The 121722-nt window shown below is 37.7% G+C and overlaps 1 protein-coding gene and 1 pseudogene across 2 annotated transcripts; both read left to right on the top strand.

Annotated features, from left to right (window-relative positions):
* Positions 1-3293: 3293 nt before the first annotated feature.
* On the top strand, positions 3294-107756 carry SLC25A12 (solute carrier family 25 member 12). 2 transcript variants are annotated; one of them, XM_030323707.2, is made up of 18 exons: positions 3294-3364; positions 4328-4381; positions 24392-24534; positions 34871-34986; positions 43125-43264; positions 57404-57550; positions 59718-59856; positions 60510-60603; positions 64075-64159; positions 71224-71305; positions 72545-72703; positions 76073-76125; positions 76599-76679; positions 99727-99867; positions 101920-102058; positions 104633-104791; positions 104905-104995; positions 106656-107756. In XM_030323707.2, exons 1-18 carry the CDS (start codon positions 3353-3355, stop codon positions 106855-106857), a joined length of 2037 nt encoding a protein of 678 aa, XP_030179567.1. In that variant the 5' UTR covers positions 3294-3352; the 3' UTR covers positions 106858-107756. The 2 variants fall into 2 exon arrangements, with proteins under 2 accessions (XP_030179567.1, XP_030179568.1); XM_030323708.1 differs by lacking the exons at positions 3294-3364; positions 4328-4381; positions 24392-24534; positions 34871-34986 and adding an exon at positions 37879-39672.
* LOC115521494 lies at positions 25750-27837 on the top strand (annotated as a pseudogene).
* Positions 107757-121722: the final 13966 nt, after the last annotated feature.

The raw sequence follows: 121722 nt of genomic DNA, 5'->3' as shown, positions 1-121722 counted from the left end.
ATGGAAACAAGAACAAAAATGTATTCATGTCAGTAAAATAATCAGAGGAGGCTAAAAGATAAACAGAAATAGTATGTTATTAAAGATGGAAGGAGGGCCAAGAGTTGTGGCAGAACAGGCTCACTGGAAATTGTCTCGTTTTAATTATTATATTTTAGCTTATTAGGGCACTAGACATTAGTATTATTCTAACTTTCACCCACAAAGTGATTGGCTGGTTTCAAATTAATATAATGTAAGCTGTTTGGGAGTTAGAAACATGTTTCTGCAGGTTTGTCTAGTAAACCCATATTTTGGTTTTACATCTGGGGTAATATATTATTTTCATGGGCCACAACTTCACAAGCATATTTAAATTCCCAGCTCAATCTCTTATGAAACCAATTCTAAAAAGTGACTATTAATGACAATATATAAACATAAGTATATTTGCAACAGTTTCTTAGCCTTTAACTGCCAACTGTGCTTTCTAAATGTCATTCTCTATAGACTTTTAATGATCAAGTTTTCAACCTGTAGTTGTTTCATAGTTTTAAAATTATTTCATGTTTACAAATGTCATTTGCAATTTAAGGAAAGAGTTATAAATTACTATATTGGCAAGTAATTTTAAAAAACTGTGAAAAGTTTTGAACTATTTCTACTACCTTTTCCCAAATATATTGTGAATCTTATTTGATAGGTTTGTCTTTTGATACCCCATTGACTAAGTTTTCCCTAAATCCTGCTCATTTGCAATTGAAGCACAAGTAAGTTTTAATTAAAAAAAATTTTTTTTAGTGTTTATTTATTTTTGAGACAGAGAGAGACAGAGCGTGAACAGGGTGGGGCAGAGAGAGAGGGAGACACAGAATTTGAAGCAAGCTCAGGCTCTGAGCTGTCAGCACAGAGCCCAACGCGGGGCTCGAACTCACAGACTATGAAATCATGACCTGAGCTGAAGTCAGATGCTTAACTGACTGAGCCAATCATTATAACACAATGATAGGTTGGAAAGTTCTTCAGCGTAGGAACTCTAACTCATGGGCTTTTGTATTCCTTTAAATACTTAATTTCCTTAAAGTAGATAGTTTTAATACCTTTGTCCATTTTATTGTTTATTATATGATGGATAAAAAATTTAGCAAAATCCATATTTATTTAGGGTAGCTGAGCTTTTCTATTTTCTCTGTATAGCACCCTAATTTAGTTTTAAATTATTACATCATTTCCATTGCAACTAGATTGGCACCAGTGAAGCTCTTGGACTTACTCAAAAATCAGCTATTTTTTAAGGCATAAATATATATATATATATCTATGTATATATATATATACATATATATCTCTATATATGTATATATATATGTATAATTTTTTTAAAAAGTTGGCTATTTTTATTTGAGAAAATTTTCGTTGTGGCTTGGTGCTTATACCTATGAATTGTTGTGGTGGGCTCTGTTTAAATGTGATGTCTTCCTCTGTAGGAGTGGCCAGTCTGACCCTAAATTTTCACTCCAACTATATAGATTTGGCCAACAATGTATTCCAATAGGAAATAATTCTTTTGTTTATTTATTTATTTTAAATGTGTATTTATTTATTTTGAGAGAGTGCACATGTCAGTGCAAGCTGGGGAGGGAGGGAGAGAGAGAGAGAGAGAGAGAGAGAGAGAGGGAGAGAATCCCAAGCAGGCTCCACACTCTCAGTGCAGAGTCCTCTAGGGTCTTGAACTCACAAACCATGAGATCATGACCTGAGCCAAAATCAAGAGTTGGTTGCTTAGCTGACTGAGCCACCCAGGTGCCCCAATACTTTTATTTTAAATAAATGTCTTCCTTTCCTTAAGTACTTTTATTCAAACTAAGGAACTTTGGCCTACTAAACATTCTTCCCTTGTAAAGTAATATAAAAAAAAAAATCTTAAGAATCCTACTTAGAGAAATGTCATGAAATAAGAGAGAGCAAAGTATCAGGGGCATAAGGGTGTAGAAGAACAAAATATGAATTTGTAAATCCTTATGTCCGATAACATTGTTAAAAGAACTTTGAACAAGTTGAAGAAAGAATGGTGGTAAACAGTTAAGTCAACTGCAGCAGAAAAGCTCATTATAGGAGTACTAGTAATGTAGCATTCCTTATCAACAATTTACATTCTCCATTCCTCTTTCCTCATTTCTATTAACTTGGATACTTAATACAAACATGATTAGTGAGACTGGAGAAAAGGGAAGCCTCCTGTTAGATTCAACATTGGAAATGTGAAAGAGGGTGGAGAGGGATGGGATCATAGAGCTAAGTGATATTAAAATAAATCTTATGTTGTTAGCTTTAAAAAAAAAACAGCAAGTATGCTTGTAGTCACAAATAAAATATACTTAAGGTTGGGGTTTGGGTAAGCATTAACCATCTGTAAGATCCTAGAAGTTAGGGACACAATGCTATTTGTTTTTGTATTTTTTACAAGCAGGACTATGTCTAGCATGTAATAGATGCCCAGTAAATGTTGAGTGAATCATTATGTGGCTCAATACCTCAATATAGTCATAGTGGCAGAACTCAGTTTTAGAGACATTATTTTGGTTCCAGGTAGAGCTACTACTTAGGCAGGGCCGGCAATCTTTATGTACTGGCGACTTGGGCCAGAATTCAGTACCAGTCCTGTCCATGGACAGATGGATTTTTTTTCTGTATGCATTTGTGCCCCACCTCATTGCACAAAGGATTTGGATGATTAGGAATGTGGAGTGAGTCTACTAATAAAGCTTTATAGTAGTACAAGAATTACAAATATATTAAGCATATTCATCCGATGCCAATTTAGGGGCAGATTTCTCAAGTTATATTTCCTTAGGTTTTGCCCAGAGTGCATGGTCCCCAATCCTTTTCATTGTCAATATTTGCCATTAGTTGTCATTAATTCATTTATTAGTATCATTAATGGGACATGTCATCTGATCTTTCGAAATCTTACTCAGTCTGGGCCCCAAGCGTTCCTTTAAGTCTCAGGATTAAACGACTTTGGCTGAAGTCGGTGCCCAAAGCCACACCCATTAAGAGGCCTTAAGAAACCTGGGCGGCGACTGAGCAGTAGACAACCACGCGGCGCATCGGAATCCCAGGGCTGGCACTCCAGTCTAGCCTATGGGAGGATTATTCCCCTCCCCAGGGAGACAGGTCGCCGGCCGGGACCAGCTCCCTTTCTGGCGGGGATTCGGGGCCCTTTTCCCGCCCCGCCCCGGGCTCATTTGCATAGGGACGCGCGCGGCGCCGGCGAGCGGGTGGGCGGGCGCGGCCGGGGAGGCGGCGCGCGCGCGCCCTGACAGCTCGGCCCTGCTCGCTCACTCGCTCGTCCCCGGCTTCCGAGCACAGCATGGCGGTCAAGGTGACTCCCGACTCTCTGCTGCTGCCTTTATTGCATAAGAGACATCCCGGGGACCTTGCCCCCAGCCCCTCACCTCTTACCATTTCCTTAGTTGCCTGGTTCTTAGATAGCGTATCCTGGGGCTCCAGCTTGCGGGTGGGAGAGCTGTGTGGGGGCTTGGACCGGAGGGAGAGGATGCCCGGCTGGGGGAGGGGAAGTAGGAGGGATTATGAGTTGGAGGGGCTTGTGAGGACCAGGTCGGTGAAGGAAGAGTAGTGCCCTGCCTTAGGTGCGTGAAATTGTGAGCCCGGAGTTGGAGGCCATCAGAAAGGGAGTGGGAGGAAGTGGCATGTAAAGCCGGGGATAACCTAAGGCATCTGTGTATTGCAGTGGGGGAGGGGGTGAGGAATTGGAGTTATTTGGGGCTTCGGTGGGGCTGGGGGCAGTGGTTGGCATTTGTGCTGCTGGTGGCAAGATGTCGAAAGTATTTGGAAATGTAGCAGCTTTCGTATTTTAGGTTGGGTGGCGAAAGACAGGGGCGCAGAGATAATTATATTCTGGATTGCTTTCCATAGGGGAGAAAAGCTGCTAGGCCAGGCGATTGATTTGGGTGTTTTAACTTTTCTGTTGCCCTGTTCTTCCTGGCCTTTTGATTTGGAGGTGGGTGGTTGCTATTGTGTTGCTAGTGGATGTGGAATAAAATAAGAGATTGATCCTCACTGCCTTCCATTTCCAGTCCAGAGGAAATCTGGTAGATTTGCTGTATATTAAGCTCTTCACACCTGTACTTCCACTCTGTAGCCATAGAGCTCCAATTTGACAGGTGTTATCAGTGTTAATACTTTTGGTTTGTTTTAAACGAAATGCCCCTATAAAAGATAAGAGCATTGATTTGTTAGCATTTGTGAACTCTAATCTGAAGAGATGATATGGTCTCTAGTAAAGCATTAACTGGCTTTTTCTTTTTTCTTTTTTTCCTTACAGGTGCAAACAACCAAGCGAGGTGATCCTCATGAGTTAAGAAACATATTCCTCCAGGTAAATTGGCTTGTGTGGCACCTTTTTTTATTGAGGAAAAAAAAAAAGTGTAAGCTTAATGGTTCTCAGGCCTTAACTTTCAGGAATGTTCTGTTTTCATTTATTCTGTTTTTTCCCCCGTTTATTCTTAAAAACATGGGTAGACAATGTAGTTTGTAATTCTCTTACTTTGTTAAGGTGTGAATACACATTTTCCTTTTTATTTAGGTTTGATAAAATATTTTCCTCAAAATTTTGTTTTTTAACAGGACTTAAAGTATGTGAAAGGAGACTAAAAACAATTTCCAGCTTCCCTTAAGCAGTATGATCAAAATATAACTTCAAAACATATCGACACTCTTGTGTAATTACTATGTATGGTGATTAATATTCTTTCTTTCTTGCAAGTTGCAAGTTTATAGTTTTCCTGTTTATAAGCATTTATGTAATTTGTTAGCGAGATAAGAATATTGATAATGTGTGTGTCTTTTCTCCCTCTGCTTATTTATATTCATAGATAGCCTTTTGGGGTTTTATTATAAAATATTACTGTCTGCAATTCTTGCAAAGATCTACCTTTTAAGTTTTTAAGATCAGTGACTTGGCTGTAGACTTAAAACAAGTTGGCTTAGTTTTTTGTTTTGCTTTCTTTTCTTAAATTTCAGAAGTTCCTCATGCAGGAAGTTGTACTTAAATAGATGAAAAGGGAGACAAGCTAAGGTGTTCGATTAAGTATTGTGTTTTTCTGTGAAATCTTCTTTTGAAAACTTTCTGTTCTGGACCTGGGTTCTTATATAGAAACTTTGACCTTGGGCAGGTCCCTGCTGGGTATTTGTTTCCTCTGTAAAATGAGAGGTGATCTCCAAGGTTCCTTCCAACTCCAAAAGTGTATGATTCTATATTAGGAACAGATTCTAACATATGCTCATCAGCCTGGACTAGATGACATTTTTATCTGAGACATGGATTGCTTAAGCTATTGTTGGGGAGGAGGCTGCATAGATGACCATACCATGTGTAACTCATGAAAAAAAATTAGCGAAAATTGGAATCTTAGATTTTATAAAATCTGATAAAGGGAAGGATCATTTCCAGAACATAAGTAATTATAATGGAAATAGTCTGTTTCTGGCTTGAAACCTTTATTCCTCACAAGTGTTCTTAAAAATAGTGTAAAATATGTCAGTATTAACCACACCATGATTATACTTAGTTGTTTTGTGAGATGTTCATGTGATACAGTTAATTTTATTTTCTATATTAAGTAGACATGGAAGAAATCAGTTGAAATGGTTCATGATGTAGTGCAAAGAGCACTGACCTAGGTGTCAGGAACACTGGGTTCAGTTCCTGCTCCTGCCTCATTTTGATTGTTGGATCTGTAGCTATCTGTCTGGCCTTTCTGGGCTTCACCTTCTCATGTGGAACTCAGTGGGATGTTGGGAAATGGGAATTGAGGTCCTTTCAGCTTTAAAAATCCTATGGAAAAAAAATCTGTGCTTCTGCATGGGTTTGGTTTTTTGGGAGAGGGAGGATAAGAATACAAGGAAAGAACTGGGAGTATCTATGCTTAGCTTTTTGACAATTTTAAAATCTTATCATTTTTTAAAAATATTTTATTTTTAAGTAATGTTTACACTCGACCTACAACCCCAAAATCAGGAGTTTCATGCTCTACCGACCGGGCCAGCCAGGTGCCCCCTATCATTATCTTTTTGCACATTATTTTGATGATGCCCTTGTTTTATTTTTATATTGAAAAATTGTGGAATTAATAACTGCATTTAGTACTAGTTATAAAGCACTGACCCAAGAATTAATTGATAGATAAGACATCACAGATACTTACCTTCACCAGCTAGAAAGGTAGAATATAGTTAGTTGAATCTATTTGAGGACAGTTACTAAGTAACATATTAGATTTTTTTATTCCTGTTTTGAGTACTTCAAACTGTAGCTACTTGAAGCTATAGGACACTGTTTAGGAGCAGTTTTATTTTAGAAGCATACAGTTTATTAATATTTTAGAGAAAATAGGCAAAAAATATATACTAACTACAGTATTTCGTTAGCATTTAACATATCAGCCCAAGAAGTATTTACTAAGGACTATTTGCTATGTGCCATGTGTGCACTTGTATTTAGTTTAGCAGTAGGCATCAGTTGAATAATCGAAGGAGAGGACTAGGCCAAGATTTGGATGGTAATTGACATGTGACTAGCTCCTTTCTCAACCCATTCCACCTCTAACAGATTGCAGTTGAGGGAGTCAAGAATAATGAAGTCAAATACATAGCCTCTGGTAGAGCAATTGGCTTGCCTGGATAAAAGTGGCTGTAATAATAATGACAGTGGCTAACATTTATTGATCATTCACCGGTGTCCTGGGCATTGGCCTAGTGCTTTAAGGGTATTACATTAATTTTCATAACAACCTTAGGAGGTAGGGTTAGAGTCCCCGTTAAATAGATGAAGTTAAATGACTTGGTTAATGTCATTTAGTTCTTAAGTGGTGGAGGCTGGAGTCCAATCAAACTGCAGAACCTGTATTCTTAACCCTTACACTAAATCACTTGTGGGGGGGGTCTCTAAGTGGGGGGTGGGTAATTTTTTGAAAGCTAGAAGTACATGAGGTGCTAATGGCAGCTGTGTTTGTTAAGTTAAAGGAAAAAACAATCTGGTTACTTAGGTGATGAAAAAAAAAGAAGTGCCTTTGCACCGTAACTACCTAGAACATTTGGCCAATGAGTTTGGATTTGAAACAGTAGGGATGCACTATGGGTTTCTGAGTGGGCAAATTGAAGTGGTAAATTCTGACATCTCTTTGTGTATGTTGGATAAAGTGTGGAGAGGTTGGAAGTAGGTAGGGGGATCAGCTAAGAGGCTATTGAAATAATACATGTGGGAGATAATGACCTGGAGTGTCTGATGGCTGGGGAAATGGGAAGGAATAAGAATACCAGGGACTTTGTAAGGGATGAATCTATTGAATTTGGTATTAAATATAGAGGTAAAGGAAGAAGTAGTGAATCTGGATGGATGTTAATTGATAAGGCATCTATTTTGGGAATTATTGGTGGGGGAGAGAAGTTTAAGTTTCATTGTTAAATAAGTATGTCCTAATATGTTAAATCTGACAGGAGTGGAGAGATACAAATTTGTACAGGTGGTAGATAAATCCTTGTGGTTAGGAGTTTAAATATAAAAGAAACAGGACCAGGAATAAGGGACTGATTTATAAGTGATATCCATAATTAAAGTGGAAAGAAGGAGGAGGAGAACGAGGGAGAATCGTCCTATGGGAGTTTAAAGTAGTTTCAAAAAAAAGGATATGGTCAAAGATTAAAATTATTCTGTTATTAGTAAAGTTTGATTTTGGTAGGATTTGGGGGTTACTTGAGTTCTGGATCAGTGAGATATTTAAAGACTACAGAGAGACTTAATTTTGAATTTTGGAATACAACTGAAAGCTGTTTTTTGTAAATTTAGATCTGTGGCATTAACTGTCTAAATTCACAAATACTCATTTGTTTTTGTAAACAGGAAAATACTTCTCTTTGAAAATGCTGATATATGTATGTTTAAAAGTATGTGAAAAGGGCTTTAGAAAAGTGAAGCATTATTATTTTGAGTATAGGGACATAGGTTTATTTTTTCTGTGTTCATTGCTTCTCAAATTTTGATGACCTATATTTTCTATTAGTTAAAAAAAGGAGCAATAATATTCACTAGGATTCTGCTTTTTCCAGCTTCCTACAAGTTCATAAAGTTGGAGCACAACAAATGAATTCTTATGTGTTAGACTGTGCTGTAATTTACAACCAGTTGTCAAGCTAAGATTTTACTATTACTACCCTTACAACTGTCATTTCTTGATTTCTCTCTTCTTTTACCTCTCACCCACACACTATCATTGACCCGATTTTGCTACATCAGAAATATACAGTAGCAAAAGGAGACAAGAGAAGCAATGAAGAGGGAGGTAAGGTGAGGATAACAGGACTGTCACAGGCTGATTGTTATAAACGTGAGGAACTTCAAAATGAGAAGTTAGTCTATGCTATGTGGCAAAGTAGGTTTATCAAAAACTGTTATAAGTGAATGATTTGTCAAGATCTCTCTCTTTTTTTTTTTTTTTTTTTTGGTTGGTAGACTTTTTGTTGTTTGCTTATCAAGGTATTGTATGGTAAAAGCAACACATGTTAAGACTGTATCATTATATATGTTAGACCAAAAATATACTGCAGTGTAGAACTCAAGTATTATTTTGAACCTGTTCTTTTTCTCATTATCACCCAATGTAACAATGATTATCATATCCCATGTAAAAATTATGAAAATGCGTTTTCTGTGATTTTATTTTATTTTTTAAAGTTTATTTATTTTGAGAGAGAGAGAAACAGTGGGGGAAGGACAGAGAGGAGGGGAACAGAGGATCTGATGAGGGTTCTGTGCTAACAGCAGAGGTAGGGCTTGAACCCACAAACCATGAGATCATGACCTGAGCCTAAGTTGGATGCTTAACTGACTGAGCCACCCAGGCACCCCTGTGTTGTTTATTTTATAGAATAAATGGAAGAAGGTGCTGCTAACGTAAAGCAAAGAGTGATTCTTCCTTAGTGTTTTTATGATAATGTATTCATTTCTAATTGAAAGAAATATCCTTTTTTATTAAAATAATTTTTAATGTTTATTTATTTTTGAGAGACAGAGGCAGAGCATGAGTAGGGGAGGGAAGAGAGAGAGAGGGAGACACAAAATATGAAGCAGTCTCCAGGCTCTGAGCCGTCAGCACAGAGCCTGACACGGGACTCGAACCCAGGAACCACGAGATCATGACCTGAGCCGAAAGTCAAATGCTTAACCAACTGAGCTACCCAGGCACCCCAAAAGAAATATTCTTTTACTCAGTAAATATTTGTTTACATATTACATATGTATGTATTTTTGGCAATAACCTGGGGCTCAGAAGGGAATTAATTAAGCGGGAGACTCTTCTACCTTGTTGGAATATGCATTAGGGCTATCTTTTCCTTTTTTTTCTTTTTAAGTTTATTTTGCGGAGGGAGAGAGAGTGTGTGTGTTCATAGGGAAGGGGCAGAGAGAGAGAGAGAATCCCAAGTGGGATTTGAACTCATGAGTGGGGTTTGAATTCATGAACTGAGATCATGACCTGAGCTGAAGTTGGACACTTAACTGAGCCACCCAGATGCCTGCCTGCCTGCCTTCCTTCCTTCCTTCCTTCCTTCCTTCTTTCTTTCTTAAGTTTATTTATTTTGAGAGAGAAAGAGGGGAGGGGCAGAGAGAGGAGAGAGAATCCCCACCAAACTTCACACTGTCACTGAGGAGCCCAATGTGGGGCTTGAACTCAGGAACTAGGAGATCACGACCTGAGCCAAAATCAAGGGTCATACACTTAACTGACTGAGTTACCCATGTGCCCCAGGGCTATGTTTTCAAAAGGATGGAATGTGTATCACAAATGATAACATCGACTGAGGCCCGGTGTGGAGAAAAAAGGTGCTTTCATGGGGTATTTGTGGAAACAAAGACTCTTTGGAAAGCAATCTGGCAATAGTTTAAAACAAAGATACCGTTTGAATAAACAATCCTACTTTGGGGATATTTAACCCAGAAAAGTAAAAATACTCATAAAAATATATATGTACAAGGTTGTTAGTTGTAACACTCAATTGTTCCTTGAGGGAAGAAAAAGTAGGAAAAAGAAAAGAGAAACAAATGTTATCAGAGAGGAGTGATAGAAAAACTATGGAAAAACCATTCCATGGAAAATTATGCAAAAGTAAAAAGAATGAGTTAGGCCTATTTCAGCTGATTTAGAGATTTCCAATGTACTATTAAGTGGGATAAGATGTAAAGAAGTGTTTATAGCATGACTCTAGTTTTCTATAAGCCGCTTCATATATGTTGTATGTATATTTACACATATACATTTATAGAAGAATTAGAGGAAAGTAAAAATAAAGCCTTAATGTGTATGTATTAGATTTTGATCAAGTGAATAATTTAAAAAGTAAGAATAGGGGCGCCTGGGTGGCTCAGTCGGTTGAGCATCTGACTTCGGCTCAGGTCATGATCTCACAGCTCGTGGGTTTGAGGCCTGCATAGGACTCTGTGCTGACAGCTCAGAGCCTGGAGCCTGCTTCAGATTCTGTGTCTCCCTCTCTCTCTCTCTTTCTGCCCCTTCCCCACTGGTGCGCTCTCTCTTGCGCGTTCTCTCTCTCTCTCAAAAATAAACATTAAAAAAATTAAAAAAAAGTGAGAATTTAGAAATTTCAGAATCTGAAGTTAAAAGAGGACTTCCCAGAATAAATTGGGTTGAATAAAGCCAATGAGAGTCTATGAGACACACAGAAGGGGATCTAAAGTTTTCTTATCTAAACTGTTAAGTGTTTTCACCAGTTTTTTAGAATTTAGGAATTGAAGATGATAGCCTTTATCTTTAGTATATTAGTATTTGCAATAAACTGTATAAAGTTTTCATTAAAAAAAAAAAGAGTGGTAGGGCACCTGGCTGGCTCAGTTGGTTAAGCATTTACTTTGGCTCAGGTGATGATCTCATGGTTGGTGACTTCAAGCCCCACGTCAGGCTCTGTGCTGACAGCTCAGAGCCTGGAGCCTGCTTCAGATTCTGTGTCTCCCTCTCTCTCTGCCCCTCCCCTGCTCACACTCTGTCTCTCTGTCTCAAAAATAAATAAACATAAAAAAAAAAGTGTTAGGCATTAAGGGCATACTAGCACCATAATGAGACTTTATCCTTGAGTCTGATACAAGGATTGAAAAGTAATTGAAAAGATGAGAAAATTAGTGTTATTAAATGTCATGTTATGTTCTACTACCAATCATATTTTTAATTGCCTACCATGTGCCAGGCATTGTGCTAGGTTCTACCTTTATAGAGTTGAGATAGAGGAGTTCAGTGAAAGTAACTCATTCTGGGTGGGGCTGAGACAGTAGCAAAGCCCACACATTAAAAACAAAACAAAACAAACTTCAGAAGGTGACAAGTCTAATAAGAAAACAAACAGAATGATGGAAAAGGCCATCACTTTTCAAGAAAGTGATCAGTAAAGACCCCTGAGAAGGTGGGACTAGAGATGAGACTATAAAGTGGGTAGAGAATTCCAGAGGGCTCACATGTGTAAAGGCCTAGATGTGGATAAGGGCTTGGTATGTTTGACAAACAGAAAGGAGGCCAGTATGTCCGAAGCATCAGTAAGTGAGGGAGTGAATGGCCAGTGAGAGATGGGACTGAAGGAGAGCCATATCAAGCAGGGCCTTGTTTGTAGGCTGCAGGGAAGAGTTTGGATTTTTTCACAGATTGTTGTGGAGACCACCAAAGGTCTTTCACCTTGGAAGTGGAATAATTGACATTAAAAAAATGTTTAATGTTTGTTTATTTTGGGGAGAGAGAGAGGGAGAGGGAGGAAGAAAGAAAGAAAATGAGCTAGGAAGAGGCAGAGAGAGTGAGAGACAGAGGATCCCAAGCAGGCTCTGTGCCAAAAGCAGAGAGCCTGATGTGGGACCTGAACTCACAAACCCAACCGTGAGATCATGACCTGAGACACCCAGCTGCCCCTCAATTTACATTAACAAAAATTTTTTTTAATGTTTATTCATTTTTGAGAGAGAGTGTGTGAGCGGGGGAGGAGGAGGAGAGAGAGGGAGACACAGAATCCAAAGCAGGCTCCAGGCTTTGAGCTGTCAGCACAGAGCTCGATGTAGGGTTCGAACCCATGAACCGTGAGATTATGACCTGAGCCAAAGTCGGACGCCCAACCGACTGAGCCATCTAGGCACCCCTCAATTTACATTTTAAATAGATCATATTGAAATGTAAACTTTTGGGGCACCTGAGTAGCTCAGCTGGTTAAATGTCTGATTCTTTTTTTTTTTTTTCTTTTTTTTTTCTTTTTTTTCTTTTTTTCAACGTTTATTTTTATTTTTGGGACAGAGAGAGACAGAGCATGAACGGGGGAGGGGCAGAGAGAGAGGGAGACACAGAATCGGAAACAGGCTCCAGGCTCCGAGCCATCAGCCCAGAGCCTGACGCGGGGCTCGAACTCACGGACCGCGAGATCGTGACCTGGCTGAAGTCGGACGCTTAACTGACTTCGCCACCCAGGCGCCCCTTAAATGTCTGATTCTTGATTTCAGCTCAGGTCATGATGTCACAGTTGTGAGTTCAAGCCCCATTCTCAGGCTCTGTGCTGTGCCGAACCTGCTTGAGATGGTCTCCTTTCTCTGTCTCTCTCCTTCTCCCCTGCTCACGCATGCACTCTCTCTCTCAAAATAAATAAATAAACTTAAAAAAAAAAAAAAGGAAATGTAAACTTCCTTACATGTTTCTATGCTTTCTTATGGATGACTGCTTTAATTAGACTGTGATTCTTCCAATTTAATTTCTTTCTGTCCTTAGGGTTCTTAGAACATCTTGAGTGGGGCCTCAGCTGACTCTTTTTCATCCAGGAGGCAGCAGAGTGTAGCTTGAGCCTGCAAGAGCTTTGTAGTCTGATCTGGATTTGAGTCCTTACTGGATGCCTTTTTGCTCTAGGACCTTAGGTATTTATACCAGTAAGTTTCCTTACCTAAGAAGGGATTATTACACCTAGCACATAGGGATGTTATAACAATTAAATGAGGTAATTTGTAAATGATGCCTGACACACGGAGCTTAGTTCCTTGGTCCCTTTTTTTCCTTCTAAGATGGGATGAGGACTTTTCTTTCGTGAATAAGATCTGAGTCCCTTATCTTTCCCAGGTAACTGTGCTGGACCTATAAAGTGACTAAAATATTAATGTGTGTTTATTATTATGTACATATAATCAGCTAATTACTCATATTGTTGAGACATATACCTGAAGATATTTACAAATCTCCACATTCAGAAATAAGAATAAGAAGTAATTTCTCTCAAGTTTGTAGGTTCTGAGAAGGGGTATAGCCATGGTCTAAGATAGACTGTGGATGATAACAGTTTTCTTTGGAACCTTCAACTGCTCAATCTGGATCAGAGAAGGACTAATAGTCTAACTGTAAGCTCTGAAATACCAAGACACAGATCTGAAAGAAAGACTTATAATTCATTCTTTATGTGTATAACTCAAAAAAAAAAATCATTTCCCCTTTCTGTCCAGCTCTCTTTTACTTAATAATACCGAAGTTTCTAAAGCATCATTCACCGAAATCAGTTCTATGGCTACTATTGGGCTTTTAGAACTGTGCTCTTGCTTACTTAGTCACTATTATGTCTCAGGCACTATTTTAAGTATTTTATATAAATCATTATAGTCAGTCCTCAAAACAACTCTAAAAGGTAGGAACCATTAACATTCTCATTTTACACTTGATCTTAGCCAAAAAGGCCGAGAAGCGATTAACATTCTCATTTTATAGGTGAAGAAACTGAGCCCTAGAAAGGTTAGGTAACTTGCTCAAGGTTATACAGTAAATAGAAGAGACTTGCTTTACATGTTTCAATGCAACTTGCCTTTCTAAGTTAATTTTGTTTGGGAGATACAGGTATGTTAGTATATATAGAATCACCTCATTATTTTTCTGTATCCTTTTAAAAAACCTTTTTAATTATGGAAAAATTTAAGCCTATATAAAGTTAGAGAAGATAGTATAATGAATTACCATATATCCGTCACTCAGCTTCATCAGCTCTTTTGGCTAATCTTGCTTCCTCGATATTACAGCTGCACTGGATTCTTTTGAAGCAATTCCCAGACATTGTATCGCTGCATATATGAATACTTTAGTATCTCGAAAAGCTACTGAATGATGACTTGATACTTGACGACTCTGAAAACCATCAAATCATAATTTGATTATTTCATGTAAAAATATTCCTTAATAATGTGGATTTCCATTCAGTGTTGAAGTTTCCCTGATGGTTTCATTTTTTTGAGTTGCTTTATTAAAATCATGATCCAAGACGTGTTCATACATTACATTTGGTTGCCCTTTCTCTTAAATCTTCTAATATTTTCCACTCCTTACCAGGAAAAAGGTGCTTCTTTCTCTGTGCAAAAATCTTGGTATTTAATTAAGGCTTACCAACCTTAAAGCATTCTGTCCCTCTAGGAGCTGCACCTTGATTGTCAAAGACATGATTTGCCCAGGCTTATAAATATATATGCTCCTTGTATGTTCCCATGGTTACTTAGACCAAGAGATTGAAGTATTTATTTTAAGAACAATGTGAATTAATTATTCAACTTAATCTGCCCTGAGAATCATTCTAGTTTCAGTTATTGAGTTCTCTGGGGTCATTATTTTATTTCCAAGGTTTTTGGAAACTTTGAGGGGAAAATTGTTTTGGTATACGTAGTTTATTATGGTAGCTTCAGTTGATTTCAGTGATTAATAAAGAGCTTATACCTCTCTGCTCTGTTAGGAATTACATTGTTTAGTCGCTGACAATAGGATTTGATATAATGGAAGGTAAAAATACATATATTAAAGCAAAAAGAAAAATAAGCACATAATATTTCATGGAGGCAAACTGAGTTAGAAAGGCAGACTTCTGAGAACCTTTTTTGCAAAATCCAATAGAAAGTTTTGTTTCTAGTGTATCTGAAATACGTGACTGAGAGTGCTAGTTAAAATTAGATGTATAAAATTGCCTTTTCCTAATGCATGTGTAGTTGATGTTAGTAAATATCGGAAAAAATTTGCATCACTAATTAAAATCTTTAAAAAAGTGGCTGTATGTATTAGAATTATTTTTTCTTATTAGAATATTAATTTATAATAAATTCCACATTGTACTATTGTAACAGGGTTTGTTGTGGTCTGCTCATTATGCAGAGTGCTTGTGTAGTGAAATGGCATACGTTCCTGGTTCCTGACTAAATTTGGTTTCTGTTAGGAGTAAGAGCCATGTAAGTGAAGGACAGCAAGAGGATTAGCTTCAGAAGCTCAGCTCTTCCATTGTTCCTGTAATTCACTTTTCTGTATGGGAAATGCTTTACATGATCTCTGTAGTTACTGAACTTTGTGGCATTGTCATGTGAGAGTTACTGAAATTGGAAGGATGTTAAGATCTGAAAATGTCAGTTCATCTCAGTTGGAACAAAGTCTTGGAGCAGCAGTCTGTTTTGACTCCTATTACAGCCACATGTTGGATGAGCAGAGATGAAGCTGGCTAGACCGGTTAGGACTGATTTGGTAAACCCAACAACAGTGGGAGCCAACCCCAAGGAAACCTTGGTTTGGAGAAAGATGAGGAGGTAGAACATTAACTCCTTCATGTTTGGGCAAAAGCAGAATAATTAAATAAGCAAGGAGGGAAATTTGGATCCTTTGCTTTTCTGTGTTTCTAAGCATTTTAGAGTAACTACAGTATTTCATTATGTGTTATTGGTTTTACAATTTCCAAGAACTTTGGTGTTCAGGATCTCATTTTTTCCTTATGTCAAGACCGTTAATGTTTCTATACCTTCTTATTAGAGAAGAGACTCAGAGAAGACTCAAGAAATCACAACTAGTTAATGGCACAGGGATTAGAATTTGTTTTTAGACCCTGGTTTCAGTGTCCAGCATGCCACCGTCTCTGAGTTATTTGGGGCAGGAACTATGTTTTTGTGATCTTTGCATCCCTGGTATCAGGCATAATGTCCAGCACACGACTGGTACTTAATAAATGTTTTTAAGTGAAAGCGAAATTACCTGGAAGATTTGATAATAGCAGATTTTTGGCTTAAAAAGTAATGCTTCTAAATATATTACTTGGTTTTGGTGTGCATACTTAAAAAGAAAATCCTTGATCTTGATACACTGTGTACTTTTTAAAAAGTAACCAGCCTTCTAGTTACAGGAGATCAGAATTTTTCTTTATAACCTCTGGAAAATCTTCTGGACATATAAAATATCAAAAGATCTGTTTTTGAACTTAAATCATTTAAACAGGTAATTTGTATCATTTAGACTATTTGGTTTTTTTACTCATTCGTGTCATTAAATTTTAAGTTAACCTTCTTTTTTCCCCTTGTACTCGATAGAAATCTAGGGTTGTGTGAAAACTCTTTGTAAAGTCTGCTTTACAGGTAACCTGCTATATGGGTTAAAGTTTGGCAAATCGTAAAGGAATTACTACTCTCCAACTTACTCCAGTCAAGTGAGACCTTAATATGTTGATCTGTTGGCTGGATAGGCAAAACACTTGGAGATAACATGATCTCATTTGGAGCTAGAGGTAGTTCTGTGTAAGTGCAATAGTGCAATTATATATATCTGTATGTGAAACCCTGCCATCTTTTATCAGCAATCAATGTATAAAGATTCTGATCTTTCGTCGAGATCCATTTCATTTCTCAAGCTTTATAATGTCAAGACTTTTTCAAGCACATGTGAACTATACTCAGTGTAAACTTAAATATTTCTGGAAATGTCAAAGCTATGTGTACTTTTACATTCAAATACTTGAGTTGGATTTGGAAAGTTTCGTCAAGAAAATAAATCACCTATTTTTGTTTGGATACTGTCAGCTACTTCTTGTCAATGTCTTTCATGTGTCCTTGACTTCCTGCCCAAGAGAGATTTACAACTGCTTAAGAGACATCTTTGAAATGGCAAATGATTAACTCTAAAGTTATTTGGAGTATGGATATAATATTTGGTTAATTTCATTTGAAGTCATTTTTGTTCCTCCTTTGAAATGACAGGAACAAAATGGAAATATTATGGAACTATTAAGTTGACATATTAGGTTTTTAGAATAATTTAGCATGGGAGACCCAAAACTTTGTTTTAATTTTCTTTTTATTCTTTTTAGTATAAACATGCAAGTCATTTTGGTTAGCAGAAGGAGAAGGTCTCAATATGGCCACCTAATCTTTTCTGATTTCTAGCCTTCTGTGTTACTGTAGGCCATGTTTACTTCGTTGAAAACATTATTGTCCAGCAATTAAAATAAGCATTGAAAGTAATGAAACTATTTAAATGAGTCATTCTTATTTTAAAATATACTTTTTGTTTAAATAAATCACCTGTTTTTGAGGTATCTGCTTTGCTTTGTTAACATAATACCTACAATGTTTTAGCATCTTGACTGACTGTGGGTAGATTCTAGTTTCTGTTCTACACTCCCTCTTCTGTCTGTTCAGGCAACAGACTCACTGACATTGCCAAGTAATTGTCTGTAATTTAATGAGTTAATTAGTTAACTGTCTCCTGGAGAAGTCAAGTACTGACTCCTTATGGATGAAGACTTTTTTTCCCCTCTGAGCTATATGCTTTATCTTTCAGTTAAAATCAAGTTAGAGTAGGAGAGTTGGGGGAAAACATTAGCAAAATACCTCAGGGTAATTGATTCTTTGGCATCATTTATAACCCCAGATACTGGCAAAGCCTGTTCCAGTACTTGTCAACAAAAGCATTTGTTTTCCTTGTTGGCTGCTGTGCTAGTGGTTTGTGCTAAGGCTATTTCCTGATAGTTTTATTTCCTGATAGTTTTAAAGTCAAGATTGTTGTGAAATCCTGGTGATTCTGTAGGTACAGTTTACTCTGTGTGTATGTGTGTGTGTGTGTGTGTGTGTGTGTGTGTTCTGTGTGTATAGTGGTGGTAGTCCTGGCAGTCAAATTCAGGTATTAGTATTAGATATTAGGCACCTATGTGGCAAAAATAAATGGAGAATTAGTTGCTGCATTTTGTTAATACTAACTGAAATGTTTTCATATTCTCTCTTTTGAGAATTGACATCTGATTACAGAAAGCAAGCAGCAAAAAAAAAAAAAAAAAAAAAAAAAAAAAAGAAAGCAAGCAGCAAACAGTTGTGAAGAGAACAAAGATCTCCATAACCCATCTCTAGTGTTTTTTTTAATTTTGCATTTTGTGTTTTGCTCTTCCTTCTTTTAAATTTCTCATAAGAGTCAGGCCAGGATTTTTTGACAAAAGATGTGAGCATTCTTATAGTTCTTTATATACGATATGCATATGTGTGTGTGTGTGTGTGTGTGTGTGTGTGTGTGTGTATAGCTGAATTGCTTTTCAACAAGACTGAAATTGAAAAAAGTAAGATCTACAGAACAATGTTAATTAATAATTATGTTATCATTTGTGTAAAAAAGAGAAATGGGTAAGAGTATTTATGCACATTTGCATGTGTATACATTAGCATGTATATGCATATATTTCATATATGTATAATCATTTATGCATAAAACATCTCTGGAAGGACAGACAAGAAATTGATTGCTTCTGGGGCGCTTGGGTGGCTCAGTTGGTTGAGAGTCTGACTTTGGCTCACGTCATGATCTCTTGGTTTGTAGGTTCAAGCCCTGCATCAGGCTCCCTGCTATCAGCACAGAGCCCCCTTCAGATCCTCTGTTCCCCTTACTCTGCCCCTCCCCAACTTGGGTGTGCTTACGCTCTCTCTCAAAAATAAACATTAAAAAAAAATCCAGAAATTGATTCCTTTGGAGGGAGACAGAGAGAGAATCTTAAGTCAGGACCCTGACTAGGGCTCAATTTCCACAACTCTGGGATCATGACCTGGGCTGAAACCAAGAGTCAGGCACTCCACGGACTGAACCACCCAAGTGCCCCTGAATTTTTAAAAAAATGTTTATCTATTTTTTTAAATAGATTTTTTATTGAAAGAGAGAGACAGTGGGGAAGGGGCAGAGAGGGAGAGAGAGAGAATCCTAAGCAGGCTCCACACTGTCAGTGCAGAGCCCAGCACAGGGGCTGAACTCACAAACCGTAAGATGATGACCTGAGCCGAAACGAAGAGTCAGATGCTTAACTGACTGAGCTACCTACCTAGGTGCCCCAATGTACTTTTTGAATTTTGAATGGTATGACTGTAACACTATTAAAATCATCTTTAAAAAGTCATTAGCAAGGGGTGAAAGTACCCATTGTTTTTTCATTTGCACTCCCACCACCTTGGTTCAGGTCTCATCCTCTTTCACCTGGATCTTCAGTAGCTGACACTTGGTCTCCCTGCCCCCAGTCATTTTCTGTCTTCTCCAAATCATCTTTTACATTGCCACAAGAGAGAGCACAGGTCAGATCATGTCTCTGTCATCCTCTAAAACTTTTAGTGGCATCCCATTACCCACAGAATGGAGTTCAGACTGTTCAACTTAGCATTCAAAGTCTTCCATCATTTGATCTCAAACTGCCTTTGTCTTTTCCATTTCAACTTCTACATCTTTGCTTTGTTGTTGTTGTTTTTGTTTTTTAGTTTATTTATTTTTAGAGAGAGCATGAGCAGAGGAGGGGCAGAGAGAGAGGGAGAGAGAGAATCTCAAGCAGGCTCTGTGTTGTCAGCAAGGAGCCCGATGCTGGGCTCAGTCTCATGAACCACGGGATTATGACCAGAGCGGAAATCAAGATTGGGATGGTAACTGACTGAGCCACCCAGGCGCCCCTGCTTCATATCTTTGTATGCCCTCTCTTTATTAACATTTGTGTCTCCAACTAGTTCTCTCCCTCCAAAAAAGAGAGAATAATTTATTTTAACATCTCTGTATTCACATTTTTTTAAAACCTTGTAGACCCTTTCTGTCTGTTGCAGTTAAAATCAAATTTTACTTTCAAGGCCTATTCTGAACATACTCTCTCTTTCCTACTGCAGCCCCATTCCACCTGTCCTTAGAACGAGCCACTCCTTTTTGGATCCTATAGTACATTTCTCATACCATTGTTTGGCACTCATAATCTAGTGAGTTTTTGACTTGTCAGTGGCTTTAAATTCTATTTTTAGACTTCCTTGTGTTGATTCCTCTTTCCAGTTGCAGTAGTCTTCCTGACATTGTGCCTTTCCCCACTCCTGCCTGTTCTTAACTCTGTGGTTTTCTGATCTTGGTAAAACATGTAAGATTATGAAGGATATTGAGGAACACAGAATAGAAGAAGTAGTCAACAATAATTGGTAGAATCCATTCACTATTAGTATTAATACCATACAGTTTATTTTTTTTTTATCCTATATTTGCATACTTATTGTTTTGAAATGTCAAAGATCATTTAGTCTTAATTTTATAGATGTGTGATATATATAGAATCCTGGGAGGAGAATGGAGTTGTTGAGCCAGAACTTAAACTTAGGACCATTTCAGCAATGACTTTTATAGAATGTAAAGTGAACATGACTTTATCTTGGGGTGATATTTGTTAGGTGCTTTTGGGTAGTACAAGTTAGTAAAAATATGTATACCTGTGTGCAGGCTGATCAAGCATTTGCTATGATAGCCTCTGTGGGGTTTTCTAGAATATGACAGAGGAAACATTTTTTATTTATTTCTCCTCTTGTTGAAAGAGCTGGTTGCTTGGTTTAGTCAGATTCACAAATGAGAACATTTGAAATGCTTAACCAAAAAGCAAACCAACAGTCCTTTTCTGTGATCCTTCCCATCCTTGTCTTATTTCCTAGAAGCAACCACTTCTTTTTTTTTTTTTTTATGAATATAATTTATTGTCAAATTGGCTTACATACAACACCCAGTGCTCATCCCAACAAGTGCCCTCCTCAATGCCCATCATCTACTTTCACCTCTCCCCACCCTCCCATCCACCCTCAGTTTGTTCTCTGTATTTGTGTCTCTTGTGGTTCTCCTCCCTCCCTCTCTGTTTGTAACTGTTTTTTTGCCATTCCCTTCCCCCATGGTCTTCTGTTAAGTTTTTCAAGATCCACATATGAGTGAAAACATATGATATCTGTCTTTCTCTGACTGACTTATTTCACTCAGCATAATACCTTCCAGTTCTACCCACATTGCTGCAAATAGTACGATTTCATTCTTTCTCATCGCCAAGTAGTCGTCCATTGTATATATAAACCACATCTTCTTTATCCATTCATCAGTTGATGGATAATTAGGCTCTTTCCATAATTTGGCTATTGTTGAAAGCGCTGCTATAAACATTGGGGTACACATGCCCCTATGCATTAGCACTCCTGTATCCCTTGGGTAAATTCCTAGTAGTGCTATTGCTGGGTCATAGGGTAATTCTATTTTTAATTTTTTGAGGAACCTTGACACTGTTTTCCAGAGCGGCTGTACCAGTTTGCATTCCCACCACCAGTGCAAGAAGATTCCCGTTTCTCCACATCCTTGCCAGCATCGGTAGTTTCCTGAGTTTTTCATTTTAGCCACTCTGACTGGTGTGAGGTGATATCTCAGTGTGGTTTTGATTTGTATTTCTCTGATGATGAGTGACGTTGAGCATCTTCTCATGTGTTTGTTGGCCATCTGGATGTCTTCTTTGGAAAAGTGTTCATCTCTTCTGCCCATTTCTTCACTGGATTATTTGTCTTTTGGGTATTGAGTTTGATAAGTTCTTTATAGATTTTGGATACTAGCCCTTTATCTGATACAGAAGCAACCACTTCTAACTCTTAACTATTTGGTATTTCCCTTCATATTTCTATACTGCTATTTCTAGATATTATTGACTTTCTATGAGAGTAGTTGAGGACTTCCTTACACTACTTCCTCCTCCATTCTTCTTCCTCCATTCCTCTCAGTATGTTTATCATTGTTATTAAATTAATATCTGGTATCTATATTATTATGACCGTGAATACTGTTTATTTGAGCCAAGTCATGTATTTCCTGTTTTTATACAACAAAACTGCTTTTTCGTAATTTACTTTCTGATAGAGTTAAAAATTATCTAACTTTTCATTTACTTAGCAACTTGTGTACCTCATACAAATTCATTAATTTAACAAATATTTACTGAGTGCTGGGGCACCTGGGTGGCTCAGTCGGTTAAGCATCTAACTCTTTTTTTTTTTTTTTTATTAAAATTTTTTTTTTCAACGTTTATTTATTTGTGGGACAGAGAGAGACAGAGCATGAACGGGGGAGGGGCAGAGAGAGAGGGAGACACAGAATCCGAAACAGGCTCCAGGCTCTGAGCCATCAGCCCAGAGCCCGACGCGGGGCTCGAACTCACGGACCGCGAGATCGTGACCTGGCTGAAGTCGGACGCTTAACCGACTGCGCCACCCAGGCGCCCCAAGCATCTAACTCTTGATTTCGGCTCAGGTCATGAGGTCAAGCCATGGCTTGGGCTCCGTGCTGTGAGGGGAGCCTGCTTGGGATTCTCTCTTTCCTCTCTCTGTCTCTCTTTTTCTCTCTCTCTCTCTCAAAAGAAAAAAAAAAAAAGGTTTGCCAAGTGCCTACTGTGTGCCAAGCATTATTCTTGGTGTTTGGGATACATCAGTGACCAAACTAGACAAAGATTCCTTCCTTTGTTGGGAGATAGACAGTAAACATAATAAAGAAGTAAAATACATAGTGTGTTAGAAAGTGATAGCTGCCGAGGGGGGGAAAAGGCAATGTAAGGGGGATTGGGAATATAGGTGCAGGCATGGGTTATAATACTAAATAGGGTGATAAGAATAGATCTCATTGAGAAGGTGACATTTGAACAAAGGTTCATACTCCTCCCCATGTTATTTTTCATTTAGCCAAATGCCTTGGATAAGCATTCCGTTTTTCCCAGTGGCTTTCCTTCCTGGAGCCCTTCGTTTGCTCCCTGCCAGGACTATGTACTCTAGAGGCCTGCAGCACAATTGTTGTCTTGGGATTTCTCTTGGCCACTTTTCTGTATTGGGTCATCTGATTTTTGTATCCCACTTGGTTCATGCCTTCATTTTGTTGGAGCAGATTCTCCTATAGCTTCCTGAGGAGGCACATGGCAAGAGAAAAAAGTATTGAGAACATGGATATCTCAAAGTACTTTTAACCTACCCTTATAATTGATTCAAAGTTTGGCTCAGTTTAGAATTCTAGGCTGCAAATCATTTATCTTAGAATTTTCAAGGCCTTACTGCATTGTCTTCAAGCTTCAGTGTTTCTGTTGAGGAAGCATTGGTGCCCGTGATTCATAATTCTCTATAAGTGACCTTTTTTTCTCTCTGAAAACGTGTAGGATTTTCTCTTTATACTGGTGTTCTGTAATTGTATGATGATGGGCCATGGCCTGGTGTAGGTTTTTGTTTGTTTTACTGTGTTGTGCTTGGCACTTAGCCCTTGTATTCTTCAATTCTGGGAAATTTTCTGATGTTACTGCTTTGATAGTTGACTGAAATAGCTAAATTGATCAGCTGCAACCTGAAGAGGAGAGCTTTGGTTGTGTTTGATCATGCCATAGTGCGTAAAACCCTTAAAATAGTGAGGTCTTTATTTGACAGGCAGATTCTACTATTTTATTTTTAAAAATTAATGACCTAAAAGCAGAATATTTTTGTTTCTTTTCTCCAGCTACTGGAATGTAGAACAAATACCTGTGATGGAAGGTCTTGTGTGTTTGTCATACTTTTCTCATTCGTTTTGTTTTTAAGGTTTGGCAGCCTGTGTTCTCCTGCTGCTCCCCACTCTTGTAGGTGGGAAGCCTCTGGGAGTCTACACGTGTCACCTTCTCACTCTCAGGTCTTAGTCACCTTGGGTGCCCTTTCACCTTTCTTCATCTTTCTCGTATTTCGTCTCTTACATATTATATGTTTAGTTGAAATAAAAGTCACATGAGACAAAATTCTCCATTTTAACCATTTAAGAGTACACTGCAGTGTTTTTTTTTTTTAGTATATTTACAGTGTGCCGCCATTGCCACCATCTAATTCCAGGACATGGTCGCTGCCCCCAAGAAAAACCCCATATATGTTAAAGCAGTTACTCTAATTTGCCCTCCTCCCAGTTCCTGGCACCTGTGCCTCTGCTGTTTGTCACTGTGGGTTTGCCTCTTGTGGACATTTCATGTAAATGCGGTCATACGATCTGTGGCCTCTTGCCTTTGGCTTCTTTAACTTGTAATGTTTTCAAGGTTCATCCATGTTGTGGCATGTGTCAGTACTTTGCCAGTGTTCTTAAATCTGGCTCTGAGTGTTTGTTTTTCACTGTCCAGAGGAAAATGCACTATCCTGCATTTATTATCTTTATTTTGATTTTGATACTGTCCTTTATATACCTTTTCACAAAATGTTTTTGGCTACAACATGATGTTGAATAATTTTAATTTTAAGTATACATTATTTATTTTTTAGTATGCCAGTACTGAGGTTGATGGAGAGCATTACATGACCCCAGAAGACTTTGTCCAGCGCTATCTTGGACTGTATAATGATCCAAATAGTAATCCGAAGGTCGTGCAGCTCTTGGCAGGAGTAGCCGATCAAACCAAGGATGGGTAAGAACCTTTATACATTTTTTGAAAATGAATGTTCTGCAATATCTTACTAAAAAATAGGAACACCCTAAGTTTACCTATGACCACCTGGAATTTTAATATTAATAAACCTTTATCTTTTCTTAGAAGTTTATAAGAAGTATTACTTGCTGCCATTATCCAAGGATTGGGCAAAACTAGCATTTGTTTCTTGGTTTTTTTTTTTGGAAGTAAACTATATATGGAGAACCATATTTTGTATTGAATAATCTGAACAGAATGGTTTTCTTTCATTCATTCAACAAACATTGAGTACCTACTATGTTTTCTAATGTTCTAAGGACTGGAATTACATCAGCGAGTAAAGTGATAAATGCAAAAGCAATACAAAAATTTAAAAAAAAAATTTTTTTTTCAACGTTTATTTATTTGTGGGACAGAGAGAGACAGAGCATGAACGGGGGAGGGGCAGAGAGAGAGGGAGACACAGAATCGGAAACAGGCTCCAGGCTCCGAGCCATCAGCCCAGAGCCTGACGCGGGGCTCGAACTCACGGACCGCGAGATCGTGACCTGGCTGAAGTCAGACGCTCAACCGACTGCGCCACCCAGGCGCCCCAAGCAATACAAAAATTTAAAAGTAAATTATAGCATGTTAGGTTAGAAGTGCTATGAAGAAGAATGAATCAGGGAAGAACTTAGTAGTATTTATTAATTTATCTGTCTACTCATTTATTTGACAAACATTTATTGAACAACCACCATTAGCCAGGCACTGTTGGGCCTTAGTAATACAAACATAAATAAAATGGGGTTCTATAAGGGAAGGGAAGCAAAAATAATATAAAAACAGGGAGGGGGACAAAACATAAGAGACTCTTAAATATGGAGAACAAACAGAGGGTTACTAGAGGGGTTGTGAGAGGGGGTATGGGCTAAATGGGTAAGGGGCATTAAGGAATCTATCCCTGAAATCATTGTTATACTATATGCTAACTAACTTGGATACAAATTAAAAAAATAAATTAAAAAAAAAATGGGGTTCTTGGCCTTAAGAAGAAACTCATGGCCTAGTGAGAAAAAGGATGAGTGAACAAAGAAAAGAATACTTTGGGTATAAGATGCTGTAATAGAAGTATATGAAAGATACAAAGGACACCCAAGAAGGCATAGTTAACTCTGTTTTGGGTGGTCAGGACAGCATCATAGAAGAGATACTTGAGTGAAATCTGGCAAGATGAACGGGAAGTTGCTGGTGGTTGGATAAGCTGGGAGAATTCCAGGAAAGGGAATAGCAGTGGTGTGTGTGTGTGTCTTGGGGAGTGACATTGAAAAGGTTGTGTTACATGTACCTTGGTGTGGCTGTGGTTTTGCTTTGTTACTCTTGGAATTGTGGTTGAAGTGGAACTGGGGACCGTCTGTGCTAAGCTTTGACTGTATCCTGTAGGCTCGTGACTTAGTCTTGGAGGTATTTTTAGCCTGGCAGTGTATGGGTGTGTGCAGTCACAGAAATAGCAAGGTGCATCTTACTAGAGTGTCACTTTACTCAAGGGGAAAAAGCACACCGTTTTTAAGTTAAGATCAAATATGACTGTATTATAGAACAAATGGAGTATTCTTATGAATTATAAAGAAAATTTTTTCTTGCTTTGTGAGTTCCAAGCTACATCCTCAGGCCTTCGAAGGCCCGGGTTCTTTCTCCTACCTGTAGAGGTAGTTGTGTGAAAAACTAGGCAATGAGGAGTTGTTAAAAGTTATTTTCCATAGGGTGCCTGGGTGGCTCAGTTGGTGATCCCAGGGTTGTGGGATCGAGCCCTGCAACAGGCTCCATGCTGGGTGTGGAGCCTGCTTGGGATTCTCTCTCCCTCTGCGCCTCTCCCTGACTCATGCTCCCTCTCTCTAAAATTAAAAAAAAAAAAAAAAAAGATACTACTGCAGATATGATGAGATTTTTTTAAAAATGATAGGTTGAAATAGGGCAAGATTTGCATGCAATGAAATTCGTTTAGGAGACTGTTATAAACTAGAGACTATATTGTAAACTAGGAGACTATAGTTAAACTAGAAATGTTGATATCTAAGTTCTTTGAACCTAGGGTTAGTATTCATATTTTCCCACAAAATCTAGTATAGTGCATGAAATTTGAATATTTTATATCTTAGATAAAGATTTTATGTAATTTGTCAGTGGTAGATGTTGGGGAACTTGCATACATTTCGTGATTAGTCTTTTAAAAAGTCAAATCAGGGGTGCCCAGATGGCTCAGTCGGTTAAGCATCTGACTTTGGCTCAGGTCACCATCTCACGGTTTGTGAGTTGGAGCCCCATGTCAGGCTCTCTGCTGTCAGCGCAGAGCCTGCTTTGGATCCCCTGTCCCCTCCCCTTTCTGCCCCTTCCCCGATTGTGCGCGTGCGCACTCTCTCAAAATAAATAAACTTAAAAAAAAAAAGTCACAACTAGGTTCCCAACGGTTTGGTGGCAGCGTTGCAGACGCAGATCTTTGTGGAGACCCTGATGGGCAAGACCATCTCCCTCGAGGTTGAGCCCAGTGACACTAGTGAGAATGTCAAAGCCAAAGTCCAAGCCAAGGAGGGCATCTCGCCTGACCAGCAGCGTCTGATTTTTGCTGGCAAACAGGTGGAAGATGGCTGCACTTTAATTCGACTACAATACACGGAAAGAGTCCACCCTATACTTGGTGCTTTGCCTGCAGGTGGCGTCATTGAGCCTTCCCTCTGCCAGCTGGCCCAGAAATACAACTGCGACAGGATGATCTGCCACAAGTGTTGCACCCCTGTGCAGTTAACTGCCGCAAGAAGTGTGGCCACACCAACAACCCACGCCCCAAGAAGGTCAAATAAGGCCTGTCTACCGGCTCTTCCTTTACTCGCAGGGATGCCTTCTGCCCAAGACCCAGGGCCCTGGGACTTCAGTAAAGTGTCCCTTTCATTGAAAAAAAAAAGTGAAATCAGCTGATAAGCTATGATAAACCACTTAGTCATTGGATTTCTTAACAGTGATTAGACAATAATGCATATGAAAATTATTTTTAATCAGAATTCGTTCTTCAAAATTATTAAAGGTAACATATATATTTAGCTCTTTTAAAAACTAGGATGGTATTTGTTGTCATTAATTTGGCCTGAGACCTGCTTTCAGAGTACCCATATCTTCTCAGATGCTTCTTTTGTGACCATTTTTGCTCATCTATCTCAGTAAGTGTGTTTGTTTTGAAGCTTTTTGTGGTTCTCCCAGACTCTGTTGCATTGTTGATGTGGTTGAATGGAATCAAGGGTTTAAGTTGCCAGAGTAGAATAGATCAAAGATGGGTTTTGGCTAGGAAAGTATCTGATAATGTTAATAGTGTTCACTTAAAGACAAATCTATTTCTCTTTGTAAAAGGTAAATCTTTCCTATTTCAGATTTTAAAAACTTCTTAAGCTTCCTTTTTCCTCTCTTTGGAATTAGTCAGATTGGGTTCTGTAGGAAATCTGATTCAAAGAGCTAGATCACATAGGGTACCTGCATGGTTCAGTTGGTTAAACATCTGTCCACCCATCGGACTCTTTATTTCATTTCAGGTCATGACCTCACAGTTTGATTCCTGAGATGGAGCCCCGAATTGGGCTCTGTGCTGACAGCGTGGGGCCTGCTTGGATTTCTCTCTCTCTTCTTTCTCTGCCCCTCCCCACACTTGCACGCTCACTGTCTCTGAAAATAAATAAACATTAAAAAAAACAGATCATAAAAATTATCAGTGAGTTTATGAAACATATAGGTAATTTCTAAAAGCAGAGAAAGCTGGAATTTTCTAGAAACACAGCAATTCTTAACCTCTTATTCATGGATAGTCTTCAGGGGTTCCTGAAGTTGCTGAAATATCATGCAAAATGAGTGAATTTGTATCTGCGTTTTTCTCGGGAGAAATCCCAGGTTTTCAGAAGGACCTGTGACTTCAAAAAAGGTTAAGTATCATTATTGAAGTTTCTTTAATACTTGCAATGGAAGATGGAGTGCCTGGGTGGCTCGCTTGGTTAAGTGTCTGACTCTTGATATTGGCTCGGGTCATGATCTCACCATTGTGAGATCGAGCCCTGCACTGGGCTCTGTGCTGAGCGTGGAACCTGCTTAGGATTCTCTCTCTCCCTCTCTCTCTGCCCCTCCCCTGCTCTCTGTCTCTCTCTCTCTCTCAAAAAAAATAAAAAAAACCTTTAAAAAAATACTTGTAATTCAAGAAAATGAAAGGTTTTTTTAATTTTTTTAATTTTTTTTTAATGTTTATTTATTTTTGAGACAGAGAGAGACAGAGCATGAATGGGGTAGGGTCAGAGAGAGAGGGAGACACAGAATCCGAAGCAGGCTCCAGACTCCTAGCCGTCAGCACAGAGCCCGACGCGGGGCTCAAACCCACGGACCGTGAGATCATGAACTGAGCCGAAGTCGGACGCCCAACCGACTGAGCCACCCAGGCGCCCCAAGAAAATGAAAGGTTTTGATGATGTTTAACTTATTCCAAGTAGTCACTCTTGTTCATTTAACATTTAAGGAAAATGAGGCCTAGAGAGATTGATTGATTTGCCCAATAACACAAAATTCTCTTAATTTTTAGTCCATTTTCCTTCTTTAATCATTTTTTTAAAAAATGATGTTCTCTTTCTTCCCCACTTTCTGTTTCCCACTCCTTTACCAAGGACAGTGATCAAAGATTAGAATAGTGTATGTAGTTGGTACATTTTTTTATAGCCCCAAGAGGTATTCCTTGGTTCTGTTGTAGTTTTTTTTTTTTTTTTTTTGATGAGAGTCTTATAATTTGAAGTAGCATCACATAGGTTGTTTATAATTATCAAAACCAAATCTTAATAGCACTAGTATACAGAGGTCTAAGTGATTTAATTAGGTATGTGGGAAAAGCAGGTTTGAGACAGGTCAATACCATACCTTTTTGTACCCTGGACCGCCTCACCCTCTGCTGCATGTTTTCTTAGCATGTAAACCACCCCCTTTCTCCTCTTCCGCATTCCTTTTCCTCCAATAGATAGTAAAATAAGCAGGAGTGTTTTGATATAGGTGTTTGTTGTGCAGAACCATGTAGAAGCAACATTGTATGGTATAAATAGCATGATGGGTTGTCTAAAGTAAAAGTCAGTCAAATGTTATTTGTGAAATTGTGGCTTAAACTTTGAAATTGTGCTTTTATAATGAAAGGCAAAATGATTTTATGCATTAAATGAAGATTTCAGGAACTATTCTTGTGTGATATAATCTAAAGTGTTTAGACAGTTGCTTGTTTGAAGCTGTAACTTCTAGAATTATAGTTTCTATATTTAGCTCTGGCCAGAATTTCATCTGGAAGCTCTAGTCTATAATGTGTAAAACTATTACTTTTCTCTTTTAGTTTTTCATAACTGCTTTCCTTTACTCTTCTACATGTATATAAAAAAACATTATGATGCATGTAGAAAAACCTTTTATGCAAAAATCTTGATGGTTTTAAAAATTGCAAAATTAACATATTAATATTTTGAAATTTTATTAGTTTCCATTCAGTAAATTTAAAAGGAACTTTGTAGAAAAATTTTAAAACATCCAATTCATAAAATCCATTATTTCAAAAAAAATTTTTTTAATGTTTATTTATTTTTGAGAGAGAGAGATAGAGACAGAATGTGAGCAGGGGAGGGGCAGAGAGAGAGGGAGACACAGAATCCGAAGCAGGCTCCGGGCTCCGAGCTATCAGCACAGAGCCCGACGCGGGGCTCGAACCCACAAATGGCGAGATCCTGACCTGAGACGAAGTTGGACGCCCAACCGACTGAGCCACCCAGGCTCCTGTAGAATCCATTATTTCAGAGTATAAAATGAATACATGTTCTTTGTAAAAAGTCAAACAGCAGGTATGGTAAAAAGTGAAGGTGCCACCCCATCCTTATTGAAAGAAAACAAACAATTTATTAAACTATGAACTAAGCAGTGGTTTCTTCACTCCAGTTAGCGTCTTGTGGTTTGCATTGGCGCTGCTTAAGTCTTGATCAAGGCCTTCTAACAATAGAGGAATTCATAGCAGGATAAAGGAAAAAGAGCCTTAAAAATTATTCCAGAACATGTTTGCTTTATGTTAGCAGATAAACAGGCCATTTCTTGCTTTATGAAAAGTATTGTTCCACTGTCATGTGGTATAAAAGGCCTATGGGCTAAAGATAGATAGGGAGCATATCAGAGAGACAAAATGGTCCATTACCCTCACCTCCTACTTCTTCCCAGTATTTTATTATGAAAATTCAAACATTCAGGAAGGTTGAAGGTATTTTACAGTGTATACTTAACATACCCATCATATTCTACCATTAACATTTTTCTATGCTTCATTTTTCATATATCTATCTTTACATCAATCCATCTTGTTTTTTCACACATTTCAAAGTAAATTGCGAACACTGATACTTTTCTTACACATTTCAGCATGCATATTATTAACTGGATTTCAGTATTTGTTTTGAGTGTTTTCTTTATATGTAAAATTTACCCACAGTGACAAATACAAAACTTAAAAGTGCATTTGCTGAGTTCTAATAAATGCCTATACTTGGGTAATCTCAGGTGACTTTTTACCGTATTAAAATATATATAATACAATTTATCATTTTAACCATTTTTAAGTATATATTTCAGTGGCATTAAGTATATTCATATTGTTGTACCACCATCACTACTATCCATTCTACCTTTTTTTTTTTTTTTCCATCTTCTCATACTGAAACTCTGTACCCATGAAACAGTGAGTTCCTGTTTTGTCCCGATACTCAGCCTCTAGTAATCACTATTGTACTTTCTGTTTCTAATGTGTTTGACTATGTTAGATACTTCATGTAAGTGGAATAATGTATTATTTGTCCTTTCATGTTTGATTTCACTTAGCCTGTTGTTTTCAAGATTCACCCATGCTACAGCTTGTGTCAGAATTTCGTTCCTTTTTAAGGCTGATTAATATGAAGTGACTTTATTTTTAAGTTGCTGATGCCTTTGTGTTTCTTAATTGATCTTTCTTCAAATAAATCACTCTGTGTAACAAAGGTAAGTGAGTATTGAGGATTGGTTGAGGATTCCCCCAATATCTTCTTTTTTAATTGTTTTTTTAATGTTTTATTTATTTTTGAGAGAAAGAGCATGAGCAGGGGCAGGGCAGAGAGAGAGAGAGGGACAGAGGATCCAAAGCAGGGTCTGTGCTGACAGCAGAGAGCCCGACATGGGGCTCGAGCTCATGGGGATGGTCCCCAGGGGCAGGTGTAGATAACTGATGGGCCCTGCTGTCCCTGAAGAGGTAGCTTCCACTTTGGCTCCAGGAGACTGGTGGAATGAAAAGTATTGGGACCAGAAACTGGTTGCCCTTGCTCACAATTTAACAAGGGAAACCAGAAAGCTGGATATTTGTGTGAAATATTTATAACTTCCTAATGTTGGCAACTAATGTAACTAAAAATATTATTCTTTGCATGGCCAAAGAAAACATGTGTGGGCCAAATTTACTCTGCCAGCCGACCATTTATGACCTTTGCTAGTTAAGGAAAAAGTCTTACCTTTTCTCATAGAGAAAAGTTTTACTACTGAGTATGAAATGTATTTTAAAGCTACATATTCTGTATTTTAGGGTAATTGTATTTTTGATGTCAGATTCCTGAGACTATTTTGGAAAAACCATGATGTTACAGGTTTTTTTTTTTTTATTTTTAATTCATAATCAGCCTAATTACTTTGTAGTTTTTAAATTACTCTTATAATCAAAAGAATAATGCTAATTCTTCATGATAAAAATTTCAAACATAGAATTACATAATGTAGAAAATGAAGGCCTTCTCTAAGTCATCCCTATATCATTACTGTATTTGTGTTATATATTCTTTTTTTTTTTTTTTTTTTTTAAGTTTATTTATAATCTCTACACCCAACATGGAGCTTGAACTCACAACCCTGAGATCAGGAGACACATGCTGTACCGACTGAGCCAGAGCCAGGCAACCCTTGTGTTATACATTGTTATTAAAACCTCATAGGACTCAGTGCTTTTTAGGAGTGTGTAGATGATGATACCTGATATGTTATAACTTCATTTGTTTTTACTACCTGAAAATTTGTGTAATGATAACCACACTTTTGTGTTTTTAGTAGTATACCAATGCATAAAATGTATTATGAAAGGTGACCTGATAAACAGTTTATTGGGTTGTTCTTCCCAGGATTCATTAGGCACTTAAGCTCCTAATTCCACCAAAGATTCTTCAGCAGGGGCACAGTGAAGGCATAGTCTTTAGTGCCCTGAATAATACCACCACAAAGTCTTTCCCTCAATAAAGGGAAAAGGCATAGTATGCACCATTGCTTTGGATATAATGTAATTTGTGTAACTTAAACATAATTCAGAGTGTTACAAGTAATGGAAAAGGAAACTACAAATGTAAAATATGTCTTAGATGAATGGAGACATAAAATGAAATGTAAAATGTAGTCATTTTCCTAAATCTGTGTTGAGAAATATAGCTCTCTGTAAAGCCATATATTCTTGGGGCACCTGGGTGGTTCAGTCAGTTAAGCGTCTAACTTCAGCTCAGGTCATGATCTCACAGTTCATGGGTTTGAGCCCCACTTTGGGCTCTCCGCTGACAGTGCAGAGCCTACTTTGAATCCTCTCTCTCTGTCCCTCCCTGCTTACTCAGTCTCTCTCAAAAATAAACACTTAAATAAATAAATAAAAGCCGTATATTATAAATTGAGTTCATTCAAGAATATTTACAAGTTCTTACCTGAATCAAACTTGTGTTCTGTGACAAGCCTATCTTCTCGCAGGAAATCAGACTTTAAACAATGAATTACATAACTATTTTATTTATTTATTTATTTATTTATTTATTTATTATTATTATTTTTTAAAATTTTTTTTTCAACGTTTTTATTTATTTTTGGGACAGAGAGAGACAGAGCATGAACGGGGGAGGGGCAGAGAGAGAGGGAGACACAGAATCGGAAACAGGCTCCAGGCTCCGAGCCATCAGCCCAGAGCCTGACGCGGGGCTCGAACTCACGGACCGCGAGATCGTGACCTGGCTGAAGTCGGCCGCTCAACCGACTGCGCCACCCAGGCGCCCCTATTATTATTATTTTTAAATTTTTTTTATTCGACGTTTATTTATTTTTGAGACATAGACAGAGCATGAACGGGGGAGGGTCAGAGAGAGAGGGAGACACAGAATCTGAAACAGGCTCCAGGCTCTGAGCTGTCAGCACAGAGCCCGATGCGGGGCTCGAACTCACGGAGTGTGAGATCATGACCTGAGCCGAAGTCGGTCGCCCAACCGACTGAGCCACCCAGGTGTCCCACATAACTATTTTAATAAAAATTTTGCAAGGGGCACTAAAAAGGTACAGTGTGCTGCCGTAAGGCTGTAAAGGGTAAGTGAAATCATCTCGAGACTGTGAGATGGTTGGTTGTCTTGAGGAAATGATATTTGATCTGGGCTATGTAAGGATGGGTACAAATTAAATGGGCAGAAGTTTGGAGATGGTGGGATCATTCCAAGGAAAGTGAAATGTTGTGTGATGGTCCTGGGTGGAAGGAGCAGGGATTGAAAAAGAGTGGGTTGGAGTGCAGAGAACAAAGGGGAGGCATACAGAGATCAGATCCTGAGGGGCAAGAAGCCACATTAAGATTAGGTCTATTCCTTTTGATAGGGTGACTATAAATGTATTGTCCAAACCAGGCCATTTGAGAATAAAAGGCAGCACCATTACTAATATGAATAAGTAAATAAATAACTACATGTATTTATATATTTATAAAAAACCAGATTTTTATAATGCTGTTACTTGGATATTAGTCACTTACCAATAGCAGCAACATGGTGTAGGATGTTTGCAGCAAGCTTGCTATGGAAGATGACTCTAAACTATATATTAGCATATGCCAACTGTATAAGATCATTGAAGGCAATTTTAGTATAATTTTGGCCACTGGCTAATTTCACAACCCTGAGTATTCTAGGACTCCATGTGCTTTAGTTTCCCTCCTCTTGTTTTGAATCTTCCTTTTAAAAATGTATTATTGACATTTCAAGCCTATAAAACACAGACTAGTGTAGCAAATTCACTATCCTCATCACCAAGTTTGGGTAATTATTAAAATAATTATTAAAATTGTTTTATTTATATTTTTCATCTCCTGGATTATTATTTTGAAGCAAATTCCAGATGACTTCCCTTTACCAATTGTGTGGTTACCCTGAGCTATAGTTCATACAGTAAAGACAGGTTAAATGCCTGATATTTTCCCTTTCTTTACCAGCCAATAACATGTTATATTTTGTTGCAGATTGATCTCCTATCAAGAATTCTTGGCATTTGAATCTGTTTTGTGTGCTCCAGATTCTATGTTCATAGTGGCTTTCCAGTTGTTTGACAAGAGTGGAAATGGAGAGGTGACATTTGGTAAGGAAAAAAAAAGATTATAAGGGATAAGTGAAGTTAGTGAAGCTGGTCCAGTCTTTAATTGCTAAATCTAGTAAATGCATATAAATTCCTGATTATCTAGGAGCTAGTTAATAAGTGAAGTATTGATTTCCTCAAAGAATTTACACAGATAAAATTAAAATGGTGTATTTTCTTTAAAGCATTAGACAATTGCAAAAAATTAAGGAATCTTTGCTCATTGAGTCATTTATTGACACTTTTACATTCCAATAATATGTGGTGTAAACTTTTCTTGCTCTGGGCTAGCCTGAGCAAAATTCTTTATGAAACAGACGAGGAACAACATGGAATAATCATATCATTCTTGAAGGGATTTTTGGGTAGAGAGTGCATAGCTCCTCAGTAGCAGTTTGGAAAAGTGCTACGATGTAACACCAAGAATGGAACTGAAGGAGGGAGTTAACAATAGTTAGCATTCTCTGAATCACCATTGTAGATTTTTGATTTTAGGAAACAAGCCTAGAACATTGAAACTAACATTTGTGTTAAATATAGAAATTGATATAAATCCTTTGCTAGGCCTATAATCTAGCACAAGATCAGTGTTTGACAAGCATATAAACTAGAATTTCTGTTTGTAGCCATGTATGTTTTAGTTTTTAAAGACGCTTATTTGCAGAAATTAGTTTATGTTTACCGTATCTGCTAATTTTTCCTGCAACAGGTTTTTCAATAAAAACAATGCAGTGTTTTCAAGGACCTTGAATCCTCTTCTTTTTAAAAAAATATTTATATATTTTTATTGTGATAAAAGAACACATAAAATCTTAACCATTTTTCAGTGTACAGTTCAGTAGCATTGAGTGTATTCACATAGTCATGAAACAGATTTCCAGAACTTTTTTATCTTGTAAAGCTGAACTTGAGCCCCTTTTATAGGGTGAATTTGCATCAATATGTTGTAGAGAGACTCTTGAAAATCAGGCTTTCCCTGAGCTAAATATTTATTCACCACAGAATTTGTCTTATAAAAAAAAATCCTTCAGTTACACCCAAAGGAGGAAGTATCACTGCCATGAAAAGAATGGTGAGAAAATACAGGTATTAGAAGGACCAGTGGTGCTCTTTAATGCTTTTAGTGGGCACATTTTCTAGCTTGGCACTGACTGTTTCCTTTTGTCCATTGACCCAGTTGTTGTCTGTGTAAGATTTCCCCAAATAATTACCTATGCAGAACTCCTTAGGTTTCTGTATCCATGTTGGCATACTCCTGCTTTGGAGCAAGCTCTGGCCACTCTGCCTCGTAAAGAAGGTTGATTTTTCCCAGAAGCACCCAAATTCTGTAGTTTAAAATATAAAACCTTACCATCTCATCACTCAGCATTAACCCCAGACCACTAATAATGCTGCATTTTCTGTTTTCAATAGGTATCACACATTCTCACATGTCTCACTTCCAAATGTGCAGCAATACTTGGGAAATACTTCCATACAAATATCTGTATTAGTGATGGTAGACCTGTGCTTCTATCATGTATCCATTGTTTTAAGAATTAGATTTCCCAAAACCAAATTGTGGGGACTTTTGTCGTTCCTACCTTGGTATCATGGTTCTTTGTGTCATCTCCATTTGATGCTTTTCGCAATTTCTATTTTAAAAAACTAGTCACTCAAGTCAGTTCATCCAGTTGACTAACAATAGAGACCCATGCCAGTGTTGATTAGTAGATTAAAATGGGTATAAGAAGCAGTTGAGTGGTTTATGAACACATTTATTTCATGCAAATGAGAGCTTGTATTTATTAGATCCCAACTTTAGCATTTTAAAGATTTTTTGTTTTTCTCCCAGACTATGATTCATGAGTTAGAATTTTAAGAAAATATAATTAGGATTAGAAGCAAAACAAATCAGTTTTAGTTGTTACAGCTCCTGATATGACCTGAAAAATAAACATATGAACCCTCCAAAATCCTGCTTTCATTCTTCTGCTTCATAATGTAGAGATAGGAAGATTCCTGTGGAATGAGGTACTGCTGAATGCCCTTTCAACATTGTTCTTGGAGCCCCTGGCCAGTTGGGTGGTTGTTTTGATGATGGTCATCTGTTTCTTGGGGACCTTGACCATTTTCCCTTCCTGTCTTGCCTCCCTGGTTTTGAGGATTCATTTTAGACAAATTTTCTTAAATAAAAATCATAATGAAGGAGAGAAAGTTTAATTTTATATTATTAAGGAAAGAGGAAAAACATTGAAACTGTTACAAATGCCATTTAACAAGATTTCTAAGGCCTACTCATTACAGGCTGTTTTCAAGACTACAGAATTTCAGCATAAGGAACTAATTAACTTGGAGTTTATTTTTATAGGATTTTGGATCTGTGTTAAAGGTCAGTTTTCATGTTTGTATCCACTTAATAAAATGAATTGTGCTTATGTATTTATAGATATATGTTTAGGTAAAAGGAAATTATAGATCCATTCTAACTGTAAATCCTTTTCACCAAATGGCCTTATATTTTCTAGTTTAGAATTTATTTAAAGTATAATTTTCTCTTGTGCACACCAGGAGAGAAAGGTGGGAGAGAATATTGGATGCCAGGTGTAATGGAGTGGGGGGGGGGGGAACTGTTATGCCATTGGTATCTCGTGGACTATGATGATGATGTTATTATCTGTGTATTTGTATATATTGTTCTCATCTATGCTTTTGTTTTTTTAGATACGCTTTTTAATACACATCAGATTAGATACTTAAGTTGTGTACATTTTTGCAAGTATTTATGTAAATAGGAATATCGAACAACATTTACTTGAGTGCTGGACAAGTTTTTTGTTTCTGTTTTTTAATTGTTAGAGATGCCTCTACTTTGGGGGAGAAGACTTACATTGAGACCTCGGTAATCCATTTCAGAATGTGCAAGCAAGCGCAGGAGAGGGTTCTGGAGTTTTTAAAAGAGTGAATAAAACCATAGTTGTTTCCTCTTTGATGTTCTTTTAATAAAATTTCTAATGCATGCTGTGGATAATTACTTAATGGCTTATATATCTGTTACTGCCACTGTTGAGCCTTGTGGAGGCCGTTGCATGATTGGTGTGTGCTAGATACAGTCTAAACTTGCCTTGGTCTCACTACTAGCCTCTAGTGTACTGGGTATTCTGCTTGATAGAATTAGGTTGAGGTAACCTAGATAACTAGTTATACTACATTGTGTTGTCAGTAGCTGCCTTGCATTTGTCCCACATTTAAAAAATAAAAGCCCATTGCGTTAACAAAGATGTAATCCTTCTAAAAAAATAAAACCCCAACTCCTGTCTATTAACTAATAAATGAATATAAGATATGTTGTACAGTCTAAGTTTTTTATTAAAATCTCATCAGCATTGTGTTCCAAAGCGCTTGCCTAGGAATGGGACCTCTCCAAAGTGATTTTTTTCAAGGGCACATCTTTATCCTCTCACTGTAGAACCCTGAAAAAGCAGGGATTCCTTTTGATTTGGTACTGTTTTTGATTGTCATTAAATACAGCAAATAGAAATGGGTTCCATTTGTGCCTTTAAAATAGACTCTTTTTCCCTGAAGGGAAGAATAGATTGGGGTGGCTTAGGCATAACCACCGCTGTTTTTAAAAGGTTCGGGAGATGGAAGTCTAGATGTGAAAAATTACCCTCTCTCAGTGGGAACAAAGCTGTAGACATGGAATACTATGAAAATCTAATGGTAACCAATACCTAATTTGGTCTAGTAAGAATTAGAGCTTCACCTGGGTGTTCAAAATAAATCAGTAAGAATTTTGAGACCCCTTTCAGATATTGCAGAAAAAAATCCTGTTAATACTGAAGGCTACTAGAGTAGCTTAGAGTTTAACGTTAAAAAAAAAAAAGGTCATAGTGTTATTAGTTTTTATGCATTTGGTGATAGACTGGTGAAGCATCTAGTTTCTATAGTAATAGATGCTCTTTAAATGTAAACTCATCCTTCCTGAGAAACGGACCTTCACATATATTTGGCAGCAGGACTACTCTGTTGACTAATTGTATGGTAGTCCCTTCTGGAGGTAGGTAAAGGATTAATAGAAATACTTTTGCTTAGAGAAACAGAGGAAGTCACCTAGGAAATTAATGACCCAACTGGAAGTAGAACCTAGTAGTCTGGGACTGAGTCTACATGCTATTTTGGTTGGGACTTCCTCTACCAAGTTCCTGTTGTTGAACATTCTGTTGTTGTTGTTTGTTTTCCTTTGTTTTCTTTTTTGGTCTCTTAGTTGTTCCTCTTCTTTCTCCCCAAGTTTTCCTTCACTGAAAAACTCTTTACTTCCACAAGTCTCGCCATTGTTTTTGTTCAGTTATACACAAGGAATTCACTGTTTTGGTGGGAGTCCTTCTAAAAGCCTCTCTGACTTCACTTTAAGAACTATGCAGATGAAACTGAGCTATTGAGGACTCCCCCGCCCCCACCCCCACTGACAATAAAAATGTTTGGTCTCAAGCCTCTTAAGTTGGAAGCAGTGGCTCCTGCTGGGCTGGAATCCTTGGAATCAGGATGTCGTTGGGCTGATGGTAGGTGGGCTGTGTCACAGGGCTGATGGCTTGTATACCTACAGGAGGAGTTCTCTGGCCACACCGTTGGTACAGCAGCTCCTTCCAGGCTCATTCATGGAACAGGCATGGCGGCAGTCTTGGAGAAGAGTGCCAGCCCCGGTCAGAGGTAATTTTGTACTGAAGAAAGGTGAACAAGACCAGTAGGAAGCTCCCATAAGGACCAGGGGAGGGATGAGGGTGGATGAGATGGGGAGACACATTGTGGGCTGTTGGGGAAATTAAAACCTCTGTTAAGACATATTTACATAATATATATGCTTCAATGTGTAATTCATCTAGTCCAATCATCATAAGTGACTGATACAGCTGAACTGACTAATGTTATACGTCTGTGAACATTTTTACTTAATCACAGTTGTCACCATTACCTGCCCTCCTGACAAATCATACTCCTTTCCTTTGAGCAAAGAGAACATAATGACAGGCTACTTTGGTATCTGGCCCCAACTCCCTTTTCAAGAGGAATTATAAACCATCTCTTTCATAAGCCCATGCTCTGCAGGAAGTGAAAAAGTGGTCTATTGTTTTCTATATGTCAGAAAACGAATGGATTCCTATATCCCATAGCAATACCAACCTAGTATAAAACAGTAGATCATGATCTTGCTGCCAATAAGATGTGACTGTCATAGCCCTTTCATCCAGGCCAGAACTATGGCCACTGAAATAATACTCCAAGGAGTGCTATTTAGAGCTAAAGACCCTTGTTTGCCACTGGAAAGACGGGATTCTCTGTGGGGGCGGTGGGGGTGGGGGGGGGGGACTTGCAATGCATTTTCAGTTAGATGTATTGGGAATATTTGAGATTATTGGGGTTCCCTTTTATGTCATGCAGAACCGGATAAAACTGGATAAGGAGAGCATCACATGTTTGAGCTGTTGCCTCACACAAGTAGAAGCTCTCCAGTTCTGGAGCTTTTGTATAACTTTTTTTTTTTGGATAAGCACATCCTGGTAAAGTGGTAATTATGAATTGGATTTTAAAATAATAGTTGTACTAACTATTTTTATAAGCTTCCTGAATTAGCCTTAGGCAGTTGGTAGTAAAATAATAACAGAAGGGAAGTGGGACACAGCAAGAGGTGCCAAAGTAGGTTTGAAATTTTGTTAGTCCTAGTAACTATAGTTGTAGCCTGTGACATAGTCAAAATAGTTAAAAGTGTCTGGGGGGTGGTAAATAAAACAGCACATATTAATGCTCATAATAAAATCATGTCCAAAGCTATCAATGACCACTTTGGGAGAAGTAGGAAATGTTGAAACAAATAGTCATGGAAAATGACACTTCAATATTTGGGAAGATTACTATGAGTAATTTAAGCTATCATTTTAATTGTTTCAAAGATATTCCAAGATCTTAGCTAGAGGTTGCTAGGAAGTTTACAAAATAGGATTTTAGTTAAAGTTTTTCTTATGGAACTTTTTCTGAATGTAAGTTAGACATTATAACTTTGGTTTATCCTTTTTGTGATAGTAGAAAACAATTTTCATAATTAAGTAAATTTTCATAGTTTGAAAGCTTTTGAATCTTTGATTGTATTTGATTAATTTCACAGTAATATTCTAATATTTTCTGATCATGTAAAGGGAATTCAGTTTTATTCCACCATTGTTTAAAACTTAATCTAGGTAGCAGTATGTACATTTCTTGTCAAATAGTTGAGTTTTAGGATTTGTGACCTTTAAAATAAAGGTTATAAAAAATGTATTCCCTTTCATAATCTTAATATTTAAATTAAATATATGTAGTAGTTTAAGTTATTCTATTCTGCTTTCCCTTAATTTCTTTGTGTTTTATTAGTTTAACACTGTTTGTTGGATCTTAAAAATAAGAAATCAAAGTAATTAATTTGGGAATAAAGCAGCTAATTATTTAAAAAAAGATCCTAAAAAAATCTTTGCTGATCTCTCTTAATATATTTAGCTCTATTTTTGGTAACCCTTATTATTTTAATTATCTTATAAACTTTGACATATTTTACAACTGTTGATATTCCACATAGATTTGAGGGTAAACTTTTATATTGGCTAAAAGCCAAGATCTATCCCATGAATTGCTACTGAGTTTTTGTTTTTTTGTTTTTGTTTGTTTGTTTGTTTGTTTTGCTTTTAGAAACAAAACCCCATATATTTAATTTGTGTTTATGGAAGGTGAAAATATTTTAATGTGGTTTGAAAATTATGATATAGTATTGCTAACTAGGCAAGAAATAAATGCTATATTCCATTTGAAAGAAAAGATGAGAATCCCATCTCCCCAGTGACATCCAATGCCTTCTTCCAACTTACTGATAGCAGTGACCTATTCAGAGCTGTTATATTGAGTCCAGACTGGTAGGATTTCCAGTTCAGGATTCTTACACTCTCTTCCACCTCCCCCTCCCCACCCCAGTAATGCTTTTATCAAGAAAAAAATGGTATATAAAACTAAAGGGAATCCATTAAATCATTTACAATATGAGATCAGTATCTTATTCAAAGAATTTACAGAAATTAGAGAAAGTAGCATAGTTGGAGATTATAAAACATTAAACTTGTATTTGCTAATTAGTAAAATTGTAGCTATGGATGGTAAAACGCTTCCACTAATTGGCTTACATTTGAAAATAATTTTGTTCTTAAGACATCAATAAAACAGGCTTCCTGCTTTCTTAACTTTGTTAATGACTTTTTTTTTTTTTTTTGGCATGAGCTTCTAAATTAGGCTATCCAGTCTATGCTTGTTAAAGTACCAGTCATTTGTGAATTGACTTTTATAGTAAGTGTAGAACTGTGTAAGAAAGTGACTGACATTGTTAGTGCATGAAGACCAGCTGTCAGAGGGTTTTGGTTGTATATTTACAGTGTGACTGGTTCCTATCTTAAAGTTAGTGTACTGTGTTTAGTCCTTCTTTATTTAAAAGTGAATCACTAATTTCACTTATCTTAAAATATTTTAATAGTTGAGACTAATAATCATGCTTTTTATGGGGATTTTGTAGCTTTGTGTCAAGACCATATTTTTGACAATATCAGAAGCTTTTAATAAGGTGCTTGCTGCTGAGCTAATGATACGCTTTTGGTAGTATTTCTTATACCTATCTTCAATAGACAGATTCAGGCTAGTGTGAATGTAATAATCAAGCCTCAATCAAACCATACTTAGTATGACAAATATTGCATTATACTGTAATTTAGGTATTCATGCTTCTGATAAAGGGCTTAATTCGACTCCTTGAGGAACCGGGAAAACACTATTGATTTTATACAGGAATGCAAAGTAGCAGCCATTTATAGTGCAAGATATAAATCACTTCCTAATTAAAATTAAATCAAGAGAAATTAAGAATCTCATGGCCTTATATGTAATGGTACACAATCTTAAGTGTAAAATTATATTTTGTATCAATTGTGTTCCTGTGCATGGGTTTCTGGGCACGAAAAATTTTGCAGCTAATCTTAATAGAAACAGATAATATTGACTTGAAATTTCTCTTAATTTCTTTCTGTAGGAACATTGCAGTGGACTAAACTACTTATTCCAGATATAATTTGTTTATTTTTGTCTTCCCTTTTAAGAAAATGTCAAAGAAATTTTTGGACAGACTATTATTCATCACCATATCCCTTTTAACTGGGACTGTGAATTTATCCGACTGCATTTTGGGCATAATCGGAAGAAGCATCTTAACTACACAGAATTCACACAGTTTCTCCAGGTGAGCCTAGTTTTCATAACCGATGTAAATATATACCATTTCTTCTCCACTTCCCTTTGAGTTTTAAGTTTGTTACCAAAAATAGCAATTCCCTGTGGCATTTCTTATTTCCCACTGCAGGTTTAAGCTTGTTACCAAAAATAGCAATTCCCTGTGGCATTACACCCCCATTTCTTATTTCCCACTTCCAGAGGCAACTTTTAAGCACTCTTAAACTTGTTTCTTTTCAGCAATCACTTTCATAGCTCACCACAAGTATAGCTGCCATCTGTTACCGTCCAGTGCTATTACAGTACCATTCATTATATTACCCACACTGTACCTCTCATCTCTGACTTATGCCGTAACTGGAAGCCCGTACACCCCACTCTCCTCCATTCATTTTGCCCATCCCCCCACACACTTCCCCTCTGGCAACCACCAGTTCTCTGTATTTATGGGTCTGTTTCAGCTTTGTTTTACTTTTTAGATTCCACATATAAGTGAAATCATATGGTATTTGTCTTCTTTGTCTTTGATTTACTTCATTTAGCATAATACCCTCTAGGTCTATCACTGTTGCTGCAAATGGTAAGATCTCATTCCCTTTTTTTTTAAATTTTTTTTATGGCTGAGTAATATTCCATTGTATGTATATACCACATCTTCTTTATCTGTTCATCTATCGATGAATACCTGGGTTGCTTCCAGATGTCTTGGCTATTGTTAATAATGCTGCAATAGGGGCACCTGAGTAGCTCAGTTGGTTAAGTGTGTGACTCTTTATTTCTGCTCAGGTCGTGATCTCACGGTTCATGGGTTAGAGTCCCAAGCTGGGCTCCATGCTGACTGCGTGGAGCCTGCTTGGGATTCTCTCTCTCCCCGTCTCTCTGCCCCTCCCCCGCTTGTGTGAGCATTCTGTCTCTCAAATAAATAAAAACTTTTTTTTTAAATGCTGCAATAAACATAAGGATGCTTATATCTTTTCAAATTATTGTTCATTTTCTTTGGGTAAATACCCAGTAGTGGAATTATTGGATTGGATGGTGTTTCTATGTTTAATTATTTGGAGGAAACTCCATACTGTTTCCTGAGAGGTTGCACCAGTTTACATTCCCACCAACAGTGCATGAGCATTCCGTTTTCTCCACATCCTCAACAACACTTGTTATTTCTTACGTTTTTAATACTAATCATTCTGACAGATGTGAGGTGATATTGTGGTTTTGATTTGCATTTCCTTGATGATTAGTGATGGTGAACATCTTGTCATGTGTCTGTTGGCTATCTGTATGTGTTCTTTGGAGAAATATCTGTTCAGCTTCTCTGTTTTTTTAATCATTGTTTTTTGGTGTTGTAGAAGTTTTTCATGTATTTTGGATATTAACTCTTTATTGGATGTGTGATTTGCAAATATCTTCTCCCATTCAGTACATTGTCTTTTTCATTTTGTTGATCGTCTCCTTTACTGTGCAAAAGCTTTTTATTTTGGTGTAGTCCCTATAGTTTACTTTTGTTTTTGTTTCCTTTGCTTCAGGAGACCTATTGAGAAAAACGTTGCTAAGGCCAATATCAGAGAGATTATTGCCTGTGTTTTCTTCTAGGAGTTTTATGGTTTCAGATCTTACATTTAAGTCTTTAATCCATTTGGAGTTTATTTTTGTGTATGGTTAAGACAGTGGTCCAGTATCATTCTTTTGCATAGTTTTGTCCAGTTTTCCCAGCACCGTTTGTAGAAGAGACTGTCTTTTTCTCATTGTGTACTCTTTCCTGCTTTGTTACAGATTAATTGACCATATGATTGTGGGTTTATTTCTGGGCTGTCTATTCTGGTCCATTGATCTATGTGTGTTTTTGTTCCAGTACCATACTGTTTTGATTACTACAGCTTTGTAATTTATCTTGAGATCTGGACCTCCAGCTTTATTCTTCTTTCTCAAGATTGCCTTGACACTATGGGGTCTTTTGTAGTTCTGTACTCTACTTTTAAATTTTTCACTTTTTGGTATTTTTCATTGAATTTGAACTGTGGAAGATCAGGAGCTGGTTGTTTCATCTCTCCTTCTCTCCCACAGACATTTTCTGTTTCCATCACCATATAATTCATATCTGAATTACTATAATTTTATAAATACTATGGATGACTGGGGTGCCTGTGTGGCTCAGTCGGTTAAGTGTGTGACTTTTGATGTTATCTCAGGTCACGATTCCAGGGTTGTGGGATCAGGCTCTGCACTGAGCATGGAGCCTGCTTAAGATTGTCTCTCCCCCTCTGCCTCTTTCCTCCATTCGCTAATTTGCTCTCTCTTTCAAAAAATAAAAAATAAAATAAAAATAGAGGCACCTGAGTGGCTCAGTTGGTTACACGTCCAACTTTTGGTTTCAGCTCAGTTCAGGATCTCATGGTTCATGAGATTAAGCCCTGCATTGGGCTCTGCATTGGCAGTGGGGAGCCTGCTTGGGCTTCTCTGTCTCCCCGTCTCTCTGCCCCTCCCCTGCTTGAGCTCTCTCTCTCTCTCTGTCTCTAAATAAATAAATAAATAAACTTAAAAAAAAATACTGTGCTTGACTAAAATGATTACTTTTCTTAGTGTTTCTAGTTTTTCTTATTTGTTTAGTTTTCTATGTATTAATGCTAATTCATTCTTAAATTTTGCCTCACTTATTAACATTTCATTTTAATGTGTTTACAAAATATTATGTACTCTATCAATTTCATCTTCTTGGAGCTAAGAGCTTTCTTTCTTAAGAAATGGAGATAAAATTCACTTAACATAAACTTAACCACATAAAAGTGCATAATTTAAGTGGCATTTAGTACAGTTCAGTGCTGGGCAACCACTATCTTTGTCTAATTCCAAAACATTTTTATTACTCCAAAAAAAAAAAATTGTTTACTCATTAAGCAGTCACTCCCCGTTCCTGTTTCTCCTCAGCCCCTGGTGACCACCAAACAGCTCTGACTCTGTGGATTTACCTATTCTGGATAGTTCATGTACAGTAGTCCCCCCATTATTTACAGTTTTGCTTTCTACAGTTTCAGTGGATCCATGGTCAACCGTGGTCCAGAAGTAGATAATCCTCCTTCTGATACCGTTAGAAGGTCAATGGTAGCCTACTGCTATGTCACAATGCCTACATCATTTACCTCACTTCATCTTATCACTTAGACATTTTATCATCTCACATCATCACAAGAAGGAAGGTGAGTACAGCATAGTAGGATATTTTAAGAGGACAAGAGAGAAAGAGACCACGTTCACATAACTTTTATTGCAATATATTGTTATAATTTTTCTATTATTTTAGTGATAATCTCTTACTGTGTCCTATTTAGGAATTAAACTTTATCTTATGCATGTATAGGAAAAAAACATCATATATAGGGTTTGGTTCTATGTGCAGCATCAGGCATTCACTTGGGATTCTGAGAACATACACCCCACAGGTAAGGGAGGACTACTATTAATGGAATTATACAGCATGACTTTTTGTGTCTGGCTTTTTTTTTTTCTTCTTTTTTCTTCTTTTTTTTTTTACTTAGCATAATGTTTTCAAGGATTATCCAAGTTGTAGCATGTATTAGTACCTTATTCCTTTTTATGGCTGAGTAATATTCCATTGTACGGATATACTGTTTTTTGTCTATCCATTCATTAGTTAATGGAGCCTACTAATTGGGTGTTCTTACCTTTTGGTTATCACAAACGTTGGTGTACAAGTATTTGTTTGAATAGCTGTTTTCAAATCTTTTGAGTACATCTCTAGATATAAAATTGCTGAGTCATATGATAATTTTATGTTTAATTTTTTGAGGAATTGCCAGACTGTTTCTCATAGCCCCTGCACCATTTTCCTGGAACTTTCTGACCTGCTTCATGGTTGGAGGCTGGACTTTGTACTTTTTGCATAGCTGTCGGTCTGTAATCCCCCTCAGCTTCGTACTGGGGAATGCATTTGTCTATCTTTTGTGTTGAATCTTCTGCTTACTGGATTCCATCTCTTTATTATAGTGTAGTTCCTCTTTTTGGTGGAATATTTCCTGTAGTGGCTTCTTGAGGAAAGTATAGTAATTTTTTGTGAGACTTTTCATACCTGAAAACCTCTGTTCTATTTATACTTAGTATGGCTAGGTTTAGAATTCTAGTAGAAATTAGTTCCCTCCTAATTTTTTTTTAATTTTTTTTCAACGTTTTTATTTATTTTTGGGACAGAGAGAGACAGAGCATGAACGGGGGAGGGGCAGAGAGAGAGGGAGACACAGAATCGAAACAGGCTCCAGGCTCCGAGCCATCAGCCCAGAGCCTGACGCGGGGCTCGAACTCACGGACCGCGAGATCGTGACCTGGCTGAAGTCGGACGCTTAACCGACTGCGCCACCCAGGCGCCCCAGTTCCCTCCTAATCTTGAAAACAATTTTTTTTGTTTTCTTTCTTCTAGTATTGCCACTGAGAAGTCCAATGCCATTCTCATTCTTGTTGTTGTTTTTTTTTTAAGTTTATTTTGAGAGAAAGGGCGAGAGGGAGAGAACTCACCTGCATCTCCATGCGAGCTAGGGAGGGACAGAGAGAGAATCCGAAGCAGGCTTGGTGTCGTCAGCATGGAGTTGGAAGTGGGCCAAAGCAGGGCCTGATGCGAGGCTCGAATTCGTGGAAATTGTGAGATCATGACCTGAGCCTAAATCAAGAGTCAGACACTTAACTGAATGAGCCATGCAGGCGCTCCCATTCTCATTCTTGATTCTGTTTTGACATTTTTTTTTTTTTTTTCCCATTCTGGAGAGTCAGATTTTTTTTCCTTTTCTTCAGTGTTTTGAAATTCCATGATGATATTCCTTGGTGCTGGGCATTTAGTGGGCTTTCTGAATTTGAAAACTTTTGTCCCTCAATTCTTGAAAATATTCTCATTGCTTTTTTTTATTTACTTCTATTTTCTTTCTTTATGGAACTAGTAAATATATTAAATGTATAATTTAGTTTTCTCTCCCACTTTCCGCCTGAACTTTTAGTAAGTTTTTAATTTTTGTTACATTTAAAATTTTCAGTTCTTTTTCGTTTTCTGAATATTCATTTTTAAAAAATAACATATTGTTCTTTTTCTATAGGTGTACTATTTTCTCTCACTTCTCCAAATATATTAAAGATAGGTGATTTTTTTTCTTCCTGTGAATTGTCTGTTTTCTTCAATTTTCTTTCTTTTTCTCTGTTTGGGTTTTTGTTTTTCATGTTAGTGGCTTTTCTTACAGTCATTGGTCCTCTGCTCATATTTAAGATTGAGGCTTATTGGGAACTTTGGGTTCATGGTATTACTTATTAACTCTAAACCTTATTATAAAGTTTGCTGTCTCGGCTGTCATATTGGGGACCCTTTAATGTCTGTATGTTCAGGTCTTTCTTTTACATTGGGGACCCAGAGAATGATCATCTAGAATATTAGATCTGGCTATTGACATTATGGTTGCTGAATAATTCAAGAGGGTTAGAGGTCTCAACTTTCAGTGTGGAGATGGACTTTGATTTTATTACCTCTTTTCCACTGTACCTGGTCTCCCCTAGTCCAGATCCTCTATTAAATTCTCTAGGCAGTGAGTCTCTAGTCCTCTACCAGGGTTGGGAAAGGCCAGAATCCTGGCTACAGTGAAGTAGTGCAGGTGACTAAGTGAGTTTTAAACAGACTTCCATCTGAGCTTCCTGTTTGTAGCTCCACCTTCACTGTCACTTGTAAGAGTACTCGTGTAGCCAGTTCCGGAGTTTTTAAGGGGTCCTGTAATGTACATTGCATAGCTTTTTGGCTTTTCCAATGTCTAGTTTTCTTTTTTTTTTTTTTAATGTTTTAGTTTTTATTTTTGATTTTGAGAGAGAGTATGTACAAGCAGGGGAGGGGCAGAGAGACAGGAGAGAGAGAATCCCACACAGGCCTCCACACTGTCAGTGCAGAGCCGGATATGGGGCTCAAACCCGCAAATTGTGAGATCATGACCTGAGCTGAAATCCAGAGTCAGATGCTCAACTCACTGAGCCACCCAGATGTCCCTCCGTGTTTAGTTTTCTTGACTCTGCTAAGTCAGTTGTCGCTTGCCTTTCTGCTCTACAATCTTAAAAAACGTAGTTGCTATCTTCTTTTCTGTTCTCTTTGTCCTTGAGTTTCTGTTTTGCTTTTAGTTCCTTTACTGTGATTTTTAGTGAAGAGTGAAGTTTTGGAAGACTGCAGAATTACATGTACTAGTTCATTCTCATTCAAAGCCACAGTTTCTGAAGCGCAGCAGTTTTCATCTCATGGTTAGATGAAATGCATTTCCAGGTGTCTGAGATCTTTAGCTTTAGCGTAGCTTCCTTTTTTCATCCTTTCCCTCAGTTCCCCTATCCACACTTGAAATCTGGAAGCAGACTTACTTTATTTTGTATTTATTAGAGTATCTTTATCTTTTTAGATAAAGCATCTTTTTAGAGTATTTTTATGTATTTTATCTTTTATAACCCTGGGGTATTGTTTTACTTCATGAGCGTGATCACAGTTTGAAAACTGTATCCTTTAGGTGTGGTTATTTTAGTATACATGTTGCCGAAGCGAGTACTACGTGTGCTTATTTGTAGAACCCAGTGCTTGTTCTAACACTTGCACTGTTAGTGCCCACCTGACTGTCATTGGAAAATGCTCACACTTGAAAAGTTGAAAGTATTATAAATTTGAGAGATGATTATTTAAAAAAGAAATGTTCTTTCAACTAGTATTTTTTAAGATTTCTCCAAAGATGGTTTGTTCTTCTCATTGGTTGTCTTGCATTGTCTGAATGTATTTTACAATATCTAATTCTACCCTGATATACTAACTGTACTACATAAACTGAGAGCTTTAGATATGGGTTTTTTTCCCCCTTTGTTTGCTTCTCATTTTGAAGTCATTAATTTTAATTTTTTAAACTTTTTATTTTTAAGGATTTCAAATATATTTAAAAATAGAATAGTGTAATGAACTTCCATGTACCCATCAACCAGCTTCAACAGTTATTAACTGTTGGCCCATCTTGTTTTGTCTGTACTCTTCACTGTGCTCCCTCCTGGATCATTTGGAAGCCAATCCCAAACACTGTATATAGTTTTATCTGCAACTTTAACTATGTATCTTTTTTTTTTTTTAACGTTTATTTATTTTTCAGACAGAGAGAGGCAGAGCATGAACAGGGGAGGGGCAGAGAGAGAGGGAGACACAGAATCTGAAACAGTCTCCAGGCTCTGAGCTGTCAGCACAGAGCCTGACGTAGGGCTCGAACTCACGGACCGTGAGATCATGACCTGAGCCGAAGTCGGACGCTTAACCGACCAAGCCACCCAGGCGCCCCTAACTATGTATCTTTAAAAGATACATAGGAGCCCTCCGATTGCTGACCTAATAGAAAATAGAAAATCTGTTCTTCCAGTATTACTCTTGCAATGAGGATTCTGCTCTGTCTTATTAATATAAAAGTTCACATTTTCTTCAGTATTGAGTGTCATTAATGAGGCTTCGTCATGTCCATGGCTGCCACTGGATATTTCTGAAAAACGAAGACGTACATGGGAGAAGACAAAGGTGTAACAAAGACATAGAGAAGGAGGGAAAAAGTAGTGAGTAAGGGAAAACATATAAGATAAGGAGAGGACCTATGTCTATTTCTGATGCTGCTTAGGAACATCCTTTCTGTGGGGGAATACTTTCAATCATATTTTAAGGTTGAAATAAAGACCTAAAATTCCTGCTTCATTTGAAGGATGATAGGGTTGGAGCTGAGGTGATAGGAAGATGGAGTGAGTAGGCAGAATGATGAAAGTAGAAGAAGACAGAATTTGCAAATATGTGGAGATTATGTAACACGCTCCCGAATAATTCATGGATCATAGAATAAAAGGAACGTTAAAAAAAAATATCTTGAGACAAATTAAAATGAAAACACAACATACCAAAATGTATGGGATACAGCAAAAGCAGTTCTGAGAGAGAAGTTTCTAATGATAAACACCTACATTAAAAAAAAAAAAAAAATCTCGAACTATCTTTACACCTCAAGGAACTAGAAGAAGAATAAACTAAGGATAAAGTCAGCAGAAGGAAGAAAATAACAAAAGTTATAGCAGAAATAAATGAAATATAATGTCTAGGGAGACAACAGAAAATATAAAACTAAGAGCTGTTTTTTTTTTAAGATATACAAAATTGACAGATCTTTACCTAGACTGAGAAAAAAACACATAGAAATGAAAGACACATTACAATTAATAAGAGAAATGCTAAGGATCATAAGAAACTTCTGTGAACATTTATATACCAACAAATGAGGTAACCTAGAAGAAATGGATAAATTCCTAGAAACATATCCAGTCTACCAATTCTGAATCATGAAGAAATAAAAAATCTAAACAGACCAATTACTAGTAAGGAGATTGAATCAGTAATTAAAAATCTCCCAACAGAGAAAAGTATAGGACCAGATGGCTTCCCTGGTGAATACTACCAAACAACTAAAGAAGAGTTAATACCAGTCTTTCTCAAATTTATCCAAAAAGTACAAGAGGAGGGTACATTTCTTCCAGATTCATTTTACAAGACCAGTATTAATCCTAATACCAAAGCCAGACAAGGACACTGCAAGAAAAGGAAATTACAGGTCAGTATTCCTGATGAAGGTAGATGCAAATAGTCTCAACGAAATATTAGTAAACTGAATTTAATAGTACATTAAAAGGATCATGTACCATGATCAAATGGGATTTATTCCTGGAATGCAAGGATGGTTTAGCATATGCAAATCATTAAATGTGATACATCACTTTAACAAAATGAAGAATAAAAATCATATCATCTCAGTAGATACAGATACAGAAAAAGCATTTGGAAAAATTCATTATCCTTTCATGATAAAAAATGCTTAGCGGGGCACCTGGGAGGCTCAGTTGGTTAAGCATCTGACTTTGGCTCAGGTCATGATCTCGCAGTCTGTGGGTTCAAGCCCCGTGTCGAGCTCTGGGCTGACAGCTCAGAGCCTGGAGCCTGCTTCGGATTCTGTGTCTCCCTCTCTCTCTGCCTCTCCCCTGCTCGTGTTCTGTCTCTCTCTCTTGCTCTCTCAAAAATAAATAAACATTAAACAAATTTTTAAATGTTTAGCAAGGGGTGGGGTGCCTGGGTGGTTCTGTCGGTTAAGTGTCCAACTTCAGCTCAGGTCATGATCTCACAGTTTGTGAGTTTGAGTCCCATGTGGGGCTCTGTTCTGACAGCTCAGAGCCTGGACCCTGCTTCGGATTCTGTCTCCCTCTTTCTCTGCCTCTCCCCACTTGAATGTGCTCTCTCTCTCTCGCTCTCTCTCGCTCTCTTTCTCTAAGATAAGTAAACATTAAAAAAGAAATTAAAAATAATGCTTAGCAAGGTGTGCCTGGGTTGCTCAGTCAGTTAAGGATCCAACTCTTGATCTTGGCTCAGGTCATGATACAGTTTGTGAGACTGAGCCCCATGTTGGACTGTGCACTGGCAGCACAGAACCTGCTTGGGATTCTCTGTCTCTGCCCCTACACTCCCCCCTCTCAAAATAAATAAGCATTAAAAAAATATTTAAAAAGTGCCTAGCAAATTAGATATAGATGGAACATACCTCAACAAAATAAAGGCCATATATGACAAGCCCATAGCTCACATCATGCTCAACAGAGAACAGCCGAAAGCTTTTACTCAAAGACCAGGAGCAAAACAAGGATGCATATTCTTACCACTTTTATTCAAAAAAGTACTAGAAGCTTTAGCCAGAGAAATTAGTCAAGAAAAAGAAGTAAAAGACATCCAAATTAGAAGGAAAAAATAAAATTGTCCCTTTTTGCAGATGACATATTAGATATAGAAAACCCTTAAAGACTACGCACACACACATGCACACAAACCCATCAAAAACTGTTAGAACTAATAAATGACTTAAAGTTTCAGGGTACACAATCAAAAACAGTTGCACTTCTATACATTAGCAATGAACTACTGAAAAGAGAAATTAAGAAAATCCCATTTATAGAATATCAAAAAGGATAAAATACTTGAGAATATATTTTACCAAGGAAGTGAAAAATCTGGTCACTAAAAACTGTAAGATGTTGATGAAAGAAGTTAAGACACAAATAAATGGGAAGATATTCCATGTTCATGGATTTGAAGAATTAATATTGTTAAAATGTAATACCCAAAGTGATCTATAGATTCAATACAGTCACTATCAAAATTCCAGTGGGCCTTTTCACTGAGATAGAAAAAACAGTCCTAAAATTTGTATGGAACCGCAAAAGAACCCAAATAGCCAAGGCAATTTTGAGAAGAACAAAGCTGGAGACATCACATTTTTAAAATTCAAATTATGAAGCTATAGTATTCAAAACAGTATGGTATTGTCAAAAACAGACACATAGATCAGTGGAACAGAAAGAGAATCCAGAAATAAACCCATGCATATATGATCATTCATTTTTGACAAAGGAGTTAAGAATATACAATGGAGAAAGGGTGGTCTTTTCAATAAATGGTGTTGGGAAAACTGGATATCCATATGCAAACGAATGAAACTTGACTCCTATCTTATACCAGACAGAAAAAACAACTGAAAATAGATTAAAAACTTGAACATAAGACCTGAAACTTTAAACTCCTAGAAGAAAACATAGTGGGTAAGTTCCTTGACTTCAGTCTTGGCAACGATTTTTTGAATTAGACACTGAAAACAAAGGCAGCATAAGCAAACATAAATGAGTGGGACCACATCAAACCAAAAAGCTACACAGTAAAGGACTCCATCAGCAAAATGAAAAGGCAGCCAATGGAATGGCAGAAAATATTTGCAAACCACATATCTAATAAGGGACTAATATCCAAAATATGTAGGGAACTTTACAACACAGTAACGTACACACATGCATATATATACACATATATATATATATATATATATATATGTGCGTACACACATGCATATATATATATATATGTGTGTATATATATATATGTATATATATGTGTATATATATATACACACACACACATATATATGTATATATATACAGAGACATATATATGTACATATATACATATGTATGTATCCCAGATACATACATATATACATATATATACACATACACACACACACACACACACACACACACATATATATATATATATATATATATAGGATGTGAACACTTTCAACTCCATAAGTTAATTAATTATAAAAACTAAAAATGGATAAGAGGCCTGAATAGACATTTTCCCAAAGAAGACATATAAATGGCCAGGAAGTATATGAGAAGTTGCTCAATCTCACTAATCACCAGGGATATGCAAATCCAAACCATAGTGAGATGTTACTTCATATTTGTTAGGATCTCTATTATCAAAAAAACCAGAGACAACAAATGCTGGCAAGGATATGGAGAAAAGGGAACCCTGTACATTGTTGGAAAGTAAATTGGTGCAGCCACTATGGAAAACAGTCTGGAGGTTCCTCAAGAAATTAAAAATAGAACCACCAGGTGATCCAGCAACCCCACTTCTGGGTATGTATGCAAAGGAAACAAAAATCACTATTTCAAAGAAATAGCTGTACTCCCATGTTTGTTGTACATAGAAACAACCTAAGTGTCCATTGAGAGGTGAATGAGTAAAGAAAAATGTGTGTGTATTCACACACAATAGAATATTGTTCACTCAAAAAAGGAAATCCTGCCATTTGCAATAACTCAGATGAACTTGGAGGGCATTATACTAAGTGAAATAAGCCAAAGAAAGACCTACTACAAGGGATTGCTTCTTTGTAGAACCTTAAAAAAAAGTTGAACACAGAAACAGAAAGAATAGTGGTTGACGGGCAGGGTGGGGGTGGGTGGGTAGGGGGGCGGAGGCTGGAAAAAGGATACAAACCTTCCATTATAACATGAATAAGGTCTGGGGATGTAATGTATATCATGGTTACTATGGGTAATAATACTGTGTTGTGTAATTAAAATTTGCTAAGGAAGTAGAACTTGAGTGTTCCTATAAAAAAAGGTAACTGAGGTGATGGATATGTTACTTAACTTGGTGGGACTCCTTTCCCAATGTATACATGTATCAAATCATGTTGCACACTTTTTATATATCACAATTTTGTCCCTTTTATCTCAATAGAGTTGAAATTTTAAAAAAGTAGGAGTAGGGTAAAAAAAAATAAAAAAAAAGTAGGAGTAGGGAAGAGACAACTTTGTCATATCATGCTGGTTGTTTATTTTGTACTCTTTCATATTTACCAATTGAGTTTTAGTTTCTCCACTTCTGTTGTCTTTTCAAAAAAAATCCAAACATTTAGATGTTGGGTGATAGATGTTAAAATACCTTAGATGTTTCCCTCAGTATTCTCATTTAATTTTTTTAAGACTATTGGAAGATTTAATAGGTTTGATATACTTGTCTCTAGCCTGCCAACCTGCTAAGAAAAAATATTTTTAAAACTTATTAAATAGCATACAAATAAAATCTAGAAAGCCACATAAAACAAATACGTAGTTTAATTAATTATAAGACAAACCTAAGATAATTTAAATGTCTTTGAATTACCAATGAACTATCACAAGCCCATAGGAAAATAAATTAGTAAAGTAATGAGACTTTTTCCAAAACTGTTAAAAAATTTTTTTTTAAATATTTATTTACTTAGAGCATGAGCAGGGGAGGCGCAGAGAGAGAGGGAGACATAGAGTCTGAAGCAGGCTCCAGTATGCCAGCCGTCAGCCCAGAGCTCGACATGGGACTCAAACTCACGAACCATGAGATCATGATCTGAACCAAAGTCAGATGCTCCACCAACTGAGCCACCTAGGCACCCCGCTACCAAAACTTTTAAATATCAGAAAAAGCAACATTGACTTGTAGGCTTGTATAAATATGGTAATGAAAATTGCAGTATTGTATCTGTGAATAGTATATATTTAGATATGAATATTATTTTTAGAGTTGCAAATAGTGTGAAAATGGCACCCAATAGCACCATTGTTATGTTGTGGTAACAGATTTATTTGGATTATGTCATAGGTCCTCAGAGCAGAAATGCTCCACTTTTCACTTTTGTATAGTATTCAGCATGTTACTGGCACGTTTTATTGTTTTTATTGATATCATTTATGACAAAATGTGACTGCTGAATAATTCAAAAGTTCAGTGATCTTCTGGATTATTTTACAGTTTATGAGTAACTGCTGCCCAAGCCAGACAGTGATAGCTGAACACTAGTTATCAGTTTGTTATTTATAACTTTCATGTTAGAATTACTAACTATTGCTCTTACCAGTCAGTAGACTTTCTCACTAAGTTCATGTTTTAAAAATTGTTTGAAAAATGGTGTCTAATTCATTGAGAGAGAAAAAGAGACCCTTTAATTACAGTATTACATTGAAATACTGAAAATGAATCTAAACTTTTTTAAGTTTGCTCATTTGAGAGAGAGAGTGCAAGTGGGCAAGGGGCAGAGAGAGAGAGAGAATCCCAAGCAGGCTCTGCGCTGTTAGTGCGGAGACTGACACACGGCTCAGTCCCACAAACCGTGAGATCGTGACCTGAGCCGAAAGCAAGAGTCTGGTGTTTGACTGAACCACCCAGGTACCCCAAATCTAAACTTTTATTTCAAAACGTACCCTTGGGAGACACTGGCAGCACAGAGCCTGCCTGAGATTCTCTCTCTTCCTTTCTCTCTCTCTGTGCCTCCTGCTTGCCATCCCCCCGCCCCCACTCTCCCTCTCTCTCTCTCTCTCTCTCTCAAATAAATAAACTTAAAAAAAAAGGTACCCTTGGATAAGAATGCCTTCAAGCAAGAAAGAATACATTTTAAAAGCTGAATTAAAACACTAAGAAGGGTTCAGTGTTGAAAACTTTTCAAGTGCATTAAGGTTTTTTTCCTCCTCCTCTTTCTTTATTGTCATGCTATGATTCATTCTTCCCGAGGAGTACTGTGTAGTACATTTTCAGGAAAACGTGCTTTTTAAAAGAAATTAAAAGTTTTGTTGTAAATTCAGAGCTATGCAGTGTTCATTTCTGTAGTAAGTGCATGCAAGGGAAGAATGTCCTCCTTTTTCAAAACATGCAGTTGGGATGTGCTTTAACCAATCTACTGTTCTATTTCTAACTTCCCTCTAGGAGCTGCAGCTGGAACATGCAAGACAAGCCTTTGCACTGAAAGACAAAAGCAAAAGTGGCATGATTTCTGGTCTGGATTTCAGTGACATCATGGTTACCATTCGGTCTCACATGCTCACTCCCTTTGTGGAGGAGAATTTAGTTTCAGTAAGTAGAAAGCAAGTACTTCAATTTTCTCTTTCCTTAACATTTTTGAACCATTGGGTCCTGGCTCGCCTCCTTGGACACACCTGACTGTCAACTATTCTAACTTAATGTTTGGTTGGTAGAAGGTAAACAGGTATGTGTAAGGGAGGTGGGAGTGCTGTGATGGTGAATAGTCTTTCCCGCATCAAGTTTTTTTCAGAGCCACCATCGTGCTCTCCTATATTTCTAAATTGTTTATTTCCATTTACAGAGTCCAGTGAAAGAAAACAAGGGAGTTTATAGACAGGGGTGTGCAATTACTTTTCCCAGTGGGCAGGGCAGTACTTTGCCCAGACACTGCTGCCTTCACCTTGGCCTTTTTCCATCCCACCAGGCTCCCAAAGCCTTGCTATAAAGATGGCTCCTTCCTTTGTTGCCTGCAGGGTGCTGTTTGCTAGAGGAATCATCACTGGCCTCTACACTGTTTTAATAACCATGGCCGTGGCAGAAGGTATGGAGGAAATATGTGGGCATCAGCCAATGTGGCTCCCTCCTCTCTCTGCCCCTTCACCTGTGCATTCAGTCTGCATGGACCAGACGGTTTTTTTGTTCTGTCAAACTGCTAATCTCTATAAAGTAATCATCTGGACCAATAGCAAACTGATGTCATTCACTTCCTCACAAAGAGTGCTGAAACTTTCCTCACTTACCAGTTCTCTTGTTCGTGCATTGTACTTATGTATAAGTTTTTGATTGCTGCTTGTTTTATATGGAGGGAAGCCAGTGAGTGCTTTTGTTGTTTCAGCTGAAGATCATTATCCCTGATTTAGACCGGGGTAGAAAGATCAACTTCTGTTCTTTTTCTTCAGTGAATTTGAACATGGAGCATGTCACTTTGTCCTACACATTTCACCTCCTTGACACCCATCTCCCACTCCCTGAACCCTTACCTCATACCCTAGCCAAAAAATGAGAGAAGGACAGAAAGAAAGGGAGAGAAGGAGGAAAGGGCGGGGGGGGGGGTGGGAGAAAGGAAAGAAAATCCTACAGAGGGGGACTCTCATTGCCTTGGAATGAGGGGACCCATTTAATCTTTTCCAATTGGGTTACATAGACCTATTATAGCTTCAACTTACCAAATGCCATTTCAGTCCCTGAAGGAATGTATTAAATAATTTGAGTTCTCCTTTTGGGTCACTGGCATCCAAATTCAAGCTAATACAGATATCATCTATATTTGGGTTAAGGCATTTATGTGAGGGATGGGTACATTTGCCCATCATTACCTACACTATTCTTAGTAGACCTTTGTGATTAAGGTCACACTGGTATTTCCATAAGTATTTCTTTGAGTTTTTATTAGAGAATGTTTTTAATCATATGGGTTCCTCTGACTCCTGGCTTAGAAATTAGGCTTTTGCAAACTATGAAAAATGTTCTCTTTTGAGTTTATATCCAAGTGGTGGGAAGAGGGAGAACTTACCTCTTCACCCTGCAGAGGTAATGAAGGCCAGATTGCCCCCCACCCCCATCACTCCCCAGGCACAAGAGAGCCTCTTTTGCACTGTTCCACTAAAGATGTAATTTATAGTGAATAAATGCTCCCTAGATTTTCTCTACATTTTTTGGAGTTTTTGGTAGTTGTACCTTTCGTGATGCAGATTCAGACTGTTAAATATCTTAATTATAGTAGTGGTCTTTAAAAAAAGAAAACAATTAGGAAAGTTGATATAGTGAAATAGTTTTAAAATATAAAGTTACCACTGGTTTTTGTGTATGGAAAAAAAGCAAGTTTAAAAAATACTCTGTATTGTACGTTGATGTTTGAATTATCCTAGACTAGCAAGAGTTCATAGTTGAGGATCTTGAAAATCCTGTTTAAATAACCATTATTTTTGATCTGTGATAATTGTATTTGTTGTTTCTGACCTTATAGGTAGATGAACCGTGAAGTCCAACTTCCAGATGTTGCTTTCTTCCTTAAAACCTAAATTACATAGACCTCCCTGAGGGCGTGAAATGCACTGAGTGTTTCAGTAGGATACTTTCTTTGTATTTATGGACTGGTTGTTAATCACTTTAATAATGAAGACTGCTTGGGATCTTCTTTGAGAAAAGTGTAGTGTCCTTAAACGTGTTTTATTTGTTTTTGCTTACTGTTTAAACTTTTCCTGTTGTCATTTCCTAGGCAGCTGGAGGCAGCATCTCACACCAGGTTAGCTTCTCCTACTTCAATGCATTTAACTCCTTACTGAATAACATGGAGCTTGTTCGTAAGATATATAGCACTTTAGCTGGCACAAGGAAAGATGTCGAAGTCACAAAGGGTAAGATTTCAAAACTGTGTATTGATTGGAATGTGCATTTTCACTTTTCTTTATCTAGGGCATGAAGCTGACCTAAGTTTACCACTCTGAAGCCAGATCTAGAGAGTGTGTTACGGTGTGCGTATGCTTCACTTGGGCGGTAGTGGTCTTCAAAAATCCAGGTGCATTTAATGGGGTGCTGGGGTCAGGAATAAAAAAGCAGCTCTGACAGTTTTGAAAAGAACCTTGGTCCAGTCTGTCACACCGGCTAGTGGCAGTGTGGCTGAAACTTGTTTGTACTAAGAGGGAGTTGTGGCAGAAAGATGGGCAAGCCTCCTCTTTTTGCTGTGTTGTAGTAGGGTGTTTTCGTTGATTGGAGAATAGCACGTCTTTTATCTTGTGACTCTGGAGACGAAAGCAAATAAACAAGATAAGAGAGAGGATTCTAAAGAGATTGTTTTATCTTTGAAATAAATTTGTTTTTGCTGGTTCCTTGTGTTAACATTTTATCTTTTGCCGGCTTTCAAACTTTCATAGTGGAACTTAGGTATTTAAATTCAGTTTTAGATTTTTAAAATAATTCTAAAATGCCTTTAGCTTTCAGAGGATAGTTGGTTAAACTAGAAGCATGTTAAGAATGTTTTAAGATTTTCAATTCTTTCTTTTTCTTCTAGAGGAGTTTGCCCAGAGTGCCATACGCTATGGACAAGTCACTCCACTAGAAATTGATATCCTCTACCAACTTGCAGACTTATATAATGCTACAGGGTAACTATTCCAATAATTCTTCATGATATTTATTATAGGACAGTTCCTGTAACATGTGAATCAGGGGTATGCTTTCAGTTCATTTTACAGTAGTTAATTCAGTCTACAAATTCCAAGAAAGAGAGAGAGGCCAAATGAGAAACGGGAGGAGGGAGAGACAGACGAAGACAGACGTTTAGGTTGGGGGGATGAATGAAGGGAAAGGGAGAGAGAGCAAGAGGGGAAAAGAGCAAGGAGGAGAAGAGAAAAGGAGGGAAGAGAGGGAGAGAGGGAGGTAAAAGAAGAGAGTAAGAGCTCATGGGACTTGTGAGAGGGAGATAGGGGACAGAAGACACACGAGAGTGAGAGGGAGTGAGAAGTAAGAGAGGAATGGGGAAAAGTTGATTTCACCTGGACTCGATTACATGTAAGAGATTTGTGAAAATTTGCCTACATTTATAAAGTAAACTGCAGTACATGTCCAGGTGTCTTATAATCTTTTTGGTTCATTCACAAATGGTCATTTTCACAGAACAGTATGTATCATTTTGTGTTGGAAGGTATCATTTCTTGAAATATGTTCGTGACGTTATCATTATGGTTATCATCATAGTCAAGCTCAGATATTTTATGCCTCCATTCTATTTTTTTTTTAATTTTTTAATGTTTATTTTGAGAGAGAGAGAGAGCACGTGCATGTGAGTGGGGGAAGGGCAGAGAAAGAGGGAGAGAGAGAGAATCCTAAGCAGGCTCTGCACTGGTAGTGCACTATGAGTGCAGAGCCCAACTCAGGACTCGATCTCATGAACCGTGAGATCATAACCTGAGATGAAATCAGTAGTCGGATGCTTATGTGACGGAGCCACCCAGGGACCCCTAATGCTTCCACTTTATAGACTAAAATAACCAAAGCACATTGACAGTTTTTGATTTGTGAAGTTCTTTTGTAAATCCAAAAGAAAAACCTTCATCTCTGGGCAGGATTTGTGGGATGCGGGACTTATGCTCTTATATTAGGTTGCAAGATTTTTTTAAATGTAGGAATATCCGAAAAATGGTTTTTGTCTTTGTTTTTGTTTTTAATATGAAATTTATTGTCAAATTGGTTTCCATACAACACCCAGTGCTTATCCCAAAAGGTGCCCTCCTCAATACCCATCATCCACCCTGCCCTCTCTCCCACCCCCCATCAACCCTCAGTTTATTCTCAGTTTTTAAGAGTCTCTTATGTTTTGGCTCCCTCCCTCTCTAACCTCTTTTTTTTTTCCTCCTTCCCCTCCCCCATGGTCTTCTGTTAAGTTTCTCAGGATCCACATAAGAGTGAAAACATATGGTATCTGTCTTTCTCTGTATGACTTAATTTCACTTAGCATAACACTCTCCAGTTCCATCCATGTTGCTACAAAAGGCCATATTTATTCTTTCTCATTGCCACGTAGTATTCCATTGTGTATATAAACGAAAAATGGGTTTTAACCCTAGAGCTGAGGACTATTAGAATCTGGGTATATATGGGTGATTTATTATTGCCTTTATGCTACATAATGAATTATTGGTCTGGAGATGATACTAAAAATGCCATCCAGTCTTTGGTGATTGACATGAAATATCAGGCCATGTCTCATTCATCTAGAATTCACATTTTTAGCAGAGGTTCTGTGCCACCTTTATAAGATAATAAATGGTTTCAGAAAATGCTTTTCAAAACTAGATCTGAAGTGATGTACCTGGTTCATGGAATGTACTTATTTTTAAGTAAATTTTTTGGAAACAGTAGTGCAGGGTTCAAAACTCAGAGCTTAAAAGAGCATGCTGTAAAAAAGTATCTCTTCTATCCTTGTGCCTTTCCTTAAAGGCAACCAGTATTCATCGGTTTTGTATTTGTCCTTCTCAAGATACTTTGTACCTATGCATTAAATATGTACCCTAAAGGAATACACTTAGTATGTATGAACTGTCAATGTCTATACTTTACTTCTAACAAGGATTAGTTCTTTACTTTTAGTGTCTACCATTGGAGTATTATTAAATTTGTGTAGTACATATTATTTTTCTGAGATCTTTTGCTTTTTGTTGTGGGATCCTGGGTTTGGAGATTTTTTTCCTCACTAAGATGATCTGAGTGAATAGAGAAATACTACTTTATTTTACTATTATGTTTATTTTAGAGCGTGAGCAGGGGAGAGGGGCGGAGGGAGAGAGGGAGAGAGGGAGAGAAGGAGAGAGGGAGGGAGGGAGGGAGGGGGAGAGAGAGAGAGAGAGAGAGAGAGAGAAAGAGAGAAAGAGAATCTTAAGCAGGTTCCATGCTCAGCACCAAGCCCGACACAGGGGCTCCATCCCACAACCCTGGGATCATGACCTGAGCTGAAATCAAGAGTCAGATGCTCAACTGACCGAGCCACCTAGGCGCCCCAAGAAATACTACTTTTATTTTATTTATTTTTTTTTTTTAATTTTTTTTTCCAACTTTTATTTATTTTTGGGACAGAGAGAGACAGAGCATGAACGGGGGAGGGGCAGAGAGAGAGGGAGACACAGAATCGGAAACAGGCTCCAGGCTCTGAGCCATCAGCCCAGAGCCTGACGCGGGGCTCGAACTCACGGACCGCGAGATCGTGACCTGACTGAAGTCGGACGCTTAACCGACTGCGCCACCCAGGCGCCCCGAAATACTACTTTTAAAGCATTGTTCTTGGGGTGCCTGGTGGCTCAGTCAGCTAAGCATCCGACTTAAGTTCAGGTCATGATCTTGAGGTCCGTGGGTTTGAGCTGTGAGTCAGGCTCTGTGCTGACAGCTCAGAGCTTGGAGCCTGCTTTGGATTCTATGTCTCCCTTTCTTTCTGCCCCCCCACCCCCCCCACTCACACTCTGTCTTTCAAAAAATGAATAAACATTAAAAAAATTTTTTTTAGGGGCACCTGGGTGGCGCAGTCGGTTAAGCGTCCGACTTCAGCCAGGTCACGATCTCGCAGTCTGTGAGTTCGAGCCCCGCGTCAGGCTCTGGGCTGATGGCTCAGAGCCTGGAGCCTGTTTCCGATTCTGTGTCTCCCTCTCTCTCTGCCCCTCCCCCGTTCATGCTCTGTCTCTCTCTGTCCCAAAAATAAATAAACGTTGAAAAAAAAAAATTAAAAAAAAAAATTTTTTTTAAAGCATGCTTCTTGGGGCACCTGGGTGGCTGAGTCATTTAAGCCTCTGATTTTGGCTCAGGTCATGATCTTTTGGTTCGTGGGTTCAAGCTCTGCACTGGGCACTGTGCTGTCAGCTCGGAGCCTGGAGCCTGCCTTGGATTCTGTGTCTTCCTCTCTCCCTCTGCCCCTCCCCTGCTCATGCTCTGTCTCTCTCTCTCTGTCTCTCAAAAATGAATAAAAAGGTTAAAAAAATAAAAAAGCCTGGTTCTTTTCCCGTCTTCTTTTTTTCTGAAGAAATATGATCTTGGTATGAGGAGTTTGTTGGTGTCTAACAGTTTTTTCTTTCCCATATTTTTGCCTGAAGGCGCTTGACTTTGGCAGATATTGAGAGAATAGCTCCGTTGGCTGAGGGAGCCTTACCTTACAACCTGGCAGAACTTCAGAGACAGGTAGGAGGAGTCTCATAAATAGAATCACCTTCAAAAATGCTGAAATAGTATGTACATGACAAGCCTAAAGTTCCTGAATGCTATGAAAATTAAAAACTGTCCAGAAAAAGTCTCTACTTAGCTCAAAGATTACAACTGTTATTCCCACCCTTATGGACTATTTTTATGGGGACCTAAATTTATGTTTGTGTTTTTTTCTTTATTAAGATAAGGGAAATAAGAGTGCAGACATACACGGGCTTGACTCCTCCCTAGAACTAGCAGTCTTCCTTTCACTTGTGTGGTGACACTTAAAGATTAGTGTTAAGTTCACTTTGAAAAATTAGACTGATATTTATAGGGCTTGAAAAATCAAAACATTCTTCTAATGAAGTACATCTTTCACTGAGATCATGCTTTATAGATTACAATAATAACACAGGAAAACTATATAAGTAATGAGCCAGAAAGACAACCTTGAATATTACTACATTTTTTAAATAAAATATTAGCAGTTTTTCCTAAAGGATGATTTAAACAATAGCTTCTGAGTCCCATAAAGTTAATACAGTCCCATTTCTGATTACAAAAATACTACCTCAGTGGGAAAATAAACCCCATGATATTACATGGAAGAGTACAATGGCACAGTTATTTTTCTTTTCTTTTCTTTTTAAGTCTTGTTTTAAATTGAAACTTTCACTTCTGTGGCACTTGGAGGAGGCCCCAGTTGTAGTTATGGTCACATGGCTTTGTGTGTGGGGTGAGGGTTAGGAGGGCTCCTCCCTGTCACCCGCTATTTCCCTGCTGTCATAGACAATGCTTGTGTGCCACATGATTCCTGAGGAGACTTGTGCCGTATGAGACGTTGAAAGGGTGTGGGGAGATAGGGAAGAAGACAGGAAAAAAAGGAGAGAGAGAAAACACTAAATGGGCATGCCACAGAAAGAGCCCAAGTCTGTTTTTTCTTCATTGCTGCCACATAGGTGAATAGCCACATGTGCTAGTAAAAGATCAAGGCATGTTAAGTGTGGTTCACTTTGGGAAATTTTGGTAGGAAATTTTTCTTCTACTTGTGCTCCATGAAATGATGTTTCTGCTTCTAAAGCTAATTAGGATTTCTAGTTCTACTTTTCATAATAAATAAGAATGTTTGTAGTCAGGTAAGTAGATTGAAAATGGAAAATTTTGCTTTTATATCTACATTTTATGTTAATACTTTGTTTGGAGTGTAACAAAGCTTTCTGTAGATTAAGATATATCTGTAACTCCTTACAATTTAGCTTCTTTAGTAGCAAAGAATTCTTACCTGCTGCCATCAAAGTTTATTTCCACTGTACGTTCTCAGGTCCTTAAAAAATAGATGGATTTATTCCAATTCATTGATTCATAATAAAATTTAATAAAATTGTTAAATGGTTGAGATATTGAAACATTTAAAGAGCTTAGTGAATTTAATTTTACATTTTGTGGTATACATTTATGAAAATTTGCTCTAGAAATTTGAAAAAGTTGCATTTCAAAAGATATTTTTCAGTATTATGTGTCTATAAATAGCTTATAACATTACTATATTTCCTATGCTGTACTTTTCATCTCTGTGACGGATTTAGTTTATAACTGGAAGTTTATACCTCTTAATCCCCTTTATTTTGCATCCCCCCCCCCCCCCCCGCCCTACACATTCCCTCTGGCAACCATTATTTACAACAGCCAAGATATGGAAGTAACCCAAGTGTCCACCAGTAGATGAATGGATGAGAAAGATGTGGTACACACACACACAAATATTACTCAGCCATAAAAAAGAATGAGATCTTGCCAATTGTGACACCTTGGATGGACCTAGAGGGTATTAATGCTAAGTGAAATAGGTCCAAGAAAGACAAGTATCATCTGATTTTACTTACCTGTGGTATCAAAAAAACAAAACGAACACAAAACCCACCAACTCTTAAATCTTATTTTGTAAGGCCAAGAATATTGAATTCAAATTCAGGTGTGATTTACTGGCAAAAGAATTTTGTTAATTTATTTTCCCTAGCCTTATTTTTCCAACCGTACATCTCAGTAGGTATTAAAATCTAGCTCTTTTCTCCCCCACCTCGTATAGTCAGTATAAAAATCTTCAGCTTTTCCTTTTCTTCTCTCCATTAATAGTATGCTGTTTTGAAGAGGTAGCTCTCTTCATTGGATTGACATACTACCTGAAGTAGTGTGGTTTGGGCACATAGCTTGACTTGTGGCATGATCTTGCTCTAGGTCATTCTCATTTATAGATTGAGGTATGTTCAACAACAAAAGCAGAAGAATTTTCTGCTACCCAAATGAGGTCTCAAGTCATTTCCTATCATACACATGTGCTTAGGGAACAGGTTAAAAATCAGTTAAGATTCTCAACTCTTATTTTGCTTTGAAAAACACTTAATTAATTTTGTTAAATATCACCTTCATGATCATAATCATAACTTAAGGGAAAGTGCCTTTTCCTTTGGCCCATTTGCTCACGGTAGGCGATCTTAGTGTTGAGTATTTTCTTTCAGTCTAAATGCTAAAAATTCAGTACACAGTCATTAACAGGCATGACAGCTACAGTAGCGTTCTACTTATGAATATTCATGAAGTGAAATCCATAGCATTAATTACATTAATTTACATACCTGAATACAAGTGAACCATAAGTTACAGTGATAGCTAAGCTTGAGAAAAACTTACTGACCATATTGTATTTAAAAAAATAAATAAATGCTATTTAATAAGGGCAGAGGCCAAAAGGCATTTGCGTATTTGGGTGTTTATAGTTAGAGATGTTTTTAGCTAAGAATTAAAACACACTGTAATCCTTCAGTTTTCATAGGATTTTGTAGGGCTTATAAACATTAAAAAATTAGTTTTTAAGTGCTTATTTAATTTTGAGAGAGAGAGAGCAACAGAACACAAGCGAGGGAGGGGCAAAGAGAGAGGGAGACAGAATCCAAAGTAGGCTCCAGGCTCTGAGCTGTCAGCACAGAGCCTGACATGGGACTTGAACTCACAAACCGTGAGATCATGACCTGAGCTGAAATTGGATTCTTCACTGACTGATCCATAAACATTTTGTAAAGGAAGAGAGAGGGTAAAGAAAATATATGTGATGAACACAGGAGAGGCTTTTTATATTAATAAAAAATAGTGGTAATTTTATTCTTTTTTGGGATCATAGCCCTTATTTGAGTTTTAGTTCAACATATTTTTTTGAAAGGAGACATGATTGAAAATAATAAATCTATGAGAACGAGGCCTGTTTTCACCCAGTTTTGTAATTGAGAAATTCCATTTTGGGATAAAGTTTTATGTGCATGTTTTTAGAAGTTAAAAATATTTTTGCTGTCCAAGAAACAGACTCTTAACTTATCTTTACCTTGAAGACACACACTGTGTTTTCCACTGTGCTATCTTTGAAACAGAGTATTAGAAGTAACTGGTTAGCCTTGCTTTGTTCAATCAATGTTTAAAAAACTAACTGAACATAGTCAATATAATACGTTGAAGTGATAGCAAAAAGATTTTTGGCTTAGTAAATGAAAATAAAATTTTTTGAAAATTATTTTATACCATCTCATTCTTTTTGTTTTAAAAAATTTTTTTTTCAACGTTTATTTATTTTTGGGACAGAGAGAGACAGAGCATGAATGGGGGAGGGGCAGAGAGAGAGGGAGACACAGAATTGGAAACAGGCTCCAGGGCCTGAGCCATCAGCCCAGAGCCTGACGCGGGGCTCGAACTCACGGACCGCGAGATCGTGACCTGGCTGAAGTCGGACGCTTAACCGACTGCGCCACCCAGGTGCCCCTCTTTTTGTTTTTTAATGTTTATTTATTTTTGAGACAGACAGAGCATGAGTGGGGGAAGGGCAGAGAGAGAGGGAGACACAGAACCTGAAGCAGGTTCCAGGCTCCAAGCTGTCAGCACAGAGTCCCACGCGGGGCTTGAACTCACAAACTGCAAGATCATGACCTGAGCTGGAGTTGGACACTTAACTGACTGAGCTACCCAGGCACCTCTGATCTCATTCTTTTATAACTTTTACTTTTGTAGATGTTTACAATGTAATCGCTTCTTGCCCTTTTGGCTAAGATCAAGTGTACAATGCATATTGTGTGTAATTTAATAAAACCTATTACTTAGATTTATATAGATATTAGTACGATGGATCATGTATATAATTTATAAATGAAATCATAATCTTTGGTTGGCAGGAGTATTCATTCATAAACGGTTGTTGAAACTATTTACTTAAATAATGGTGGAGAATGCAGTGGGGTGACTAGGGCCACGGGTCTGCTTATTCCCCATCTCACTATGAGACCTTTATTGTCACTTGTCCTGTCCTTAGTATGGCCATCTTACCTTTAAATGCACAGTGGACTGACTGAGAAATTAGTACTTTGTGGTCTCACTGTGGGTTAGACCATCCTGATGGTCTCAAAGGGAGTTTATTTACAGAAGATTGAGAAACATTGGGCCCCCCAATGGCTGCATTAGAGCACAGGTCTTGAATGCTGCTTGGTAAAGTACTTTCACCCTTTGGGAGATAGTAAATCTCTGAACAGTCTAAAATTAGTGTTGTTATTGTAGTGATAAAGAGAACAAAAAGTAATTGTCTTTTTGGATGGCCCATTTGCTCTTCTATGAAAGAATCAAATTATGCTTATATTAAGGTTTTGTTAAAATATCCTACTCTTTCCCTTATTTGATTTCAAATATAAATATCAGTTTCTATTTATTGCTCACTTTTGTTACAGTACATAAATTAAACACAATGGATGGCAATGCAGTTGTCTGGGCTAACTTGGTAGGAAAAAATGTATTTCCTACAAGATCATGATAATGTACTACTCTGTAATTTTCCACCGTTTTCATGATGGTTTCTTCCACATGCTAAATTCAGTTTTGTACATAATAGGTATATACTTTCACGCAATGGATTATAATAAAGTTAGTATATTGTGATAGTTGAGCTTTATAAAATATGTACTGATATTTGAAATAATGGTGTTTTACCAATTTTTTTTGCCAAGGGTTTTCTCTGGGTTTCATTTTGACTTTTCATCATACATTACTTATTTTCCTTTTTACTATAGAATTTGTTGAACCACAGCACTGGCAAGCATAATGAGCTGGTTTTTTTTTTTTCTTTTTTAAGCATAATGAGCTTTTAAAAGATCTCTGCCTACAGAGATCACAATCAAACATTAAACATTTAGGTATCACGTGCTTTGGTTAAAAACTGAAAAGATGTGTATTGTGATTCAAGATTTACAAAACAACCAAATAAAACCTTTCTATAGGCTGCGTCTCAAATTATTTGTAAATATCCAGGTTTGTCATATTTATCTTGATTAATTGAGCTTTGAAGAGATTGTACAGATGAAAGCAAGTCAGAGTAGACTAGCTTTTTTTCTTTCTTTTAGATTTTAGGCATGGATTCCCTCTCCATTAAATTATTCTAATGAGCGTATCTAAGCTTTTTATTATGCAGGTTTTTAAAAACTCATTCCAAGTTAATATTTTTCAAGTTTTCTTTATGATAAACCAAATATTTTATTCTTTCATTTCAAACTGTTTATGCAGCATAACTGCTGTTTTCATAAAGAATATATTAAAGAACAAGACTGGCAGACTAGTATAGACAAATTATTTTAGATCCTTTATGTTGTGGGTTACCTATGAAATAACATTCTGAGTCACAATAGGGTTTTTTCCTTTGCATTGTTATCATCATAAATCCTATGTTGTAACTATAAATGTGGGTAGCTAGGATAGTTTTCAGCCTAACTACATAGCAGAATGATTTAAAGCCTTTAAAAAATAGTAAGCTCCAGGCCCCAGAGACTTATTTTTTAAAGCCTTTCTTTGGGGCGCCTGGGTGGCGCAGTCGGTTAAGCGTCCGACTTCAGCCAGGTCACGATCTCGCGGTCTGTGAGTTCGAGCCCCGCGTCAGGCTCTGGGCTGATGGCTCAGAGCCTGGAGCCTGTTTCCGATTCTGTGTCTCCCTCTCTCTCTGCCCCTCCCCTGTTCATGCTCTGTCTCTCTCTGTCCCAAAAATAAATAAACGTTGAAAAAAAAAATTTTAAAGCCTTTCTTTGGATAGGTATAGCTGGAGAATACATAGGTCTAGGAAAGAAAATGCTCAGTAACATGGTTCAGAAATATGTGGTTAACTAGTGATAACCTCAGTGGTGAGCTTGTAAAGCCAGAAGTAAGGGGGCCAAGGCTCTGAACTCTTAAAACTGTAGTTATTAAAGTTTTTCACTTTAGTCCCAAAGAGAAGCATTTGACTTTGCTTCACCTACATATACATAACAATCCTAGTTGTGTGACTGCTCCAGCCTTAAGAAAAGAGGCGATAGGCGGCCAAACCAAATCCAACCAGGAGGCTGTTGGTGAAAGAAGTAATGGCCTTGAGGCATGGGAAGATAGCACCAACAGGTGCATTAGATCTTGATGCAGTAATTGATGGACCTAGGAATCTGATGACTTTCAATCATTAGAGAAGGTGTTTTTTATCATCAGTATTCTCTGATTTAGGAATCAAGATAGTTTGTGTACCTTTTAGAAATATATTTTTTTAATGTTTACTTTTGAGAGAGAGCGAGTGGGAGTGGGGAAGCAGCAGAGAGAGGGAGACAGAGGATACAAAGCAGGCTCCACGCTGACAGCAGCAAGCCCCATGCGGTGCTCAAACTCATGAACTGTGAGATCATGACCTTAGATGAAGTTGGATGCTTAACTGACTGAGCCACCCAGGTGCCCCCATTTTTGAAATATTTTAAAATTTTAAGTTAGCTAAAGAAGGGGGAAAGATTTTATACTCGAGACATTTACCCGAAAGATTCACTTCTCTGGAAATGATAGTGTATTCTCCAATATTAGAGAAATCAGGTATTAATAGGCTTATTAAAAAACGGGGCGAGAAGAAGGCAACTGTGTCTCTTAGGCTAATCGAGGTATCTATTTTTAAAATCGTAAGTAGCTGAATTGTAGCCTTTTTTATTTGCCATATACTTTTCCGAGTGTCTTTACCTATTTTTTCCTCCCTGCAGCAATCGCACGGTTTAGGCAGGCCGATCTGGCTCCAGATTGCCGAGTCTGCTTACAGATTCACTCTGGGCTCAGTTGCTGGAGGTGAGTGACATGTCTGTGTGCTGTCTCAAGCTTGTGTTAATTCAGTACTATCTCACTAGACCGAGACAGGTCAGCAAAGGTGCAGTTTCTAGTTCCTGCGGGTCATAACTACAGAGCTTTCTGCAGTGTCCTTTATTTCTACCTGTGATGAGAGGATTGTCGCAGCACAGCTGTGGCCCTTCTGGCTCCAGTGTGTCTTCAGGACAAACCCCTGTAATAAAGTGAAAGTCTGCATGCGTGCTGCACTTGCCTTAATTATCCTGTTAAGACAGTGTGAAGAAATGGAATAATGGTGTTGGGGGTGAGGCAGGTATACAAATCCCAGAACCTTGCAAAACAAAACAGCCTGCTAAAGTGATTGATTCACTGTAGCTTTTCTACTTGTATTTTTTTTTTTTCCCTCTCCCTCTTTACTGGCTAAAGAATTATCTAGACTTGTAGTTAATATTTGCTAAAATGAACCCCTAGTCCCTGCTCCTAGGCAACATTTGAGAGACTTTTTTTTTTTCTTACATCTTTCCATAGAAAATGTATAGAATCTGAAGTAGCTTTGTTGAGAAGATCCTAGGAGGTGTGATTAAAATGCTTATGATTTTTCAAAACAAGCCTGAACTGATGAAACTATTGTTTTTTCCTTTTCAGTTTTAGAAGTTGCAGAACATGTTTTGGTTTTCAACAGTTGAAAAATAACACTCCACTTCATTTTATAATTTTTCCAGTGTCAGAAATCCTAAAGCCTGGCATTAAAAAAAGCCAAAAAGCACAAATTCTGTACAAAGGGATAGGGTCATGTTGAGATGTGGTTCCAATATTATGGTCATAACTAAGAGTAATTTACCAAAATGCTTTAGTAAACTAAGTTTTAAAATTATAGCTACCTGTTTCTACACATATGGTTATTTTAAAAGGTAAATGGTATAATATTTAGGCATTGAATGGAAAGTATAAAGAAATATATAATAGTTTCATGTTGTGGAAATCAAGTCTTGATGACTTAACGTTGGTAATGACTTGAAAATGCACGCAGTTGTTCTCTGAAGCAGCTGTATTTATGGGTCCCAAATGCTAGCCTGTCATCCTTCAGCAGTGTATGGAAGAAGGAAGAATAACATACAGTCTCTTTTGTGAGAATAGATACCGTATTTTGTTTTCTAGTCCTTTGAGATGAGATTGGTTGTCCTTAAAGAGCCTCCATTTAATTGCACTCTCTTCTAAGGGTAAAACTTGTTTTCTTTGTAGCTGTGGGAGCCACTGCAGTATATCCTATAGATCTGGTGAAGACCCGCATGCAAAACCAGCGTGGCACTGGCTCGGTTGTTGGGGAGCTGATGTACAAAAACAGCTTTGACTGTTTTAAGAAAGTCTTGCGTTATGAGGGCTTCTTTGGACTCTACCGGGGTGAGTAACTGTATCTTAGCTGCTGAAGTTAGTGGTTTTATCTCAGCAGCAGCAGATTTTAACACCTTGATTATGAAAAAAGTGTGTTGTCCAGTCAGAGTAAAGATGTTTCTCTCTTTTAATTTTCTTGTTGCTTGTTTCCCTTTTTACATTCTTGCTGGTAACTAGCAATATGTGTGTAGACAAGGCCTTTATTTCTTCCTGATGTGTGTATTTCATGGAATCCAAATTCTGTTGCCACTGTGCTCTGACAAACTCAGGCACATGTCTGCAAGTGGAGTAAAGGATGACAGCTAAGAAACAGAGAGCTGCTTTTCTCAAAGAGTTGGAGAAAAGAGATATGCCTCTGCTCTGTGAAATAGAAGCCAGGCAGTTAGCTGAAAGTGAGTTTACCCTCTATGCACTTGTTTCTTTTTTTTTTTATTTTTTTATTTTATTTTATTTTTTTTTTAATTTTTTTTTTCAACGTTTATTTATTTTTGGGACAGAGAGAGACAGAGCATGAACGGGGGAGGGGCAGAGAGAGAGAGGGAGACACAGAATCAGAAACAGGCTCCAGGCTCTGAGCAGTCAGCACAGAGCCCGACGCGGGGCTCGAACTCACGGACCGTGAGATCGTGACCTGGCTGAAGTCGGACGCTTAACCGACTGTGCCACCCAGGCGCCCCTCTATGCACTTGTTTCAATTGAAAGAGATATCAAATGTGTTTGTCTCTTCCAAGGAGACCATTCACAAGTCTTTTTTTCCAGTGAGTCATCTGAAGTTAGAAAAAAAAAAAAATGAATAAAAGAAAACGCTTGGCTTCATGTCTCATTCTGTCTCCTTTCCTCCCCTTAGCTCAGAGGCACTGTGAGTAAAAGCAGAGAGATTTTCTTTTGCAGAGAATGTTACCACCAAGTCTAGGCTGAGCATAGTGCTGTCAGCATCAGAGGCAACAACCCCCTTGTAGAATTCTCCCCACCCCCGTCGGCTTTGTAGGAACTTGTTCTCTTTGGAGAGGGAATGACTTTCATGTACATGTTTTCACATTAGAATTTAGGGTTTCCTTTGGGAGGGAGATTAATTTTTTAATCCCTTTGGGCGCCACTTGGAATTCTTTGAAAATATTCTCTACATGCTCAAGTCCAGAGCATTTTTGTAATTTACTGTACTTATTTGTTTGCACACACAGTCTCATTAATCCCTAGCTCACTCTGAGCTCTGTTGAACTGTTTGGCCTAGAACTTCTTCCTTGGAAAGAAAGACTGGACCTGAACAAAGCTTATGCTCATGTACAGGAGGAAAAAACACCTCTGGTTAGCATTATTTGCAGATATTCAAGTGAAAAATGTATCTCTGATACAGTTAAAGGAGAGGGTCATGAGGATGTTCATTATTGGCATTTTATATAGAATAAGAAAAGAGAGTGGTTTTGAAATCAAAGTAGGCTTAAATACCCTGCTCCTAAGAATGAATGTAGTTAATTTTACTCAAATATTCAGAACTCTAACCTCCCTGAATTCCAGCTGTATCACATGTACTCCACGGGAGGAAGGTGTGTGTTGTCCAGAATGCAGATCTCTGCCTGGGAATGCTTATTTTAAGCTGTACTAAACCCTGCATATCTAGATTATATTTAATGAGGAATTTAATGAGGGTTGAGTGGTGCTAAGGGTTTTTTTTTTTTTTTTTTTCTTTGTCATCTCCAATCTTTCTTTGTTGAAAAATGACCTTTCTTCCTCCTTGGTTTACTTTTTCTCTATCAGAAGTAACCTAGATATATACTGCACAGTTTAACCTTCTCAATGGATGGATGCTTACGGAAAATTTCATTTGGGAGAGATGTCATGTTAATGAAATGAGTCCAATATAGCAAGTTTAGGGGTGGGGGAGAGGTGGAGGGATTGTTAGCTTTATCCAGGATGTGAGCTGATAAAATCAGTTCTTTAAATGAGAGACTCTTGTATTAGAGAGAAGATTGTAGGAGTCCTGTATGTGAACACTATGATTATTGAGATTGTCATATATGGCTTAGAACTGGTCCATTATTCTGTCAGATGATTGACAAAATTGTTGACAGATTAGCCTAAATTTCTTTGCAGGCAACAATGATAAAATGACATAAATCAGTACTTTATTAAAATTCCATGAGCCTTATTGAGGCAAGTTGTAAAACAAATACACATGCTGACGTGGTTGTATGGAAGTTAGATTAAAAGTAATAGGGCCTCATAATCATGAAGGTTAGAAAGTTAAGACTGCCATCTGCTGATTTATTCTTTTAAATCAGTCTGCTACCCATTAAAGGTGTGTGCAGATTTGTGTTTGTCATTGATAATTCAGTTTGACTGACAGTAGCCTGTATGTATGATTACTTGCTGGCTCTCAACTCTTAGAAAATCACTCAGCAGTATCCTCAAAGTAGGCTTAAGATCAGCAGTGAGTGTGCAAACACATACATAACTCCCCCTTGGCTGGGTGATTTAAAGGATATAGAATGTTTATTGTTAGCATCTTTAAAAAATGTATGCAAAAAATGTATGCCAACAATTTGAGTAATCTGTGTGCTTTACAAAGCTGAGCCTTATGAATATCTACAGATGTTGAATTGTTTATATATTTTTTTTCTTTTGCAGTTTGCAGCCAGCCTGGGAAATTTAACTTTCTAAGAATAATGATTTCCTTTGTTTTAAGAAGATTCTTTTGAAATGTCTTAAGTTTGACATACATTAGTAAATAAGAATGTAGCAGGCATATGTTTTTGTTTGTAAAAGATATCCATTAAATGATACTTAAAACTGCATTTTTCTTTGCAGTTTTGGCTTCCTTTAAAATAAATGGTACTGAATTCTGGTTTTCTCTATAAAGAGAAAATTATGCAAGTTGGTGTTCTGTAATAACCAAACCACTATATGCTATTATATAGGTAGCAGCGTTTGTGGCAAAATCTGGGTCTTTTCAACAGCAGGCTTTGCAGAGGTTTTCCAAGCATACAACATTGGCTTCTTTAAAGTGCCTGTCTATGTTTGTATATTGTTGGTTGTAAAGGGAGGGGATTTGGTTACATTGTTATTGGCAATGTTCAGGAGTAGAGAAGATCCATGGTCTCCATTCCTTGCTCACATACTTTTTGAGAGGTGTTAGATAATTAGGCTTTAAAGGAAGCATGCTTAAGAAAAGGATTTATAGCCTCAAGAAAGCATAACATTATATTTCACATCAGTATTGTATACATGTACAGAGTTTTTAGGATAGTCCATTTTTCCATATTTTAATGAAAACCCTAAATGTTTGATGCATTAATAATATGAGGGAAACCGTTGCTTGTTGGGCTTGTATGTTCATGTTTAGTACATTCATATTGTTAATGCTTCTTTCTGTTTACCTAGGTCTGATACCACAGCTTATAGGGGTTGCTCCAGAAAAGGCCATTAAACTGACTGTAAGTATCTTTCTTTTTGAATTTATGTCTTTCGTTTAGATTATCATTAAGCCAAAAATTAATGGTGCTCCTGCTGAGACTGGCACACTATCAAGACATTTGTAAAACTTTAAACTTTTATGTAGACATTTAATAATTTTTTAAAAGTTTATTTACATTGAGAGAGAGAGAGAGAGAGAAAGAGAGAGAGAGAGAGAACCAGCAGGGGAGGGGCAGAGAGAGAGGGGGACTGAGGATCTGAAGTGGGCTATGTGTAGACAGCAGAGAGCCTGATGCAGGGCTTGAACTTTCAAACCGAGATCATGACCAGAGCTGAAGCCAAACACTTAACCAGCTGAGCCACCCAGGCGCCCGATGTGATAATTTTTAATTTCATCATGAGACAAATATTTTGATGACTTGGAAAATGAATAACATGCCATTAGAGGAAATGGTTGAGAATTCTAGTTAACCGATGTTGTCTTTCTGATTAGGTTAATGATTTTGTCCGGGACAAATTTACCAGAAGAGATGGCTCCATTCCACTTTTAGCAGAAATTCTTGCTGGAGGTTGTGTAAGTATTAATACTGGGCATCTCTCATGACAAGTATGTTCCTTTAACCTTTTTTTGCACGTTAGGTATAATATCTGAGTGACATTCCTTCTGAACTCAAGGGTTTCTAAGATTTTCTCAGTGATAATAAGGAATGCTTTTTAATTTCATTGCATGATCTAACTGATTTTAAGTGCAGAAAAGAGGTAGTATTTTTGTCAGCTCTAACTCTGAGAAGCTCCTGACATTATGTTCCACACTTTGTAAAATTCTGATTCTGATTCTTAAATATTATAGAAAATAGAGTAGTGGATAGGGTTCCCATACATTTATATTGTCTGGAAGTTTAAGTGTGAGATGACTGATTAATTGAGCTCTTATATTTCAGGTGTAGGACTGAGTAAACCATTGTGGTATAATTATAATTTTCCTTCTTTAGGGACCAGAGGTTATAGCAAACAACTGTAATTATGTTAAGGCTATTACATTTCTGAATGCAGAGTTTCAGATTATATTTAATTAGAGCACAAAGGTTTCTATCTTTAAAATGTGAGTATAACATTGGATTTAGACCAATTCTCTAATCTAAGTTTGTAGCTCAACTAATTTTATTTGTGGTGTTCATTTCAAATTTGTTAATACACAATTTAAGACTTATTTAGTCCGTTTTGTCCCTGAAGCCCTTAATAATTTCCAGTTGAATTGGCTGACAATCCTGGCTAAACCCTCCTCAGTTGCTAGTGGAACTTGAGGTGATAAGGTCAGTGACCTTTGCAACTTTTAATTCAGAGAAGATGCCCTGAGGGTCAGAGAGAGGGGCTGCTCTGGATTCTTCTTGATGAGATTTGTCAGCCTGGTACATACCTGGGTCCTCACCTTTGGGCACTTGAAGTTCCTATTGAAGAGGTGACTTGGGCTCTTTGTGTGTGTGTGTGTGTGTGTGTGTGTGTGTGTACATATGTACATATGTATGTATGTCCATTTGTGTGTATGCTTGTACACATGCCCACCCAAGTACATTCTCAGGAAGAAAACTCACCTCTTTGGCTGACTTTCTTTTTTCATGAAGGACAAATAACAAACATAGAATAAGACCTTTGTTTAAGCAGATCACAAAAAATATAGTTTCTCTTCTTCCTTTACCCTAATTAGATGCTGTAATTATTTCTTTTGTCATGAGAGAATGTTTGCAAATCGTAAATATTCTTTTTCTCAGTTTTAGTTTTAGTTTGGTTAAGAAATTTCCTTAGTTTTGCAACTGCTCATGTGTACACTTGCCAGAAATATCCTGAGTCATGCTCTTTCTGTCCCATGTAGCTAATTATTTGTTTCCATTTGTAATACCCAGAGGTTTTTGCCCATGAAACTGACCTGTTCCCATGTCTGACATGTGACCTAGGTGGTTAAACTGTAATCAGATATTTGGTTCCTTTGTTTTTCCTACCATGGACCCTGTTTCTAGGTTTGAACTTTGGGAATTTCTATTGAAGTCTGGGGTGCCTTGAAGGTTGTGCTGACACTCTAAATTTCTTCTTTCATCGTGACTTCTTTCTGAGAGCTTTGATGGATTGTCTAGTTGGAAATTGACAGCATGAAAAATAGACAGGTTGGGTTGTAGGCAGAACGATGAGGTTGTCCACAGTTCTTCATCTCAAACATTTTTTGCTGCCCTCTTTTTTCTAAATTTCTTCTTCATTCGAGGAGGAAAGAAAATGTGTAATTACTGAGTTTGTATTGATGAATTCAATTACACTACAGTGTAAATGATTATTAAAGCATAATCTGCCAGTTCTCCCAAAGGTCTATGTATTTCAACAGAGAATAAGGCCTTAAATGAAATGAGTGAGTCTCTGTGTAAAGAATATCAGCCACTGTGGAATACAGGAATTCTCTCTTTACCGAACGAAACCTGATAGACAGCCACCAGATAAACACTGGGAAGAGTGGTTACCCGTGCGCCTGATCGTGAGAACTCTCACCATCCTGGCTAGTGGTGGTGATCTAATATGCAGTGTCCCTGTGGGTATTTGGCTGAATGCTGTCAGTGCAACCAGCTAAGAACAGTGCTCATGTTTTTCCAAAAATCACTCAGTTTTAAAGACCTACCTTGTGTTAACCTAATGCAAAACATGTTAGCCTAATGCAGATTATTTCAGAGGAAATGGCTCAAACTGAGCAGTCATTATTGGTTTTGTAGGTTTTTTCCCCAGCAGAAGGATCATCTAGGACTTGGGCTTTGAGTTGCCTATATATAATGGAGAGAAATTCTGTGAAAATGACTGTTGCCCTCTAGGAAAAATGGTGTTCATTGACTAGATAATGAATTGACCAAGAAATAAAAATACCTGGTCCTTAGACCTTATTTTTTGTTGTTTGTTTTGTTTTATGACCTATTTTTTAAAAATATGGTATTTGATACATGCCAAAGAGTACATACTATATAAATCTAAAGAGTAATAATAAAATGAGCATCTATAAGCCTGTCACCCAACTAAAATATTACTATAATTGACACTGGTTTTTGCTTCTAATGTAGCTCTAATATGCTAAGATTGCTAATGAGCAAGCAGTAGGGACTTTTCCTATCTGAACATTTTATAGGCGTTAACTATCTCATTATCATTCCCACCTAGAGGTGAAGAAAAGAAACCTAAGTGAGATCCAGTACTTAGTAAATGGTAAAGTTAGGATTCAAACCACTTTTGTTTCAAATCCATATTTATTCATATTTGGTATATTTCCATTTATTCATTCTTCCATTTATTCATTCTGATTCAAAACCAGCCATCAAGGCTGAGAAGGATTTAGCTTCTTTTTTCCTGTGAAGGAAACCAGACTTAGGATATGTTTACGTCTCATAGAAAAAGGGTAGTTGCTGATCATTCTCACCAGATAAAACTTAATCTTAAGTCTAATCATATTCTGTGGCAATTTGAAAGTAGAATTTCTTATTGTGATTTGCTTCATTCCTACATATCACCAAAGAGAATACATGCTTATGATTATAATTCATCATAATAGCTGCCATTTCTTAAGCATCTCGTACTGGACTTGTACTTCATAGGCATCTTCTCATTATTCTCAGCTTGAATTGAAGAAACTAAAAACTCAGTGAAATGTAGCAATATTTGGTGTTTGTTTCTGTTTATTCATTTTTTATTTATTCTCTCATTCATTGAATGCCTGCCGTGTTTCAGGAATATTTTAAAGCAACAGCTTTATTAAGATATAATTCTCATACCCTACAATTCCCCCACTTTAACGTGTACTACTCAGCAGTTTTTAGTATATCCACGGAGTTGTGTAGCTATCACCAAAGTCAATTTTAGAACATTTTTATCACCCCAAAAAGGTACTTGGTCCCCTCTAGCTGTCGCCCATCAGTCTTTCCTCTTTGCCTCTGCCAAGTCTTGGGCAGCCGTTAATAAGCTTTCCATCTCTACAGATTCACCAGTTCTTGACATTTCATGTAAATGGAATGAAAAACATGTGGCTTTTCGTGTCTGGCTTTTTAAAATTCAGCATAATGTTTTCAAGGTTCATCCATGTTGTAGCATGGATGAATGCCTCAGGTCTTATTGCTGAATAGTGTTCTATTATGTAGATATGTCACATTTTGTTTATTGATTCATCAGTTGTTGATCATTTGGGTTGTTTCCACTTTGTGGCTATTATGAATAATGCTGCTCTGAACTTTAATGTAAAAAGTTTTCTGCAGACATGCATCATCACTTCTCTTGGGTATATACCCAGGAAGTGGAATTGGTGGGCCATATAGTAACTCTAATTTGTATTTTGAGGAATGGCCAGACTGTTTTCCAAAGTGGCTGCACAGTTATATGTTCTTACCAGCAGTGTAGGAGCTTTGAGATTTCTTGACATCCTTGTCATTGATTTATAGCCATCCTAGCGGGTATGAATGTTACCTTGTTGTGATCTAATGACTGACAGTGTTGAGCATCTTTTTAAGAATGTATTGGCATTTATATATCTTCTTTGGAGAAATGTCTCTTCAGAACCTTTACCTGTTTTTAAATTGGGTTGTTTTTTATTATTAAGTGATAAGAGTTCTTTGTATATTTAGAATCCCTTACCAGACATGTGATTTCTAGTATTTTTCACTTTCTTGACTGTGTCCTTTGGAGAATTGGACTTTGATTCTAATGAAGTCCAATTTAATTATATTTTGTTGCTTGTGCTTTTGGTGTAATGTCTAAGAAATTATTGCCTAATCCAAGATCACATAGATTAATACCCATTTTCTGCTAAGAATTTTATAGTTTTAGCTCTTACATTTAGGTCTTCGATCTTTCACACAAATTGTTAACCTTAATTTTTTAGGGTCTTTTGCCCTGAGCATAGAGATTATTAAATGGCAGTTTTATTTTTCATTGTTAACATTTTGGTATATATTTCCTTCTAGTGTTCTCATACACATACTCATCTGCATGTGTACACACACACACACACACACACACACGCTTTTTAAAACCAGATGGAAGTTTTGTTGACTCTGAGATCTTGATCGAAGATACAGGCTGCTCTTACTTTCTTTTATTTTCAGGTGTGCGTGGTGGGGAGGGACAGAGGGAGAGGGGGCAGAGGATCCAAAGTGAGCTCTGGGCTAACAGTAGAAAGTCTGATGTGGGGCTCGAACTCAGGAACCACGAGATCATGACCTGAGCCGAAGTCAGACGCTTAAGTGACTGAGCCACCCAGGTGCCCCAAGGCTGCTCTTACTTTCTAAAGGCAGCAGAGAATCAACAGCAGAACATTTCACTTTGGAAGCAGAATATAACCTTTGGGAAAAGAAATAAAACAGGGTATGCATTTTTAAATTTTAAATCTTCATTGCGAACTTTAACCAACTTTTTATTTATTTTTTATTTTTTATTTAAAAAAAATTTTTTTTTCAACCTTTATTTATTTTTGAGACAGAGAGAGACAGAGCATGAATGGGGGAGGGGCAGAGAGAGAGGGAGACACAGAATCGGAAGCAGGCTCCAGGCTCCGAGCCATCAGCCCAGAGCCCGACACGGGGCTCGAACCCATGGACCACGAGATCGTGACCTGAGCCGAAGTCGGACGCTCAACCGACTGAGCCACCCAGGCGCCCCTAACCAACTTTTTAAAATATACCAAAACCTCGAAAAAAGACTTCTAATTCAGAATTTATGATAATATAGATGTGCCCTCATAAGTTTTTTGTTGTTGTAGTATCTATATCATAGTTACCTTTTTTTTCTTTGTTTTAATATTTTTGTTTTTTAAAATTTACATCCAAGTTAGCATATAGTGCAATGATTTCAGGAGGAGAATCCAGTGATTCATCCCCTACGTATAACACCCAGTGCTCATCCCAACAAGTGTCCTCCTTAATGCCCTCGCCCATTTAGCCCATCCTCTCATCCAAAACCCCACCACCAGCCTTCAGCTCTCTGTATTTGAGTTTCTTATGTTTTGTCCCCCTTCCTGTTTTTATATTATTTTATATTATTTTTGCTTCTCTTCCCGTAACTGTTTTGTATCTTAAATTCTACATATGAGTGAAATCGTATATTTGTCTTTCTCTAATTTCCCTTAGCATATAATACACTCTAGTTCCATCCACGCTGTTGCAAATGGCAAGATTTTATTTTATTTTTTTGATTGCCAAGTAACATTCCATTGTGTATGTATATACGTATACGTATATATATGTATGTATACGTATATGTATACACACACTCACACACACACATACATACATACCACATCTTCTTTATCCATTCATCAGTCCATGGACGTCTGGGCTCTTTCCATACTTTGGCTATTGTCAGTGGTGCTGCTATACACATTGGGGTGCATGTGCCCATTCGAAACAGCATACCTGTATCCTTTGGATAAATACCTAGTAGTACAATTGCTGGGTCATAGGGTAGTTACATTTTTAATTTTTTTTAAATTTTTATTTATTTATTTAAAAAAATTTTTTTTTTAACATTTATTTATTTTTGAGACAGAGAGAGACAGAGCATGAACGGGGGAGGGTCAGAGAGAGAGGGAGACACAGAATCTGAAACAGGCTCCGGGCTCCGAGCTGTCAGCACAGAGCCTGATGCGGGGCTCGAACTCACGGACCGCGAGATCGTAACCTGAGCCAAAGTCGGCCGCTCAACCGACTGAGCCACCCAGGCGCCTCAATTTTTTGAGGAACCTCCATACTGTTTTCCAGAGTGGTTGCACTAGTTAGCATTCCCACCAGCAGTGCAAAAGGGTTCCTCTTTCTCTGCATTCTTGCCAATATCTGTTGTTGCCTGCAGTTATTAATTTTAGCCATTCTGACAGGTGTGAGGTATCTCATTGTGGTTTTGATGTGTATTTCCCAAGTTACTCTTGAGTAAGTTTTACAGCTCTACAGAGAGGGAAAACAAGCGTGTTTCTGCCTGGGATCAAACTGGGGACCTTTCGTGTGTGAGGTGAACATGATAACCACTACACTAAGGAAGCCAGCTGTTGTATAACCTATACATTGACCTTTAGGTTTAACAATTGCTTGACCCTTCTTTAGGTGGGGTTGGGGCAGTATTTGTGTGTACGGTTACCCATAAATATGTGTTACAGATGCTGTATGTGTAGCATATATAACAAATATTTTTGGTTTCAAATATTTTTTTCTCATTGCTCTTATAGGCAAGCCATTCTTATTAGGCCATATGTTTTTCTTTTTCTTTTTCTTTTTCTTTTTTTTTTAGAAGGTCTCTGTATATGTAGAAATCCATACATACATATATACACACATATTACATGTCCATATCAGACATAATATAATTGAGTGCTTAATTATATCTGTTGTGAGCAAGAATAATATTTTAATGTCAACTTAGAATTTTCAAAGTACTGTAATATGCACATGGTCACTTCTTGTGAAATAGGTAAATGAGGAAAAGAAGCTTAGAAAGGTTAAGTCTCACCCCAAATCACACAGCTAATACATGCTGCAGGTTTCATGTGAGCACCAAATATTTTAAGAACAATTCCTTTTGTTTGATAATGCTCTCTTGGAGAATCAAATCCAGGCCCTCTTCATGTGTCAAAATAAATCTAGGTGAGCCTATTCAACTTTGTGATGACTTTTTTTTTTTTAATTACATTGTTATCTATATGATAAAGATGTATATATCTGAGTATATAAACACATATGTGACTATTTAGGTGTAATGAACATACCAAGAAATGAACAGATCTTAGATGTCAGCTCAGTGAGTTTTAACAATTGTATATACCCGTGAAATCACCACTCAAGACAAGATATAGAACATTTCACCTCAGAAGGCTGATTCATTCCTCTTTCTAATCAATCATTCCTCTGTTTCCCTAGGCAACCACTATTGTTTCTTCTTAGATTTCATATAAATGAAGTCATACAAAATGCATCCTTTCATAGCTGGCCTCTTTTGCTAAACATGTTTTCAAGAGTCATCCTTATTATTGTGTGGGTATCAGTAGTTAGGTTTTGTTTTTAATTTTACTGAGTATTATTCCACTGTATGAATTGACCACAATTTGCTTATTTGTTCTTGTGTTGATGGACATTAAAAAAATTTTGTTAATGTTTGTTCATTTTTGAGAGAGAGAGAGACAGAGTGAGAGCAGTGGAGGGGCAGAGAGACAGGGAGACACAGAATCTGAAGCAGGCTCCAGGCTCTGATCTGTCAGCACAGAACCCAACGCGGGGCTCGAACTCACAAACTGCGATTTCAGGACCTGAGCTGGTCAGTTGCTTAACCGACTGAGCCATCCAGGCACCCCCTGTTGATGGACATTTGAGTTTTTTCCAGTTTGTATCTGTTATAAATAAGGTTGCTGTAAACATTCTTGTATAAATCTTTTTGTCAGCATTTTTCACAGGTGAGTATTTAAGAGTAGAATAGGGTACAGGTTGTGTTCAATTTAAAAGAAACTGGGTCACCCAGTCAGTTTAGTGGCTGACTCTTGATTTTGGCTCAGGTCATGATCTCATGGTTTGTGAGTTTGAGCCCTACTTTGGGCTTTGTGCTGACAGCATGGAGCATATTTGAGATTCTCTTTCCCCCCTCTCTCTGCCCCTCCCCTGCTCTCTTTTTCTCTGTCTCAAAAATAAATAAATGTTTAAAAAGTTAAAAAAAAACCAAAAACTGCTAATTGCTTCTTTGAAATGGATGGACCATTTTACAGTCTCAGCAGCAGTGTCAGATATTTGTAATTCCACATCCTCACCAACATTTGATATTGTTAGTCTTATTTTATTTTATTTTATTTTATTTTATTTTATTTTATTTTATTTTATTTTAATTTCTTTAATATTTTTTAATATATATTTATTTTTGAGAGACAGAGTGTGAGAGAGTGTATGAGCAGGGGAGGGGCAGAGAGAGAGGGGGACAGAGGATCTGAAACAGGCTCTGAGCCTATAGACAGAGAGCCTGACACAGGGTTTGAACTCACAAACCATGAGATGATGACCTGAGCTGAAATCAAGAGTTGGCCGCTTAACCTCCTGAGCCACCCAGGCACCCCAAAGATTTTATTTTTTAAGTAATCTCTACACTCAGTGTGGGGCTCCAACTTACGTCCCTGAGATCAAGAGTTGTATGCTCTACTGACAGGCAGTCGGGCACCCCTAATTTTTTAATTTTAGTCATTCAAGTTGGAGTGAAAGGATGTCTTTTTGTGGTTTTAATTTTCATCTCCCTGGTGTATAAAGACATTGATCATCCTTTCATGTGTTTTTTAGCTATTTGTATATCTTTTTTGGTAGTATCTGTTCAAAGTTTTCTGCTTATTTTTTATTAGGTTTTTATATTTTTTATCATTGACTTGTAGGAGTTCTTTATCCATCATGGATGTAGTCCTTTGTCAGATGTATGTATTGTGAATATTTTTCCCAGTCTGTGACTCATCTATTGTCTTAATGTGTCTGTGGGGTTTTTGTATTGAGGTATAATTGCCATATAACATATTAGTTTAAGGTGTACAACATGATTCGATGTTTGTAAATACTGTGAAATGATTACCACAAAAGTGTAGTTTCCCTGTCACCATAAAGTTACATAATGTTCAGTATAGTATTATTGTGTATAGTCACCATGCTGTACATTACATCCCAGTGACTTAATTATTTTATGCCTGGAGGTTTGTGTGTCTTGACCCCTATCTCCTATTTCACCCACCCTCCTAATCTCCCTACCTTCTGACAACCACCAGTCTGTTCTCGGCACCTATGAGTTTTGTTTTATTCATTTATCTTGTGTTTTAGATTCCACACATAGGTGAAATCATCCACTCATTGCCTTTCTCTCTATGCTTTATTTCACTTAACATAATATCCTTAAGGTCCATCCATGTTTCTACATAGCAAAATTTCATCTCTTTTTATGCCAGAGTTGTATCCCGTTGTAAACATACACCACATCTTTGTTATCCATTCATCCATTGATGTACACCTTGGTTGTTTCTATATCTTGGCTATTGTGAATAATGCTGCAGTTAACATAGGGGTGCAAATATCTTTTCAAAGTAGTGTTTTGTTTTCCTTTGGATAAATACCCCAAAGTAATATTGCTATATATATGGTAGTTCTATTTTTAAGTTTATGAGGAAATTCCATACTGTTTTCCATAGGGGATGTGCCATTTACATTCCTACCAATAGTGCACAAGCGTTCCCTTTTCTGCGTCTTCACCAACACTGATTATTTCTTATCTTTTTGATAATAGTCAATCTGACAGGTGTAAGATAATATCTTATTGTGGTTTTGATTTGCATTTCTCTGATGATTAATAATGTTGAGCATCTTTTAATATGCCTATTTTGCCACCTGTATGTCTTTTTTAGGAAAAATGCTATTCAGATGCTCTATCCATTTTTTTAATTGGATTTTTTTGTTGAATTTATATGAGTTCTTTACATATTTTGGATGTTAACCCCTTATTGGATATATGGTTTGCAGCTATCTTCTCCCATTGAAGTAGGCTGCCTTTTCCTTTTGCTGGTGGTTTCCTTTGCTGTGCAAAAGCTTTTTAGTTTGATGTAGTCCTACTTGTTTATTTTCACTTTTCTTGCCTTTGCCTTTGGAGTCAGATCCAAAACAATATTGCCAAGAGCAGTATCAAGGAGTATACCACCTATGTCTTCTTCTAGGAGTTTTTTTTTTTTTTTTAAATAGTTTCTGCTCTTATATTTAAGTTAATACATTTTGAGTTAGTTTTGGTATTTGGAGTAAGAGAGTGATGGCAGCTTCATTCTCTTGCATGCGGCTGTGCAGTTTTCCTAACACCATTTATTGAGGAGACTGTCCTTTCCCTATTGCATATTCTTGCTGCCTTTACTGTAAAGTAACTAACCATATATGCATGGGTTTATTTATTTCTGGATTCTCTTTTTGTTCCATCGATCTATATGTTTTATGCCAATACTATACTGCTTTGCTTACTGTCATTGAAAAAAAATTTTTTTTTAACGTTTATTCATTTTTTTTTTTTTTAAATTTTTTTTTTCAACGTTTATTTATTTTTTGGGACAGAGAGAGACAGAGCATGAACGGAGGAGGGGCAGAGAGACAGGTAGACACAGAATCGGAAACATGCTCCAGGCTCTGAGCCATCAGCCCAGAGCCTGACGCGGGGCTCGAACTCACGGACCGCGAGATCGTGACCTGGCTGAAGTCGGACGCTCAACCGACTGCGCCACCCAGGCGCCCCTAACGTTTATTCATTTTTGAGAGACAGAGAGAGACAGAGAGAAATAGAGCATGAGTGGGGAAGGGGAGAGAGAGAGGGAGACACAGAATCCGAAGCAGGCTCCAGGTTCTGAGCTGTCAGTACAGAGCCTGACACAGGGCTTGAACTCATGAACTGCGAGATCATGACCTGAGCTGAAGTCGGATGCTCAACCGACTGAGCCACCCAGGCATCCCTTGATTACTGTCATTTTTAAATATAGTTTGAAATCAGGGAGCTTGAGGTCTCCAGCTTTGCTCTTCGTTCTCAAGATTGCTTTGGCCACTCAAGATCTTTTGTGGTTCCATATAAATTTTAGGATTGTTTGCTCCATTTCTGTGAAAATGCCATGGGATTTTCATAGGGATTGAATTGATTGCTTTGGGTACTTTGGACATTTTAGCTGTATTAATTCTTCCAGTCCATGAGCACAGGATATCTTCCTATTTATTTGTGTCTTCTTCCATTTTTTTTTTTTTTATCAATGTAGGTTTTCTCATACAGGTCTTTCACTTCCTTGGTTAAATTTATTCATAGGTATTTTATTCATCTTGATGCAATTGTAAATGGAATTGTTTTCTTGATTCCTCTTTCTGATAGTTCATTGTTAGTATGTAAAAACACAACAGGTTTTTGTATATTGACTTTGTATTCTGCAACTTTATTGTATTTGTTTAACAGTGTGTTGGTGGTCTATGGGGTTTTTTAATATATGAAATCATCTCATTTGCAAATGATGATCTTTACTTTTTCCTTTCTAAACTGGATGCCTTTTGTTCCTTTTCCTTGCCTGATTTCTCTGGCTAAGATTGTCAATTCTATGTTAAATAAAAGTGGTGAGAGCAAGCATCCTTCTCTTGTTCCTGATCTTAGAGGAAAAGGGAAATGCTTTCATTTTTTTTCACCATTGAGTGTGATGTTAGTTGTGGGTTTGTCATAAATGGATGCTGAATTTTGCCAGATGCTTTTTCTGCATCTATTGAGATGATCGTGTGATCTTTAGCTTTCATTTTGTTAATGTGGTGTATCACAATGACTGATTTGCAGATGTTAAACCATCCTTACATCCTGGAATAAATCCCGCGTGATCATGGTATATGATTTTCTTAATGTATTTTTGAATTTGGTTTGCTAATATTTTGTTGGGGATTTTTACATCTATGTTCATCAGGGATTTGGGCCTGTAATTTTCTTTTTTTGTGGTGTTCTTGTTTGGTGTTTGGTATCCGGATAATGCTGGTCTCATAAAATGAAATTTTGAAGCATTCCCTCCTCTTCAGTTTTTTGGAACTTAGAGAAAGGATAGGTATTAGTTCTTCTTTAAATGTTTTGTAGAATTCACCAGTGGAACCATCTGTTTCTGGACTTCTGTTTGTTGGTAGGTTTTTGATTATCAAGTCAGTTTTCCTCTTAGTAATCAGTCTATTCATATTTTCTGTTTTTCTGTTATTCAGTCTTGGAAGACTGAATGTTGTATGTTTTTAGGAATTTACCCATTTTTTTTCACGGTTGTCCAATATTGGCATATAATTGTTCATAGTAGTCTTTTATGATCCTTTGTATTTCTTTGTTATCACTTGTTACTTCCTGTCTTTAAAAAAATTTTTTTTTTATTTAAATCCAAGTTAGTTAACGTGTTCAGGAATAGAATTTAGTGATTCATTGCTTACATATAACATCTAGTGCTCATCACAAGTGCCCTTCTTAATGCCCAACACTCATTCAGCCCATCCACCCCTCCCAACACCTTGCCAGCAACCCTCAGTTCTCTGTATTTAAGAGTCCCCATTAAATTTGTTTTTAATGTTTATTTATTTTTGAGAGAGAGAGACAGAGCTCAAGAGGGGAAGGCCAGAGAGAGGGAGACACAGAATCCGAAGCAGGCTCCAGGCTCTGAGCTGTCAGCACAGAGCCCGACGTGGGGCTCGACTCAGGGACTGTAAGATCATGACCTAAGCCAAAGTCAGATGCTTAACTGACTGAGCCACCCAGGCACCCCTCTCCCTCTCTGGTTTTATCTTATATTTGCTTCCCTTCCCTTATGTTCATCTGTTTTGATTCTTAAATTCCACAAATGAGTGAAATCATATGATATTTATCTTTCTCTAATTTCGTTTAGTATAATGCACTTTAGTTCCATCCACGTTGTCGTAAATGGCAAGATTTCATTGTTTTTGATCACCAAGTAATATTCCATTGCATATATATGCCACATCTTTTTTATCCATTCATCGGTCGATGGGCATTTGGGCTCTTTCCATACCTTGGCTATTATTGATAGTACTGCTATAAAGATTGGGTGCATGTACCCCTTCATGTAACTTCCTGTCTTTTATTTCTATTTTTATTTATTTGGGAAGCCTTTTTTTTTAATTAATGTAGCTAAAGGTTTATCAGTTTTGTTTATCTTTTCAAAGAACCAGCTCATAGTTTCATTGATCTTTTCTAGTTTCTTTTTAATCTTATTTATTTCTGCCTTAATATTTATTATTTCCTTTCTTCTTCTAACTTTGGGCTTCATTTGTTCCTAGTTCCTTTAGGTGTAATGTTAGACTGTTTATTTGAGATTATTCTTGTTTTTTGAGGCAGGTCTGTATCACTCTGAACTTCTTATATCTGCTTTTGCTACATTCCACAGATTTTGGTGTGTTGTATTTTCATTTTCATTTGTATCAAGGGATTTTTAAAATTTTTACTTAGATTTCTTTGTTGATCCATTGGTTATTCAGTAGCAAGTTATTACATCTTCACATCTTTGTGATTTTTCCTTTTTTATTTTTTTGTGATTGATTTCCAGTTTTGTTGTGGTCTGAAAAAATGCTTGATAGGGTATCAGTCTTCTTAAATTTACTGAGACTTGTTTTGTGGCCTAACTTGTGATCTCACCTAGGGAATGTTCTGTGTGCACTTGAGAAGAATGTATGTTCTGCTGCTTCTTTGTGGAATGTTCTATATATGTTTATATATATATATAGACACATATATATATATATATATATATAGACACATATATATATATATATAGATATATATGTATCTGGTCTAACGTATCCTTCAAGACTGATTTTTCCATTTTTATTTTCTGTTGAGGTGATCTATCCATTAATGTAAGTGGGGTATTAGAGTCTCCAAATATTATTGTATTGCTGTTGATTTTTCCCTTTGGGTCTGTTAATATTTCCTTTATATATTTAGGTGCTTCTATGTTGAGTGCATAAATATTTACAAATGTTATATATATTCTTGCTGTATTGACTCTTTTATCATAATATAATGCCTATCTTTGCTTGATTAACAGTGTTTTAAAGTTTGTTTTGTCTGATAAGTATAGCCACTCTGGCTTTCTTTTGGTTTTCATTTGCATGAAACATCTTTTTCTGTCCTTTCATTTTCGGTCTGTGTATGTCCTTACATTTGAGATGAATCTCTGGTAAGCAGCATATAGATGGGTCTTGTTTTTTTATCCATTCAGCTTCTTTATGTCTTTCAGTTGAAGAATTTAGTCCATTTATGTTTAAAGTAATTACAAGTAGGTGTGTGCTTATTGACATTTTGTTAATTGTTTTCTGGCAGTTTTGTAGTGACCTTCTGTTCTTCTTGTTCTCTCTTCTTGTGGTTTGGTGCCTTTAGTGTTATGTTTAGATTTCATTTTCATTATCTTTTGTGTATCTACTATAGGTTTTTGCTTTGTGATTACTATGAGGCTCACCTATATCAGCCTGTATGTATACTAGTCTATAATTTTTTAATGTTTATTTATTTTTAAGAGAGAGAGAGAGAGACAGAGACAGAGACAGAGTGAGTGGGTGAAGGGCAGAGAGAGAGGGAGACACAGAATCTGAAGCAGGCTCCAGGCTCTGAGCTGTCAGCACAGAGCCCAGTGTGGGGCTCGAACTCATGAACCATGAGATCATGACCTGAGCCGAAGTTGGACTTAACTGACTGAACCACCCTATACTAGTCTATTTTATGTTGATAACAAGTTATGTTTGAATGCATTCTAAAATTCTACTTTTTTACTATGCTTACCTCCAATTTTATGTTTTTGATGTCACATTTTATATCTTCTTATTCTGTGAATTGTTGTAGTTTTTACTGCTTTTATCTTTTTTTTAATTTTTTTTTTCAATGTTTATTTATTTTTGGGACAGAGAGAGACAGAGCATGAACGGGGGAGGGGCAGAGAGAGAGGGAGACACAGAATCGGAAACAGGCTCCAGGCTCTGAGCCATCAGCCCAGAGCCTGACGCGGGGCTCGAACTCACGGACCTCGAGATCGTGACCTGGCTGAAGTCGGACGCTTAACCGACTGCGCCACCCAGGCGCCCCACTGCTTTTATCTTTTAACCTTCATGCTGGCTTTATAAGTCATTAGTCTACTACCTTTGCTGTACATTTACCTTTACTGGTACAGTATTTACTTTCATATGTTACTTTGTTACCCAACCAGTACCCTTTCTTTTCAGCTTAAAGAAGTCCCATTAACATTTATTTTTAGGCCAGTTTAGCAGTGATGAGCTCCTTTAGTTTTTGCTTGTCTGGAAAACTTTACCTCTCCTTCAATTCTGAATGATAATCTTGCTAGCTAGAGTATTCTTGGTTGGGAGATTTTGCTTTCAGCACTGAATATATCATTGCCATTCCTTTATGGCCTGCAAAGTTTCTGTTGAAAAATCTGCTAATAGTCTCATGGAGTTCCCTTCTATATAACAGGTTCTTTTTCTGTTGCTGCTTTTAAGATTACCTCTTTAACTTCTGAGATTTTAATTATAATGTCTCTTGCTTTGAATCTCTTTGGCTTCATCTTATTTGGAACTCTCTGGGCTTCCTAGATCTGGGTGTCTGTTTCCTTCCCCTGGTTAGGAAAGTAGTCACCCATTATTTCTTCAAATAAGTTATGTCTCTTTCTCTCTCTTTTCTCCTTCTAGGAGAATTTTGTTCTGCTTGATGTTGTGCTATGAGTCTCTTAAGCTATCTTCACTTTTTTCCTTTTGCTGCCCTGTTTGGTTGAGTTCTGCCCTGTCTTCCTGGTCACTTATCCTTTTTTTCTGCTTCATCCGGTCTGCTCTTGAATCCATCTAGTTTATTTTTCAGTTCAGTTATTGTGTTTTTCAGCTCTGTAACTTCTTTTTTGTACTTTTTTACATTATCAGTCTCTTTATTGAAGTTTCTTCATCTATTCTATCAAGATTGGTGAGCATATTTATGATCATTACTTTGAACATTTTATCAGGTAAGTGACTTCTCTCCATTTCATTGTTTCTTTCATTAGATATTTTTTTTCTGGAATTTTATCTTATTATTTCATTTAGGACATATTCCTGTATTTCCTCCATTTGTTTGACTCTGTTTGTTTCTCTATCGTAAGCAAAACAGCCATCTCTCCCAGTCTTGAAGAAGTGCTCATAGGAAGACTGGGGATGTGTTTCTATCTGCTGTCTGTGTACCCTGGGGGTGGTAGTCTGTCAGGAACTGTCTCTCCAATTGTTTTAGTCCTGTGGACCCCAGAAATGCAGGCCTCCTGACCACTATAGCCAGATGCTTGTCAAGGGGCATCCCCTGTGCAGACTGCTTATACCCACTTGCTTTGGCAGGGCCACAGGAGAGGGCAGGGCCAGGGCAAGCTCACTTGCCAGGTTTAGCAGGACCAGGGCTACAGAAGAGGGCAGGCCTGGGGTAAGGCTGCCCACTGGGTTTAGGCAGGGCAAAGCTGCAGAATAGTGCAGGGTCAGGGCAAGTGATGCTAGCAAGGAGAGGAAGAATGCAAGACTGATGCCTACCAGTGCCAGCACTAGCAAGGCAGGAGAGTGCACAACCTGTCCCCAGAGAGGATTCCAACAGACCCTTGTCCTTCCAGCAGATACTTTATGTCTAGCCTATGGATCTCTTTCATGTATGGTCTAGGTGCCCTTTAAGCTGCTGCTTTTACACTGGGTCCCAGGGTGAGTGAGTATGTGCACAAGCCCTTCAAAAGGGGAGTCTCCGTTTCCTTCAGCCCTTGGGTCTCCTGGAAGTGAGCCTCACTGGTTTTTAAAGTCAGACATTTTGGGGAGCACTTGGGTGGCTCAGTTAGTTGGGCATCCAACTTCGACTCAGGTCATGATCTCGCGGTTCGTGGGTTCGAGCCCCATGTCGGGCTCTGTGCTGACAGCTCAGAGCCTGGAGCCTGCTTTGGATTCTGTGTCTGCCTGTCTGTCTGTCTGTCTGTCTGTCTCTCTCCCCCTCTCTCTTCCTCCCCTCCTCATGCTCTCTCTCTCTCTCAAAAATGAATAAACATTGAAAAAAAAATTAAAAAAAAAAAAAGTCAGGCATTTTGGGAACTTGTCTGTAGTACAGGTCCCAAGGGTTGGGGTACCTGATGTGGGGCTTGAACCTGTTGCTTGTCAGGAATACACTCTATATTTGTGATTTCACTCTAGAATGGGTGGGGTTTTTGGCAATACTGCATCTCTGCCTATTATACCTATCTCCATGTGGCCTTTTTATCTGTTGTGGAGGAGCTGTTGAGCTAGTTTTTAGGTCTTTTTTGGAGAGAATTGTTCCATATGTAGTTGTAGATTTGGTGTGTTCTGGGTTTTCTCATACTACCATGTTGACCTGCCCACTCTGTGGTTGTTTTTTCAAAGAAAAGGTTACGTAGAGTTTCTTAGACATGTCTGTAAACTTAAATGGGAAAAAAATTAATGTCTTTCCAAGTCAAAAACGCAGAAGGTTTAACAGTCTAAATAGACTAACCTATATGTAGTTTTTAAACATCTCTCTGGTAAGTACCTGTTTTTATGTTTAAACTCTAACCAGAGCACTTACCTGCCTGATCACATTAACTCTTTCAGGGAGTGTATACTTCTGAATGGGTAGAAGTCCTACAACTCAGGGTGTATTTATTGTTCAGCAGAAGGCTAGTGTAATCTTAATGTGTTGCCGATATTCTTAGCCCTGTGTGAACATACCTCCTGAACAACATGTCCCTTCCCTTGATATCTTGCTTTCAGTCTACGATGCTCTCACATTAGTGCACAAGAGCTCTGTGAGGTATATTGGGCTGTTGTTGGGATCCCTATTGTCATATAGGAAACCAAGGAATGGGAAGGTTATGACCTATCCAGGGTTACAAAGTCAATGACACTATAGGTCAACAAACCTGGAATCTTTCCACTCTTCCATGCTTCCTCCCTTCAGTCTATGCATGCACACAACTGTAGGTGCAGCAAGAGGTCCATTTGTTAGCTGGAGCATCTAGTGACCCTAGGGCCAAGATTTGTAGCTAGCCAGCTCATTATACTGTGTCTTCCTCAACAAGCTGAGTTTGCACATCTCTAAAGAGTTGTTTGGGAGCAGTCTCTCCACCTCCCATCCCACCAATCAGTGTGTTCCCAACTTGATACTTGCATATTTATGTGAACACATACATATGTGTACAAGTTCAAAGTCCATATGTATTTATGTCAGAGGGGCTCATGATAGATACACAGATTCTGACTCTTCCTTTACTCTCGTTAGAGGTATGTGTAGTTTTATCTATTCATATTTTAACACCCTCACATATATTAGTGACTCAACAATGAGCAAATTGTACTTTAGTCCTTTTAAGTTATCATGGTCCTAGGCTGTTTTGGAAAGAACCATTAATATTTCCCATTGCTTTATAAAATATGTAAGAATGTTTGGTTGATGGTATCTGAGACAGAGTCACTGTCTGTTCCTATACTTCTGGAGTCAGTCCTGGTGACAGTTAATTCTGTGACTTTTATTTGTTTGGCTATTTTAAATGCACATAGTTTGTACATCTGCTCAAGTTCCTGGTGTGGCCTTAAACTGAAATTAGATTTTCATCAATATCTGTAAGGAAAGACTTTATAATGAATTGTTCAGTTTGTGGTTAGAGGGAAATATTTCCAAACTACAGGAGAAACAGATCAAAGAAGAAAGTAAACAGGAGACTTGGCACGAGCAGGGCCAGGTCCTCCTGCCTCTTTGTGGACTCTGCCCCTGGGGCAGGATTGTGAGGGCAGGAGGTTGAGCAGGCCTGATCCTGTATGCAGCCCCTTGGCCTCGGGCACATCAGAGGCTTGGTGACAGTTTTCCATCCTTTTTTCCTGACTTTTGCTGTCCACTTTAGTTGGTTTATTTTCTCATTAAGAAAAAATTTATGTGACACAAGATTGAATGGAAGTGTTTACATTCTTTCTCTTCCTGTTATATATAGATAACCTTCATTCAGAATGGGAGTTGTTCTCTTTTATTGTGTCATTTGTAATTCAATTCTAGAACAAAGAAACGACAACTTAGTACTGAAAAGTGAAAGCTTCTAAAACAGTTTTAATATCAATGCTTGCTTCTCTCTATAAAAATAGGCAGCAAATTTGAAGAGGGAAATTTAGCAAGTAGAAGTTTAGAAGTTAATTTTGGTGATTTGATGAGTGAAACAAGTTCCTCAAAGGTATTGTATGGAGTGGCGTTATCTAATGTAAGCATCAGTACAAGGAGCAGCAGGATGGCAGATGAGACCGTGTCCATTTAAGACTGTATAGCTGTGTATCATCATAATTTAATTAGAAATTTTATATATCTTGGTGTCTGTTATTTCAGATCACTATCTATATTTGGTTAGATTGTTTGATGTTCATACCTAAATAGATGGATAAGCCTGTTTAAAGTTTTGGATCCACAGATAACTAGTGCTAACTAGTTTTTAAAATGCATTCAACGTATATAAATTACCAAATTTATTATGGGGAAGAATGTGTGAAAGAGGACATAGTCTATAAAAGAAGTCATTGTTTCTAAGACCAGTTCTGTTTCTCATTATTTTTTCTATTTTTTGTTTTTGAGCAGTTAATACATTTCATGATTCAGAATTTAAAAGGTACAATAGGATATGCTTTCAGGTACACATTTCTCTTTCCAGGAGGCAACCAATATTTTCATCTCTAAGCCATTCTAATTTTGATGAACTTAGGTTAATTTTGACATATTGGTCATCAGTGGATACCTATATTTTATGTTTTGTTTATGTTGGCATGATTTTATTATGATCCTATTACCTGATCAAGAGCATATAATTGTTTCCACTTAACTCTTTCCTTACTTGGGCATTTACATTCTTTTGTTTAATTTATTGCTCTTTAAAGTAGCAAACATATTTGCATATTTGTAAAAAGCAAAACATATGGACATATTTGTAAAAATATACTTTTTATTCTATTGTAAAGTTATATTTTTATTTCACAATTTAACACTTCTGAAATTCAGCATATTCAATGATTATTATAACCAGGGTTTTTTCCCTGTGAAAAGCTGTTTTTAATGTAATATTACTTAAAATCAGTAGAGCCTTAAAATAGAAATGATATTTTCCTATATTTGTGTTTCAGAGTGGAAGCAATTAAGAATGTGATAAAACCTGGGGCACCTGGGTGGCTCAGTCGATGAGTGTCCAGCTCTTGGTTTTGGCTCAGATCATGATTTCACAGTTTCATAGGTTCAAGCCCTACATCGGGCTCTGCTCTGGCAGGATGGAGCCTGGTTTGGATTCTTTCTCCCTCTCTGCCACTCCCCGACTCACACTGTCTCTGTCTCTCTCAAAATAAATAAACTTCAAAAGTGTTTTTAAAAATGTGGTAAAACATAATCTTTGTTCTGGGTCACTAGATTTCTTACTAGAGCAATTGAATTAACTGCAGATTTTATCCCCCCATCTCATGTCCCCAGTTTAGGTCAGTCTCAGAGTTCGGAAAAGGACAGCACATATTTGCCATGTGTGTTTCCCTTTAATTGTTACGAAATATCCAAAGTTTTAGACAACTTAAATAGTCATTTTTATTATTTTTTAAATTATTCAATGTTTCTGGATAGTATTTGCCTACATATTCCTGGGTCTATCATAAAATATAAGTAAATTTTAATAAATATATAAATAAATATAATAAAATACAAAAGTATAAGTTTTACCGCATACACAGACTTGTGCAATTGCTAGATGTTTTCCTCCTTCAAATATAGTAGAGTATGTAGGTGTGAATGAAACTCATAGATATGTGCCTTGCTATAGTGTCATTGCTTTGTTGTTTATATGCTCGCTTGTCAGATGTATGTATAAATCCAAATCAGTTTAGTTTTGTCATTACGTCCAGTGCATTGTCAGGACTTTGTATGCATTCTGGGTAACAGATCTTCAAAGCACACAACAGTTAATGTGTTACACGTTACATGTACACTGAGAAAGAAATGTAAGAGTTGTTAAAGGAGTGCAAATCTCAGTAAACTGGCAGTTATTTCCAGAAGGGTGTGGCGAGCCGGGGAGGAGGAAGTGTGGGCTGGGAGACTGCTGGTTGGCATACTCTTGCTTTGTGGGATGCTTTAATTTACTAATGATTAAAAACATGGAAGAACTTTGTATTTATTTAAACATGATGTCCATATTTAATGTGAGGATCACCCAAGGTTTGACATCATCTGGTGGTGACAAAGTTTGGGGGTTATAATCAAAATTTGTGTTTCTATTATTATTTGTTTAATTCTGCTTTAGTTGAGAACGTAAGGTGCATTTTCCCAAAGATGGTCTTTGCAACCATTATTTAAAAAGAGATTTCAGGGAAGTAGTAAACTTTTTCAATTTGTTTGGTCTTTAATACTAGCTGCAGGAGCAATTACTTGGATTATCATTTTAACATAATTTTTTACCCAGCAATCCTTTTGAAAGTATTGTTTGCTTAGATTGAAACATTGAAATGCTTCCTTCTGCCTGCAGTGCAACAGATTAAAAGAGAGGGAAACACAGGCAAATCAACATGTAAAATTGGGTCACGTATCGTTCGGGGACTTGTGTGCCAGTGGTCTGGATTGTCGACTTGGGAGCTGCAGGAGACCCAGAGAGAGACAGCAAATTGCTTGCCCCCTGAGCTTGGTGGACAAAAAGGGGATTAGGGCCCTGGGGGATCCAGGACAGTAAGCTGCCCACGAAGTGGAAAGGAATCTCGCGTCAGTGTTGGCAGTCGTGGATGTCATGGATGGGAGTGAGGGGTCAGGATTGGAGCAGGCGTAGTTGAGGGGTTTCCAGCTCCGGCCAGTTAGCAGAATGGCTGAGACTTGCTGCCCCGTGAAAGTAGGACTGGAAGGACTGTGGGTTTTAGATAAATGAACAGGGATGGGGGTGAAGGTAGAGTGTTGGGTTTTATGGGTATTGTTTGCAATATTTCTATACCTGTGGAACTATAGTGCCCCAGTGAGGCCTTTCCTGTTTCCTGATTCACATGTGACTTGCTGTTGCAGTGAAGTTACGATTATAGAATATAATTATGACTATATGAATATGGTTATGATCGTGTAATATAAACAACTGCAGTTCAGATGAAGATGTGCAAATGAGATTTTTTCACTTCATGGAGATGTATATATTTATTTATGTTTTAACAAATGTATTTTTATGTATCCATACACATACACACACCCATATACGTTTTTTACTTTCTTACAAAAACCAAAAAAAAAAAAGTTGGTAGCAGTTTTGTTAAACATTCTTCTTTTTTTTCTCCTCGACTAGTTAACAGATTTCAGATGCAAATACACCCTCATTATCTGAATTCAAATCCCTGTCACTCACCACCATTGTGGAGTGTGGCTTTGATTTGCCAGTTTTGTACTCGTGGTAACTAGAGGTTCCACTTCCTAGCAGAGTTTTTCTGGTTTTGTCTTAATACTGAAAGTGTCTTTCTACATTCTCTCCTTTTAGCTCTGTATCTGTCTCCAGAGTTTTGCTCAGGATAATATATTTTAGAATTTGAACCATGGGAGACTTTTCCCCTCTGACTTAAGGCACGTCTGTGGGGGCGAAGTTGTGTTAATTGCTTTACAATCCACGGCAGTGGAAATGGGTGGCTGAGCTAAAAAGAATGATTGCTAAGAAAAGAAAAAAAACAACTGTAGATCCAAATTTTACCTCCAGCTTACAAAAGATACCAACCGGTCTTCTGCCATCACTTTCCCTTTCATTGGGGAACTCCCCACTGCCTCATCTGGCTTCACTTTTGTTTTCCAAATGAGTTTATTAGTTTTGCCATTTTGGGTGCTGAGTTGACTCTGGAAAAACTGGTCTGAGAAATACTCCTGACATTTCAGATAGAAACAAACCCAGACATAGATTGACTTGAATTTGGGACCATCCCTGTGGGCCCCTCCATTATTGGCCGAAGCGTGGGACTCTCAGTCTCCTGTGAAGAGGGAAGAGTAAAGTGGTACCATGTAGAGGCTTTTCTGGATTTTTCTTGGTTACACTGTCAGTCGGTCTCTGATTTGGAAATCTGCTTCTGTCTCTCCTCCCTTGCCTACAGGCTGGCGGCTCTCAAGTCATCTTTACTAATCCATTGGAGATAGTAAAGATTCGCCTGCAGGTAGCTGGAGAAATCACCACAGGACCCAGGGTCAGTGCCCTGAATGTACTCCGGGACCTGGGACTTTTTGGTCTGTATAAGGTGGGTAGATTCCCTTGGGTTATCTCAGTAGACAGCTTATAATGTACTCAATAGAACCGTGAAAGAATGTGGAAACCAGGCTTCTCCCTCCAAACTGGAAAAGTAATTTTGTCCAGCAGTGTAGTCCCTTGAGTACAAAATCAGACAAAAAGAAAAAATCAGGACACTTCTATTAGAGGCAGTGGGATATACAAACACACTCTCCTGTTGTCATCTTCAGGCTTTTATGAGGCTGCCAGCAGGGAGGCCAGCACTGCAGACCTGCTGGCTTTAGGCTCACAGCCTTTTATTTGACCACAGGTTTGGGAAAAGTTTCTTTGGTGTTCTCTTTGGGCTGTTTTAGGACTTCAAAATAGTCTTGTGTTTATTTTGAGTCTGAGTTATCTCTATCGTTATCTTCCCAGTAGGAGCTTCTGTTTGTCTTAATAATTTGACCACAGTGAAACAGTAGTAGAGTTTGGTAGAATTCAGGTCTTAAGAAGTTAAGTGGTAGGATTTGTCAATAATGAATTCCATTAAAAAAAAAAAAAACAAAAACCAGAGTGTACTGTACTTTAGCAGAATGCCAGTCAACAGATTCCTTCCCTGCAGGTATACTTACTCCCATCATTACAGATCAGATGTAATGGAGCAGAAGCTATTATTTTTCTTAAACAAGGAAGAGTATTTCTTTCCATTCTTTTGCCTGGTATAAGAGGGGAATACGTAAATTTAGCTGCTATTAGACAACTGTGTTTCCACAGCATCTGGTTTATTTATAGATCTGTTGCTGTAGAAATGTGTAAATTGGCTTCTGGAGCCGCAAATTAGAAATTAGAATTTCTCTAGATTAGATTCACACAGGTACAGGGCTCTTGGGAGACCAGTAAACCAATGATGCTTGAATCTTGGGAGAGTTCTGTATACATTCCCTCCCCTTCACCCGCAATTTCCATCCTTTTTTTGGAATTACCTTTGAGAGCTAAATTTATTGATACTGTTTCTGTCTGTATCATTCTTCAGAGAGTTCTTGGAATTTTTTTTTTTAATGTTTGAGTTTGTCTTTTGAAAACAGAACCATTAGGGAAACAAGTGCCAAAGACAGTGTATTTGCCTGGCTAGATAAAGCCCTGGGCAGTAGAATAGCATGGGCTACTAACCAAGCTGAGGGAGGCATTTATTGTGAGCTTTCTACTCCCGTGGAAACTTCCGCTAAAATAATTTGTCCTAGTTCCCCACCCCCGCCCCTCCTCTGCTGTTCAGGACATGGGGGCCCAGGAGGGAAGATTGGTGGTTTCTTTTTTCCCCTTTTGTAGAATAGTCACCTTTCTTTTCCACTGCCATTGTCTGTAGCTTCTTAACTGGTACTCCATGGGTTCTAAGCTGTGTAGATCGAATTGGTGAATTGTTAGAACTGTGGGCTGCCTTTGCTGCTTACTTTGGAATCAAGCTATTAACCTTGGGTTTCCAAGTCTGTTGCCACTCATGTCCTTCCCCATTGCATCCACCAAAGCCACACGGAACAAGCAGCCTAGAAGTTTGAGAATTAAATTTTTTTAACCTTAGAATCTGAATCTGGGGGTGCCTGGGTGGCTTGGTTGAGCGTCCAACTTTGGCTTAGGTCATGATCTCACGGCTCATGGTTTGAGCCCTGCGTTGGGCTCTGTGCTGACGGCTCGGAGCCTGGAGCCTGCTTCAGATTCTGTGCCTCCCTCTGTCTCTGCCCCTCCCCTGCTTGTGCTCGCTTTCTCTCTCTCTCTCTCAAAAATAAATAAACATTAAAAAATCTCAATCTGTATTGGAAATGCCAGAAAATTCTTAGTTATCAGGATAACATCATTACCCACTTAATGAACTCTAGGACTCGAGTCCACAAGCCTTTCTCAAACTTTGAGCCATGTATATTTGTCTATGCTCCTCTCGCCACCCCCACCCCCCCGCCCCCCATTTCTATTCCACATCAGTCCCCATGCTGTTTGAGGGAATACCTAATACTTGTCACCCTGGATCCCTTATGGGCATTCATGGCCCTGTTTACATAACTGTTTTGCACTATTTCCTCACTTGTGACAGGGTGCCAAAGCGTGTTTCCTCCGAGACATTCCCTTCTCTGCAATTTATTTTCCTGTTTATGCTCATTGTAAACTACTTCTGGCTGATGAAAATGGACACGTGGGAGGTATAAATCTCCTTGCAGCTGGAGCCATGGCAGGTAACTAGAATTTTCTTTTTTAAACCAAAGAACCCTTCCCCCATTCTCTTTAAGAAGTACAGAATCTCTGTGTACCGTCTGCCTTTATTTCTGGAAGGGTTATTGTTTGTATCTGACTTAGTTTAAATATGATCACTTTTTTTCCTTTGTGGGATGTGCTCTAATTCTGATGAGAGTTAATTACATTTGCATACTGTGGATAAACAGCATAATGCAGCTTAGCAACTCAGAGCCAAATTAGATCTGCCCATCTAAATTGGGCTTTCATCATTAATGTGCGCCTCCCATGCCCCTGAAACCTTGGGTGTAGCCAAGCAAGCTAAGCATTAAGGTGGAAAAATTCTTCATCAAATCAGTTGCTTCATTGTATCTTATGTGATGCCCACGTCTAGCCTGCCTCACTTGCTATTTCTGCATGTTGGAGTCCCCATGATTTGCCTTAGAACTTGAGCTTTCCTCATGATACTGTCAGTGTTCCTTCTACCGTCATTCTAATTAGATCAAAGTAAGCAGTACTTTCCCAGCAAACTACCCCATACTCAAATGGGCATCTCTTCTCTGTCCTTTAACACTTTCTTTAATAATACCTGTTTGCGTAAGTTTTATCTTCTGTACTAGGCTGGGAGCTTTTTGCAGGGAGGAGTTTTATTCTCTTTATCCTTACTATCCCTTCGTGGCCAGCATGGTAATAATAGGAGCTCAAAAAATGTCAGTGGGATAAATGAAAATCTTCATCTGGTCTAAGATCCCAAATTAGACACAAAAGAAATTCCATCTGAAAGAGGAGCCTAACACATGCAGGCAGGTACTAAGATGTTTTCTTTTGATCGCACAGGCCTAGCCTTCCTCTTGAAGGAGCTGACTGGGGATAGTAGGGGAGGACCACGTGTCCTTGGCTGCACCGGCACTCAGAAATGACAGAGGAAGGAAAAGGCATGTGTTTGCTCTCCATTACTGCTGGTCAGAGATAGAAACATGAAGGGTGTACACAGACCCAAACGGAGTCCCCAGATGCTGGTGTAGGTCTAACTGCCTGGACTCATGGTGCCGTATAGCTCTCACTGGGTTCGTTCTCCTCTGGTGCCCTGGCTATACAGCAGAACAGCCTGAGCACTTCCTGAAGTGTGGGGTGCGTATGGTGGGGTTCTAAGGGTGTTGGGATGGACCATGTTCTTGTCCTTGCCCACGATGACAGGGAATGACTTGTGATGGTTAAAAAACTCTCCAGGGAGCTCTGAGTCCTTATTTGGGGTCTACCAAATCCCGTGTCCTCTGGCCTTTGCTATTTCAGTCAACTGCACATTTGAAAGCCAGAAAAACTATCTGCTCTGTCTTGGCACTGAGTGCTCATCCAGCCTCTTTTGGGTACTCACCAAAGGCTCCCAGTTTTAAATGGGGCCAGGAAATTTTCCCTCCAGACTTTGGCCTGTGCTTTCCAGTCAGCAGCAAAAAACCAGCCAAAGAACAGTCTAATCGTGGACAGGCATTTTGCCAACAGTTGATGGAACCAAGGAAACATTTCCATGGAACTGTCAGCACCAACTTTTTGCCCACAGATACTCGATGTCAAGTTTTCATAATGGAAGATGATTTTTTCTCATTTTTTTTCCAGTAAAGCCTTGCTGGCAGGGCCTGGGAACATTTAGAATTCAGAACATTCCAAAGACAGACAATTTTCCTTGTTTCATCTGAATACGGTGCAGGGCCATGTGGAAGGGGGGGTATTCGCATCATCCTGTAACAGGCTCCCACAAAGTCCACTAGCTCCACCTGCCTGGTGATGATTCAGTGATATTCAGGCCATTTGAATATCTTCCCCCTGAGGAAGGTTATCTTGCTCCTTTATTCCCTGCTTTGTTTTATGTGAAAGACGTGGTTGTGAAATCCATTTTGGGTGTCCCGCTGCTGATCAATCTCAGCATGACCCCAGGGAGCTCACGCACGGGGGATAGATAATAAGGCCTTTTGATGATCGGTTCTCATATTGTTCCTTAACTGGTTGCCTGGCTGCCTCTGCTCCAATTGTAATGACTTCTGTCATGTAAGCATGTCTGAAAGGAGTCCCAGTCAACTCTTGAGTTAGCCCTCAAACAGGTGAGTGGATATGAGTACTGACAGTCACCTTGCACAGTAAGATGACAAGAATCAGCAAAAACCACTGGTTTGTTGTCAGGTACATTTAACATCTCATTAAATGGACAGTGTCCTCATTTCTTACTATATACATAAATACTTGTGTCTTATTTACCAAAAAAAGGAGGTAAAATAATTGAAACCTAAAGAGGAGTACTTGGGAATCATCCTGGTAATATTGCTGCATTTTTTCCTGTCACAGTTCTTTGGGATCATGCAGTGTAGAGTGATTTTCCTAATTCATAAAGAAAAAAGAATTCTGTTCCACGTTGAAGCAGCTAGTAGCCTTATGTGTCCTTTTTTCCGTGAGTGCCCAGGCATCTCTTTAAGAAACTTTGAGTTAGAGCAGTTAAAGTTGCTAATTGTATTGTTAGATGTTAGCAGTATGTCTGTTCTTTATAAGGTACTTTGGATGACTTACATGTGCCTTTCTCCTGAAAGGTGTGCCTGCTGCTTCTCTGGTGACCCCCGCTGATGTCATCAAGACAAGATTGCAAGTGGCCGCCCGTGCTGGCCAGACGACATACAGTGGTGTCATTGACTGTTTCAGGAAGATACTCCGGGAAGAGGGGCCCTCAGCATTTTGGAAGGGGACTGCAGGTAGGGACTAGGGCCGTACAGAATGGCTGTCTGGTGTTAGGGACCTGCTCCCATTACTCACTGGTCGGCTTTGCCACAGCCATGTTAAGTATCCCCACTCCCATCTTTTTCAGCTCGAGTGTTTCGATCTTCTCCCCAGTTTGGTGTTACCTTGGTCACCTATGAACTTCTCCAGCGGTGGTTTTACATTGATTTTGGAGGCCTGTAAGTGCAGCTGTTCAACTCCTTGTAAAAGAAAGCACCACAATCAAAGTAGGCCTTTGGCCTACAAAGGCATTTTTGAAACTATTAGAAACTAGGACGACAGAGAATCCTACAGGACCAGTGCATTTAAAACAAACAGTGGGCTTGGGGTGCCTGGGTGGCCCAGTTGGCTAAGCATCTAACTCTTGATCTCAGCTCAGGTCTTGATCTCGGGGTTGTGAGTTCAACCCCTGCGTGGGACTGCACACTGGGCACGAAGCCTATGTAAAAAAAAAAATAAATAAATAAATAAAACAGTGGGCTTGAGAAGCTTCAGTATCAGGGGAGTGAGACCTTGGTAGGGGGACATCATACACAGTATTAAGCCGTTACTTGGGGAAAGTGAAGGCAAGCAGCAAATTAAAATGTTATGTGAATAAATTATCTTTTTTAGTATAAGCAAATACTGAGCTTCATGGATCTAGGTCCTTATTATTTGAATTTATTATATGGTCTTTTAACCAGAAGTAATGTAAATCTGTGTTAGTAACATTTTAATGAACTTTGTTTCAAAGGCTCCATCAAGCCCTTTCATACCTTCAAGACTTCGTTATTCACCATAATTTATGACTAGATAGGTATAGGTGTTCTTAGAGCTAACAAACAGGAAAAAAAGAGAGGTTATGCCCATGGACATAATCACTGGTGAGATCTAGGTCAGAAATTGGGCCACTTGAAGTCTGTTCTGAGAAGAAAAGGAACTACTTGTTGAATCTGCTGAGGGGGGAAGGTTGTACCCGAGCAAGTACTTATCAGCTTTTTAGCAGATGATCAAATCCCGTATCTGGGTCTTCATCTCATAAACCTTTGACCCCCTTTCTTGCTCAGAGGCCAAATAGGAAATTAGCTGTTGAACCAAGAAGTAGAGGGACTTAAACAAAGGAAGTAAGAATAGTAGTCTCACAATTCCAGGCTTTCCTATGCTTTCAGATTGTGTCAAAGTAAGAGTTCTCTCTATTTCTCTTTAAATTTAGTAATACTTCATGAGTTTACTATTTAAAAAGTTAGCTTTTTAATGTTTTTTTTTTTTTTATTATTATTTTGAGAGACACAGAGTGTGGGCAGGGGAGGGGCATAGAGAGAGAGGGAGACACAGAATCTGAAGCAGGCTCCAGGCTCCTAGCTGTCAGCATGGAGCCCGACGTGGGGCTCGAACTCACAGACTGTGAGATCATGACCTGAGCCGAGGTCGAACGCTCAACCAGTTGAGCCCCCCAGGCACCCCAAAAGTTAGCTTTTTAAACTATGTCAGAATAAAAGAAAAATATAAACTTTTTATGACTAATTTATGCTTAGTACAGAAAATTTGGAAAATGGAAAAGTGTAAAAGAGAAAGTCACTCATGGTCCTGTTTCCCAGAGAGTTTTAATATTTAAGTGTATTTGTTTCTGATCTTTTTTCTGTGGACCTATTTATAAATTGAGACCACCAAAAAAAATGTGAATGTGTTGCTTTCCAAGCAGCTATAAATCATAACAAACGTAGCATAGATGACCAGGAACTATTCGGACGAACACTCCTCTTTGTGGCACATGGGTGAGGCTGAAAGTGTTCTCCCATCCTCATGTGCCGTCCTCATCAGTCTTGAGCGCACTAACCATTAGCTTTTTCCTATCAACAGCAAGCCCTCTGGCTCAGAACCAACACCTAAGTCACGCATCGCAGACCTTCCTCCTGCCAATCCTGATCACATCGGTGGATACAGACTGGCCACAGCCACTTTTGCTGGCATTGAAAACAAGTTTGGCCTTTATCTCCCCAAATTTAAAGCTCCTAGTGTTGCTGTGGTTCAGTCAAAGGCGGTGGCGGCGGCCGCTCAGTGATGAGACAACCACTGAGTGTGGCAAAATGGTTGCCCTGGAGAGAGAGGCCTCGAAGAGCAGCCCTGTAATGTATCCAGTCAGCTGCATGGTGCTGACTGAGCTGAGGAGTCAAACTATTCTTTCTATATGACATATACATATATTTGTTTATAAAGTAATCATTTGCCCAGGAAAAAGCGACAACGCAGTTTGAAGCTTTAGTCTTAAGTGTTGAAATGTTTTCTAAGCCTTGGCATGAATTAGTGTTCTAGACTGCTTTGCACAGCTTGCACTTATAGTGACTGTACATATTGTACATCTTTGTACAGAGACATCTTGGCACCTCATCCCAACAAATCACGTTTATAGAATGTAATGCGGTTCTAAGTGGCTTGAAATGTACAGAATGTTTTGAAAGTGTTTTATTAAGAGTCACACAAAAATAAATGTATTAAAATTAAATTCATTCTCTTATTGGTGACTTATAGAAATAAAGCATCAATATTGGATGTATTTAATTTCCAGCTCGTTTTCCATTCTGGAATAAAAAGGTATTTGCTAATAAGGAGGCATAATGAGGCCAAGTGCTTACACCATTGAATAAGAGATCCTTGGAAGATGCATGCTAGTAGATGCCAGAGGATCAGGCTAATGACTTGTGTGTGCTGATGTGTTTCCATTTGTATTTAATATGTGTATAGATTCTCCTCTGTTCATCAATCAAAAGGCATTTCCTAGACAGCTCCTCTCCTGTCAGTGGGCATACGGAAATAGGGATGTCTCCAGCATTACTGGCTTAGTTTTGCTTTCCTCTGACACAGCAAGGCAAGGGCCTAGCTTTTAAGATTAAAAGATACTTTGGCAATTTTCCTTCATATGGACATGTTTCCAATCAAAAATAAAATGCACACCAAAATGTATGCATGTAGTTGGATTTTCCTTCGTAAATACTCTGATAGTGCTTTTTATTTTGATTCACTACCAGTTCCAAAGAACTCATGATCAGGAATCCCTCTCTCCCACTTCTATAAGAAAGTATTTGATTTGGAAAGGGCTCTGGGAGTGAGGGGAGGGAGGACGATAAAGAGAAGCTGTATCTTGGGATTTTTAGTGGGGTCTAGGTTCTTCCTTATGAATCCAAATACAAACTACTTATTCCAAAAGTCACTCACCCAGGATGTGATTACTAATTTAGATCTAAACATGCATCTTGACAGCCACATCTACACTTTGCTGTGCTTGTGATTTGATGTGTACGTCAGAATTTACTTTAGCAAAGTGCTTTGGGAAAACATTATTGCTGTTGCCGATAAGCTGGGATAGGAGAATGTATGCAAATATTTTCAAGGGACAAACTTGGAGATAGACCAAGTCACTTAGTATCCTACACAACACTCATTACTTGATGGCTGACAGGTCTGTAACACAACTATAGGCACTCTCAGGCCCTCCAGCAACAAAAGACTTAGCTTTGAAAGCAAGTTTTTTCCAAATGTATTCAGTTCTCATTGGAATGGAATAAATAACAATACAGTTGTTCACTATTGCCACCTGTTAAAAATATGCGAGTAGCCCATGGATATGTTCTTACAAAAGATTCATAGAATATCTGTGCATATAATTGACCTTTGAACAACTTGGGGGCTAGTGGTACCAACCCCCTGTGCAGTGGGAAATGGGCGTATAACTTTTGACTCCTGAAAACTTAACTACTAATAGCTTACTATTGACCAGAAAGAAGCCTTACTGATAACAGGATCAATTAGCACATATTTTATATGTATTAAATACTGTATTCTTGTAATAAAATAAGCTAGAGCAAAGAAAATGTTAAGAAAATCATAACACAGTCCTGCATTGACGAAATATAAGTAGACCACACAGTTCAAACCCAAGTTGTTTGTAGGTCAACTATATAGAGAAAGATGTGAAAGTGCCCTCTTTACCCCGCTTCTCCCTTTACCACTTGCTTCCTGAGAGGTAATCACTGCTAATAGGTTAGAGTCTAAATTTGTAGTCTGTTTTTCATACATCTATATAAAGATATATGTACATATTTATATTTTAAAAACAGGATTATGCTATGTATGTATTGTTCTGTGACTGTCGTTCACTTAATATCTTTGAGATCTTTCCATGCCAATTCATAGAGATTTATCTTAATTTTTAATAGCTGCATAGTATTCCATAGTATGGTTATAGACACTTTTAGTAATTACTCCCTTATTGACATTCATTTCTTTTTTTTTTTTTTTTTACTACTGCAAGAACTGCTGCAGTGAATGGTACACATCTTTGTACATATATTTTGAGTACATGTGCTAATATTTCATTAGTGTATTTGAAATTCGGACTGATAATTCACAAGATAATATGGGTTTTACATTGATGTCTGTATTGCCACATTGTTCTTCAAAAAGGCTTTATTGATTTACTTTCCTACTGACAGCATATAAGAATGCCTATTTCTTTGTAACCTCAGAAAAAATGGGTATTATCAGTCTTACCTTTTAGGTAAATCATGATGGGTGATCACTGTGGTTTTAATTTTTGTTTTCCTAATTACTAATGAGGTTGAATGTCTTTTCATATTTACTGGCCATTTGTATATTTTCTTATTGTGGAATATACAGAAAGTACATGAGACATACGTGTATGTATGTATATACACACATCTTTTAAAATCATAAAGTGAACAGTAGTGTAACTACCCTGTCAAGAAATACAGTATTTCTAACACCTCTGAAGTTCCCACATGATTCTCCCCATCACACTCCTTCTCTCTTCTTTAACACCAGTCCTACTCTTCATTTCTTTATAGTTTTACACCCATATATACATCCCTAAATATTTAGTTCATTTTTGAAATTTATGAGTCAAATTATAGACTTTGAGACTTCTTTTGCTAAAAATGTTTATAAGATTCATCCATGTAATTGTATGTAGCTATGCTTTGCTTATTCCATTATATGAATATATTATAATTTTTCCATTTTAGTTTGGACATCTGGGTGGTTTCTAACTTGGGGATATTACAAATAGTGGATATTTTGTATGTGTATTCTAGAGTATGCACTTTATTTTTTTAATTTTTTTTTTTAACGTTTATTTATTTTTGAGACAGAGAGAGACAGAGCATGAACGGGGGAGGGTCAGAGAGAGGGAGACACAGAATCTGAAACAGGTTCCAGGCTCTGAGCTGTCAGCACAGAGCCCAACGCGGGGCTCGAACTCACGGATCGCGAAATCATGACCTGAGCCGAAGTTGGCTGCTCAACCGACTGAGCCACCCAGGCGCCCCTAGAGTATGCACTTTAAAAAAATTTAATGTTTATTCATGAGAGAGAAGGAGAGAGTGTGTGTGAGCGGGGGAGGGTCAGAGAGAGAAAGGCAGATATAGAATCCAAAGCAGGCTCCAGGCTCAGAGCTGTCAGCACAGACCCCCACATGGGGCTTGAACTCAAGAACTGTGAGATCATGACCTGAGCTGAAGTCAGACACTTAATTGACTGAGCCACCCAGGCACCCCTAGAGTATGCACTTTTTTAAGTTTATTAATTTCTACACCTATCATGGGGCTCAAACTCAATACCCTGAGATCAAGTCACATGGTCCCCTAATGAAGCCAGCCAGGCACCCCTAGAGTATGTACTTTTAAAAGGATATATACCTAAGAGTAGAACCAGAGAGGCACAGGTTCGTTAGATTCTTGCCAGGTCATGCCAAACTATTTCCCAGAGATCCTTGTACTGATGTACATTCACCCAATGGTGTATTGGCTTTTTAATTTTTACCAAGCTGCTTGATGTTATCTCATTTTGGTTTTAATTAGCATTTTCCTTATTTCAAGTGAGGCTGAACGAGCCTTTGATGTGTTCATATATATTGCCACATTGTTCTTCAAAAAGACGTACTTTCCTGCTGACAGCATATGAGAATGTCAACATGTTTACTGGCTTGGTGAGTGCAGTATGTGCTAAAGTATTTTGTTAATTTTTTTCCCAATAGTTTGCAGGGGATTCTTATATTTATATCCTGGATACTAGTCTTTCATGAGTTGTGCTTGCAAAACCTTTCTCTAATTTGTGGCTTGTCTTTTCAGTGTTTTTGATATATTAACATTTTAATACATTCAAATATATTTTTACCTTACAGTTAGCATGTTTTATATTTCACTTTAAAATTATTCTTTCTCTAGGTCATGAATATGGTTGCTATTTTTTTTCATAAAGGCTTTATAGTTTTGCCCCCCACGTTGAGGTTTTATCCTACTTGGAAATGTCTTCGGTGTGTGGTAGGAGGTGATTTTTTTACTTCTTTATACGGGTTAGTCTGTTGTCCCAGCCCTGTTTATTGAAAAGACCTTCCTTTCCCTACTGCTTTGAAGTGCCTTCTCTGTTATCTATTGAGCATTGGTATGTGCAGACATCTACTTCCGGACTGTTTGTTTTATTGGTCTTTCCCTGTGCTTATATACACTCTCTTCGTTACCTTATCTTTAAAAAAAAGTTTTTATATATAGTACTGCAAGTCCTTTCACCTTGTTGTTCTTCAAGAGCTTGTGGCTTTTCTTGTTTCTTTGCTCTTTCATATCCATTTCAGAAACAGCTTGTGAACTTCCTCCCAAAGACTAAACAAACCAAACACACTGAGATTTTAACTGGAGTTCCAATGATTCTATAGGCCACGTGGGGAGAATTTACATCATTATACCAGACCTTCTAATCCCATTTACATGATATCTCTTATTTAAGTCTTTTTAATGTCTTAATAACATTTTATTATCACCAAAGAGGTCTTATACATTGTGTGTATATATATTCATTCCTAGGTATGTCATATAATTTAGATGCCTGGTACATAGGAATATAATTTTCTCCTCACTTTTTATTTTCAAAAATTACAAACCTGAAAAGTTTGTGAAGAGGTAATATAAAACTCTTTGAATGTTCTAACTGGATTCACTTATTTACATTTTTCCATGCTTTATCTTTGCAAATACAGTTATTTTTGCTGAACCATTTGAAAGTATGTTGCAGACAACATGGTGCTTCATCCCTAAATATTTTAGCAAACATTTCCTAAAAATGAGGACATTCTGCAACCAAACAACACCATTATCACACATTTTATTTTAAAAAATTTTTTAATGTTTTTTTTTTTTTTGAGAGAGAGTGTGAGTGGGGGAGGGGCAGAGAGACAGGGAGACACCGAATCCCTCAGATCCACAGAATGTGAGCTGTCAGCGCAGAGCCTGATTGTGGGGCTCAAACTCACGAACCACGAGATCATGACCTGAGCTGAAGTTGGACGCTCTTTAAAAATTCACAATAACTTCATAAACTGATATTCAGTCTAAATTCAAACTTTCCCAACTACTTCAGAAATGTCTTTGTTTTTCTGAGGCAGAATCTAATCAGTATTGATGCATTATGGTTGGTTATACATCTTTAGTTTTTAATTCTGGAATAGTCCCATGCTTTTTCATTTGTCTGTTGGTCATTAACATTGTATGTAAGTCATTTGTCTTACAGAACGTCCTGCATTGATTATCTGATTGTGTCCTTGTGGTATTGTATAACTTGTCCCAATACTATAAACTAGAAGTCTAGTGGTATAGTGATTAATTTTTCTTTGTAACAGCTTTGCTGCTGAGGTGCTTACGAAGTTATGTAACCTTCACCACAATCCAATTTTAATACATTTTCTTTACCTCCCCAAATGTAAAATGTATCATTTTATATTCCCATCAATAGCATATGAATGTTAGTTTTTTCACATTCTCACCAACACTTTATTGTCTTTTATTATAGTTACCCATTGGGCATGAAATGATACACATTGTGATTTTAACATCCATTTGTTCATTGACTAATGATGTTGGGCATCTCCATGTGCTTATAGATATTGGTGTTTAAGCCTTTTACCTATTTGTAAGTTGGGGTTTGTCCTTTTATTATTGAGTTGTAAGAGTTCTTTATACATTCTGGATATGAGTCCTATATCAGATTTGCAATTGTTTCCTCCCAGTTTATTTTCTTAATGGTGTCTTTGAAATGCAAGAGTTTCTTTTTTTAATGTTTATTTTTGAGAGAGTGTGAGCAGGGGAGGGTCAAAGAGAGAAGGAGACACAGAATCCAAAGCAGGCTCCAAGCTCTGAGTTGTCAGCACAGAGCCTGATGTGGGCCTCAAGCCCATGAACCGTGATCATGACCTGAGCTGAAGTGAGATGCTTAACCAATTGAGCCACCAGGCACCCCTGAAATGCAAGAGTTTTAAAGTCTAAGTCCAGTTTATCAATTTTTGAATTTTATGGATCATGCTTTGGTATGATCTAATAAGACTTCTGCCTAAACCAAGGTCGTCAAGATTTTCTACTGTGTTTTCTTTGAAAAATTATATATTTTAACTTTCACATTTAGATCTTTGAACTATTTGGAATTAATTTACACCAGTACTGCACTTTTTTTTTTTTTTAAGTTTATTTTTGAGAGAGAGGTGGGGGGGGAGGGGCAGAGAGAGAGGGAGAGAGAGAATTCTAAATAGGTTCCACATTGTCAGCATGCAGTCTGATGCAGGGCTTTAACCCAAGAACTGTGAGATTCTGACCTGAGCTGAAATCAAGAGTTGGATGCTTAACCGATTAAGCCACCCAGGCACTCCAGTACCACATGCTATAGCTTCATGCTTTTTTTTTTTTAATTTCTTTAAATGTTTCTTTTTGAAAGAGAGAAGGAGCAAGCATGTGCACAAGCAGGGGAAGGGCAGGGAGAAAGGGAGACACAGAATCTGAGGCAGGCTCCAGGCTCTGAGCTGTCAACACAGAGCCTGATGCAGGGCTTGAACCCATGAACCAGGAGATCATGACCTGGGCCGAAGTCAGACGCTTAATTGAGCCATCCAGGTGCCCCTTAATGTTAAGTTTTGGAATAGGAAAGTGTAAATCCTCCAGCTTAGTTTTTTTTTTTTTTTTTTTTTTTTTTTTTGTTTTTGGAGAGAGAGAGAGAGTGAGAGTGAGGGAGGGGCAGAAAGGGAGGGAGAGAATCCCAAGCAGGCTTCATGATCAGCTCAGAGCCCAACATGCTTGATCCCAAGTGGGAAATCATGACCTCAGCCGATACCAAGAGTCAGATGCTTAACCAACTGAGCCACCCAGGCACCCCTCCAGCTTTGTTCTTTTTCAAAATTATTTTGGCTGGATCTTTTGTACTTCCATATAAATTTTAGATTTAGCTAAAATTTTAGATTAGCTTGAGAGTTTCTTCAAAAAAGCCAGCTGGTTTTGTTTTTGGTTTTGGTTTTTTTTAGTGTTTTATTATTGAGAGAAAAAGCATGAGCCAAAGGGAGGGTCAGAGAGAGAGGCAGACAGAGGATTCAAAGCAGACTCTGCGCTGACCACAATAAGCCCATGTTGGGCTTGAACTCATGAACTGTGAGATCATGACCTGAGCTAAAGTTGGACACTCAACACACTGAGCCACCCAGGTGCCTCCAGTTGGTATTTTGATATGAATTTTGTTGGATCTGTAAAGAAATTTGGGGTGAATTGTACCTTAACAGTCTTTACTCTTCCAATCCATGAACTTGGAATCTCTACCTATTTAGATACTTAAAATTTTCAGCTATGCTGTTTTGCTTTCATTGCACAAGTCTGGTACTTCCTTGGTTAATTTATTCTTAAGTATTGTTTATGGTGCTTGTATGAATGGAATTGTTTTATTTTCAGATTGCTCACTGTTACTATATAGAAATACAACTGATTTTTCTATATTGATCTTGTATCCTATGATCTTGCTGAATTCACTTAGTTTTGGTAACTGGATTTTTTCTATATATCTCATTTCTTTCTTTTTGTTCCTGTCTTCTTTTGCTGCTTTCTTTTGTGTAAAAGATATATTTACTAGATTATTAAATAGATATTTATATTTATATCTGTAGTATATCATTTAATTTGTTTTTACTATCTTAAAAAATATTTTCTTTCTTTTTAGATTCACAGCAAAATTAAGTGGTATTATAGAGATTTTCCATATATACCCCCTATATCTCCACACATGCAGAGCCTCCCTCATTATCAACATTACCCCATCAGAGTGGAACATTTGTTACACTCAGTGAACCTACATTGACACATTAGAATCATGCAAAGTCTATAGTTTACATTAGGGTTCACGCTTGGTGTTGTATATTTTATGACTTTGAACAAATGCATAACAACATTTATCCATCATTATGGTGGCATACAGAGTATTTTCACTGCCCTGAAGATCCTCTGTGTCCCACTTACTCCTCCATCCCTTGCTCTCAACACCTGGCAATCACTGATGTTTTAATTTCCGTAGTTTTGCCTTTTCCCGAATGTCATGTATTTGGAATCATGGAGTATATAGCCTTTTTCAGATTGCTTCATTAACTTAGTAATATATAATTAAGATTCCTCCATCTCTGTTCATGGCTTGAGTACTCATTTTAGTGCTAAATATTTCACTGTCTGGATATACTAAGTGTTTATCCATTTACCTACGGAGGGACATCTTGGTTGCTTCCAAGTTTGGGCAATAATGAATAATAAAGCTGCTGTAACCATCCAGGTGCAGGACACAAGTTTTCAGCTCCTTTGAGTAAATAAATACCAGGGAGCATGACTACTGGATCATATGGTAAGTGTTTATTTATTTAACTACTAGATCAAATGGCAAGAGTATATTTACTTATTAAAAAAAATTATATCCAACTTGGCTAATGTATAGCGTAATAATGATTTCAAGAGTAGAATTTAGACGCTTAACTGACTGAGCCACCCAGGTGCCCCAAGATTTTTTTTTTTTTTTTTAATTTGTGAATGTTCAGTTGTTTTAGCACCATTTGTTGAAAAGACTATCTTTGCTCCATTGTATTGCCTTTCCTCCTTTGTCAAAGATTGCTTGACTATGTGGGTTTAAATCTGGCCTCTCTCTTGTGTTCCATTAATTTTTTTTTTTGGGGGGGGGCAATATCATACCATCTTGACTATTATGGCTGTATACTATGTCTGAAGTCAGGTGGTGTCAGTCCTCTTTGTTTTTCTTCAATATTGTGTTGGCTATTTGTCTTTTGCCTCTATTAAGTCTGGGATCTGTTTGATGTTACCTACAAAATAACTTACTGGGATTTCAATTGGGATTTAATTGAAATTGATCAGTCAAGGTGGGAAAAGCTGGCATTTTGACAATGTTGAGTTTTGCTATCAAACGTGGAATATCTGTTTAGTTCCTTGATTTTGTTCATCACTTTTATAGTTTTCTTCATGTAGATCTTTTTCTTATGTTGTTATATATAAATATTTAATTTTGGGCATGCTAAGTAAATGGTATTGTGTTTTTAACTTCAAATTCTACTTGTACATTGCTGGAATATGGGAAAGAAATGGACTTTTTGTACATTAATCCTGTATCCTTTAACTTTGCTATAATCACTTACTAGGTCCAGGAAGGTTTTTGGTTTTTTGTTTTTTGGTTTGTTTTGTCACTTCCTTCAGATTTTCTACATAGGCAATCATGTTCATTTTCAAGCCAATAGTTTTATTCCTTCCTTCCCAATTTGTGTATCTCTTATTTCCTTTCCTTGTCTTAGTGTGTTAGCTAATACTTCCAATATGTTGAAAAGGAATGGTGAGAGGGGGCATCCTTGTCTGCTTTCTCATAATGTGAAAGCTCTTCTTCCATATTAGTGGGAAAGCTTCATGTTTCTCACCATTAAGCTGTAGGGTTTTTGTAGATATATATTTTTTATCAAGTTGAATAAGTTCCTTTCTAGTCCCAGTTTACAGAGTTTTATCAAGAATGAGTGTTCAAGATTTTGTCAATGCTCTTTCTGCATGTATTGATATGATCATGTGTTTTTTCTTTAGCCTATTGTGATGGATTACAATGATTTTCAAATGTTGACCAGTCTTGCATGCCTGGGATAAATCCCAATTGGTTGTGGTGTGTAATTATTATTACACATTGTTGGATTCAATTTTCTAATATTTTATTGAGGATTTTTGCATCTATGAGAGATAGTTTATAGTTCTGTTTTCTTATAATGTCGTTGGCTTTGGTATTAGGATAATGCTGGCCTCATAGAATGAGTTAGAAAATACTCCCTCTTCTATCTTCTGAGATTGTAGAGAAGTAGTAGAATTTCTGCCTTAAATGTTTGGTAGGATTCACCAGTGAACCCTTCTGGGTCTGGTGCTTTCTGTTTTGGAGAGTTAATTATTGATTAAATTTCTTTGATATGAACCTATTAATATTATTTCTTCTTTTGGGAGTTTTGGCAAATTGTGTCTTTCAAGGAATTAGTCTATTTCATCTAGGTTATCAAATATGTGGGCATAAAGTTTTTTGTGGTATTCCTTTATTATACTTTTAATATTCTTGGGATCTGAAGTGATGTCCCCACTTTCATTTGTTATTAGCAATAATTTCTCTTTTTAGTTTGGCTGAGCCTTATCAATATTGAGCTTTTTAAAGAACCAGCTTTTTGGTTTCACTGATTTTTCTCTATTGATTACCTATTTTCAGTTCATTGTTTTCTGTTCTAATGTTTATTTCTCTTCTAATGCTCCTTTTCTAGTTTCCTAAGGTGGAAACTTAGATTACTTTTAGATCTTTTTTCCTTTCTAATATATGTATTCAATGCTTATATTTTCTTCTAAGCCCTGCTTCTATTAACTCCCATGAGTTTTGATATGTTTTCATTTAATTCAAAATATTGTAAAATCTGAGATTTCTTTCTGACCAATGTTATTTGAAATATGTTGCTTAATCTCCACATATTTTGGGATTTCCAGTTTTTCTGTTATTGACTTCTAGTTTAGTTACATTGTGGTCTGAGGGGATTGTGTGATTTCTGTTCTTTAAAAAATTTTTGTGTGTTCTATGACCCAGAATGCGGTCTATCTTGGTGAATGTTCCATGTGAGCTTGGATAAAGTAGTCTACAGATATGGATTATATCCAGTTGATTGATGGTGGTTGAGTTCAACAGCATCTTTACTGATTTTCTCCCTGTTGGATCTGTCCATTTCTGAGAGAGGGGTGTTGAAGTCTCCAACTATTATAGTGGTTTTATGTATTTCTTTTTTCAGTTTTATTAGTTTTAATCTCAGTTGGGTGTTCTGTTAGGTGCATACACATCAAGGATTGTTGGGGGTTGTTTTGGAGAATTGACCCTTTTATCATTACATAAAATCCTTCTTGATTCCCAATAACTTGTCTTGTTTTTAAGTCTGCTCTTGTCTCAAATTAATATAGTTACTCCTGCTTTCTTTTGATTAGTGTTGGCATGGTGTATTTTTCTCCACCCATTTGCTTTTAATCTGTATGTGTGTTTATATTTAAAATGTGTTTATTACAAAGTTTAATTATTTTTGAGAGAGTGAGCAATAAGCAGGGGAAGACAGGGAGAGAGAATCCCAAGATTTGAGAGAATCACAGAGCTCAAACTCACAAACCATGAGATCATAACCCAAGCTGAAATCAACAGTTGGATGCTTAATTGACTGAGCCACCAAGGCACCTTGCTAAAGTGTGTTTATTATAGACAACACATATTTGGGTCTTATTTTTTGACCAGCTATGATAGTCTACCTTTTAATTGATGAATTTTGGACCACTGATGCTCAAAGTGATTATTTATATACTTACATTAATACCTACCATATTTGTTACTGTTTTCTATTCCTTGCCCTTTTTCTTATTTTTATCTTCCATTCTTTGGCCTTTTTTGGCTTTAATTGGGCATTTCATATCCCATTTTATCTCCTTTTTATAGCATACTTAAAAATTTTTTTTAATTTAATTTTTTTTAATTTATTTTTTGAGAGAGCAAGCGGGGGAGTGGCAAAGACAGAGGGTGACACAGAATCTGAAGCAGGCTCCAGACTCTGAGCTGTCTGCACAGAGCCTGATGCGGGGCTCGAACTCACATACCAGATAATGATCTGAGCCGAAGTCAGATGTTTAACCACCTGAACCACCCAGGCGCCCATAGCATAGTTTTTAAAAACTTTAGTTGTTTCCCTAGAGTTTTCAATATAAACTTATAACCAATCCAAGTCCACTTTCAAGTAATATTCTACTTTATACATAGTGGGAATACCTTATAATAAAATAATACTCATTCCTCCCTTCTGTCCCTTCATTGTTGTCATTCACTTCACTTGTACATTAGTGTGCACACACACACACAAGTATATATAGTTGAATATGGTGTTGCTATTATTTAAAAAAAAAATTTTTTTTTAATGTTTATCAGTTTTGAGAGACAGAGATAAAGCATGAGAGGGGAAGAGGCAGAGAGAGGGAGACACAGAATCTGAAGCAGGCTCCAGGCTCTGAACTGTCAGCACAGAGCATGATGCGGGGCTCGAACTCATGAACTGTGAGATCATGACCTGAGCCAAAGTCAGATGCTCACGACTGAGCCACCCAGGCACCCCTGTTGCTATTATTTTAAACAAATTTACCTGTTACATCAATTAAGGATAAGAAAAATGGTTTTAATTTTACCTTCACTATTCCTTCTCTGATGCTCTTCCTTTTTCTGTGTGGAACAGAGTGTTTCTGACCTGTACCATTCTTTTTCTCTCTAAAGAACTTCTTTTAACATTTTTTGCAAGGTAAGTCTCCTGGCAACAAATTCCCTCAGTTTTTGTTGAGAAAATCTTTGTCTTCACTTTTGAAGGATAATTTCACATGCTACAGAATTCTCGGTTGGTGGTTTTTTCCCTTTCAACACTTTTAAATATTTGTCTTCTTCCTTTCATGGTTTCTGAAAAGTTGGGTATCATTCTTAAATCTTTGTTCATCTATAGGTAGGTGTTTCTCTGGCTGCTTTTAAGATTTTTTCTTTATCTTTGATTTTCTGTAGTTTTAAAACTAAATCCTAGGTGTAGGTTGTTTTTTGGGTTTTTGTTTTTTGTTTTTGGCATTTCTTCTGCTTGATGTTCCCTAAGCTTACTGGTTCTGTGGTTTGGTATCTGACCTTAATTTGGGAAAAATTCTCAGTCATTGTTTCAAATACTTGTTTTGTTCCTATTTTTTTCCTTCTGGTATTCCCATTATACACATTACAACTTCTGTAGTCATCCCAGTTTTTAGATACTTTCTTTTTTGTTTTAGAAGTGTCTAATGAGACATTTTTAAGCTCAGAGATTCTTAGCCACATCCAGTTCACTCATAAACTCATCAAAGGCATTCCTCATTTGTGTTTTGATCTCTATCATTCCTTTTGGGTTCGTTTTTAGAATTTCCATCTCTTTTTTTATGTTGCCCATTGTTCTTGCATGTTGTCTCCATTAGAGCCCTTAACATATTAAATCCTAGTTTTAAATTCCTGGTCTCGTAATTCCAACATTCCTGCCATGTCACATAATTTTGATGTTTACTCTCTTAAAAAGTTTTCTGACTCTTAGTGAATCTTGTAATTTTTTTCTTGATAGGTGGGACAGGATGGCTAGAGTACACCAGAGTTGGGTGCTTCTCTTCCCTCAGGTAGTTAGGCTCTGGTTAATTACTTTCTTCTGAGGACAGACCTTAAAACAGAATGCTCTAGCATACTTCAAAAGTAGTTCCTTTTCTCCTCCTCCTGCTGAAAACACAAGGGGATTATTTTTAGGTATTCACTGAGATACTGGTAGGGACTCCCGTGGTAAAACAAAAGCTGTTCCTTCCCCTAGTCTACACTTCACATGACTGGGTTCCCCTGGAGTTTTAACTGATTTTTCCACACATTGAACCTCCAGCAATTTGTCAATTGCTGTTCAGTTTTCCCTATCCTGGCACTGGTTCCCATGGATGTAATTGCTCTAGTATGTTGTGGTTTTCTATATTTGCTTGTTGGTCTAATTTTGGGGGGACAGTGGTTTGCACTTTTACCTTACTTCCCTTATGGATCTAGGAAGAGTTGTTTGTTCAGCTTTTTACTTGCTTTTAGTACAGAGTGGCAACTTCTAAACTTCTTTTGTGTAGGACTAGAAACTGGAAGTCTAGAATTCTTAGTTCAAAGTAATTTTGTCTTCATATATTCTTGTCAAAGAGACGCTTGATGCCAGTAGTGTTAACTTGTATATAACTTGTTTTTTTTGGCTTCTGACAGTTTTTAGGATTGGTCCTGTAGTGTTGGTACTTTAAAATTTTCCTTTTAAAATTTCATCTGGTTCTATGCTGAATGGGCATGAACCCTTTTATTCCTAAAACTTTTCAGACCAAAGGAATCTGTTCCACTCTTTTGGTCTCTCTACATTTTCTTATTTATCTCCTGTTTAGGTAGATTTTGGAATTTTTGGAACTACCCCAGCATCTTTTAGCTTTCTTTGAGAGTTTCTCCATCAATACTTCTAGGTTGAGTAATGGGAGCTACCTTGTGATCATTCTGCTGACAGCTTTGCTCTTCAGCTGTATCCCTTGACCGGCCTGTTTCTTGTTTTTTAAATTTAGTGACTCTGATATCCTCTTCTATGCCTTTGGGATATATTAAATACAGTTTATTCTGTGGACTTTTAAAAAAATTTGGGCCTTTCATATTCTTGGCTTTCTTGAAATATTTTGGTGATTCATAGTTGTAATTTATTTAGTTGCTCATTTTTGTGTTTGAGATTTCTTTTTGTGGATGTTGTTCTGTTTATCAAAGCCCATAATGGGAGGGGTGGGCTATGCTGCCAGGTGCATATATGCCAATATTTTGATTCTGGGTATAGACTTCTCTTCTCTTGATAAGCAAGTACCTGGTGGTGGGGGGTGGCATTGCCCTATTTCTCCTGCTCCAGTGGTTTCCCTGTTATGTTATAGTTGGGTATGGACACCCCTTCTGCCCACCACTTGGCCCATGGTTGGGGAATGGGACTTGCTTAGCTATTGTG

Source organism: Lynx canadensis, chromosome C1, assembly GCF_007474595.2.
Source record: "Lynx canadensis isolate LIC74 chromosome C1, mLynCan4.pri.v2, whole genome shotgun sequence".
Lineage (NCBI taxonomy): Eukaryota > Metazoa > Chordata > Mammalia > Carnivora > Felidae > Lynx > Lynx canadensis.
Note: the sequence above shows the minus strand (reverse complement) of the source record. Positions and strands in the feature narration are given on the sequence as shown.

Bases quoted from the DNA above. Each gene is read 5' to 3' on its own strand.
- SLC25A12 (XM_030323707.2), top strand. The intron at 59,857-60,509 runs GTAAGATTTCAA...TTTTTCTTCTAG, and splicing joins AGATGTCGAAGTCACAAAGG to AGGAGTTTGCCCAGAGTGCC. The intron at 104,996-106,655 runs GTAAGTGCAGCT...TCCTATCAACAG, and splicing joins TACATTGATTTTGGAGGCCT to CAAGCCCTCTGGCTCAGAAC.